Source organism: Sorex araneus, chromosome 8, assembly GCF_027595985.1.
Source record: "Sorex araneus isolate mSorAra2 chromosome 8, mSorAra2.pri, whole genome shotgun sequence".
NCBI classification, from domain to species: Eukaryota; Metazoa; Chordata; class Mammalia; order Eulipotyphla; family Soricidae; genus Sorex; species Sorex araneus.
Window position 1 is genome coordinate 52,569,170 of NC_073309.1, and position 114,740 is coordinate 52,683,909.

The 114,740-nt window shown below is 54.1% G+C and overlaps 9 protein-coding genes across 18 annotated transcripts; 5 read left to right on the plus strand and 4 right to left on the minus strand.

The window, feature by feature from the left end:
- Nucleotides 1-450: 450 nt before the first annotated feature.
- Nucleotides 451-8,215, plus strand: CD37 (CD37 molecule). 2 transcript variants are annotated; one of them, XM_004619739.2, is made up of 8 exons: nucleotides 451-560; nucleotides 660-732; nucleotides 3,950-4,074; nucleotides 4,167-4,241; nucleotides 5,900-6,004; nucleotides 6,373-6,603; nucleotides 6,925-7,008; nucleotides 8,080-8,215. In XM_004619739.2, the coding sequence occupies exons 1-8, from the start codon at nucleotides 492-494 to the stop codon at nucleotides 8,155-8,157; spliced, it is 840 nt and encodes a 279-aa protein (XP_004619796.1). In that variant the 5' UTR covers nucleotides 451-491; the 3' UTR covers nucleotides 8,158-8,215. The 2 variants fall into 2 exon arrangements, with proteins under 2 accessions (XP_004619796.1, XP_055001639.1); XM_055145664.1 differs by having other exon boundaries at nucleotides 8,085-8,194.
- An 11-nt stretch (nucleotides 8,216-8,226) lies between these two features.
- On the minus strand, nucleotides 8,227-25,932 carry TEAD2 (TEA domain transcription factor 2). Of its 4 annotated transcripts, none has more exons than XM_004619830.2 (12): nucleotides 25,874-25,932; nucleotides 24,003-24,240; nucleotides 23,615-23,679; nucleotides 23,204-23,266; nucleotides 21,463-21,570; nucleotides 21,297-21,355; nucleotides 18,096-18,160; nucleotides 16,927-17,075; nucleotides 12,800-12,973; nucleotides 10,064-10,234; nucleotides 9,276-9,428; nucleotides 8,227-9,127 (listed from the first exon to the last, which is right to left on the minus strand). In XM_004619830.2, the coding sequence occupies exons 2-12, from the start codon at nucleotides 24,232-24,234 to the stop codon at nucleotides 9,014-9,016; spliced, it is 1,353 nt and encodes a 450-aa protein (XP_004619887.1). In that variant the 5' UTR covers nucleotides 24,235-24,240; nucleotides 25,874-25,932; the 3' UTR covers nucleotides 8,227-9,013. The 4 variants fall into 4 exon arrangements, with proteins under 4 accessions (XP_004619887.1, XP_055001636.1, XP_055001638.1 ...); XM_055145661.1 differs by having other exon boundaries at nucleotides 25,835-25,877; XM_055145663.1 differs by lacking the exon at nucleotides 25,874-25,932 and adding an exon at nucleotides 25,831-25,834.
- Nucleotides 25,933-27,156: 1,224 nt separating this feature from the next.
- Nucleotides 27,157-32,385, plus strand: DKKL1 (dickkopf like acrosomal protein 1). The gene is made up of 5 exons (XM_004619740.2): nucleotides 27,157-27,176; nucleotides 27,843-28,008; nucleotides 28,720-28,860; nucleotides 28,994-29,086; nucleotides 32,080-32,385. The coding sequence occupies exons 1-5, from the start codon at nucleotides 27,157-27,159 to the stop codon at nucleotides 32,383-32,385; spliced, it is 726 nt and encodes a 241-aa protein (XP_004619797.2).
- A 10,038-nt stretch (nucleotides 32,386-42,423) lies between these two features.
- Nucleotides 42,424-65,326, plus strand: KASH5 (KASH domain containing 5). The gene is made up of 19 exons (XM_004619741.2): nucleotides 42,424-42,466; nucleotides 44,944-45,048; nucleotides 45,516-45,702; nucleotides 46,124-46,188; nucleotides 47,512-47,578; nucleotides 47,808-47,969; nucleotides 48,550-48,667; nucleotides 48,946-48,996; nucleotides 57,258-57,335; nucleotides 57,739-57,795; nucleotides 57,999-58,058; nucleotides 58,281-58,345; nucleotides 58,486-58,573; nucleotides 58,879-58,989; nucleotides 60,531-60,577; nucleotides 63,048-63,093; nucleotides 64,522-64,586; nucleotides 64,670-64,786; nucleotides 64,876-65,326. Exons 1-19 carry the CDS (start codon nucleotides 42,424-42,426, stop codon nucleotides 65,018-65,020), a joined length of 1,677 nt encoding a protein of 558 aa, XP_004619798.1. The 3' UTR covers nucleotides 65,021-65,326.
- Nucleotides 65,327-68,269: 2,943 nt separating this feature from the next.
- PTH2 (parathyroid hormone 2) lies at nucleotides 68,270-69,386 on the minus strand. The gene is made up of 3 exons (XM_004619742.2): nucleotides 69,105-69,386; nucleotides 68,874-69,001; nucleotides 68,270-68,464 (listed from the first exon to the last, which is right to left on the minus strand). The coding sequence occupies exons 1-3, from the start codon at nucleotides 69,201-69,203 to the stop codon at nucleotides 68,290-68,292; spliced, it is 402 nt and encodes a 133-aa protein (XP_004619799.2). The 5' UTR covers nucleotides 69,204-69,386; the 3' UTR covers nucleotides 68,270-68,289.
- Nucleotides 69,387-70,556: 1,170 nt separating this feature from the next.
- GFY (golgi associated olfactory signaling regulator) lies at nucleotides 70,557-74,252 on the plus strand. The gene is made up of 4 exons (XM_004619743.2): nucleotides 70,557-70,659; nucleotides 71,865-73,000; nucleotides 73,072-73,245; nucleotides 73,911-74,252. The coding sequence occupies exons 2-4, from the start codon at nucleotides 71,887-71,889 to the stop codon at nucleotides 74,108-74,110; spliced, it is 1,488 nt and encodes a 495-aa protein (XP_004619800.1). The 5' UTR covers nucleotides 70,557-70,659; nucleotides 71,865-71,886; the 3' UTR covers nucleotides 74,111-74,252.
- A 143-nt stretch (nucleotides 74,253-74,395) lies between these two features.
- On the minus strand, nucleotides 74,396-86,971 carry SLC17A7 (solute carrier family 17 member 7). Its single transcript, XM_004619832.2, has 12 exons — nucleotides 86,748-86,971; nucleotides 81,453-81,705; nucleotides 79,626-79,744; nucleotides 78,784-78,898; nucleotides 78,617-78,704; nucleotides 78,339-78,425; nucleotides 78,103-78,245; nucleotides 77,237-77,386; nucleotides 76,949-77,081; nucleotides 76,411-76,521; nucleotides 75,864-75,991; nucleotides 74,396-75,748 (listed from the first exon to the last, which is right to left on the minus strand). Exons 1-12 carry the CDS (start codon nucleotides 86,807-86,809, stop codon nucleotides 75,455-75,457), a joined length of 1,683 nt encoding a protein of 560 aa, XP_004619889.1. The 5' UTR covers nucleotides 86,810-86,971; the 3' UTR covers nucleotides 74,396-75,454.
- Nucleotides 86,972-89,814: 2,843 nt separating this feature from the next.
- Nucleotides 89,815-95,285, minus strand: PIH1D1 (PIH1 domain containing 1). Of its 5 annotated transcripts, none has more exons than XM_055146314.1 (9): nucleotides 94,912-95,285; nucleotides 94,552-94,618; nucleotides 94,060-94,239; nucleotides 92,712-92,773; nucleotides 92,541-92,622; nucleotides 91,902-92,031; nucleotides 91,163-91,238; nucleotides 90,027-90,239; nucleotides 89,815-89,904 (listed from the first exon to the last, which is right to left on the minus strand). In XM_055146314.1, the coding sequence occupies exons 1-9, from the start codon at nucleotides 94,999-95,001 to the stop codon at nucleotides 89,866-89,868; spliced, it is 939 nt and encodes a 312-aa protein (XP_055002289.1). In that variant the 5' UTR covers nucleotides 95,002-95,285; the 3' UTR covers nucleotides 89,815-89,865. The 5 variants fall into 5 exon arrangements, with proteins under 5 accessions (XP_055002289.1, XP_055002287.1, XP_055002291.1 ...); XM_055146312.1 differs by having other exon boundaries at nucleotides 89,815-89,907; nucleotides 94,912-95,271; XM_055146316.1 differs by having other exon boundaries at nucleotides 90,027-90,195; nucleotides 94,912-95,266.
- Nucleotides 95,286-95,470: 185 nt separating this feature from the next.
- On the plus strand, nucleotides 95,471-113,273 carry ALDH16A1 (aldehyde dehydrogenase 16 family member A1). 2 transcript variants are annotated; one of them, XM_004619833.2, is made up of 17 exons: nucleotides 95,471-96,019; nucleotides 102,438-102,540; nucleotides 103,121-103,247; nucleotides 105,765-105,943; nucleotides 106,022-106,099; nucleotides 106,477-106,658; nucleotides 106,750-106,902; nucleotides 107,136-107,321; nucleotides 107,518-107,613; nucleotides 107,739-107,875; nucleotides 107,964-108,069; nucleotides 108,151-108,281; nucleotides 108,741-108,908; nucleotides 109,183-109,384; nucleotides 112,019-112,204; nucleotides 112,368-112,490; nucleotides 113,023-113,273. In XM_004619833.2, the coding sequence occupies exons 1-17, from the start codon at nucleotides 95,930-95,932 to the stop codon at nucleotides 113,182-113,184; spliced, it is 2,409 nt and encodes an 802-aa protein (XP_004619890.2). In that variant the 5' UTR covers nucleotides 95,471-95,929; the 3' UTR covers nucleotides 113,185-113,273. The 2 variants fall into 2 exon arrangements, with proteins under 2 accessions (XP_004619890.2, XP_055002286.1); XM_055146311.1 differs by lacking the exon at nucleotides 102,438-102,540 and having other exon boundaries at nucleotides 95,904-96,019.
- Nucleotides 113,274-114,740: the final 1,467 nt, after the last annotated feature.

Below are 114,740 nucleotides of genomic sequence, written 5' to 3' on the forward strand. Positions count from 1 at the left end.
CCTGGAAAAAAAAAAAGACACACAGACCAGAGAGGGATGGAGAGATAAAGAGCTGAAGGAAGAAACAGTGACCCAGAGAAAGAAGACCCAAAGACCGCAGGTGGGGAAGAGAAGAGAGAAGCAGCAGATATGGCAGAGCTTAGCACCCGTGAGGTCAGGGCATCTGTGAAGTCAGATGCTGACCAAGGCCAGCCCGGGGTCCTGGTGCCCAGGTAAACCAGATGTCCTGGAGTCATGGAAGAGCGGGAGGAACCTTCCCACATGTTCCTGGTGCAGACATATTCCAGGGCCCCTCATGTATAGTGTGGTAGAGGGGGTGGGCGATAGAGAGAAGGAAGTCACCGTACATGGAACGGGGGTGGGGCTTCGGGCCAAGCACTTCCTCTTTCTCTGGGCTCTTCCGCACTCCCCCCCTCCCGCGGCCTGTCTTGCTCTTGGTTCTCCTCACCAGCTTGGTCCACGCCACGGCTCCCTTACCTAGCTAGGAGACCATGTCGGCCCAGGACAACTGTCTCAGCCTCGTCAAGTACCTCCTCTTCGTCTTCAACCTCTTCTTCTTCGTGAGTTGCCTTAGGGTGGCCCAGCCTCAGTGCAGCGCCCCCCGCCCCCCCCCCACCTCTTCACCCTGTGCCTACCACCATCTTCTCATCTCTCCCCAGGTCCTAGGGAGTTTGATTTTCTGCCTCGGAATCTGGATCCTCATCGATAAGAACAGTTTCGTGTCCTTTGTGGGTAAGGGGCCTGGGTCCATCGCGGGGGGTGGGGACTTCCCGGAGCAGGTATCGACCAGGCCTCCCCTTAAGTGCCTCCTGGTAGGTCTTCTCTCCCGTGGAGGGTCCTCCCATAGCCAAATCAGGTCTCCCATGCTCCTCTACTGTCTCCTTAACAGACCCTGCCCCCCCTCCCCACCCCTCTGCATCTTCCCGGGGCAGATGAACTGGAGATTCTAATAAAATAATAATCCTTTCTTGGGCTTTCCGATGTCGGTTCTAAAGCAGGCACTTGTCTGATCCTCCTATGCACCTTCCACTCCCTTGAGGATCAGAGAGAGGAAGTCGCTTAGGGGCTGTCACCCAGTCAGGAAATAGATAGGCTACAATACTAAGAATAATAGCAGGATGAGAATTATGGGGTAAGCTCAAGTCTTTTTTTTTTTGCTTTTTGGGTCACACCTGGCAATGCACAGGGGTTAATCCTGGCTCTGCACTCAGGAATTACCCCAGGCAGTTCTCAGAGGACCATATGGGATGCTGGGAATCGAACCCAGGTTGGCCGTGTGCAAGACAAACATGCTACCCGCTGTACTGTTGCTCCAGCCCCAGTTCAAGTCTTATTGGCTAGTATAGGATAAGGATTTTCTCGACACTGAGGACTAAACCTTGGGGGAGGGGCTCAGTTGTAGACCAAAGGCCTGTGGGGTCAACTACCAGCAACCCTTCCCCACCCCACACACACACAACCGAGTGGAACCCAGGCCTCCAGCACGTGTGTCCTGGAGGCAGCCCAGGAGATAGATATAATGATATCCTTGGCCTCGGGGAGGATTCGGAGACTGAGCCAGGGACTGGAGAAAAAGGTGCAGTGGGGAGGGCACTTGCTTTGCATGAGGCTGACCCAGGTTCGATTCCTGGCACCCCATATTATGCCCCAAGCACTGCCAGGAGTGATCCCTGAGTGCAGAGTCAGGAGTAAACCCTGAGCACTGCAGTGTGTGGAACCTCCCCCCACAAAAAGTCCCTACTTGGGGGCTGGAGTGATAGCACAGCGGGTAGGGCATTTGCCTTGCACATGGCCAACCTGGGTTCAATTCCCAGCATCCCATATGGTCCCCTGAGCACAGCCAGGAGTCATTCCTGAGTGCAGAGCCAGGAGTAACCCCTGTGCATCACTGGGTGTGACCCTAAAAGCAAAAAAAAAAAAAAAGTGCCTACTTTCTGATGAGAGAGGAGAGGTCTCCTCTCCCCGGTAGCCAAACTAAGTCACCCGTGACTGATTTAATGTTATAGAATAAGTGACTAGCAGACAGAAACTAGGAGGTGAGGGACTGGAGTGATAGTAAGGCAAGTAGAGAGCTTGCCTTGCATGTGGCCGACCTGGGTTTGATCCCCAGCATGCCATATGGATCCCTGAGCACTGCCAGGTAAGATTCCTGAGCGCAGAGTCAGGAGTAACCCCTAAGCACCACTGGGTGGGCCAAAAAGCTGAAAAAAGATAAAGTACTGTAGCACTGTTGTTCTGTTGTTCGATTTGCTCGAGCGGGCACCAATAACGTCTCCATTGTGAGACTTGTTGTTACTGTTTTTGGCATATTGAATATGCCACAGATAGCTTGCCAGGCTCTGCTGTGCGGGCAGGATACTCTTGGTAGCTTGCCGGGCTCTCCAAGAGGGACGGAGGAGTTGAACCCAGATTGGCTGCGTGCAAGGCAAATGCCCTACCCTCTGTGCTGTTGATCTGCCAAAAACAAACAAAAAAGATTTTTAAAAAATAGAAAAAAAGAAACTATAGGAGTGAGGGGTGTGGGTACAGCTCAGTGGGGGAGGACCTGCTTCTCATGGGAGAGGTCCTGATTCCAACGCTGGCCCCACAAACACACACAACATGCACACAAATACTAACAGGATCAAGGAACAGCTGCAGAAGGAGAAACTAGTAGAGTGGAGAGGCACAGGCCAGAGGCAGCCCAATCAGCTGAGCATGCACTTTGCATGGAGGAAGCCCAAATTGTGTTTCTGCTTTGTTTTCTGGCTCACACCTGGCGGTGTCCAGGGCTTACTCCTGGCCTGCACTCAGGGACCATTCCTGGAGGGGCTCGGAGACCCTATGGGGTGTCGGAGATCAAACCTAGGTCAGCATCGCACAAGGCAAAAGCCCTCCCTGCTGTACTCTCTCCCCAGTCTCTGGAGGCCCAAGTTTAATCCTTAATACCACCTAGCTCCCGGGCCTTTCTCTGCAGAGCCACTCCTGAGCACTGAGCCAGGAGTAGCCCTTGGGCACTGCCAGGTAGGGCACTGAAAAAAAGCAAAGCCAATCAAAATGTCATTGAAAGCTAGGAGTTTCTGTTAAAAAAAGAAAAATGGGGTCTGGAGTAATATCACAGCGGGTAGGGTGTTTGCCTTGCATGTGGCCGCCAACCTGGGTTCAATTCCCATCACCCCATATGGTCCCCTGAGCACTGTCAGGAGTAATTCCTGAGTGCATGAACCAGGAATAACCCCTGTGTATTGCTGGGTGTGACCCAAAAAGCAAAAAAAAAAAAAACCAACCCCACACACACATACATAAAAGGAGGGACAGCCAGAGAGATAGTACAGGAGAGTAACATACTCACCTTGCATAAGGCTGACCCAGGTTTAATCTCCTGCACCCTACATGGTCCCTCAGTGCAGAACCAGAGTAAGCCTGAGAACTGCTGTGTGTAACCACACCCAATCCCCCTAAAAAGACCCTTGGCCTTTTCCACTCTGAAGAAGTTCGTGTTCTCTCTTGAACATGTATTTCCTTTCTGAGTAAGTTTCATTTAATTAAACCATCTTGCGGGGTTGGAGCAATAGTACAGCGGGTAGGGCATTTGCCTTGCATGTGGCCAATCCGGGTTCAATTTCCAGCATCCCGTGTTGTCCCTTGAGCCCTGCCAGGAGTAATTTCTGAATGCAAAGCCAGGAGTAACCCCTGCACATTGCCGGGTGTGACCCAAAAAGGACAAAAAAAAGTATCTTGCTTCACCTTAAAACAAAAAATAAAAGCGAGGGACAGGCAATAAGAAGGGAGAAGGCCCAGAGACCCCTAGAGGGAAATGTAGTTGAGAAAGGATACAGATACTCGAGGGAAAGGGCAGGTAGCAAGGTGAGTGGATTGCTGGACCCCCGGGGACCTGGGCCCTCTGAGGAAGCTGGGGAGATGGCCTGAGCTCCCGGAGCCCCAGATAACCACCTCTCATCTCCCCCAGGTTTGTCCTTCCTGCCCCTGCAGATCTGGTCCAAGGTTCTTGCGGTTTCTGGACTCATCACCATGGGCGTCGCTCTCCTAGGCTGTGTGGGGGCCCTCAAGAATTTTCGCTGCCTCCTGGGCCTGGTGAGTGTCCTCTCACTGCTGCAGGACTCTCAAACAGGGCCCTGGCATCAGGGAACTCAGGCTGACCACCCTGCTCTGTCCCTCACCCCCAGTATTTTGGGATACTGCTGCTGCTCTTTGCCACACAGATCACCCTGGGAATCCTCATCTCCACTCAGCGGGTCCTGGTAAGCTGCCGCCCTCTTTTCCAGCCCACTCTACCCCCAGCTGGTGGCTAGGTTTTGGGTGGAGGACAGTGAAGGATATGGCAGCAAAGGAGCTGACATTGACAAAGCAATTAAGCCAAGTGTGTGTGTGGGGGGGGGGGGGGGCTGGAGCAATAGTACAGCGGGTAGGGCAATTGCCTTGCATGCGGCCGACCCGGGTTTGATTCCCAGCATCCCATATGGACCTCTGAGCACCGCCAGGGGTAATTCCTGAGTGCAGAGTCAGGAGTAACCCCTGTGCATTGCCAGGTGTGACCCCCCCAAAAAAAAAGATGCCAAGCGTGGTGAAAGTGATAGTGTAGTGGGTAAGGCATTTGCTTGCATACATCTGACCCAGGTTCAATCCATGGCACTGCTAGGAGTTGTCCCTAAGCATAGAGCGTAGAGTAAGCCCTTAGCATCGCTGGGTGGCCACAAGAGAAAGAAAGAAAGAAAGAAAGAAAGAAAGAAAGAAAGAAAGAAAGAAAGAAAGAAAGAAAGAAAGAAAGAAAGAAAGAAAGAAAGAAAGAAAGAAAGAAAGAAAGAGAGAGAGAGAGGGAGGGAGGGAGGGAGGGAGGGAGGGAGGGAGGGAGGAAGGAAGGAAGGAAGGAAGGAAGGAAGGAAGGAAGGAAGGAAGGAAGGAAGGAAGGAAGGAGGGGAGAAAGAGAGGGGGGAAAGAAAGAAAGAAAGAAAGAAAGAAAGAAAGAAAGAAAGAAAGAAAGAAAGAAAGAAAGAAAGAAAGAAAGAAAGAAAGAAAGAAAGAAAGAAAGAAAAAAAGAAAGAAAGAAAGAAAGAAAGAAAGAAAGAGGAGCTGGATCGATAATACAGCAGGTAGGGCATTTGCCTTGCATGCAGCCAACCCGGGTTCAATTCCCAGCATCCCATATGGTCCCCTGAACATCGCCAGGAGTAATTCCTGAGTGCAAAGCCAGGAGTAACTCCTGTGCATCGCTGGGTGTGAGGAAGGAAGGAAGGAAGGAAGGAAGGAAGGAAGGAAGGAAGGAAGGAAGGAAGGAAGGAAGGAAGGAAGGAAGGAAGGAAGGAAGGGAGGGAAGGAAAGGAAGGAAGAAAAACCCCAAGGAAAACAGCCCAATAGAGAGACGGGTACAGACACAGAGCAGGAAAGAAAAAGAGTTGAGAAAAAAAAAATGGAAGGGACCCTTCCACAAGAGTCAGAAATCCTCAGCGGGTAGGGCGTTTGCTTTGCACACGGCCTACCCGGTTTGATTCCCAGCATCCCATATGGTCCCCTGAGCACTGCCAGGGCTAATTCCTGAGTGCAGAGCCAGGAGTGACCCCTGTACATCGCCAGGTGTGACCCAAAAAGCAAAAAAAAAAAAAAAAAAAAGAGTCAGAAACTCCAAGAGAAACAAGTATAAAGGCGGAAATATGCAGAGACAAAGGCTCAAAGGAGTAATAATACAGCAGGGCGGGTGCTTTCCTTGCACACAGTCTCCCAGGTTCCATCCCTGACATCTCAGAGGGTTCCCTGAGCACCTTGAGTGATCCTTGAGTGCAGAGCCAGGAGCAAGCCCAGGGCACAAAGGGCTGGGACAGTCTGGGAGTGGCTGGCACGGGCTGGGATCTATGAGGTGGGAGGCAGGTGGGCAGAGGGTCCCACCTCACTTTGACCCTCTCAGCTGGAACGCAAAGTGAATGAAATCGCCATGAAGACCATTCAGAATTACCACTCGGACCCCAAAAACACGGAGGCTGAAGAGAGTTTGGACTATGTGCATTTTCAGGTGCATGAGGCCCCAGACACCAAGGCGCGGGTACCCCTCCGTCTAGCCCCCACCCCACCCACCTCAGCTCCCACTGCACCTGGTCCCGGTGAGATCCATTTCTTGGTCGTTTTCCGGGCTCTGCCCAGCTGGCCCATCTACCTGTCTCCTTCCCGAGGCAGTGTGATTCTCCCCAAGGTCCAAGTCATCCTGGATTCATCTCTCCCAGTCCCAACTTCTTTGTTTGATTCTAACCCAGCCCAGTTCCACCCTGTACCCACCAGCCCTGGGTTCCCCAACATAACCTCAGGGTCATGATCCCCCGTCGTTTTGCATATGCCTCCAGTTTCTCTCCCCACGCCCATTCCTGACTCTTATCCCTTTCCTAGCTGCACTGCTGTGGCTGGAACTCTCCTCAGGACTGGTTCCAGATCTCCAGCCTGAACCGCAACCAGTCGGTCGAGCCCCTCGTGCCTTGCTCCTGCTATAACGCCTCCAGGACCAACGACTCCGCAGCTGTCGACAGACTCTTGCCCCAGCCCAGCCGTCTGGAGCAGCTGGCCGGAACCCGATACAGCACAGACATTTGCACCATCTCCGCAGACCACATCTATCAAGAGGTGCGGAGCTTTGACGGAGGAACCCCTAGAAACTCAGGGCTCCCGCAATGGAGGCGGGGTCATGGCGAGTGGGCGTGGCCTGGGTGGGGTCATACAACGGAGGGCAGAGCCTTGCGATAGGCGGGGCCTGGGATTGGGTCGTACAGCAGGAGGCGGGGCTCAGCAGCCAGAATGAAAGGGCCGAACTTGTAGAGACTGACTTGTTAGCCAATCAGTCTAGGAAATCCCGGTATTTTAGGGCCGGAAGTGAGTGCCAAATTAGGGCTGGGTTCAGAATAACAGTTGCCCGGAGAACCCACCAGGCCTTTTGCTTCTCCCCAGGGCTGCGCGCGGAGCCTCCAGAAGTGGCTGCACAACCACCTCATCTCAATAGTGGGGATTTGCCTGGGCGTCGGTCTCCTAGAGGTGATGTCTCCCACCCTCGCGACTAGCCCCACCCCGAACTGCATTGTCTGCCCAGATCTAGGAAAGGCGCGTGCGCCATAGGGCTTGAATCAATCCAGGAGTTTTTGCTCACCTGGGAACAGAAAAGCCCCTGGCTCCGGAGCGCTCATTGGTTGCTCACAGGGAGCAGGCGTGGTCGCCTTCCCCCCAAAGTTCCCCATTGGCCCTCTTGGCCTGAGGCTCCTGCTATTGGCCGCATTGACCTGCCCTTTCCCTGCAGGCCAGTGGGGCGGGGCTGAGCCTGCTGCTACCACCGGAACCCGGGCCACAGGTGGTGGGGCACCCACAGTTCGCTTCCCGCGTCCAGCATGAACGCTGTTGGCAATTCTGGGGTTGGTGGTGTGCGGAGCAGCAGTCCGCGGTGACTGGGGCAGGGCAGATGCTCCGCATGGAAAGCTGCTAATGGTTCTGCGACCCTGGTCGCTTCGGAATCAAGATGAGGACCAACCTGTAGTCAGGAGGGCAGGCACTGAAATAAATGGAAGTTGAGGCTAAAAGGGAGGCAGCAGAGCCTTTGAAATAAAGGACCCGGCCTTGCTCTGGATCTTACACTTTCCCGGACTCCAGAGCTGGGCTAGCAATAGCTGGGACCCCCCTTCCCCACAGGCAATAGCTGGGACCCCTCTTCCCCACAATTTTTGGTGGCCCACCACGACCTCTGATTCTTTTGCCTTGAACTCTATCCACTTCATTGTTCACCTTTTTTTCTTTTTGGTTTTTGTTTGGAGGCCACATTCGGCTATGCTCAGCTCTGTGTTCCACCGTTCAGGGCTCACTCCTGGCGGGCTCTGGGGACCATATGAGGTGCCAAGGTTGGATCCTGGGTCAGCAGCACGCAAAGCAAATGCCCTTCCTGCTACTACGGCCCCTAAAGTACCCAAAACTCCTGTCCCAGTTTTCAGGGGGGCAGGCGTTTCCTGCCCACTCTGGCCCCGCCTCTTCCTGCCCTGGCTCTACCCACTGACTGTTCTTCCCTGGGGAACTACCAGAAAAGCCCCTCGCCCTCTGACCTAGGCTCTTTTCTCTGTATAGCTCAGCTTCATGACGCTCTCCATATTCCTGTGCAGAAACTTGGACCAAGTCTACGACCAGCTCTCTCCGTACCACTAGGGCCTTGAACACTTCCAGTGAGTGCCCTGGGCACCCCTCCGCTGCCTGTAAATATTTACCCCTGATTGCCCCAGCCACTTAGCCCCCTGCCTCCCCAGACCCTAATGCTGTCACCTCCCCCTCAACCTGGGGTTTCCCACCACCAGTTTCCTGTCTGTTCCTCCCACCATACTTTATTTCCAGCCTTCATCTGTAGCCCTACCACCTCCCACACCGTTTTTATTTTTCCCAAATAACCCCCCTGCAATTTTGGTAAAATAGTTTATCCTCTGTCAAAAAACAAACCAACAGGCTTTGGGATGGGGGGGCTGGGAGAGAAAGGGGCCAACACGGTGGAGCCGGTGACTTGCTTTGAAGAGGGGATGAGATGAAAAAGCCTCACCCCACTGCCCAGCTGAGAAAAAGTCACGACCCTATCACCCACTTATAAATATCTGTTATATTAAAAAAAATATCCCCCCCAAAGCCCACCTGGATCTACTCCTGTACAGAAAGGATTAACCTTCAATAGTCAAGGTCAAGGGGGAGGTGGGCAAGAGGGGGATGAAAAACAGCCCCTACCCCCCAAACATCCAGAACAGAGGATGGGTCACAGGGGGGCAGGGGTGGGCTGGGGGGAGGGCTCTGGGGGAGTCTGAGAAGCCAGTGCTTATCTCAGGGGTCTCGGTCCTTCCTGTCCCCTGATGAGCTGGAGTGGCTGTCGCCTTTCAGATACTCCTGTGAGGTCCCCTGAAGCCATTTCTCTCCTCTAATGGCAAGTGGCCCAGCCCCTCACCCCAAACAAGAAGTAGGTGAGAAGCAGGAAGTCCTTCTGAGTGGAGGATGTGTGGGGGAAGCCAGTCCTGGGGTTCTCCCTTCAGTCCCTGACCAGGCGGTAAATATGGTGCTGGGCCCCACGCTCACTGGTGGACACCTCAAAGACGTAGGCGGTGCATAGCAGCAGCTCCTGCGTGTCCCTGTTTGTCACCACCTGCCAGCGAGAGCAGAAGGGGCTTATGCATGGGACAGCTGGGACCACCCACCCTCCAAGCATCATGTGATGCCCCAGAACCTCCAGCACCTCCCCCCCAAACTGAAAGCCATGCCCCGGTAGGCATGGAGCCCACCGAGGCCCTCACCTGGAGGATGGTGAAGTTCTCCAGGACGCTGTTCATCATGTAGCGCTCTGGCAGCTGGCGCAGCTTGTGGAGGAAGTTCACTAGGTACTCACACATGGGGGAGCGCAGCAGACGGTACACGAACCTCCCATCCTCCAGCTGTGCACGCTCTGTCTGCAAGGGGCAGCAACGAGGACAATGGTGATTTGAGTCTCCAGGGTCTACCCCAGCAAACACCCCACCCCACCCCTCTCTTATCCCCCAAACAATGTCCCTGACCAGAGATCTGAAATCTCAAGTATCCAATTCAGGGTGACTCAAACCCAGGAACCCCTAGAGCCATTCGGTCATGCTCCAACCTCCTCTGCCCTTAAGGTCCTTAGACACCCTCAAACCCTCCAAATGCTGACCTCTGAACTCAAGACCTCAGCAGCACCTAAGTAAGGCCCTTGAGCTGCCCCCTCCATGACTTGTGGACCCCACATGCCCCCACTCATTCATACTGGAACTCTCAAGCGGAGCCCCCACTTAGGCACTAGCCTTGCACGCAGGTGACCCCATTCAATCCCTTGCACCACATAGGGTTCCCCAAGGCCTGGCCAAGAGTATCCCGGAGGAGCGCCAGATGCGGGCCCCGAAACACCCCCAGACCCTCTCCCCCCAGTGAGCTGGCTTTGGATTATGCATTAGCCCTAAGTTCATGCATTAAACCTAAAGAGGCCACCCCGATTTCCATGCAGACAAACATCTGGTCCCAAGCAGCAGGTGGCCGGGCGCTCACCTGCCCAGCTCCACCCCTCGGGCCTCACCTCCACCTTCTCCACCACCTGCTTGCCAAAGGAGCAGACCTTGGAGGAGCAGGTGAGCGTCATGCGCTCCAGGCTCTCGTACTGACTGCTCACGCCGTAGAAGCCGCCACCTCCACCACTGGCACCACTGGTCCCAACCTCCTCGCCACTTGGGCCCCAGTTCAGGTCCGCCTGCGGGCAGGGAGGCAAAGTCAAGTCCGAGGTGAAGGTCAGACTCCTTACACACAGCCGGGTCCAAGCTCAGGGAGGAGGGTGTCTGCCTTAGCCCAGCACCTGGGAGCACCCCATGGACCGGATTGTGAAGAAGAACCCTCCACGCCCAACACTGCCTGCATGCACTCTCTGAGTACCGGCAGATCTCTGCAGTCAACTTTCAGGACCCCAGAACCTCCTTGCCTATAGTCTCTTCCATCCAGAATCAGATTGGGTCAGGGTCACCTAAAGGGCCCTGATTCTCAGCGGAAGAGGTGTGCGCCTAAGGAAGCCAATTTCCTTTCCTTGGACTCCCCAACTATAAAGAGTTTGGCCTCTTTGGGGGTTGGGGAGACAGCCCAGAGGATGGTAGCACCTGTTCAGAATCCAGGAATGCTGGGTTCAGTCCCCAGCTCTGCAGAAACCAGAACACCTCCGGGAGCCCAAAACAGACCCACACAGGGACTGGGGCTGGAGCCGTCCCACATGGAGGGTGCTGGCCTTGCAGGTGTCAACCCAGGTTCCATCTCCAGCACCCCATATGGTCCCCCAAGCCCCACCAGGAGTGATTCCTGAGTGCAGAGCCAGGAGTAAGCCCTGAGCACTATTGAGTGTGGCCCAGAAACCAACAATCAAAAACACTTGCACATAGGGCTGGAGAACTAGAACACGGGTAAGGAGCTTGCCTTGCACAGAGCTCACCCAGGTTCTGTCCTGTCACTGCACAGTTCCCCAAGCAACTGCCAGGAGCAACCCCTGAGCACAGGGCCGGTAGTAGTCCCTAGGGTGGGGGTGGAGGAGGTGGGGGACACCTCAAAATCACAAAGTCCCTGGGTCAGATTAGCTAAAGTTGCCTCAGTTACTAAGGAAGTTGACTGGAGTGATAGCACAGCGGGTAGGGCATTTGCCTTGCACGCGGCCAACCCGGCTTTGATTCCTCCATCCCTCTCGGAGAGCCCGGCAAGCTACTGAGAGTATCCCGCCTGCACGGCAGAGCCTGGTAAGCTACCGTGGCATATTCAATATGCCAAAAACAGTAACAATAAGTCTCACAATGGAGACGTTACTGGTGCCCGCTCGAGCAAACTGATGACTGGACGACAGTGCCACAGTACTACTAAGGAAGCATTTACTCTCCCACGAGGAAACGGCAGCACTTAGCAACAGGCTGGAAGGTCCAGGGAACCTTGGTATCTCTCCAGGGGTCCTTTCAGGGATTCTAAGAGGTCAGACCTCTCCAATCTACCATTGCCTGAGACCTCCCGCGCCTTTTTCTGAGCCCAGGTCATCTTGGGGACAGACCTCCTTATTGGCTCACTGACGGGCACTTACACCCCCCATGTCTCAGTGCTGTCCTCAGAGCCCCAGCCCACCCGTCCGTGTCCACAGGCCTGGTCAGCCCAAGGTGTATGGGAGGACCCGCCACAGGGCCCCTTCCAACGCTGAGCCCCCTAAAGGTCTCTCCTGAGCTGGGAACCTGGGGAAGTTGTTCGGAATCCTCCTCCCTCTCTGACCCCCAAGACCTCAACAGCAGACCCCCAGAACTGACTTAGTGCCGCCTCAAAACACACCAGAACACCTCCTAATGAGGCCAGGCCCCACCAGCCCATCAAGCCCTCCACACATTTCCTTGGCAGACACCAGATACTCCCAGAGTTACCAGGGAGTGAACCTGACCTTCTGCGCAAACATTCATATTTATTGATCCCCTCTGGCATCCGTCATTGCCCAAACCTGAGAGGCCTTATAAGTTCCCAAGATAGTCCCTTTCATTTCCAATGATACCATAGTGCCTGGCATGGGGTCTGGACATAGTAAGTACTCAATAATGTTTGTGAAATGGAGGGTTTTACAAACTCACTCTCTAATCCATCACTTCCTCTAGGCCCGATAAGTACTCGCAGAGGTCCCCAAACTTATTGGGGCCTACCACTCCCTTTTCAGGAAAAGCAAACAAACAACATCCCTCCTCAGGAAAATGATCTCCCGAGACATACAGTAAGTGCCCCCCCCCAAGTGCTCTCTCTCTGCATTGGTCCAGCAGTCCCCACCCCAGGGGTATAATCACCCACTTGAGAAATGCAGAACTTAGCCAGGGCTGCTCCTGTGCCAAGGGAGAGACAACAAAGCTCGCTGAGGTCAGGGGAGACAGAGGGACAGAAATCCATCTCCCCCTGACCTCTGTCTCAGAAGCAGGTCCCAAAGGCCATACTGGTCACAACTGATCAAGGACAGAGTGGGATCCCGGGGTGAAACCAGTCCTTCCACCCCACCCTAGGGACAAAGCTGTCCGAAAGCCAGTCCCGAAGGTCATGCTGATTACAAGCAACTGATCAAGGGGCAGAAAGGGAATCCCAGGATGGACCCAGTCCCTCCACGCCACCCCAGAGACAACGCTCTTTGGTGCAAAAAGGGGACTCAGCGCTCCAAGGACTCAGGTCCAGGGTGACCAGAAGGTCCTGAGTCCAGCCCCTTTGGTGCCTAAAGCCTGAGCTTGGAGGTGGCCGAGTCAAGGGCACTTTTGTCTCTGGTGGCGGAACTCACCCAGAACTTGACCAGGAAAAAGGCGTGAGGGGGGCCACGATCATACAGCTCTCGCAGGCCCCCCTTTTTCTCCGGGAACTTGTCGTAGATCTGCCGAACGTCCACGCTCTCAAGAGGGGGCGCACCAGGGCTGGGACAGTGCTGGCTGATGTGGACGAAGAGGTGCCTCTGGTACTGCGGAGGGGGCCAGGGCCAAGTGAGAAGCGGGAGGTGGGCTGGGCCCAAGCACCCCGCTGCCCAAGCCACCCCACATCCTCACTGCCCTCTCTACACTCCTTATGGCCATGCCACCTGCTCCACCCAACTTGCTCTGCCCTAGGTTCCCACCTGCAATGGTCTGCCCCACCCCCCTCCATCCCCACATCCATGACACTCACCCAGTCTCTCCCTGGCCTCCCAGTCTCCATTCTCTTTCATATGGCTCCAAAATTGACCTGGCCCTCCCCAGCTTAGTCTCCCCAGAATTGCTGGTCACCCCCAGGACCAAGTTCACCCACCCTCCACCTGGCCCTCCACAGAAGAGGTATCCCTGAATGTTCGATCAATGCAGGGGTGAGATTCCATATGGCCATCACTGACAATCCCCCTTACCCATCCCCCTTTTTTTGTTTTTGGTTTGGGAGCCACATCCCGCGATGCTCAGATTTACTCCCAGCTTTGCACTCAGGAATAGCCCCTGTACTATCTATCTCTGGCCACATGTTTTTTCAGTGGTTGTTTTTATTTTTTGTTGTTTTTTTTTTGCCTTTTGGGTCATACCCGGTAATGCACAGGAGTTATTCCTGGCTCTGCACTCAAGAATTACCCCTGGCGGTGCTCAGGGAACCATATGGGATGCTGGGAATCAACCCGGGTTGGCTGCATACAAGGCAAATGCCCTACCTGCTGTGTTATCGCTCCAGCCCCTGGCCACCTATTTTTTTTCTTTGTAGGTAATACCCAGCGATGCTCAGGGATTACTCCTGGCTCTGCATTCAGAAATTACTCCTGGCCGGGTTCAGGGGACCATATGGAATGCCAGGGATCAAACCTGGGTCGACTGCATGCAAAGCAAACACCCTCCCCGTTGTACTCTAGACCCCCTTCTCACCACTCTTATCCTGAAAACCTTCCCCATCTGCTTTTTCAATATGAATCCTCCTGACATCTTTCCAGGTCCACATCCATCCAAATTTGCCTCTTCCTGAAAGCCTCCCTTGATTGAAATTAAATGGATTCTCCACATTTCCCACAGCTCACTGCACTCTCCCGAGAAATTCTGGGTCCCTCAGCTTTGCAATGCCAACTCTCCAGTGTCTACCCACCTTCCTACAGCCTCATCAGACCCTACCCCTCTTTTTAAGCTCAGGAGTGATTCCTAGCAGTGCTCAGGCAACTCAGGGATGTGCATTGTCCGGAGATTGAAACACTGTGGGCCTCACTGCAAGCACCTCAGCCTTTGTACTAAATTTCTCTGAAATAATTTTTTTCTTTTGGGTCATACCCAGCGATGCTCAGGGGTTACTCCTGGCTCTGCACTCAGGAATTACTCCTGGCAGTGCTCAGGGGAACATATGGATGCTGGAAATCAAACCCAGGTCGGCTGCGTGCAAGGCAAACGCCCTACCCGCTGTACTATTGCTCCAACCCTCTAAAATGATTTCTTTCCCCAAAAATTTCATGTGGATTCCATCTCTGAACCTGCATAAGGCAAACTCCTGTGCAATCTTTCATGGCCAACCCAATACTGTCACTTTCAGGAAGCCCTCATCTGACCCCCCATGCCAGGTAGAATGACTTTCTGGACCCCTCCGAAGAACTTGAGGTTCCCCTATCCCAACCCATCTTCATTATTCACAGATCTCAATCAAGAGGCCTACTGTGTACGGGCACTATTCTGGGCCTATTTCACCAGGTAAAGTCCCTGAACTCATGGATCCCCAAGCCTACAGAAGAGATGAATTTAAAAAATAAATCACCACCACCAGGGCTGGCAATAGCACAGTGGTGGGTGCTGGAGCGATAGCACAGCGGGTAGGGCATTTGCCTTGCACGCAGCCATCCCGGGTTCGATTCCCAGCATCCCATATGGTCCTCTGAATACCGCCAGGAGTAATTCCTGAGTGTATGAACCACAGGTAACCCCTGTGCAAGCCAGGTGTGACCCAAAAAGCAAAAAAAAAAAAAAGAAAGAAAGAAGTATCTCCATTTTCAGATTTCTATTATTTGTCAATGTCAGACACTCAAAATGTGTGAAGGCTAGATAGCACAGGAATGAAAAACTAGCCTTGTACATAGCTGACCCTGGTGTGTTACCCAGCATCACAGACGACCCTCTCTGCATCACCAGGAGTGACCCCTGAGCACGATCGTGTGTGTGCCTTTCCAAAAGAAAAGTTGACTGGAAGGCCGAAAAGATAGTACAGCAGGTAAAGTGCTTGCCTTGCATGTAGCTGCAAGGTTTGACCCTTGCCATCCCATATGGTCCACGAGCACTGGCAGGAGCGATCCCTGAGCACAGAGCCAGTAGTCACTCCTGAGCATCACCAGGTATGGCCAAAACCACAAAAAGCTTGATAGGCCCCGGGGATAGTTCGGTGGTGAGCACCCAACACAAGTTCCGACCCTGGCGCTACCTCTGTGCCAAGCATATTCCAGGCAGCACTGGGGATCCCCAGGGATACAACAAAGTGTGCAACTTGAATCCCGAAACCAGGCAAGAGTCTTGCAAAACATCATTGGCTCCTCAGTGAGTAATGCAACCCAGAAAATGTGCAAAAGGACTGGGGATGGGGTCAGAGAGGTAATGCAGCGGTTAGGTGCTTGTCTTGCACGCTGCTGACCTAGGTTTGAGCCCCAGCAGTGCAATATGGTCCCCCAAACACTGCCAGGAGTGAGCCCTGAGCACAACCAGGTATAGCCTACTAAAAAAAATATAAAAGGTGAGTAGGGTTGGATTGGGGATGTAGCTAAGCAGTGTATTACCTACTGTTAAGTCCTGAGTTTGAACCACAGTCACCACAATTTTTTTTTAATTGGGTGGCAGGTAGGGCTGGAGAGAATACAGAGCTGGTAGGGTGCTTGCTTTGCACGTGGCCGACCAGGATGGGTTCAATCCCTGGCATCCTATATGCTCCCCTGAGCACTGCCAGGAGTGATCCCTGAGCCCAGAGCCAAGAGTAAGCTCTGAGCACCACTAGGTGTGGCCCAAAAGTAAAAAAAAAAAAGAGGGCAAAAATTGGGTGGGAGGGAGAAAGGGGAAATAAAAGTTTGATGATTGCATAAATGATATCCTGGGCTGTTACTCTTTCTCAATTCATGACCCCATGACCTTCCAGTTTCTTTATGCTTTAAGTTCTCAAAATGTGACCCCTAAATGGTAGCATCAAAATCACCTGGAAGCTTGCAAAACTGGGAGGCTGGGGATGTGGCTCCCATGGCAAGGTTCTGGGTTTGATCCCAGCAGCCGCCAAGCACCAGTGGAGTATAATTGTCTTTGGGACAATCACTGCATCACTGTCATCCCGTTGCTCATCGATTTGCTCCAGCGGGCGCCAGTAACGTCTCCATTGTGAGACTTGTTGTTACTGTTTTGGGCATACCGAATACATCATGGGTAGCTCAGGCTCTGCCATGCGAGCAAGATACTCTAGAGTGCTTTCCAGTCTCTCCGAGAGGGGCAGGGGAATTGAACCCGGGTTGGCCACATGCAAGGCAAATGCCCTATCCTCTGTGCTATCCTTCCAGGCCTGTCTCTGGGACAATAAGAGCAACAAAAAGTACTACAAATTCTGCGTGTGTGTGTGTGTGTGTGTATGTGTGTGTGTGTGTGTGTGTGTGTGTGTGTGTGTGTGTGTGTGTTTCGTTTTGGGGCCACAGCAGGTGGTGCTCAGAGGTCACTCCTGGTGGGTTTGCGGGATCATATGGGATCCCAGGGATAGATCCTAAGTAAGCAACATGCAAGGCTACCGCCCTGCCCACTGTGCTATCGCTCCAGCCCCATGAACTGCAAATTCTCAGTCCCAAAAAGACAGCAAGAGCTAGTGGCCAGCAACCTGCCGTTTATCGAGTCTCCCTATTCCTCAACCCATTTTCCTGCCCCTGCCCCTCCACTTCCCACCCTCACCACCACCCAAAACCACACTCACAGAATCAACTGCATCGGGCGGCTCCACAAAGGCGGAGAATTCCACCAGCTGCAGCCGTGCAGTGCCCAGGGCCCGAGCCTGCCAGGCAGGCGGGGAGGGGGCAGGAGGGGGCAGGGCAGGGGGAGAGAGGGCTGGGGGGGGCTCGTACCCTAAGGGAAGAAGAAATACCGATAAAAATTGCTTACATTTATTGAAGACAGCAAGCACTGTTCTCTCTTGCCTGCCTCCACTTAGAAGCTGAAAAAGCTAAATACTCACTTTCCCAGCCTCCCTTGCAGCTAGAGGTGGCCATGTGACACAGTCCTGGCCAATGAGACGTTAGGGGAAATCTGCGGGGGGGCTTCTGGGAAGGAGTTTCTTCCTGAATGAAAAAGACAGAACTTTGGGAGGAGAAAGTTTTGGGCCCTGGTTAAGTCCTGGTTGGGCCATGATGCCTGGAATCACAGCAGCCGTCTGGGGACAATGACAGAGGCCACCAGACCTACAGAGATGTGAGTTCTGGTGGTGTTGAGCTACTGGACCAAGGAAGGCACAGCTCATCCGAGAAAAAAACCTTCTGTTTTGTTAGGTGGAAAGGTGGAATTGTTAAAGCTTTTGTTATTGAAGGCACTAATCAGGTGGATATTCTGTTCCTGGCATGCAAAAGCTTTCCTAGGTGAATCTGTGGAAGCTGAGAATTCTTTCACCAACGTGAGTTCTTAGGACCACATCAGCATGAACTTCTAGAGGTCATTGTTGCTGCCAGGTATGAAGAGCCTGCCTGGGAATAAAGCCATCCGCAGACAAAAGCAGAATCAAGCGACTCTACCATTTCCGGCCCTGGATCCAGCCATGCCTGAAGCCATTCCTTCTGAAATATCAGGGTCGGGTCGGGATTAAGTCTTTTTAAATGATTCCTTATCATGATTCCGAATTCCTGTGATGTGCCTTTGGAAAAGTCTTGACTCCTGAATCTTCCCAACATCCTCTGTGATAGCAAGTGGCTGAAAAGTGTCTGCTAAAGGGGCCCGACTCTAAATTGTGGCCACTCATCTTTCTCTCCTCTTACACACCCTGCCTCAGGGCTGGACCTCAGTAAGAGCGTGGCTCCTGCTTCATGGAAGGCCGAAGGAAAGGTGTCAGGCGCTGAGAAGAGGGGAGATAGGAAAGAATAGAGAACAGGCTCTTACCTGGGAGGTCAGCAGATGGGGGAGTCAGTGACAAGGAGAATGGAGTCTGTGAGAATGGCTTCACACTGAGGGAGAGAAAGAGCTACAGGTCAGCAAGATGCAAAGATGCTCATTGTACCAACTAACATTTTCTGAGGGGCCAGAACAAGAGGGCCCCCATGCTGGCCAGCAGCCACCTTGTGGGCCCAAGTCCTTGAAACCTTCACAGCCCAGAAGACTGGTACAACTCATTTCACATAGAAGGAACTGAGGCACACAGAGCAAGCAATCTGTCCAGCGTCACACATATGAAGCCCCATTAGATCTAGGGGTGAACCCCAGCTCGTCCAACTCTGATGTCTGTGGCCTGGAGGATATTTTGGTGCCTCACACAGAAATGCCAAAAAGAGAACAGCCAGGGCGTTGGGGATAGGAAGAGAATGAGCAGAGAAGATGTGGAGCAAAGTGAGGCTGCAGGGCATGGAGTGAGAGAAAAATGGTCAGTGATCAGGGGACAGGACATCAGGCCAGAACCAGGGGTGGGGATAGGACAATAAAATCTACAGAAATGCTGTGCCATGGAACTTTCTGGAAATTAAAACTATCAGGGCTGAAGCAACAGCACAGCAAGTAGGGCATTTGTTTGCCTTGCACGCGGCCGACCCCGGTTCAATTCCCAGCATCCCATATGTCCCCTGAGCACCGCCAGGAGTAATTCCTGAGTGCATAAGCCAGGAGTAATTCCTGTGCAATGCCAGGTGTGACCCAAAAAGCAGAAAAAAAATAGGAAGAAAAGAAAAGAAAATTATGTCTGCACAACCCAATACTGGAGCCACTGGCTACATGTGCTCCTCATACAGGGCATGTGATAACTAGGCAAGAAATGTGCTAGAGTGATAGCACAGCGGGTATGGCGTTTGCCTTGCACATGGCCGACCCGGGTTCGATTCCCAGCATCCCGTATGATCCCCCAAGCACCGCCAGGAGTAATTCCTGAATGCAGGAGCCAGGAGTAACCCCTGTGCATCGATGGGTGTGACCCAAAAAGAAAAAAGAAAAAGAAGTGCGGCTTGGGGACCTGAGAAATGAAGTTTTTGTTTCAGTTTACTTAACTAATTAAAATTTAAATAACCAGACAAGGTGAGGGGGGAATAAAAATCTTTTTTTTGTTATTTCGTTTTGTTGTTTTTGTTTTGGGGTACATCTAGCAGTGCTCAGGGGACCATAGGGAGTGCCAAGATCTAACCTGAGTTAGTTAGCATGCAAGTCAAGCCCCTACACACTGTACTCTCTCTCCAGCCACCCCCACCCCAATTTTTCTAAATAATCATACATAAGGGCTAGAAAGATAGCATCAAGTCAAGGCACTTCCCCTGCACGCAACTCACCTCGGTTTGAGCTCCTGAATGGCCAATGACCCCCTAAGCACTACCAGGAGTTACCTTTGAGTATCACCAGGTGTGGGCCAAAAACCAAACCACCCCCCCGCAATAATAAATGCATATTTAATGACTGTAGACTCCAACCTCAGCCTGAGGATACGGTAGTGAAGAGACAGTAAGGTGAGAGGTTCAGGGTAGTGCACCTAAGGTCGGGGGTCAATGGTTAGGAAGAAGTCAAACTCCTCCATCAGAAATTCTAAGGACCTTAAGATCCTGACTCCCAGGGGCTTAGACCAGTGCTCTCCATCTCCCCCCTGCTTTTTTATTTATTTGTGTGTGTGTGTGTGTGTGTGTGTGTCTGGGTCACATCCATGGGTTATTCCTGGCTCTACATTCAGGGGCTACTCCTGGCAGTGCTCAGAGGACCAAGCGGGATGCTGGGGATCGTACCTGGGTTGGCTGTGTACAAGGCAAGCGCCCTCTCCACTGTGCTATCGCTCCGACCCCTCTACCCACTGACTTGCATCTCTTGCTATGAGGCCATAACTCAAAACATGATACCTCCTTACAGAGGCCATTTGTGGGCCTCCAGAGTTTCTTACTTTTCTTATAAATGCTAGCTAGTAATTTTTTTTCCATGTTTACTACCTATCTCTCCTCCCCTCTCCACTTATGTGTGCTCCATGAAAGTCAGAATTCATATCCCCTACCCAAGCTGGTATTTAATAAGGAGATACTTGTCTAAATGCTTAATATTGGCTGCCTCTCACTGCCATTTTCCTACCTCAGGGCCTTGGCATATGCTTTCTCTTCCCAATATGGGTTGAAATCCAGGGACTCATGTCTACAAACCCCAGCTTTGGCAAATGCTATTTTCTGTCTGAAACACTGCCACCTCAGTAGATCCTACTCTGCCTTCAGTAGAATCATCTAACTTCCAGAACTTTTTCCTTCCCCTGAAATTCTGGAAGCCACACTGCCCTTCCAAGATCCAGCCTCAATCCCTTAGTGCCTCTCAGGGCTGAAAATTAGACTTTCCATGAGCCTCTGGGGCCCATGTTCATGTCAACCAAGAAACAACTCCAGCTGCTCTCAGAACCTTCTCAGAGATGACAGATCACTCCCATTTTCTTTCTTCTGTGTGGGAACAGAACCTCTGGGGCCACCTCCTCATGGCAAGTCCAATTCTTAGCTCTTTTTTTTTTGTTTTGCCTTTTGGGTCACACCCGGCAATGTGCAGGGGTTACTCCTGGCTCTGTACTCAGGAATTACTCCTGGCAGTGCTCAGGGAACAATACGGGATGCTGGGAATCGAACCCAGGTCGGCTGCATGCAAGGCAAACGCTGTAGCCGCTGTGCTATCATTCCAGCTCATCTGTTCCCAAACCACCTCGTTCTCCCAGCCAAGGAGGCCTCAGCAGCCCCAGGCAAAACTCTGCCTTCCAGCTCCCCCTGTCCCAGCTCTCCTAACCCGTCCTGCTCACACCCTGTCCTCCCCATGGGACCTCAGCCTGCTTGGGAGTCAAGTACAGAGCAATGGGCTGGAGCAACAGGACAGTGGGGAGGGCGTTTGCCTTGAACACAGCCAACTGGGGTTTGATCCCTGGAACCCCATAGGGTCCCCCAACCACCACCAGGAGTGATTTCTGAGTGTAGAGCCAGGTTCCAGGAGTAACACGAGCATCACCGGGTGTGACCCCAACTGAATAGCAGAATCACCTTTGTTCCCAAGGGAGCCAGGAGCTGGACTATGGAAGGGACAGGTGGAGATGGGGCGGAGGATGGGAGGGGGTCAGGGGTGGCTGGGAGTACGGACGGAATCAAAATGGACAACACTCACTCAGGAACGTTCCACGGAGGCCCAGAGCTGCCCGACCAAAACTGGAAGAGCTCAGAGGCCTGGAGAAAGGACAAAGAGAGGGAAAGAGAGTCAGTCAGGCAGGCCTGTGCAATCTCTGGCCTCACCTCCTCCAGTCCCGAGCCCCATGGGGCCAGACCCAGGTCACCTGTGGACCAGCAGGACCCAGTTTGGCCTGCAAGGAAGGTGCTGAGATGAGCTGGGCTGAGGACATGGTGGCCATTGTCTGGAAAGCTTTGTCCTTGGAAACCTGGTCCTGCGGGGAAGTGGGAGTTAATTATTAACGGAATCACAGTCAACACAGCAAGGAGTGGGGAAAATGACAGGGCGGGGCCTATGGGGGCAGATTCAGAGTCGGGGAGTCAAGGCAATGGCAGGGGGGTGGGGGGTGGCAGGGCCTTCCTGCTACAGCCCTCTGTCCCTCCTGACCTAGGGAAGGGATGGGTGCAGGGACGGGCAGGGGCACTTACCACATTCAGGGCCTGCCCGTGGGGGTGGGGGAAGGTGCCAAGGGAGGAAAGAAAACATGACTTAGGAAGTGAGGTCAGAGCTCTCAGGCCTTCCTGCCCCCCAAGCCCTACGTCTCTGCCACCCCAAGCTGAGCAGTGGGAAGATGGGAGCACGAAGGGCCACTATGGAATAAGCAGCTGACGTGGCCACGCCTAGCTGGGAAGGGGGTTCCCAAGGCCAGAGCCAAAGATAGTGACGTGGGTTCCTAGGTCAAGATGGAGCCGGAAGTGAAGATTTCCGGACTTCCGCCCCCCAGGGAGCAGGAAATGAGAATGTTAGATGCAGAGGGACAAGGTGATGACCATTTCCTCACCCAGTCAGGAAGAGAGGAGCACAAGAGGCCAGAGGCGATGACTTTTAGACCCACAGAGAGAGGAAGGGGAGGCTTCCGGCACAGAACAGAGCAGGAAGGGATGGTCCCGGGTCGAAAGGGCCATGCAGGGAGGCGTGGGGGTGTCCAGAAAATGGGGGGCTTGGGTCAGGCGAGGATGGGACATGCAGACGATGAAGAAAAGAAGGTTGATGTGAAAAATCTCTGATAAGAAATGAAGATTTCTGGACCCAGAAAGAGTCTGTGGGAGACCCAGAAATGGAAAGGTGGCCAGGAAACTGTCATCACTGAAAAGGGGAGGCAAGGCAGGCCCCAACGAATCCCAAGAAGGACAGACAGCACAGGGGGCAGCGGCCACTCCTTCTGCCTGGCTGGAGCCACTTTGCCCCCTCAGAGGCTCTTCCCTACCCTGGTGCCCCTCCCTTAGTTCTGTCTCCCCCCCTCCTCGGTCCCCTGCCTCCTCGGTGATCCCTTGCCCCTTTGCCCTCTGGTCACCAGTCACCACCTCAGCTGCGTCCTCTCTGTCCTCTCTGCCTCCCTGCCTCTGCCTCTCAGCTTCTCTCTGTGACCGTCTCCAGCTCTCTCCCCCTCTCTGGGTCTCTGTTTCCCTCCCTGAGTCTCTGTCCCCATCTCTCTGGGTCTCTGTATGGCTGGAGCAACAGTACAACAGGCTTGTCTAGCACACAGCCGTCTGGGGGTTTGACCCTCAACATCCTATATGGCCCCCTGAGAACCACCAAGAGTGATCCCTGAGCACAGAGCCAAGAGTAACCATTGAGCATGGCCAGGTGTGGCCTTAAAGCAACAACAAAAAGTTCCTGGGTCTCTGTCCCCCTCTCTGAGTCTCTGTCCCCCTCTCTGTGAGTCTCTATCCCCCTCTTTGGGTCTCTGTCCCCTCTCTGTGAGTCTCTGTCCCCCTCTCTGGGACTCTGTCCCTCTCTGTGGGTCTCTTGTCACCACCTCTCTTGGAGTCTCTGTCCCTCTCTGAGCTTCTGCCCACGCCCCCATCTCTATCCCCCTCCCAGTCAGGGGTCTGCCTTGGTCCTACCTTGAGTTTGGACTGAATTTCCCTCGATTTCCTTCGAGCCAAAACCTGGATGTGACTGGAGACCTGGAGGGAGAGGGCAGACTGCAGGCTTAGTCCAAGACGATACCCCAGAACACGCAGCTCGCGTGGCCCAGGCACAGAGCCAAGTCCCCGAAAGAGACTTTTCTCGCCAATGCCAGTGCTCCTCCCAGGCCCAGCAAGCACTGAGTCCCGCACTCCCTCCCCCATGCCCCTCCAATTCTGCTCTTTCAGCCTCTCTCTCTGGTCCCCGAGCAGCAAGTGTAGGCAGAGCACCCGGCCAGAAGTGCTCCAGGAAGACGATCCTGCGGGACCTCCCACCAGTCAGCGCCCCAAGAAGATAACCCTAAAGATAAGCTTGCCCTCGCCCTCCCCCCCAGTCAGTCCTGAGACCTGTTTGCGAGTTCGGGTCTTCCCGGTTCTCAGCTTGATGTAACGGGCAATCAATTCATTGCGACCTAGAATCAAAGCATGCAGAATGTCAGCTGGGGCAGACCCTTAAATGGAAAGGAGCTGGGAAGGAGAGAGTCGCGAGTCCCTAGGGGGTAACCACAGGCCTGGGAGCTGTCCCTAAGTTCGAATCGCAGCTTGACCACAGGCTAGTTCTGCAACCCGAGGCAACAGTTTTAACCTCTCTGTGCCTCAGTTTCCAAATCTGTGCAGCAGGGTTTTTGTAAGATGAGGGTCTCCAGCTCCACAGATTGGGGTGTGTGTGTGTGTGTGTGTGTGTGTGTGTGTGTCGGGGAAGGGGGGACGGGCAAAGCAAAAAGGAGGTGCTCACCATACATCTTGCCTTCGTCAGACAGGATGATTTTCCGCCGGCCACAAGGCGGGTAGATGGCCAGGGCCTCCTGGAAGCTCTGCTCAATGTCCGGGCTCCAGACGCCCTCCGCGTCTGAGCCGCCATCTCCTCCTGCGCCCTCACTGCCACCGGTGCCCTCCTCACTTCCTTCCTCACTTCCTGTCCAGCCGCTGCCATCATCCAGGGGGGCCCCTGCCCGGGGTTCCCCCATCTGGGCCTAGAGAACACAGAGTTTAGCAAATTGCCCCCCCCACTTAAAGAGACCCCCCCCAGGTGGAGGTTGTCAGGGCTGGGACCCATAACCAATCCAACGGGGAGATCCTGGGTCTGAATGGGAGGAGGGGCTAGAGGGTCCTGAATCTGAGGGAAAAGAGTCTAAAGACCTAGACCCCTGTGTCTGAGGGAGGAGGGGCCAGGATTTGGACCTCTGGGTCTAAGGAAGGAGGATCTCAGGGTCTGAGGAGGAGTTAGGGACATGGACCCCTGAGACTGAGGAAGGAAGGGCTGAGGGTTTGAGAGAGAGAAGGTGAAGGCCTGGTCCCCTGGGTCTGAGGAAAGGCTGGGGGCTGGGGGAGGTGGTCTGAGGGAGGAGGAGGGGCTGGGGGCCTGGACCCCTGAGAGCTAAAGGAGAATGGGTCTGGATTTGGGGGGTGGGAATCTTTGGGTGAGGGCCCTCTGAGTTCCTGGGGGGGCGTCCCAGTTTTGATAACCCCTCAAGACCCCAAAGCACCTCCCGCCCATGAGCGCCAATCTGGGAGTCAGGCCAAGCTGCCCCGAAGGGTGTGCGTGTCTGAGCTTTTCTCATCTCCCCCAACCGCCCCCCCCAAAAAAAAAAGAACAGGTGCTGGGAGGCGCCAGCAGCTGCCAGGGGAGGAGGGGCCCAGGCCTGTGAGGCTGCGGGGCGGGCGAGGCGGCGGGAGGGAGTCGGGAAGCCAGAGAGCGGCGGGGGGCCCCCAAGCCCCAGGGGGGGGGGGTCCTGAGAGGAGCGCACCGAGGCGCGGGCAGGGGTGCGGGGACCTGGGCCGGAGGCCCAGCCGGGCCCAGGAAGGACCCAAAGACCCACAGGCTGGGGGGCAGGGGCGTCCTGCCACCGGGAGAGCCAGAACAAAGGGCCCAGCGTCCCCTCCCCCCGCTTCCCACAACCCCCCGTCGGGGAGGGGCGCCCCGCCCGCCCGCCAGCCCGCCCCGGCTGCGCCCGTCCCGGCGACTTTCCGGAGGCCGCGGACAGGGAAACTTTTTCCAACACACACGGTTCCCGCCTCCCCGCGGCTCCACGTCCGCCACTTTTCCGGGGCCCCCAGCCCCCTCGGACCCTGGGGCCCCCGGATCAGACAAAGACCCCAAGGCCGAGCTCGGGGTCGCAGCTGCGGGACCCCCGTAGGCCTCAATCCCACCCCCGCTCTCCCCCATGTGTCCAGACAAAGGGACCCAGGAGTCGGCGAAGCCAGCTGCCCCCCCGAATTTCCCGCCCCGGGCCCCAAACTTCGAAAGGCTCGAGACCCAAGACCCAGAAAGCTCGATGCCCTTCCCGCGGTCATTCCAAGGGCCCCACTGCGTGCTCCCCGCGCAGCACCGGGCGCCCACGAATGACACGCACCGGCCAGCTGGCTCGAACCCACGCAGGGTCCGAACGCGCGACATCGCCGCCCCCCCGCCGGCCCGCGAGCCCCCGCCCGGGCTCGCACACACGCACCCCAAACGCAGACCCGGGCACACGCGCACCCTCATCCCGCCCGCGGCAGCCCCCCCGCCCGCGCGCCCCGCAGGCGCCTTGGCTCTCAACACGCAACTTCCCAGCGCAACTCACACACCCCGACGCGGGATCCCCGACTCGCGCCGGCGCCTCCTACCTCACGGCCAGGGGCTGGGGAGCCGCGGGCGGGCGGGGCGCTGCGAGGGAGAAAGTTGCGGGGAGCTTTGTTTGGGAAAAGTGGGAGGGACTGGAGGGGGGGCGGGCCCGGGCTCGGGACAGCGGGAAGGGGATCGGACGGTGACACTTCGGCGGGAGGATTTCTGCTCTAGGATCCCGAGATGGGGGCCCTGAGAGAGGAGAGGACTTGGGGCCCAGAACTTCAGGGTCTAAAGGAAGAGGGACTTGGGGGGATCCTGGGCCCAGGAGGAAGGGCTGGGGCCTGGATTTCTGGGGGCTGCGGGAGGAGGGGCTGGGAGTCTGGATCTCCGTGTCTGAGGAAGGAGGGGCGGGGAGCTGTGATTTCTGCTCTCAGTCTAGTTGCAGGACGTCTTAAACTTTTTCTGCGGGCACAGCGTACTCCCCACACCCCACATCCCCAAAAATACAACACAGATCTGTACAGCCAGAAAGCCTTGTGATTGGTGTCGACGTTTGTCTTTGCACGTTCAGAAACCTTTACTGCTGTTTTTTCCCCCAACCCCTCCCCCCCACTTCCAGTTACCTACTCCCTTGTGGAGTGGTGACCTGCAATTGAAGAAGCCAGGCTCCAGGACGCCAACGAGGCTGTGGAAGGGACACAAGCATGAACCCAGTTTTTCTGTTGTCCCAAGCGGGTTTTTCATTTTTGAGGCTTGAGATGTGCGGATTTTTAGGTTTTTGGTTTGGTTTTTTTTTTTTTTTTTTTGAATGAGGTTTGCTGGGAGCTCATCAGATAGTACAGCAGGGTGGGCATTTGCTTTGCACGCGCCCACACGGGTTTGATCCCCAACATCCCATATGGCCCCCCTGAGCCCCACCAAGAGTGATCCCTGAGCACAGACCCAAGAGTAAGCACAGTCGGATATAGCCCCTCCCCCCAAAATAAAAGTGGTGGCTGTCCCAGGACCTGGAGAGGAGCTAGGACCTCAAAGATGGAAGGCTGAGGTGCAAACTCCCAAGCCTAAAGCAGACTGTGGGTTTTTGAGATTCTCTTGGTTTGTTGGTAGGTGAAACCTAGAACTGAAGAGGTTTGAAGGAGAGCGCAAGGCGGTTTAATGTGACTGTAAATATCTCCGGGTTCTGAGTCCCTATACTGCCCTCTGTTGGGTGCTTTAATACTTCCAAATTTAATACTAGAAAAAACAAGCGGGAACTCGGCAAAATTCAGAAATAGAAATGCAACTGCGTTAGCGGGCGAACCCCGACAGAAAGAGCCGGGGAATTGAGCTGGATGGATCGGGCATGATCCGGGGCCCCCAGAGGTGATCCAGAGGCCAAGTCAAGGGGCCTGGCCACCCTAATCGGAAGGACACTCCCAGGCGAGGGCCGCCGTCAGAGAATGTAGACGACACAGGGGGTCCTAGAGCCGAAATCAACGGACAGGATCGAGGTCTCACCGTGTGGGTGTGGCCGTGGAACAAGCGCGCGGTCCGGCCCCAGGGGCGTGGTTTAGTGGAATAGAGGCGTGGCCCTGGCCTAGGGGGCGTGGCCTTCCAGTCGAGGGCCTTGGGTGAGGTGACGTCATTGCACGGGGGCGTGGCCGAACAATCCGGCGCCGGCAGGGCTCGCGGAGTTTTGCCAACGCTCGGGGTCACCCGCGGTGGCGCGAGACCAGAACTGTTTGGCTTTAACTGTCCGCGGAAGCCCCGAGTCCGAGGGTCCAGCGATCGGACGGTGCTCTAGCATACAGGCTGGGCCCAGAGGGAGGGGCGTGGCGTGGAGGTGAATAATAAAATCAGGGTGTGAGTATGGGCGAAGATGAGGAGAGATTCCAGGACTAGGAGGAATCCTGAAGCGTCCGACCCGGCCGGAATGGAGGGCTGAGCTTGGGGTGGGGGCTGGGCTCTGGCGGTGCCAGGACTGGAAAGGGGGGTCGTTGTCACGGTCTGGGAGAGCGGACACGACCCGTCCGTCACCCTCTGCCGCAGACTCCCCGCCCGCCCCGCCATGTGGCTGCCGCTGCTCGTCGCCCTGTTTGCCTCGCCGCTCCTAGCTTCCGCGACCCCTGTCCTGGACAGCGACACCCCGGAGAGTTCCGGAGGGTTTCTCAGCCTCCAGAACCTACTCCAAAGCTTCACTCGACTTTTCCTGAGAGTGAGCTATGGGCGCTGGGCGGGGGAAGAGGAGGGGCAGAAAAGATACAGAGAAGTGGGGGTCGGGGACAGGGTGAGACGGTGGAGACTGGTGGAGGAGGTTCTGGGTGATGAAGATATCAGGCAGGACTAGAAGAGGGAATTAGGGCCAAGAGATGGTACAGGATTAGGGCACTCTCCTTGCACGCAGCAGATACGATTTGAATCCTCAGCACTGCATCCCGGAGCACAGAGCATCGCGCGGTGTGACCCCAAAACCAAACGAGAGGAGGAGGAGGGGGAATAAATAAAATGATAGAATAGGGGCAAGGCCTTTACCGACTTTGTGACAGATCCAGATTGGGTCCCCAAGAACTGCATATGGTCCCAAGTAGCACTACAGGTCACCGTGGAACACAGCAGCGATAGTCCCTGAGCATCACTGGGTGTGGTCCAACCTTCCCTCACAAAAGGGGGGGCGGAGAAAAGACAAGGAGGTCCTGGAATAGGAAAAGGAGGGAAGGAGAGAGACCAATGGCAGGTGGACATGACACCAGAGAGTATCTGGAAAGAGACAGACAAAGGACCAGAGCAGAAGGCAACGGGACAGACCAGAGAAAGGATAGATGGGGTATGGGCCAAGGTCAGAGCAGAGGGAAGTGGGTATGTGGGGTATGGGGCCAGAGCGCAGAACCCCGAGTCTGGTGGTTCACCAACCCCTCCTTGGTGCCAGGATGACCTGTTTCGGGGTCTGGACAACTTCTTCTCTGCCCCCATGGACTTCCGGGGCCTCCCCAAGAATTACCATGAAGAAGAGAACCAGAAGCACAAGCTGGGAAACAACACTCTCTCCAGTCACCTCCAGATCGACAAGGTGGGCAGGGCCGGCAGACACACACCTCCGGTGCCCACGTCCAGGATCCAGAGTCTCCCACCAGCCCCGGGCCCAGGAGGATGGGGGAGGATGCAGTTTGGCTCACTCTGTGTCCCACCCATCCCCCCGGCAGGTGACAGACAACAAGACAGGAGATGTACTAATATCCGAGAAGGTGGTGGCATCCATGGAACCAGGCGACGGCAACACTGACAGTGACCAGAAGGTTGGAACATGCGCCCCAAGTGTCCAATCACAACTTTTTTGGGGGGTTCACACTCTGCAGTGCTCAGGGCTTATTCCTGGCTCTGTGCTCAGGGATCACTTAGGGCAAGGCTTAAGGACCATAAGGGGTACTGGGGATTGAACCTGGGTCTGATGCGTGCAAAGCAAGTGCCCTACACACTGTACTATAACTCCAGCCCCCAATCCCAACATTTTTGTTTCCTTGTTTTTTTCGGGGGGGCCACACTCGGTGATGCTCAGGGCTTACTCCTGGCTCTGGCTCTGCACTCAGAACTCACTCTGGAATGCTTAGGAAACTTCATGGGATACTGGGGATCGAACCCAGGTCTATCCTAAGCAAGGGAAGTGCCCTACTTACTGTACTATTTCTTGGGCTGAGCAACCACCAGGTGTGAGCTAAACATCGAAAGCAAAACAAACTTAGAGTTCAAATCTACAGAAGAGTTGGAGAAAATCGTACAATAAATAAAGTCAGTACTCCCTTTGTGGGGCCAGAGAAATAGCACAGGGATAAGGCACTTGGCTGGCCTATGGGTGACCCCCATTTAAATTCCTGGGACCACAAAGGATCCATCAAGCAATGCCAGGAGCCCCTCAAGCACAGAGCCAGAGTTAGTTAGCTCTGGGCACCACCAGGTGTGTCCCAAAAACACAAAAGTATGTCATTTGCTTCTCCACTTGAGTGAGGTTTCTCAACATCAGTCCCACTGGTATTTAGGGCCACAGAATCTTTCATTGTGTGTGAGGGGGGTGTCCTGTGTGCTCATCAGCGTCCCTGAATTCCACCCATTAGAGAGAAGTAACACCCCAGTCCCATGTGGCCAGCTGTGACAAGCAGAAATACCTTGACTTCTTTTTTGTTGGTTTGTTTTGGGGCTTTGGGGGTCACACTCGGCGATGCTCAGGGATTACTCCTGACAGTGCTTGGGGACCATATGGGATGCTGGGAATCGAACCCGGGTCGGCCGCGTGCAAAGCAAACACCTACCCGCTGTGCTATCGCTCCAGTCCCAAGATGTTTATTTTCTTGCTTTCGGTTTGGGGACCTCTCCTGGTGGTACTCATGGGTCATGTCTGACAGTACTCAGAAGATCAAACCGTTCTGGGGTCCGAACCCAGGCCTCCTGTATGCAAAGCACAGCTTCAGCCCCACCCAAGTCATTTAGCACTGATACATACTCTTACCTTGTCCCTCACTTCTGGAGAAACTATGCACAGAGTGGCACCAGGTGGCTTACTTTCTAAGGCTGCAAGGGATGACCTGTTCTGGCCTCTCTCCTAGCTTCTGGGGACTTGCTGCCAGTCCTTGGCATGCCCGGGGGCAGTGCTCAGGAGCCTCTGCAGTGCCTGGGATAAAACCAGCCATGGAGACAAACTCCTTAATCTCAGTTCTCTCCAGCAAGCCGACCTTGGTTGCACAGGAGCCTCGGAGTTTGTAGATCTAACAAGTACCCTCATACTGCTGTCTGTCAGCCTAATTCATACCAGGGACCTGATATCCGCACCAGACCCAAAACTGTGCCAAGATGTCAGCAACACTCAGGAGGGAGAGGACCCCTCCAGCAATTCTCAGCTAACCTGGCAGGTGGGAGGTTCTAAGTGAAGGCTGCACTGTTGTTGGGGCTCTGTGGTGCCAGCGCTACCCTGGCAATACTTGGGGGCATCATGGGGTTCTGGGATTAAACTGGGGCCGGCCAGACCAAAGCGATAAGACAGCACGGAGGGCACTGGCTTGGCACACAGCTGACCTGGGTTCAACCCCCAGTATTCTGTAGGGTCTCCTGAGCACCTGCAGGAGCGGTTCCTGAGTGCAGAGCCAGGAGCAATCCCTGAGCACAGCTGGTGTGGCTCCCCTGCAAAACAAGCAAAAACCATAAACTGGGGCTGGCCACATGCAAGGCATGTACCCTAATACCTGTCCTATCTAGTCCCCACATTCTTACAATTTCTTCTCTTTTTTTCTTTTTGGGTCACACCAGTGATGCTCAGGGGTGCATCCTGGCTCTTTACTCAGGAATTACTCCTGACGGTGCTGGGGGACCATATGGGATGCCGGGGATCAAACCTGGGTTGGCCACATGCAAGGCAAACGTTCTACCTGCTGTGCTATCGGTCCAGCCCCATAATTTCTTTTTTGTTTGTTTTGAGCAGAGCCACACCTACTGGTGCTCAGGGCTTATTCCTGGCAAGGATCACTTTGCCCAAAGATCACTCAGAACTCAAGGGAACATATGTGGTGTCGGACTGAACCTAGGTCTGCTACATGCAAGGCCAGCTCCTGACCCACTGTAGTATCTCTCCACATGCCTACCCCCTGCTTTTGACTTACAAACTGATGCTCAGTCAAGGATCAGACTGCAGTTGTGGCCACAATCTTTGAAAAATACCAATAGCTTTTCACCTGAAAGTGCTTTTCTGTACATTTCAAACATGGTAAATCTCAGTAGATTTCATCCTAACAGTGCTTTGTAATCCAGGTGGTATCATCAACTCTTTTAAGTCCTGTGAAACCTCCCAAAGCACGTTTTCTCAGTGGGTAGGGCATTTGCCTTGCATGCGGCTGATCCAGGTTTGATCCCTGGCATCCCATATGGGATCCCAAAGAAAGCACGTTTTCTTTTTTCTTTCTTTCTTTTTGTGTCACACCCGGCAATGCACAGGGGTTACTCCTGGCTCTGCATCAGGAATTACTCCTGGCAGTGCTCAGAGGACCATATGGGATGCTGGGAATCAAACCCGGGTCAGCCTTGGGCAAGGCAAACACCCTACTCACTGTGTTATCGCTCCAGCCCCCAAAGCACGTTTTCAATCCTGGGGAAGTCTTCAAACCCCAACGTTTTTTATTCCAAAGCCCCTGAAAAAAATAACCTGCACTCTCTCGTTCTCTCTAACCAGCAAAAGGTACTTTTAATTCCCAAAACCCCTATTGGCGGCAGTGTGGGTCACTGAACCTCCTTTGCTCCTCCTCTGCAGGTACCCAAGATAGAAGAGAAGGAGATGCTGGTGCCCGTGCAGAAGCCCACGGGCAGCTTCCACGCAAAGCCCCGCCCCCACATGGCCTTCTGGATCATGAAACTGCCACAGCGCCGGCCTCACCAGGATGCCCAGGAGGGTGGCCAGTGGCTCAGTGAGAAGCGACATCGGCTGCAGGCCATCCGGGATGGTCTCCTCGAGGGAACCCGTGAGGAAAGTCCAGAAGAGGGGTTCCAAAGTGTCCCCAGGTCACCTGCCCGCAAGACCCACTTCCTATACATCCTTAGGCCCTCCCAGCAGCTGTAGGGTTGGGGACAAGGGAATACCAGTGTGTCTAGTGTCCACACACACACACACAGAGGGAAAAAGAAAATAAAGATTTTTGTTACATTTAGCAGTGTAATCGTCTTTGGGATATGTCCCGGAATCGTGGGGCTACCAGGCCCAGGCTAGGAACCTCCAAATCCTCGCCTGGAATGTGACATTTGATGGCCATGTAAGTGTTGGCTAAGACTTCTAGGTTCTATTTTCCCATTCAGATACTGTCTGAGTGAGGGGCTGGAGTGATAGTATATTAGAGAGGTCATTTTCCTTGCACACAGTTGACCTGGATTTGATCCCCAGCATCCCAAATGATTCCCTGAGCATTACCAGGAGCAATTCCTGAGTGCAGAGCCAGGAGTAACCCTTGAGCATTGCTGGGTGTGATCCAAAAAGTCAACCCCGCAAAAAAAAACTATAAAAATACACCCAAAACATATTGTCTGAGTGACTGTCACCTCCAGCCACATTTATTGATCTTCCACTTTCCTGCCCTCCCAGACCCAGATCCTGTCAGCTCAGCTCCTGCATTGGTTTACTTACTGTCATTAAGGTAACAAATCACATCTGGTGACAAAAAGCGATTCAGATGTTTCTTCTCCAAGATCTACACATCAGAAACTCAGTGAGACCCAGTTGATCCTTTGTGCAGGACCTCAGATCCAAATCGGGGTACCGGCCAGCAGAGTTCCTCTTGGCGGTTTCTGGGGAGAAGTGGCCTGAAAGCTCATTCAGGCTGTGTGACAGTTGTGCCTTTTGGTTGGGAGAACTCTAGTCCCGCTTCCTCACTGGCTGTTATCAGTGGTGTGGGATTTCCACTCATAGCTCCTAGCAATCCCTCTCCGGTCTGACTTGTGAACCGTATAGTTTGGCTCTCTGACTCCCCCATCACTCCTCTGCCTCTTCCAATGGGGGATCATTGTCTCATGGGCTTGGATTGGGTCCACCTGAACAAGTTATTTCACAGGCCCAGGGATTGGAAGGTGCTCATTTGTAGGGGTAGGGCATTCTGCCCACCACCCCCAGCCCATCTCGATATCCACACATTTCCATTCATCACTCATCTATTCATTATCACTCTCTACTTCGTAGATGTTGACTTTGTGTCCACCTTGCTGTGTCCCTCGCACCCATCAACTTATCTTGAATGATGCATGTAGGCTGGCTACTTGATCCAAACCAGGAGGCTCCCAGGCCCTCTCTTTGGGGCCTCCCCTACTTTGTTCCTAACTTCAGAGCATGGGTTAGAGTGATAGTACAGTGGGGAGGGCACTTGCCTTTCATGCAGCTGACCCAGGCTCAATCCCTGACATCCCATATGGTCCCCCAACGACCACCAGACTTGATTCCTGGATGCAAATCTTGGAGTAACAACCCTTGAGCATTGTCAGGTGTGACCCTAAAATCAAACCAGCTACAGGACATGTCCTGTTGCCTGCCATAACCCTTAATGTGTGGTAAAGGAAACATACAGGGACCTTCTTTGGCACCAAATTGTGTGTTCAAATTATAGGATGGGCTGGAGGAAGGAGAAGGAATGCAGACATGGTTCCCTTGAAGTTTGTTTGGGTTCAGGGTTAGACCTTCCCACAGAACAGCATATTCAGGACCCCAACCTTGCTTAATTGCAAATTAAAGTGAACTCTCTTGAAAACACTTAGGTGATGTCAAAGCAGCATCATGGTCCTCTCATTGCAAACATCAGAATTTGACCTTTCCAGGGCCAGAGAGCAAGCCAGCACAGAAGATAAGGTGGCTTTCCTTGCGTGCACCGCGTATGCCCCCCCTAGTGCCACCAGGGGTCACTCCTGAGCAGAGAGCCAGGAATAGCTGAGCACCAGTGTGGCCCCAACCACACACATACACACACTTCCCAACTGGGAAAGGAAAAAGGCATGCACTGACTTGTAATGATTTAATGCGATAGCCAGATGGTTTCTCTAGCAGTCTGCAGGGGTTTTACCAACTTTGACCACACCCCCAGCCTCTGAGGCGGTTTTGCACTGTGGAGATAAGCTAAGCTGAAACTATATTTCCCAGAATTCCTCTCCCTGCACAGTCCAGCTACTACCTTGGTCACAGGAGAATCACACTTTAGGATGTGGAGGGGAGGTGAAACAGTCACCATGTTTGCAGGTGGTGCAGTATGGCAGAGCTGCAGTTCCAGTATGGGGGTCACGGACCTCCAGCTCGCCTTGCTGGCTCAGGAGGACCACAAAGGGCCTCCCACTCTTTCATTTCCCACCAGAATTCTGTGGACTCCTGAGCCTTATCATGTCCCCTACCTGAGTTTTCTTTCTTTTTTTGGTGGATCACATCCAGGCTCAGGGGCTGTTCCTGGCTCTGTGCTCGAGTGACCTCTGGCAGTGCCAGAAATAGAGCCAGGGTCGGCATATGCAAGCCCAGTGCCTTAAGCCCAGTACACTCTCTTCTGTCTACATTGTAATTTATTCAGTAGAAATTAGGATCCAGAGAACCATTTTTTTTAATTTAAAAAAAATTGCAGATGAGAAAACTTAGGGTGAATGCATGTTTCGCAGTTCATTAGCATATTTAAATCACCTGGGAAATTTTTGTTCTTTTGAATTCTATGGTTACAAGCATAGCCCACACTACCACGACCTTAGGGTATAAAAACAGTATCAGGGGCTGGAGCAATAGCACAGCGGGTAGGGCGTTTGCCTTGCACGCAGCCGACCTGGGTTCTATTCCCAGCATCCCATATGGTCTCCTGAGCACCGCCAGGGTAATTCCTGAGTGCAGAACCAGGAGTAACACCTGTGCATCGCCAGGTGTGGCCCTAAAAAGCAAAAAAAAAAAAAAAAAACTATCAATCTCTTTCAAACACATGACTCCAAAGTAAAACTGGCTTAGATGATTTATACTCAATACTCAGGTGCAACTGTTTTGTGCAGGAATGCTCTCTGAGCTCTGGTGAAAAGAAATTCTATCTTTTTTCAGTCCTTGAAAAAAAAATTTTTTTTTTTGCTTTTTGGGTCACACCTGGCAATGCACAGGGGTTACTCCAGGCTCATGCACTCAGGAATTACTCCTGGCGGTGCTCAAGGGACCATATGGGATGCTGGGAATCGAACCCAGGTAGGCCATTTGCAAGGCAAATGCCTTACCCGCTGTGCTATCACTCCAGCCCCTGTCCTTGAAAATTTTTAGCAATGTCTCCAGTAACAAATTGATCAGATGGGTAAAGGCTCTTTCTTCTCCCTGACATCACGTGAAAATATAAACCTCCATTTTACAAAATTTGGGATATGGAGATTTTAACTTTCAGAATGACTAATTATTAAATATTTAGGCAATTATTTGATTTTAGGTTCAATATGTAATAGACATACATTACCATTCAGCATCTTTCAAATCACTTCAAACAAATCTTTCAAACCAAAGAGCCAGCCACAGAGGATCACATGAGTGATTCTGTCTATGTGTCCAGGGAGGCAAAGATACAGAGAGCACCGGAGATCAGATGAGGGGTTACATAGGGATAGATAGTGGGCTAGGAGAGTTGGCATGAGCTGTGAAATTTCTTTGGGAGAATGAGGAAATTTTCTAAAATTAATATTGATTGGGTGTAGAGAGATAGTACAGTATAGTGCATACAGCTGACCCAGGTTCAATCCAGGGTATTCCATATGGTCCTCCAAGTACTACCAGGAATAATTCCAGTGTGCAGAGCCAAGATTAAGCCCTGAGCATGACTGGGTGTGGCCCCCAAACAAAATTAATTTGGGGGGCCAGAGAGATAGTACAAAGGTAAGACAGTTGCCTTGCATGTGGACAACTTCAGTTTGATTCCCAGTGCCACTTAAGCCCTTACCACCACTGGTGCAATCCCTGAGCACTGCCAGGTGTGGCCCAAACGCATACATAATAGTGGTGATGGTTGTTTAGCTCTGTGAATATTTTGCAAAACACTAAATGATAGGGAGCTAAAATGATAGTACAGCAGCTAGGGTGTTTGCCTTGCACATGACCAATCCAGGTTCTATCCCTGGCATCCCATATGGTTCCCTGAGTACTGCCAGGAGTAATTCCTAAGAGCAGAGCCAAGTGTAAACCTTCAGGTGTGGCCTGAAAGCAAACAAAACACTAAATGATATGCTATAAATAGATGAACTGTGACAAGTGTGAATTATGACACAACTGTTATAATTAATTCAGTTACATCACCCATTATGAGATCTTGTTTTCTCTGAACAAGCCCTAAATGGCTTAGCATTACTCTAAATGTTTGTCAATTAAATAAGAGCAGTTTCTTGTTGCTTTAATTGGTTTTTCTTTACCTATTTATCCCTTGAGCTCTTTATCATATGTTAGTCTTTTAGATTTTTAGATTTTTTCTGCTGTACATCGCTTGATCTTCTGTAAATCCCTTACCAACAGAAATCCAAATATTACTTTAGGGTCATACCCAGTACTTGGAGATTACTCTCAGTATTTCTTTAGTAACCTTGCAATACCAGTTTAATCTTTTTTTTTCTAATTTTTGCCTCACAAGAGGTGATGCTCAAGAGCTACTCTTGGCTCTTCACTCAGGAATTACTCTTCGTATTGCTCAGGGATCATATGGGATTCTCGGAATCAAATCTAGGTCAGCCATGTGAAAGGCAAATGCCCTACCTGCTGTACTACCACTCCAGACCCGATTGCCAGTTTAAACCTAGGCCTCCCTTATGCAAAACGTACTTGGCCCTTTGAACTATCTGGCCCTCAAATCATTTTGTTGTTATATTTTTAAAAGCTATTTATTTAGGTTTGGGGCCACACCCAACAATGTTCAGGGGTTATTCCTAGCTCTGCACTCAGCAATCACTCCTGGTGGTGCTCAGGGGATCATATGGGATGCTGCAAATCGAACCCAGGTTGGCCATGTACAAGGCAAATGCCCTCCCCACTTTACTATCACTCCAGCCCCACTTGCAATTTTTTAAAATGTGATTTTTGGGCCGAGGATCAAACTCAGTGGATGGAGCAAGTCATATCACCAGGCCCAGATGCTGCGACCAGGCCCTGATTCCATCTCTCCCTTTTTAATCACCTGCCAAACAGGTTCTTCCTCAGGCCACTGTCCAACTAGCCAAAATAATAACTATCAATTAGGGGGATTATCACCTTATGTCCTCAAGGCAACCTAAGAAGCAATTATCTCCCAATTTGTGGGGGGAGGGGAGCTTGAGGCTCAGAGTGAGCCATGAGGCCAGGAAAACGAGAAGGCAAAAAGGGAGACACCAGAAGGCTGGATTCCAGTTCTACAACCTTGACCACCATTCTGCTGCCGTTAGTTTCAATTTATTTGCTTTCAAATCTCCAGAGTCTAGTCATAGACATGCAAACCAGATGATGTCATTGAACGATGACATCATTGACACATGGGATTTTGACTCGGGATCAGAGCCCCAGAAGGGTCAGTGAGAGGCAGGCTTGGGAATATCATCCTTGGAGGGTGAGGTACCCTGGGCTCCTCAGGGAGGACAAAATCAGCTTCTTTGAACTATTTTGCTGAGTGATGGGGGGAAGGAAATCAGTACTCAGGGGTAATAGGCAGAATTCTATTTGGTTCTTTTTGTTTGGTTAGTTTTGGCAGAATACCGGAAATGACTAGGGGACTGAACCAGATGGGGTGCTGGGGGTTGAAGCCTGATAAGTTGCATGCAAGGCAAATGTCTTATCTCTCTGGCCCCTCTATCCGATCATTTTGATGGGGGGCTGTTGTTTGGTTAGGAGATCCCATCTGGGACCACACAGTGAGAAGAGAAATTTTCTGTTAGGCCCTCCCTATTTTATCAAAAATATGAATTTTGGGGGCTGGAGCGATAGCACAGCAGGTAGGGCATTTGCCTTGCATGCGGCCGACCTGGGTTCGATTCCCAGCATTCCATATGGTCCCCTGAGCACCGCCAGGAATAATTCCTGAGTGCGTGAGCCAGGAAAAAGCCCTGTGCATTGCCAGGTGTGACTCCCAAAATATATATATATGAATTTTGGGGCCAGAGAGATAGTACAGTGGGTAGGAGACTGGCCTTGTATGCAGCCAACCCAGGTTTTATCCCTGCTACCATATAGAGTTCCCAGGGCCCCACCAGAAGTGTTCCTTGAGCACAGAGCCAGAAGTCAGCTTTGAGAACCACTGGGTGTGACCAAAAATTAATTTTTAGGGACAGGGAGGGAGCATAGGGGCTAGAAACACATGGATCCTTCCCAGGATGGATTCCAGCACATCATTCCCACCCTCCAGCACTGCCAGGCATAGCCCTGAAGGTCCCCAGAGCACCACCGGGGGGCGGGGGGGTCCCTCTGCAACACAAGGGTGATTCTGCTGGTCCTCAGCGCTGCAGAGTCCTCTATTGCATGCACAGGTCTAGTTGGCCAAGTATAGCCCAGAGTGGTCCCAGGGTCCCCCCAAGTATCTTTAGTGCTCAGATGCTACAATCCTTTTTGTCAATTATACAGCCTGAGGAGCAACGCCTGAGTTCTTAGTTTCAGGATCAGAATTGGGGGGTTTGGTGGATTGTGTCCCTACCCTGTGCTGTCTGGGCACCCACCACAGTAATGCAGTAACTGGGATCCAATCAACACCCCCCACAACTATTAATAAGACTGGTATGACTTGGGGTGGGTGGTCTCAGGAGCCCAGTCTCCCAAGTTCAAGTCTGTCCCGAGATTTCATATAGAAGGAGGAGCAAAGTCAGGACAGGGGAGGAGAGGAACAGGACAAGGAGGGGGACATGGGGAGGTTGGGGGTTGGGGCTGGGAGTTTGGGGGCCGAGGGGGCAGGGGGAACAGGAACAGCAAACACCCCCCACCCCCACCAGCCCAGGCAGTTGCTTCCAAGTGCACCAGGTCTACACTGCCAGACCCTTACAAAGTCTGGGGCCCATCTACTCATCATTCGCTCAACACCGTTTGGGTGGGGAGTTGGTTTTCTTCACATGAGAGAGATGTGTACAATAGCCCTGTCCAATGTAAAATAATCTCTCCACCCCTTTTTTTTTTTTTTTTGGCTTGGGGGCCACATCTGGCATTGCTCAGGGCTTACTCCTGGCTCTGCACTCAGGGATCATTCCTAGTGTGGCTTGGGGCACCGTACGGGGTTCCAAGGATTGAGCCCAGGTTTACTGCGTGTGAGGCAAACACCCTTCCCGCTCTGATCCCAAACACGGATTTTTACGAGTGCTCACTGGACCAGGCACGTTGTTGCCCGCCCCCACCCCAAAAGTCCGTTTAAGACTAGAGATGACCTTCCAGGGATGTTGATGTCACCTGGACAGGCGTGCCAGGAGGACCAACAAAACCTAGTGGCAGGGGAGGAGCAGTGGCAGGGGTGGGGGGTAGGGGGAAGGTGCAGACTTGGCTGCGGCTGGAGCCTGGGGTTGTACCCCAACATCTCTTTCTGGAGTAAGAAAGGCGATGCCCGTGCTCCCTAACTCCATAAACTGGGCCTCGACACGGAAAGAACCCTGGGGACGCCCCAATCCCTTTGGCTACCAAAGGGCTATGAGGTGCGGGATTGGGCGGGGGTGAGGAAGGGGGGGATGTCTGACGCGTTCGGATTGTGATGCGGGCAGGCCGTCCGGCTCGGAATATGAGGCGCGGCGAAGCAGCTGACCCACGACGAGGATGGATTGGGGGCCCCTCAACCCAACGCCACGTCGCGCTAGCTGGTTTCATCTAGGCCCGGGGCCGCCGCGGAAACCGCGGCGCCGATCCCGGCCCCCAGCTCCAGTCGCTTCCACTCGCGCCTTCGCCGGCTTCACCAGCACGCATGCGCCCGCGCCCTCCCGCGGGCCTCGGGCCCGGGCCGCCGCACGCATGCGCCACCCGGCCGCCCCAGGTACCCGCCGGCCCCGCCCCGGGCCCCGCGCGCTCGCCTCGGGGGGCGGAGACAGAGGCGGAGACGCCGCGCGCACACGCGCCCTCGGGCCCGCCCCGCCATTTTGGGTTTTCTGGCGGGAAAGGCTTTCGCTCTCGCCTCCTTGGCGGCCGTGTTGCTGTTCGTCGTTGGTGGCCCGCGACTGTGTCCCGAGGCTGGGACGTCGCCCCTGGTGCGCCCCGGCCGTGGTGAGGTTCCCCACGGTGGCTCCGGCCGCCCCTCCCAAGATCCTGGCGAAGCTCGGTCGTCAAGGGGCGACTCCAGATATCGGGGTGTTAAGAGCCGTGTTCAAAATTTCCTCGACGTCCTGATTAAGTACAGAAAGGGATTGGTATAGATGGTCCCTGAAATCTTACCGAATCTTCTAGAAAATTTGACTCCACAGAGCCTGTCAGACTAATTTCTCTCTCTCCGGTCTTATACCCTCAGCCTTCTCAGGCCCCCAGAATCTCATCAGCCCACCGCGGCCTAGCACTTTCCCTTCCCCCAAGACCTATCTGGCCTTTGACGTTCTAATCCCACCCCACCCCTCTACCCCCGGAAATCCAGTCAGACTTCTCCAGATATCTAGTAGAGGTCCACTAGAAATGCACAGACCCCGAAGAAATCTAGCCAGAAACCCAGTCAGAGCATCCCAGAGATCCGAGACCCCCAAAGCTGTCATCTTCCTGCCAGTCTCCAGAAGCCCCCTCCCTCATCCCCCCCCCCCACATGACCACCCAGAGTGGAGGCACCCCCACACTTGGTTTACCTCCTGCCACCTCGTTTTGGAAAGGCTCCCTCAGCAACCCCTGGAATTGAACCTTTAGGAGAACAACCTTTAAGGGGAAGCACTCCCCAGTTGTATCCAGATCATGGTGCCGGTCATTGGGACCCCCACCCCTGAGGCTATCACTAGGGAAACCCTGGGTCAACTTTCCTGAGCTCCCCAATCCCCAAATCCATTGGCAAGAATGGGTTTCAGGCCCCTAATGACAGGAAGGGTTTGTCAGAGGAAGAGTGTCCCTGATCAAACACTCCCTTTTCTAGCCAGGAAGCAGGTGCTGTATGGTTGGGGGTGGGGTGGGGAAGGGAGGGTAGGAGGGTGCTTGTTGAAGGAAGGGGGGCTGAATAGGTATTGGGGTGTATGGGAGCCCAGTGGCTCCTGTAGGGACATCTGTCTTTCGAGTGTCTGGAAGGGGGAACTGTAAGTCTTAGGGCCACCTGGTGACTGGGGACAGAGGAAGGAATCCCCTATGCTCCAGGGACTTTGGAGAGTTGGGTGCCAGGGTCAGGTGAGGAGAGTGTGGCCCAGGATGTGGAGTCCCTAGAAAGAGCTAAACAATCTGGATTTGGGGGGTAAATGCCACCAAAGAGTCTAGAAGGGTGCAGAGGCCACTTTGCCTCTACACCTCAGGGGACAGGACTGCGACCTTAGGGCTCTGAGAAGCTGTGGGAGAACTGGAAATGGGAACAGTGGGATCCAAGGGTCTGAACTCAGATAAAGTCAAGGAGGTTAGAAGTGGGGTGGCATGGGGGCTCAGAGAGCACCCCACACACACCTGCTGGACCACTTCCCAGCATAGTGGACCTGTGATGAAGGAAGGACTGACTTTGGGGGAGCAGATTTAGACACTGCCCGCTGGTACAGGGGAGCCCAAGGAGTGTTAGGCAAGTCTTGGCTAACTCCCCAAAACACCCTGGGGAGACTGGGGGTGCAGGGCAGGGCTGGAGGAGGGCCCAGGCCAGCCAGGCCTGTAGGAAGGGTGGGGCCACAGAGTCCTTGGCAGGGCAAGTGAAGAAGGCAGGATACAGAGACCTCCACCCTATGAGCCCCCCTTTGATCCCTGTCAACCAGCCCACTCCTCCTGGGGCCCCCATTTCTCAGCCCACAACTCCAATCCGTAAAACAGGTCTGAGCGGGTGCTGCTGCCCCAGGCAGGGGTGGGCAAACAGGTTCTGAAGCACCCAATAGCCTCAGGTCCAGGTGGGGCAGGGCAGGTCCCCGCCTCAGGTGGCTGCACTGAGATGCCTGGTGCCCATCATCCTGCTCTTCCTTAGGAGCTCTTGGGGCCGCTGGTCCCTTTCTGTGTGCGGCCCAGGATGAAGGGGCTCTGCTAGCCTCGCCTGCAGCTGCTGAATGGCACATGTGGCCCATGGACCTATCTGAGGGCCGGGCTGGTGGCCCCACTGCCAAAGGTAGGTGGCTGGGCCCCCACGTGTCCCATGGAAAGGTGGGAAGGTTCAGGGGGTGAACAGGGTGCCAGGCTGAGTCAGGGACTGAGAGGTTCCTGGGAGGGGCTGACCTTCCCCCCTTGGTGCAGGAGGCAGCTGCTGTGGATTAAGTGCCTTCTGTATATGCCCCCTTTATGGGCACCTTGTCTCCTTTACTCTGGGCCCTGCTGGGGGATCCCTTCCCCCTCTCTATGATACCTAATGGCTATAAGACAGTACCCTCCCACAGTGCTACCCAGGAGATTTTCCCCCCACCAAAGCCTGAGCTCTCCGAAGTGGAGTCTGTTTTCTTCCCTCAGGTCCTGACCCTCATCCATGCTGTGAGCATGGCTGAAAAGGGGAAAGAAGCAGACAACTAAATGGAGACCATTGATTTGATCTCAAACAATCTCCTTTGGGCAGATAATCAATGTGTGGAAGAGGTTCTCTCTGCTGAGTTTTTGAAATCTGGGCTGTTCTTTCCTCCCAGACAGCGCCTCACCCCCACTTTCCTCTGTGTGTCAGAGCCATGTGCGGGCAAATGGCTGCTGTGCTGGGCAGTGCAGACCCAGAACCAGGTCTGACAAGGAGTGGATGAGTGGAGGCAGACAAATTGAGTATGGGCGCTGTCTCTGCAAAGAAGGTACTGGGCATATGCTCAGCGGGAGAGCCTGTGGTGACAGGGGAAGCAGGAGCTCTTGCCCATGGGCTCCCACCACGCGGGAACAACCCGCATCTTGTTTCCTAGGCCAGGGCTCTGACCAGAGGAGATCTTGCAGGTCCGATGCCAGCTAACAAGTGACCAGCATTTAAACCCCGAAGGCACCAGCAGAGGGCGTGCAGCTACTAAGGAACCACAACGCAGGCGAAAGCAGTCTGGGAAACAGAGAACTGGGGGCAGAGTGGAAGCAGTTCAGTTACAGGGAGAGAGAACAGAGAGATGAAGAAAGGGGACTAGTGAAAAGGATGAAGATGGGGAAGATTAAAGACAGTCAGAGGCTGCAGTGAGGGGCCTCAGGACGGATCGACAGATGCTGACAGTCCTCAGAGCCTGCAGTTAGGAATCAGACTGACCTGAGTTAACCTGTGCTTAGCACTCCCTGGTGCTAACACCCAGCTGGGCCTACCTTCAGGTGCTCCTCCAGAACATGGGGACCACAGGGACAGCCCTGGCATTTTGCCCCTAAGTTTCACTGATCTAATAAGAGAGGAGCCAGATTCAAGCCCAGGGGGTGATTTTTAGTTCACTATAGGAGCCCTGGAAGAGTTTGAATAGGGAGAAAGGGAACTCACAGTCAAACAGATGGACTTGAGCCAGTTTGGCTTCTTTCTTCCCAAGTATCCTTAGCTCTGAAGTGTAAGAAGAGCAACCACCTGGGCCACACAAAGCTTAGAAGAGATCAGGCACCACCCACCTGCCTGAAATGCTCCTTTCTAGCCTTGAGCCTCTTCCATGTGCCAGGCCCTCTGTTGGGGCCTTTCCAATTCCAGGCTGACTTCTCTGGAGGGAAGATAATACCTCCTCTATTTTCCAGAGGAAGAAACTGAGGCTCAGGCTAGTTGAATCCCTGGCAACCCAAGGTTACATTCTGGGTGGGCTAAACCCTATAGCTAAACCTATAACTAAACCCAATAGCTCTAGCCAAAAGTCGCAGGGCAGGAGTCTCAGCCCTCACTCCCAACCCTTTCACAGAATGCAAGCATTGTTAGTACAGCAGTATGCAGACTGAACCCCTGACATTTGCTGTGTGCAGGGATGCTCTTCACAGAATACCAGCCCCGTGAGAACTCCCTCTGCCTGTGCATTTTACTAGCGGGGAAACTGAGGCTCCAAAAGGCAAAGCAATCTACTTAGTCGTTCAGTTCAGCTGTGCACCTGACAACCTGTCCCATTCCTAACATCTCCTTGACTAACCAGCTTGCCTGGCTTGCCCTTCCTCCTCCAAACTGGAGCCCCTGACCAGGGCCCTGGTGACGTCAGGCCAACTCTTCTCCGATTCTGGAGAGCCAGCCCAGCCCCCAGGGCAGGCTAGAAAGCCCGGAGATGTGGCTGGTGGAATCGATCCAGGCTGCCAGAGCTTTATTGGATTGTTCCTGGCTCCTGCCCCCCACCCCCTTGACCCTCAACCCCTCCCAGAATCCTCTCTCTTTTGCTGTCCCTGGCTGTAGCCTCTCTGAACAGAACCTGGGAGACAGGGGAAGTGAGGAGAAAAGGGGGGACTCCAGAACACTCATTCAATAGTCAGACCCTTAACAGCAAAGGGCACTTCCTGGCCTGGAGGTGGATCTCACATCCCTTGCTTGTGTAAGATGGTTCTGAGACTCTCATGTCACTACCCACAGTTCCCTGCTGTTGCCCCCTTAGTTCCAATCCAGCCAGCTCTGAATGAAAGCCTCCCCTCTGCAGGGGCCTGAGAGCACGGACTTAGGGTCATTCCTCCCCAATCCTTTTCTCTTGCCAGTGTACCACTGGGAGCAGCAGGAGGAGAGCAGCCTGGGGGCACTACTCACCTTAGAGGAGCAGATATTGAACTCCACATTCCAAGCCTGTGACCCCCAGAGAACAGGTGGGAAGAGCAAGATGGGATCAGAGAGTCTGGGGAGGGGGAAGATGAGGAAGTAGGGGGCGGGATGGGAGGGCTAAGTGAGTGCCCATTCTTGGGGTTCCTGCAGAACTAATTGGGTGATTGTGGGAAGTTTCAGGAGATAATGGCATAGAGGTAAATCTAGAAAAAAGTGGGGGTGTGGTGAAAATGGCAGGGAGGCGCTTAATGGGAGGTTGGTGGTTTAGGGTCTGGGAGAGAGGAAAGTCAGCCATTGTGTCTGGAGGAACAACTAGTTCTTTATAGCCTGGCCTATAAGGTGGGGATAACTGGACCCCATTTTCAGGAGAAAATGTGGATTCAGAGACAGGGAAGGATTGTCCAAGGTTTCTTAGCTGGACAATAGCGCAGAACACTCAAATTTAGCCTGACTATCTACTTCCAAGTCATCATCTGTCCCCAGACTCCCTCACCGAATCTTCTGTCCCCAGGCACTGTGACTGTGACCCACCTACTAGCCTATCTGGAGACAGTGACAGGCCGGGGCCCCCAGGATGCACGCCTCCAAACACTGGCTTGTAGTCTGGACCCCAACGGGGAGGGCCCTGGGGCCACTGTGGACCTGGACACTTTCCTGGCCGTCATGCGGGACTGGATCACTGCCTGTCAGCTGGATGGGTGGGTCCCCCTCCCTCTACACCCCCCAGGAAGCCCTGAAGATCTCCCCTCATATCTTTGGACAGCTGCCAGCATCCTCTGGGAGATGGTGGCTGAGGAGAAAGAAGGGAAGGAATGGGATGGGGAGGGGGGTCTGGGGACAAAGTGCCTGAAACTCAGGTTAAAATAGAGACCGGAAGGAGAAGGGAAAACTGGGGGGAGCGGGGTGATAGAGGTCCCTCCCCTTCCCTTTACCAACTCATCCCTTGTCCCTCCTGCTTTGCCATCTGGCCTCATTCACTTGCCATCTGGCCTCACCTTCCTCCCCACAGTGCTCACTTTCTCTTGACCTACCCCTCCACCCCCACCCGCAGTCTCTCTGCAGTGGCTGGTCCTGGGGGGAGGTGGCTGCGGGGGACTCAGCCTCATCCCTTTGATGCAGGGGATTAGAGCTGGAAGAGGACACTGCCTTCGAGGGGGTCCTGACCTCCCAGCGGCTGCCATCTGGTGAGAGTGCTATCTATAAAGCCATGTGGGTAGGCCCGAATCAGCAGCAGGGAGACTCCCCACCCAGGTACAGGCCAGGAAGTGGGGGGACCCCAGAGACCTTTATTCTAGCCTGGAGTTGTGTTTGACTCCACCCCACTCCCCACCTTCCCTGAACTTTGTTTATCCTTGCTGATATATGGGTACCCCTCATCTAGTGCCTCCTTACTGCTCTTTGGTCCCTGAAGCTGCTCTCTTTTCCACATCCTGCACACATCTGTCCATCAGTGGCTTTAGTTCAGGCTGCATTGTGGGGGGTCTTCTGCTGAAACTTGCATACCTCAGGAAGCCCCAGGTTATCTGAGCTTGAGGTCTTTTATTCTCCGTGACCTCTTACAGCCCTGCATTATTTTTCTACAGAAATCTGTTGGTCTGATTTGTTTTCTACCTGCCATTTTCATTCAGTTGGCTCTCCTTTCTGTCCTGCGCCCTCACACATGGGAAGAGAACCATTGGAAAAGTATTTGTGTTTGACTAGGAATGGGCCTCACGTGCTAGAGCAGAGGCCTAATATCTACACTGAGATGCTGAGGGCTCTGAATTCAGTCCCTGCCACTGCATGGTCTCCCGGAACTCCTCTGGGGGTGGCCCTTATTTTGAAAAGAGGGAGAGTTGGAGAGCACATACATGGGTTAAGGTATTCGCCTTGTATAAACCAACCCTCATTTAATACCCAGCAGTAATGCCCAACCCCAAGCACTGCCAAAAGTGACCCCCTGGCCCAGAGCTGGGAGTAGCCCTCCAAGCACTGCGAAACATAAGGAAAAAGACATTTGCATTCTATTTCTCCAGCCTTAGAAAAGCAAAACCAACCCAAAAAGATAGTTTTCTAAACCTTCCTGTGGTCTTCCTCCATCTGGCTGAGGGCCCTGGGGAGGGGCTGTATGCAGGGCTTAGGGAGGAAAGACCCCTCACCCCAAGTTTGGGAAGCCAGAAAGCTGAAGGGCCTGAGCTAAGGCAGAGGCGAGCAGATTGACCTGAACACTGGTATGGTGGTGGGGTAAGAGGAGTAAGGGAACCAGGACAACCTGGATAGCTGGGATGGGGCTGTCTATACAGGAATTGGGAGGAGGAAGAACTTTGGGGAAAGTTGAGATACAGGCCAGTGTCAGGTATAGAATACAATGACTTTGGGAACTAGTCCGGAGATCCAACCTGAACAGAGGCTTTTCCAATGGGAGGCCTTACCACGGCCCCAGGAATAGCTGAGATGAGATGTCCCAATATGCACGGAGGCCCCTGGAGGACCAAACCCAGAGCACACCTCTGTCTGTCTCCCCCCAGGATGCCGGGAAGCTGAGGAACCAGCCAATCTGGAGAGCTTTGGAGGCGAAGACCCCAGGCCTGAATTGTACCTATCCTCAGACCCTCTTTCCTCCCCACAGCTGATACCCTCCAGGCTGCCTGGGGCTTGAGTTCCCTGGGAAGTGGGTTAGCAGGGTCTTGCTTAGGGAGAGAAGACAGTACCCCGCTCCATTTTCTTTTTCTCTGGAAGAGCAGCCTCTCCTCTCCTGCCCCCCACTGCTCCCAGCCTGGGAGGAGGGGGCTGCAGGCATGACTGGCTCCTTCCCTGGTCCCAGGCCAGCCACCGATGACTTGCTGAGCAGCCTGGAGGACCTGGAGCTCAGCAACCGGCGGCTGGCGGGGGAGAACGCAAAACTGCAGCGCAGTGTGGAGACTGCTGAGGAGGGCTCTGCTCGGCTGGCTGAGGAGATCTTGGCCCTGCGCAAGCAGCTTCGCAGGTGGGTCAGCCACATCCCAGTGTTTCCGTGGGCTCCAGGCATGCTTTGATCACCCTCAATTTTGCTCTGTGTCTTGGACTTACACCTGCCCCTTTCTTTTCTTTCTTTTTTTTTTTTTTGGCATTTTGGGTCACACCCGGGGATGCACAGGGGTCATTGCTCCAGCCCCTGTCCCTTTCTCTTTTTTTTCTGTTTTTTAATCTTTCTCTCTTTTGTGTCTTCCTGGTTCTTGTCTCTCAGCCTCTAAAGTTCAGGCCTGTCTCTTTATTCTTTCCTATCTGCTGTCCAGCAACCTCACCATTTCCTCTGCTCTTTCTCTATGTCAGTTTTAGTCCCCATTTTAGTCTCTCTCAGGCCTCTGGTCCCTCTTCTTTGTCTTTTAGGTAGAAACTGGATCTCTTTGTCAGTTCCCCACATTCTTGTCTCTTCCTGTCCTTTCTTAAGGGATCTGTCTTTCTGTCTGGGTCTCTCTGGGCTCTGTCCCTACCACCTGGGACTTATCTGATCTCTGTCTTCTGTGGATCTATCTCTGGCCTCAGCCTTTATCTCTCATGTGACCCATCTGTCCAACCCCACTTAGTACCCAGCAGGCTCTGCAATGTGCCAAGGCTGTGGATGAGGAGCTGGAGGACCTGAAAAGCCTGGCTAAGAGCCTGGAAGAACAGAATCACAGCCTTCTGGCCCAGACGCGGCAGACGGTAGGTTCTGGGCACAAAGGTATCTCTTCCATCTCCACACCTAGGCATTTGAACACTCTGCTGCCTGTGAAGGGGGAAGGACAGAGGCTGCCTGGCTGCCTCCCTCACTCCTGGTCCTGCTTGCCTTAGACTTTGGAGCCATCAGGGCTCCCACCACCCATTCCCTTGCCCTGTACCTTAATGTCCTGGACCTGAGTTGTGTTCACAGGGGTGGGAGTGGCAGTGTGGAGCTAAAGAAGCAGAAAAAAATTCCATTGTCTTTTCTCTGGGTCACATAGGAAAAGGAGCAGCAGCATTTGGTGACTGAGATGGAGACTCTGCAGGAGGAGGTGAGCTGAGGCCCAGTTTCCTCCCCATCCCATCCCCAGTCCACAACCTCTGCTTTCCCCAGCGACCTATGGCCAAGCACCCTTCGGTGGTCCCAGTAATGTGCAAATCATTGAATATAGGAAATACTGTAGTTGGGGGAAGCATGCAGAGTGCAGAGGAGTGCCCTCACCTTTTAAGGTAGACAAAATTAGACCATCCCTCACTAAGGGGTATGAAATTTAGAGGGAAGTGTCCACTGAAAGCCAGTGCTGTTTATGATTAGCTGTGATTGTTTTCCTTATTTTCTTTTTGGATAGTACTTGGCTGTGCTCAGAATTTTCTCTTGGCTTAGTCCTCGGAATTGTGCCTGACTGTGCCTGGGGGCTTGTGTGAGGCTGGAACTCAGGGCTCCCGCCCCCAGAACGTACACTCCAGCCCTTTGGGCCATCTCCTTGTCCCTATATATATTTTTTAATGGTGAAAATAGCATAAGTCTTGAAGTTTATTCTGACTTCAAATCCTGTCTCTGCCCCATTGTTGATAGTGACTTGCCCTCCTTGAGCCTTACTGCAAACTGGTTATATGTTCAGCAGCATTGTTGTGAGCATTCAGTGATTGTTGTAGCCCAGGCCTTGCCAGAAGATGCACAGACCAGATCAACTTCAGGTCTGATTTAAGCTCCCCCTGGGAGACTGAAGACATAATTTTATTTACCTCTGTATCCAACTAGTTCCTTTGGGGCTATCACTGACATTCATTCCTGTGGTGCTAAAACAACTCACCACCCCCACAAGGTGGCATCTGAGTGGCTAGGGAAGTTGGTGGTGTCCTGTTGCCTAGGGAGAAGCCTTCTTCACTCAAGTCTGTTCTCTGCTGGTCAGCAGATTAATATTCATCATCATCCCACCTGGTCCTGGGCCTTAGTCACCACTGTGCTGGCCCCCATGGGGCAGTTGCCATTGCTTTCTGGTCTCTGGACATTTGATCCTTACTACACCTGTTAGTGACCTCATCTGGATTTCTTTGGCCCATGAGAGCTGCTGTGGCTCTCACTCGGCACTTTTACACCCTTCTAGAGCATGGAGGAGTTTCGCTGCTCCTCTGTCTTCACACTGCCTCCTCGATTGTTGCATCCAACCTGCTGATTCTAAAAGGTAGCTGGGAAATGCCTTTCAGATTCCCAAACGTCCTCAGGGAACTGTGGCTTCACTGCTTCTTTCTCCCTTTGAAGCTTTCCTGGGGCTTGGGCGTGGCTCCGGGCCCATCTTCATCTGTTGCTCTCTGATGCTCCCCCAACCTCTGCCACCTCTGCTTGGTACAAGCAGTAATACAGATTCTGCCTGATCCCATAAATCTCCTTGTCCTCCTCTATACTATACTATGGTACTGTGGTTTTTGCTTTGTTGTTTTCAGTGTCAGGGATTGAACTCAGGTTGCATGCAAGGCATACATATTAGTAATGAGCCACGTCCTTTTTTTTTTAATTTTTAAAATTTTTTTTTTTAATTCTTTTATTAAGTCACCATGTGGAAAGTTACAAAGTGTTCAGGTTAAAGTCTCAGTTATACAATGCTCAAACACCCATCCCTTCACCAGTGCACATATTCCACCACCAAGAATCACGATATACCTCCCCCCTTCCCCCCACCTCCCCAGCTCCCCACCCCGCATGTGTAACTGGTAAATTTCACTTTACTTTCACTTTACTTTGATTACATTCAATATTTAAACAAAAAAAAAATTCACTATTATTGATTTGGAGTTTCTCCACCCTAAAGTCGATCTGCTGAAAAGAAAGCATTTGGTAATTTGTTTTCCATTGCTGAGAATGAAGAGATAGGAGGTCAGGAGGCCGCACTAGCAGCAGAATAGTTTTGGATTTCTGTATTTTAGTATTTTAGTAACTAAGTCCAGAGAAATGTCTGCCAGGAATCTCAACATTGTAAGCTTGTACCTCTCAGCTACTTTATATTCCACATATGAGTGCGATCTTTCTATGTCTGTCTCTTTCTTTCTTACTCATTTCACTCAGCATTATACTTTCCATGTTGATCCACTTATATGCAAATTTCATGACTTCATGTTTTCTGACAGCTACGTAGTATTCCATTGTGTAAATATACCAGAGTTTCTTTAACCAATCATCTGTTTTCGGGCACTCTGGTTTTTTCCATATTGTGGCAATTGTAAACAGAGCGGCAATGAACATGGAAATGCAGATGTCATCTCTACTATACCTTTTTGCCTCTCCGGGATATAGTCCCAGGAGTGGTATTGCTGGGTCAAATGGGAGCTCAATTTCTAACTTTTTGAGAATCGTCCATATTGTTTTCCAAAAGATGAGCCACATCCTTGGCTCTGGCTTTTGCATTTAAATCCAAAAAGTTTTCCACTTTCCTCTGATTCTTCCATGAAAATCCCCCCCCTTAGGACAATGGGATTGTTGGTTTTTTTTGGGTTTTTTTTTTGGGTCATACCCGGCGATGCACAGGGGTTACTCCTGGCTTTGCACTCAGGAATTACTCCTGGCGGTGCTTAGAGGACCATATGGGATGCTGGGAATAGAACCCGGGTCGGCTGAATGCAAGGCAAATGCCCTGCCCGCTGTGCTAACACTCCAGCCCAATTTTTTTTTCTTTTTGGGAGGACAATGGGATTCTGGCTACAGGATCAGTCAGGAGTGAGGCACGGAGTGCAGACAGTAGGTGATTGTTCTTGCCATATGTCTCTTTCTAAGAAAGATGGAGGAGCTTTCTCTAAGCTGATAGCTGAATATTCTCTCAGATCTCTTGGATCTCACTGGCCAAAGTGACATCAGCTGATGATATTCAGACTGTCTCCTGGCCTGGGTAACAAGGCCCCTATCTAGTACCAAAGAAGAGAACACAGTGAGACCAGAGCGATAGTACAGCAGATAGGGCGCTTGTCTTTCTTTTTTCTTTTTTTGCCTTTTGGGTCACACCCAGCGATGCACAGGGGTTACTCCTGGCTCTCTGCTCAGGAATTACTCCTGGCGGTGCTCAGGGAAGCATATGGGATGCTGGGAATCGAACCTGGGTCAGCCGTGTGCAAGGCAAACACCTTACTCGCTTGTCTTGAATGCAGCCAGCCTCAGTTAGGTCCCCAATACCCCACATGGTCCCGTAAGCCTGCCAGGAGTGATCCCTAAGTGCAGAGCCAGGAGTAAGCACTAATCACCTTTGGGTGTGCCCCCCCCAAAAAAAAATCTAACAAAAACAAAATTAAAGAATACTGAAGAAATTACTTCTATCTGAAGAGGTCTCATGTCCTTAACAAGATGTTTTGAAGGTCTCTGACTGGGTTGCTCACTGGTTTCTCCCTGTGGCCTTGTGATCACATATGGCTGCAGCAGTTTCCTCATGTTCTCATTCAGAGTAGAACAGGAGAGCCCCAGCATAATCTCCTTTCATGGTGCTCTTTTCATCAGAAGGGAAAGCTTTTCCAGGGTTCCCGCTCTCACTACCCCCACCTCCAGCAGACCTCTCACATCCCAGTCACCAGATCTGGAACCTGGGACACCCTCAACTGCAAGGCAGGTTGGGAGGATAGCTGGTCTTCCTCAGCCTGGTGAGTTACAGATGAACATGTGAGACCAGGGAGATAATGGGGAGGATGTGCTTTGTATGTGGTCACCCCAGTTTAATATTAACCTCTCCATAGTTTCCTGAGCACTGGAGGAAGAGATCCTATAAAACACCAGTGGAGGTAACCAAAAAGGCAAAATATAACAAACAAGTGAAGGGCCAGAGAGAATAGTACAGTGGGTGAGGGGCGGACCTGTGTTCAATCTCTGGTACCCCGTATAGTCCTCTGGGTCCTGCCAGGAATGATCCCCGTATACAGAACCAGGATAGTCCTGAGCACTGCTGGTATGCGCCCAAAACCAAAAGTCTGTATGTGAAAAAGGATGAGAACAGCTGCTGAGTTAACCACCCCCGTTGGAACTAGAGCTAGTACCCACCGGCCATGTGCAAAGGACCCTCAAAAGCAAAAAAAATGAACGGGAGGTGTTTCCTGCCTCCCAGTCCAGAAGGCCTGCTGCATGGGACATCCTAGACGCTCGCTCAATAAAAGCTATTCTTGGCTGCCTCCTCTCTACCTTTCCCTCCCTGCAGCTGCCTACAGGGCAACTATAGGCCAGCTTCTCAGGTTACAGTAGAATAGTGCAGGAGTAAGGGAGACTGAGATACTTGCTTTCCTGTGGAGAACCTACAGAGTGGGGTTTGGGTTACTGCAGAAGTGGGCAGGGGCAGCTGAGTAACCAGGTGCCCTCCTGAGTGGCCCAGGAGCCAGCCTGCAAATCCCCACCAGGTGGACAGATGTTGACACAGCATTCCTGGCTCGTCCTTCCTCTGCCCTTCACCCGGCAGCCCAGCCTGCTGAGGCTGACACTGATGGAGGACTTGGCCCCAATCCTGACTGGAAAAGGGAAGGAGGAGCTGGCTTTGGTGTCCCCAGAGATGCTGGAAGACAGCCTTTTCCCTGCACTGAAATACCTGCCCCAGGGATCACCTCACACTGCAGCTTGCCTAGGTCTTGGTGCCTGGGAAGTTCATTCAAGATCACTCAATTATCAGGTTCTGTCCCGGGCTTCTCTGGGCTACCCCTTCTTGGCCCTCTTGTTTTCCTTGGTAGTTCTCACCCTTGGGGCTGCAATTCAAGCACTGTATCCTCTGGACATCCCTCTAGGCTTCCTCAGTGCCTAGACCTGGGACTCACCCGAGCTTGCTGCTTGCCTTGTGTGTTCCTTCTGCTTTAGTCTTCACTGCGATCGGAGACTAAGTAGGTTTCCCATTCTCATCTAGGACTGGCGGAAGTGGGCTGGGGAGGGGCTGGGGTACAGGCCAAACTATGGAATTAGATTTGGATTTGAGTCCATTCACCATGTGTCTGTGGCTGATGCTGGCCAAGCTGCTTAATTTCTCTACTCTTTAATTTCCTCAGTAAAATCAGAGAGGGTGATAGTAAAAGCCATTAATATTTGGGACAGACAGACATTTTTCATGAATGAGAGTGTGTACATGTAGCAGCACCTGTGAAATCATTTTTAAAAACAGTGGGCCAGGGGAAAAGTACAGAGGTTTAGGTGCTTACCCTGCATGTGGTTGACCCTGTTTCGATCACTGAGCCCCACCAGGAATGATCCCTGAGCACAAAGTCAGGAGTAAGCCCTGAGCACTGCCAGGTGTGACTGCAAAACAAAACCCTGCCAAGCACTACTGGATAAGTTTGGCCATGACCCCGGGTCTACCCACCAGTTTAGGAAACATAAGGAAAATGGAAAAACATAGTTACCCCACACATAGGGGAGGGAGAAGTCAGTAAACTCAGCCCAAAGGGCTACCTCTGTGGGACAGCCTGGTTTCTTCCACCAAAGAAGGATCCCCAAAAATGCCAGGGTTAGAGATTGGAGAGATAATACAGTCAGGCGGATGTTTATCTGGCATGCTGCCAGACCTGGGTTTGGACCAGCATATGGTCCCCCAAACATCACCAAGAGTAATTCTTGAGCAAAGAGCCAGGAGCAACCCCTGAGCGTCTGGGTGTGGCCCCAGAAACAAACAAGCAAAAAATGCCAGGGCGGGGAAAGTGGGGGCAGAAATGAGATTTGTTTGGATCCTCATTCTAACAAACTAAATATTAAAAACACTGTAAAACAGCCAACACACGCAAAAAAAAAACAAATTGAGTAGAAATAATAATAAAAAATTATTTAAAATGCTGTTCCCGGGGGCTGGAGCGATAGCACAGCGGGTAGGGCGTTTGCCTTGCACACGGCCGACCCGGGTTCGATTCCCAGAATCCCATATGGTCCCCTGAGCACTGCCAGGAGTGATTTCTGAGTGCAGAGCCAGGAGTAGCCCCTGTGCATCACCAGGTGTGACCCAAATAGCAAAAAAATAAATAAATAAAAAATCCTATTCCCTTTTTTTGTTGCAATAATTGAGGCTCCTACACTGGATTGACACTTGCACACTTTACTGGGAGGTGCACACTTATATTTTGGTCACACAAACCTGGCCAGGCCACTGGAGGTCAAAGGTTCTGCTGCAGCACCTTAGGTTCCAGACCACAGTGCCACCAGGACCTTGCTGAGATATTGGTGCCACCAGTGATTGGATACATGACTTTATGCTTGTAAGTCAGGTACTTTTAGCTATTGAGCCTTCCCCTGACCCCCAAGGAATTCTTAATTTTTTTGAAAGCAAAGGCTGGAAACAGAGATAGCTTGCCTTGCATGTGGCTAATGCAGGCTCCATCCCCAGAACCATGTATTAGTGATCCCTGAGCACAAAGTCAGGAGAAAGTCCTGAGTACAGCCAGGTGTGGCCCTCCCCCTTCCCCTCCCCCCGCTTAAAAAAAAGTGATAGGTCTAGGAGTACAGCTCAGTGGGATAGTATGTACTTTGCACATATGAGGCCCTGGGTTTGATCCTAGCATCCCCTCTCCCCCCAAAATAATGTTCTGTGATTCTGCTAAGTAAAAAGGCCTTAGGAGGGAAATTCCACCTGGAGTAGTTATAAGTGAACTATTATGTATCCTAACCTGAAATTGTCTTGACTGTTGGGAGAGTGGCTGTGGACCACACATGACACTGCCCAAGGACCGCTCCTGGCTGTCCCTGATGGTGGTTGGGAACCATAAATGGTGCCAGGGTTCAAAGTGGGATATTCGCATGCAAAGCAAGCGCCTTTCCCCTTGTTTTAAATTATTCTTTAAAATAATCTGGATAGGAAGGGGCAGAGAGATAAAGCACAGTGGGTAAGATGTTTGCTTTGCACGTGGCCAACCGGGGTTCAATTTCCAGTATCCCATATGGTCCCTCCAGCACTGCCAGGAGTAATTCCTGAGTGCAGAGCCAGGAGTAACCCCTGAGCATTGCTAGATGTGACCCAAAAAGAAAAAAAAATGTAATGTGATGCAAAGGCTGAAAAATTTTAATACAAATTTTATTTATGTGCTTATTTAGATGTAATACTTAGGGCCAAAGAGACAATACAGGAGGTGAGGCACCTGCCTTGCACGTGGCTAACCCTAGTTCCAACCACCAGCACCATATACTGTGCCTTGAGCACTGCCAGGTGTGCCATCATAAACAAAATATCTAATATTTACCTAACTTTTGGTGTATGCCAGGTACTATTTGAAACACTCTGTGCTCATTAACATGTTTTTGTATAAATTATAGCTTTGTGACCAGGGATTATTTCTATCTGTAAATGGCATGCACAGGACATTACCTCCCCCCACTCCCACATTCCTTAAAGAAGCTCCAAATCAATGAGGCTTGGTCCCAACCAAGGCAGTACACAACCAGTCAGAATAAAGGGGATCTGTCCTGGGCACTGGAATCAGGAAATTGGAAAAAGGAAATGGTACACATGAGACCCAAGTTTAATCCTACGACCTCCTGAGTACTGCTGGAGTGGCTTAACCTCAAAGAAGGGAATAAGAAATAAGCACATGCGAGATGCTCAGTGAATTTTACCAGGTATGATTATTGGCTCTTTTGCTCCATATCAGACCTATGAAGAGGGGTCGGAGAGGTAATACAGTGGATAAGGTACTGCCTTAATGTATCTGACCAAGATTTGATTTTTGGCACCCCGTGAGATCCTCTGAACTCATCCAAGAGTGATCCCTGAGTGCAGAGCCGGGAGTAAACCTTTTGCACAGCCAGGTGTGGCCCCAAAACCAATAAACTCATGAAGAGATGCCTATCTTCATTTCCTTTGGGGAGAATTTGGGCCATATCCATGCTGCCCTAGAGATATTTTTAAATTTGGGGGTCATACCTGGCGATACTCAGGGGTTACTCCTCCTGGCTCTGCACTCAGGAATCACTTCTGGCTCAGGGGAGGAAATGGGATTTTCTCAGGAGACCAAATGGGATGCTGGGGATCAAACCCGGGTCAGCTGTGAGCAAGACAAGCTGTACTATCTCTGTACTATCTCTCCAGCCTTCAGGGGCTTTTGCTGACTCTGCTCAGGTGTGATCCCTAGTTGTGCTCGAGGTAGGGACTGTATGGTGCCAGGGATCAAACCAGAGGGCATCGAATGAGGGTTGGCAGCCTGCAAGGTAAGTGCCTTGCCTAGTATATCCTCTTCAGCCCCTGTCTTCACCCTTGTAGATGGGACTGATATGCAGAAAAATCAAAGGTGACCCCATAAGCTAGTTGTAGGAATCCAGCTCAGCAGCTGTCACAATGGTAATTGACAGATCTCTTTGCTAAAGTGACCTGAACTGTTCCTCTTCCAGAATGGGAAGCTACAGGCTGAACGGGACGGAGTGAAAAAGAGGAACGAGGAGCTGACGATGGAAAAGGATGCTTTGAAGGTGCTTCCCTTCCCAGGGTTTTGACACCCCCATCCTGACCTGCTGAGAATTGGTTTCTTTTGGAGGGAGATGGGGGAAATCCATACCTGGCTGTGCTCAGGACCCACTTCTGACTCTGCACTTTTGCCAGGGATCAAATGCGGGTTGGCCTTGTGCAAGGCAAGAGGCCTACCCACTGTACTATCCTTTCTGCCCCAGAGAGCTGCTATTCTGTCACATCAAGCTCTCAGCCCAGGTAGCTCACCTGAAATGCCTCCTCCCCTGATGTAGCTGCTGTCCAGTGGCACCAGCATCACGGAGGTTGAGGAGGGGGTGCTGGGAGAGCAGGGTGGGCTCAGGAGGGCACGGAGAGGTGGGCTCTGGGAGGGAGGCCAGGCAGATGGACAGGCTCCTTCCCTGGCAGCGGCAGCTCTATGAGTGTGAACGATTGATTTGCCAACGAGACACCGCCCTCTCTGAGGTAAGGAGGCTAGGAGGGAAGCGTGGGAAGTCCAGCCCTGCTCTCCTCCCTAGCTGAGGGCCTTGAGGGTTTCCCTGTAGGGACTGGAGACCTGGTGCACTCCCTCAGGCCTTGGCTCTTCCCCAACCTGATTCTGTTGAGCCCCACTCCAGCCTCGGTAGCTTGGTGGGGGCTGGGCCAGTCTGTCTTTTTTGGGCTTTCAGCGTACTCGCCATGCAGAGCGGCTGGCCACAACTTTGGCAGAGTACAAAACCACCACCCAGGTAATCACTTGCCCTCACCCATCCCTCAGTGATTTTCTGCTCCTCCCTCTGTCTCCCCTTCTCTTTGCCCATCTCTTTTGGGGATTTGTTTTCTGTTACTGCTGGGTATGACCCACCCCCTCACCCAAAAGAAAAGAATCCAAGTCGGTGGTAAAATCAAACCCAAGTGTGAGGAATGGGAAAGAACCACGAGCCCGGTGTCCCCCTCGCCCGCCTTTGCAGGAATTAAGGAATGAAATCTCACACCTGGAGGAGAAGCTGAGTCAGATCCATGAGGGTCCTGATGAGTGAGTGGAACATCAGGGGGTGGAGGCAAATGGGCGAGACCCAGGATCTCCCAAAACAGGCAGGGCAGCAAGCCCTTTGTGGGCAACTAACAGGCGGTGGGTAGGCATGAGGCTTCCTTTCCTCTTCTGACTCTGGCCAGGCTCCCCGAAGGGGCCCAAGCAAGAAGAGTGGACTGGACCAGACAACTGCCCCCATCCCTGGGCATGGAGATCGGGGCGATTCAGCAGGTGGGCCTGGTACCCTCAGACCACACTGGGGTCACCCAGACAGAAACTGTCAACAGCTTCCCAATTTGACCCGCACATCTTAACCCGTTCCCTGCCTCTGAACCCGGGACAGTTGGTGCAGTTGGGGAGTCTAACTCACACTCAGAACACTGTAGTGCTTAACTGCATTGCTCACCCACTCCTTGGGCCTGGCACCCGGTCCTGCTTTTACCTACTCCCTTGCAGCCTCCTGCTACCTCCTGTCACATCCCAGTCTATCTCCATCCCCATATCTGCACCCCCTTTCTGTCTTACTCCTCTTGCAGAGCCAAGATGCAGCTGCCTCCAGCCTCAGGAACCCTCTGTGTGGTGTGTGGCAGTGGGAGGACATCACCAACGAGACTGATGAAGAAGTCGAGTGTCTGCCTGCAGTCCAGGTTAGCCCGGCCATCCAGAAAGGGGAAGTCCCAGTATCTCTGTGCCTTCACGGTTCCATTGGAGAGGCATTTGACCATGGGCTTGCTGGGTGCTCAGCCAGATGGAGCACAAGCCATGCTCTTTAAGGACGGGCTTACCAGTGTGGGAGACCAACGTGAGCAAAACAGATTTCACAGTGCTGCTGTGGAAATGGGGTTATAAACAGGAAGTCAGGAATTCTTTTATTCAAAATGGTATGACAGTGGAAGCGAATATGTGAACCATTCTTCACAGCTTCAAAATAGATTAACCTTGGGGCTGAAGCAATAGTACAGTGGGTAGGGCATTTGCCTTGCATACTGCCAATCTGGATTCAATCCCCAGCATCCCATATGGTCTCCTGAGTATCATCAGGAGTAATTCCTGGGTGTAGAGACAGGAGTAAGCCCTGAGGATGCGACCCACAAAGAAAACAACAATAATAAAATCCAGGAGCTGGAGTACAATTTAGCGGGTAGGGTAATTGTCTTGCACATGGCTGACCCAGGTTTGATTCCTGGCACCACATATGGTCCCCTGAGCCTACCAGGAGTGATATTAGAGTACAGAACCAGGTGTCAGCCCTGAGCACTGCTGGGTGTGATCACTCCCCTCGAAAAAAGATTTAAGAGCCCCAGGAATTCCCTGTCTAGATGTAAGATTGTGGATACATGATCACAAGGAGAGGTGTTGGAGGGGGAGTGGCAGTTCGGTTCCTAGTGTGAAAAATCCCTCTGAGGCGACCTGGGGACTGAGTGACATGAGGGCAGGGAGGCCAGGGCAGCAGCAGTGACCCAGAGGGAAAGGATGAAGACTGAGTGCAGCCAGAACCTGGGTTTGGAGCAAAAGGGACAGGCAGAGAAGCGGGCGGGGGACTGCTAGCAGGTTGTAGCATGGTGCTGGAAGGGAGCAGAGAAGGGAAAAAGGGAGAAGGTGCTGGCAAGCTCATGTGGTCGTCTCCAGCAATGTCTTGGGGGCTGCAGCCCAGAGGCAGAGCGAGACTTACAGTTAAAGTCATATATATGGAAAAATGTTCTAAAAAAAAGTTGGGGTGGGGGGACTGATAGTGAGTATGGGTATGCTGTTTTCTCTGCACATGGCCAACTCAGCTTCAGTTCCTGGCAGCACATACAGTTTCTAGAGCCCTGCCAGGAGTGATCTCTGAGTGCGGACCTAGGTGTAAGCCCTGAGAAGTACTGGGTGTGCCCCACACACACACAAAAAAGAAAGGTGTCCTGTTGGGTTGTGTGAGCAGAAGGAAGAGGGAGGTGTGCAGAGGAAGTGGGACTTGGGTCTTCAAAGAGAGCAGATTGCAGGTGTGCCAGGATGTGAAGCCTTGGAGGAGAAAGGCTTCTGGAACGGCAACACTGAGTCCTTTGGGACACAGGTGGGTGTGAGATGCTTTGGGGTACCTGGACTTCTGGGTCCTAAAGGAGACAAAGGTGGCAGGTTCCAGGAGGAAGGCAGGTGGGAAGATGTGGATTATTGTTGTGAGACTTAGCCCTTTTCTTTCCCACACCAGGGCCAGTCCGCATCCCCTCAGAAAAGAAGGAAGGAGCGTTCAATGTGGTAAGAAGTTTCTCCCTACTCCAATCTCTGTCAGGAAGTGATGCCTGAGCTTCAAGATAAAGTGTGGCAACCCCAGGGAACTGCATCATTCATTCCCTTTCACTCCTTCACTCACTCTAAGGCCATCTGGGGCATGTGAACCCACTGAGGCAGGCCCAGCCCTGCTGTCCTCAACAAATGTCTAACACATGACATATCCTGAATCCCAGTGTTTTTTTTTTGCGTGGTTTTCATGTGTTTTTCTTTCTCATGTTTTTTTTTCTTGTGGTTCCTGTCATATACCCATAGTCATGGTACTCACATACTCAGTTCCAGTGCTCAGGCACTCAGCCATCATGCTCACTGGGGGTGCACACTTTCAGACGTCGTGTTTGTACCCACCAAGCTCAGCATGGGGCAGCACACACTGTTGAAACACCCTGAGTCCTGAAGCAGAGGCACCTGCTCTGTGCTTGTTGCATGTGGGTGGTGCCATCAGACCAGAGTCTTAAGAGGCTTAAGAGCCATTCCCCAGAGCCTTGGAATACTGCTGTGTAGGAGGCATGGGGCAGTGAGGGGCTCTGTTACTCATTCCTCTTAGTGAACACCCCTCTCCTGATGCATCCTGAGAGCCTGGGGTGAAAGAGACCCACTGAACCCCTGAGGGGTATCGGGACTCAGAGAGCATCAGGGCCTCTGGAATCTGGGGGTTCGCTTCCCAGTCAGGTTCCTTTGAGAGAATGTAGGTGTCAGTGTGTGGTAGCTGTGGCGCCCCACTAAGACTGTAGTGCACAGGGCTCTGAGGACAGAACACAGAGGTGTGGGCCCCCCTCTCCCAGGACTGCCTTGGCGCTCTGGCTTCCGGCAGTGCCTCCCTCTCCGTCCTTCCTGCTTTTAGGCTCCTAGCTTCAGCAACTAATGAGGCTGCCTGCCATGGCCTCTAATTGGACTTGTCTGGCAGAGCTGGGCACAGGCAGGATGGGGCCTCCCAAACTGTGACCTCCTTCTGCGTCACTCAGGAATGGGGGGGAGAAGGAGGCTAATCAGCAGGAGTGGTGGGGTGCTGGACATGTGATGGTGAAGGCAATTGTGAGCTGTAAATTGGGAAACCAGCAAAGTGAGGGACCCCTAAAGGTAGCCAGAAAGAAGGTAAGGACCCTGAGAGGGTCTGGGGATGAGCCCTCAGTTCCCATGTAGAAGCAGAGGGGTCAGACAGCTGGGGGTGGGGAGTAGGCGGCGGGGCTCAGGCCCTTCCCACAGACATGCTGTGTTGCGTGGGGATTACAGAAGCTGTTGATTCCAGAATTGGAACCTGGAGTTCCAAGCCTCAAAATATCTAGGAAAATGGAAATCGATTGAAAATGACAAAATTGGGGCTGGAGGGATAGTCTGGCAGGGAGGGCGCTGGCCTTGTATGTAGCCCACCTGGGTTTGAATCTGCCATCCCATGTGGTTCCCCGAGCACCACCAGGAGTAATTCCTGAGTGCAGAGCCAGGAGTAACCCCTGCACACTGCCAAGTGTGGCAGTAGTGTGGGAGTTGCTACTAGTACCCTGGAGATTCAGAGAAGTCTGAGTCTTAGGTGTGTTTGGAGTGTGAGAGCCAAGAGTCTTGACCGGGTAAGTTGCTGGGAATGTGGCTGCCAAGATGAGGTGAAGAGACTGCCCCACACCCTTTGAGGCCACTGACTCCTGAGATTTAGATGAAATTCTACTGAAAAAAAGCAGTATCTGGGGCTTAGGGTGATAGCTCAAAAGGCTGGTTTTCATGTGGGGGCCCCTAGCTGTGTATCAGCACTGTGTGACCTATTGAGAACCACCAGAACGACTCCTGAGCACTGAGCAGGAGTAGCTCCAATGCACCACTTGTGTGGCACCCCCAAAAAGCCAGAGACTTTTTTTTTTGCTTTTTGGGTCACACCCGGCAATGTTCAGAGGTTACTCCTGGCTCTGCACTCAGGAATTACCCCTGGCGGTGTTCAGGGGACCATATGGGATGCTGGGAATCAAACCTGGGTCGGCCACGTGCAAGGCAAACGCCCTACCCACTGTGCTATCGCGCCAGCCCCTAGTCAGAGACTTTTTGGATAAAGCCATTGTATAGCAGGTAGGAAGTTTTCCTTGCATATGGTGGACCCAGGTTCAATCCCCAGAACCAAATGTTGTCGCCTGAGCCCACCAGGAGTGATTCCTGAATGCAGAGCCAGGAGTAAGCTCTAAGCAGTGCTGGGTGTGGGTTCCCCCCTCCAAAAAAGTCAAAGACTGATCAATAGTGACTTTGTTGGGTTTTGTTTTTTGTTTTTTTGTGGAGGGGTCACATCCGGCGATGCACAGGAGTTACTCCTGGCTCTGCACTCAGGAATCACTCCTGGTGATGTTCAGGGGACCATATGGGATGCTGGGAATCGAACCCAGGTCAGCCGCATGCAAGGCAAGCACCCTACCCGCTGTGCTATCACTCCAGCCCGATAGTGACTTTGTTGTCACCCCAGGTTGCCCAGAAGAGAGGAAGAGGAGGAAGAGGAAACCAAAGTCATGGTAAGCAGTCCCCCAGTACACCCCCAGTCCCCTCCACTCCAGGCCCTCCAGAAGGCTGTGGTAATGGCAGCCCTCCCCTGCACCCCTCCATCCTGAACAGACAGAAAAATCGTTTGCTAAGAAATAACAAGGCTCTTGCTATAGCTAATGAGAACGAAGGTGCTGTGACAAGCGCCTGCAGGCCAGTGGGCGGCCAGAATGTTCCCTGAGGACCCCCAGTAGCACATTCCAGCCTGCAGCCGTCACACCACAGGCCTCACAGATGTGCCTACACCCCCAGATTGCAAAGATGTACGTGGCACTGAGTAGTGCACACGCACACTCACCCACACAGCAAGGGCCCAGGCCTCCCTCCGGCATGGCGCCCACACAGCTCCCTGGCCACAGGTGCCACGGACACGAGCACCAGGATTGGTACCCACTGTCCCACTTCTCAGGCCAGGGATGAGGCTGTGAGCCTGTAGTCCCTGGCTGAGGAATGCGAGCCCTAGTGTGTGCTCAGCTGTCCCAACTCCAAATTCTTCAGTACGGGGTCCCCCCAGGCACACCACCTTGTACTCCCTTCCACTAGGCTGGGACTTCTCAGTTCCTCAGCAGATGTGGCAGTCAGTCGGGGTGAAGGTTAAGGACCATGTCATAAAGGGCTCTCTCTGCAGATGATGGGGGCTGTTGTGGGGACTGGGGAGCCTAGCTAGGGACCCACAGGGCTAGAACAAGGCTTGTGTCAAGGTCCCAGGCTTGGTCCTTGGGCCAGAGACTTCCCCCAATCCACAGAACTGGGCCAGGAATCCTAGGGAATGACTCCTGGGCCCCACCTGCACTACTTGGGAGTTCCTGTGCCCCAACAAAAAGATATTGCCTGGTACTCATGCTCCTGTTATTCTTTATTATTGTCATCATTGCTACCGTCATCATCACCCATGGAGCAGGGACCGCTGGGAAAGCCTGAGACCCCTAAGTGAGACTGAGTCTGGAGAGACTTAAAGGCTGGCCAGCCCTGCAGGGCTACAGGCCTGTCATCTTCACACGCCCCAGACCCGAGAGGCGTCTGCAGGGGTGAGGCAAGCACAGGCAAGGGTTCCTGCTCTCCGGGAGCTTAGCTCCTTCCCGAATCAGGAAATTGCAAAGAGCAGCTCTGTGTGCTAGCAGGCCCCTCCTCCTTGTTTTGTGTTGTTATTAACTTGTATTCACTCCGTCCCCTCTTCAACCCCCTGCAATGGGGACTGTCATGGTTTTTGTCTCAAGTGAAGAAAGCGGGGGCAGCCCAAGAGCCTGGCATCAGGAACCTCAGCCTGGCATCTGTCTCAGGGATGCTCATACTCTGAGCCACCATGTTCCACCACTTCCATATGGTCACTCCTGTCCAGCGCTGAACCAGGGGCCTCCCACCAGAACCAGAGTCTCAGGAGCTTATCTTTGTCCTTCCAGGCGAGTCTCCCGGTTCCTCTGGGAGATCCCAACAGTGGATCCGTGCTGGCGAACCGACCTGGGAGGTAAGGGGCCTCAAAGGTGCTGGGGGGCGGGCTCTGGGGCAGAGAAGAGGCCCAGCTCAGTGACCGTGGCCTCCCCTGCACAGTCCTCCCCAGCCAGCACTGCAGCAAGCCCTGGTGCCTGTGGTGAAGGAGCCAGTCCCTGCCAGGAGGCCGGCCTGGAGCCAGCTCTGCCTCTGTCCTCTGCACCCACCGCAGATCAGGTGTGTCTCAGGCAACCCAGAAAGCAGGTGGTGGTTAGACGGGCCGCTGTCTGCTGCTGGAACCTTCTGAGCACGACCCCTTCCTCCAGGCTCCCTCGGCATTCCATGGTCCCGGCACCAGTGCTGGCGTTGCTGCTGCTGCTGCTGCTGCTCTCAGCCCTGCTGCTGGGCCACTCACCACCCCCCACCTGGCCCCATCTCCAGCTCTACTACCTCCAGCCCCCACCCGTGTGAGCCCAGTCCAGCCCTCGGTGCTGCCTCCCTCAGTTACTGCATTCCCTCTCCTGTTCCTGCCCTCACAGTGTCCAATTTCCCAGGGTGACCCTGGAGCCAGGACCCAGAGGCAGTGCTCTGGGCTCCATGCCCTCTGCCCCTCCATTGGGTTTTTGCCTGAAGTTGCTTGTTTTTTTGACTTTGGCTACTGCATTTCCTAATAGCAAAACATGCCCCACGATGGGTCAGTCATGAGGGCCTCTGTTTTCCTTAAAAGTCTGGAGGTGGGCAGCTGTGGGCCCAGAGCTCTGAGGCCCCATACCTCAAAATCTCTGCCCCTCCCTGCATGCTTCGGAGAGGGTGGGCACTGTGGTGTCCAAGGTTCCCAGCACATCGACAGAAGAGGATGCCAGCCTCCCTCCTAAAGAGAAGCAGTAAATTCTCCCAGACCCAGGCCCCAAATGTGGTTTGGCTCTGGCTGGGCAAGTATCTCTCCTGGCAGGGAGAGAGATGGCCACAGCAGCGCATTGTGACCAGCAGGAAAGGGGCCAGTGTACCAGTTACTCAACAAATGTGCAGATCAGTCCTCCACTATGGGCACTCGACCCTAAGACCTAAAGCTGTCGGTAAACAGTGCAAGGTCAAGGGTGCTCTTTTGCTTCCAAGATAAGCTCCGGGGGATTTATTTCTTGTTTTTGGTTGTTTCCATTTTAATTTTGGTGTATCTTAACAAATAAATGGAGAAATTCTAAGTCTCTGTATTGAATGAATTTTTGCATTTGTGGACACTGCACTCTGCCACTGAACAGTTCCCGAAGGGACTTTTGGGCAAGGGAGGAGGAGTCATGCCTATTCAAAGACAGTGCTAGTGGGACCAGAGAGCACAGGAGGGGAGTCACTTGCCTTGTACACAGCCAATGCCTGGCACCATGTGTAGTCCCCAGAGCCCTGCCAGGAGTGATCCCTGAGCCTACTCCAGTAAAAAACGAACAAAAACCCCCATCATAACAGTGCTTTTGTGGAAGTTCAGAAAATGCAACCAACTCAGCGGGGGAAGTTTGAGATTTCTTCCCATTCAGAAATCGAGGCCAGGGGAGATGGCTCAGAGGGATGGAGCTTCCTGAAAGGCATAATAACCTGTGCCCCATCCCGGCCCAGTATAATAGGAGTCACTGTCATCCTGTTGCTCATCGATTTGTTCGAGCGGGCACCAGTAACTTATTGTTACTGTTTTTGGCATATCCAATATGCACAGGTAGCTTGCCAGGCTCTGCTGCTCGGGTTCGATACTCTCGGTAGCTTGCCGGGCTCTCTGAGAGGGGTGGAGGAATCAAACTCGGGTCGGCCGCATGAAAGGCAAACGCTCAACTGCTGTGCTATCGCTCCAGCCCATAATAGGAGTGCAACTTTTTTTTTTCTTTTTGGGTCACACCTGGCATTGCACAGGGGTTACTCCTGGCTCATGCACTCAGGAATTACTTCTGGCAGTGCTTGGGGGATATGGGATGTTGGGAATCGAACCTGGGTCGGCTGCGTGCAAGGCAAATGCCCTACCCGCTGTGCTATCACTCCAGCCCCTCGGAGTGCAACTTTAGTGCTACTGCTTCATGTGGTGAAAGGCCTAGACTTGGGATAATGTACAGATTTAGGTCTCAGTTATTCTTTGTCTGCTGCAGCTCTACCAATCTAGAGAAGTTCATCCTGACATTTTTGTTGTAAAGTTTGACTAACTTCGTCAGTCTTTTTTTTTTTAATTGTTTTTACTGTTTGGAGGGTGGGGGTCTTTGGGCCACACCTGGCGATGCACAGGGATTGCTCTTGGCTCTACACTCAGAAATCACTCCTGGCAGGCTTGGGGAGCTGACCATAGGGATGCCAGAGATCGAACCGCGGCAAGGCAGATGCCCTATTGCTGTGCTCTCTCCGCCCCTACTCGGTCATTTCACCCCTTGTTACTTGGGATTTATGATGAACAGAAACAGGGCCACGTCCACAACCTAAAAGCCAGTTACGCCCCGATCTGCCTACAGAGTTGCAAATTTGGAGAGCTCTCTCCAAGCGCCAGCACCACTCTCATCCTGGCGCTGATTTCCTTAGCACCCGTTTCCCTGGACCAATCAGAGCTCTGTCCACAGAGTCCGGGTGTCTGGCTGGAGGTGGGCTGCCTGGGTTACCATTGGAATGGGAGAGAGAGGCAAGTTCTAACCTGACCCCTTGCTTCACCCATGGCCTTGTGTCCCCGCTCCTCTGCCCGACTCTCCTGGAACCTCCCACACCAAACCAGCATCCCAGAGCCCCTGAAGCAGTCCGAGGCTGCAGCACTATGCGCGACCTTTCCTAGCAAAAAGCGCTTTGCTGCTTGCTGGTTTGATGTAGTCTGTTTTAATCCTCTACAGATGAGGAAAAGGCTCAGAGGTTAAACCCTTCAGAGCTAAGCCTTTCCCAACACCACAGCTAAGTTTCTTTTTTGGGGTTGAGGGGCACACCCATTGTCCCCAGGGGTTACTCCTGGCTCTTTGCTCAGAAATTACTCCTGATGAGGCCTGGGGGACGCTATGGGATGCCAGGGATAGAACCCGACCTACTGTTGCACTGGCCCACCACAACTCTAAGTTTGAAATTTGTGGTTACCTGGTCTTTAATATTTCTCATATCAGAGAAGATTTAAGCTGCGCCCAGAGAATTCCGAAAGAGAGAAAAAGAAATGGAATTCACGGAAATGACAAATGTGAGAGACACAAGGTGCCAGGCCAGGGAGTGGGGGTTCAGAGGGGGTATTAAGAATAGAAGAGTTTTGGGCTGGAGCGATAGCACAGCGGGTAGGGCGTTTGTCTTGCACGCAACTGACCCGGGTTCGATTTCCAGCATCCCATATGGTCCCCCGAGCACCGCCAGAAGTAATTCCTGAGTGCAGAGCCAGTAGTAACCCCTAGTGTGACCCAAAAAGAAATAAAAGTTTTGGAGCAATAGGATGAGGCAGAGTTCTCATACCCCGCCCCAGATACTCAAGGAGCAGAGTCCCTGGGAAACCCCTCCCCCCCCCACTGCCCGGGTAGTGCAAGTGTTCAGCGAGAGGAGGGGCCCGGCTGGGCAGGCGTAGGGGAGATGACATGAGTGGTGGGAAAGGCAATATTTGACAGGAAGAGGAAAGGTCCCGGCTGGGGCTCATCGTAGAACTGCCCCGCGAGCGTGAGGCCCTAGGTCGAATCCCGGCACCCCTCCCCGCCCTCAGACACGGACACACACACGGGGTGGCTCAGGCAGGCTTTATTGGGGCGTGGGCTGCGCGCTCAGCGCGCATCCAGGACCAGCAGCTTGTGCATGTACGAGTTCAGCCAGTGGCGGCGCTCTAGAGCGGCCAGCAGCCGCGCGCGCTCCCGGAAAGCCGCGTCGTCCGCCAGCGCCAGGCTCCGTCGCGACAGCGGGGCGGCCGGTCCTGCGCCGGCCCGAACAGTGCTGCGGAGGCTGCAGGCAGAAGAACTGGGTTAACGCGGGCCCGGGCCCCGCGTCCACAGTCGCCCGCCGCCGCCCGCCTTCACCGCCCCGCCAGTGAGCGCAGGGCCCGGTCCGTCTGTGTCGGCTTCTGCCTCCCCACCCCCGCCCCGTGCATCGGGTGAGAGCCCGCAGAGTAAGGATGTCGGGCGCCCAGCACTCCCCTCGCTCCCCCCGGCACCCACCTAGAGTCCCTTAAACGTTGCTCCAGGAAGAAACACGTTTGGGCTTCCATGCCTTTACGTCTCTGGACGCCCTTGCCCGAATCTGCCCCTTTGGTTCTTGTAGATTCTCCACCCTCTGGGTCACTGACCTCCCTCTGGCTCTCTGTACCCCTTTCCTCATCTCTGTCGCCCTTTCTCTTTGGTTCTCTTGCACATACCTGAAGACCCCCGCGGGGGGCAGGGCGACTCCCGAGGCGGGGCGTGTGCCCCAGGGGTCCAGAAGCAGCAGCAGCAGCAGAAGCAGCCGCACCCGGGGGCTCCAGGGCACCTGGTGAGTCTCCATCACCTGCAAACAGACGCAGATCCACTGAACCCCACATTCTGGGCCTTGGAACCCGAACCTCACCAGCCACCCACCGCCCACATCCCGCAGCCAAGGCTCCTCGTACCGCACAGTGGGCTTGGCCAGCAGGGCTGGCAGCAACCCCCTTATATTGCCTCCACAGCCCCCGCAGCAGGCAGTGACGCAGACCAGGGGCTGGGGGCATGGGGTCAGCTCCCCTCCAGGCTCATTAGGAGCTGCCAGCAGTAATGAGGAACCACCGGGGGTGGGGGCCCTGCCACTGCCTTGCTGCCACCAACTAATTGAGACCAAGAGCTGGGACCTGAGGCGGAGAGGGAGGGAAAGAGACAGACTAACGGAGAAGTGGACACAGGGGGTGTGTCAGAGAATAAAAATAGCGCCAGGGAAGGACCATCAGAGAGAAGTCAGAGACACAGACAAGGAAGCCATAGAGGAGGAGGAGGGAGAAGCAGGGACACAGAGGAAGTGAAGGAAGGAAGAGAACAGGAGAAAGAGAGAGAGAGAGAGAGAGAGAGAGAGAGAGGAGTGGAGACAGGATGGGGGGTAAGGGTCTCCAACAGGAAGACAGGAGGACTGTGTGAACAGACAAGACACCAAGGGGAAATCAAGGCAGGGAGAGTTCAATGAGACATGAGCGTGGAGTAAGAAGACAAAGGGGGGGCTAGGGAGATAGTACAGTGGGTAGGATGTTTGTTGTGCATGAGCAGACCAGCGTTCAATCCCCAGCATCTTATGTGGTGCCCTGAGCACTTCCAGGAGTGATCCCTGAGCACAGAGTCAGGAGGAAACCCTGAGCAGTGCCCTCCCCCCAAAGAAAGCCATGAGGAAGAGAGATAAGCAAGATCCAGAAAGTCTTAGACCTTGAGAAACAGAAACAAGAGTCCTCAACTACCCAAGCTTTCCCCTAGGAGTTTTGGGGTGTTGCTAAGACTTAGTTCCCCTTGGGCTGGAGCAGTTGTAAGGCAGGTAGGATGCTTGCCTTGCACGCAGCCAACCTGGATTCAATCTCTGGCATCCCATACAGTCTCCTGAGCCCACCAGAAATGATTCCTGGGCACCACTGGGTGTGGCCAAAAAACAAAACACAAACAAAAGACTTAGTCCCCCCCCCCCCAACCCTGGCTCTTGAGGCTGCCCAGTGCTCAAGGAGAAGATGAGCAAAGGTTGGGAGGTCCCAAAGGCCACTGACTGTGGGGGAGCAGATCTTCCTGAGTCTGGAAAAAGAAAGGTTTACAAAGGATGGGCTAGAAGCCCCAGAATCCCTGGGAAGGAAGTGCCCGGAACCTGAATTTCTGAATCTAAGAGGAGGGGGATGGGGGCCTGGCTGCAGAAATGTGCAGAAATGAGGCTCCCAAGAATCTGAACCCTGGGCAGGGGACAGGGAGCCTGGGGTTCAAAGGGAAGATAGCTTCATTGAATCACAACCCCCAAGCTCCCAAGATAGCAACCTCTATCCCTGTACCTTTAAGAGCTCAAGCAGGTCACTAGGCACCAGCAACCCCTAGGGAGGGGTTCAGGTGCGTCACTTTTACCCTTGGGCCCCCAGCTCCTGCCACCCCTCCCAGAGTCTCTGCCAGCATTCACTGCATCTCCGCATCCAGCTCTGCTCAGCTATTGTTATTTTGGATCCTCTGAAGCAGGTAAGAGACCCCAGGGCCCCAAATACCTCTATTCCTTCTAGGTCCCCCTGCACCCAGCCTCCAGCTGACCTGGGGTTCCACTCCAGCCTCCATAAATAGCCCCAAGTCCTGCCCTGCAGCCCTGTCCACCAAAGACTGGGGGATCCAGACCCCAACACTCCATCTCTGAAGGACAGTCTCAGAGCTCCCATTCTCCATCTAATTTGGGACCCCTAGGGTCAAGTTTCCCCATCTTAAGGAGGGGAGATTCATCCCTCCCCAAGATTTTCTGCCTCCAAAATCTCAGCCTCTGAGTCTACAGGTATTTCCTTTCTAAAGAACTGAGAGTTGAACTGAGAGTCTATTTATTTATTTATTTATTTATTTTGCTCTTTGGGCCACACCTGGTGATGCTCAGGGGTTACTCCTGGCTCCACACTCAGGAATTACTCCTGGCAGCACTTGGGGGACCATATGGGATGCTGGGGATGGAACCCAGGTCAGCGCCCTATCCACTGTGCTATCCCTCCAGCCCAGAATCGGTAGTTTTTTGTTTGTTTGCTTTTTGCTTTTTGGGTCACACCCGGTGATACACAGGGGTTACTCCTGGTTCATGCACTCAGGAATTACTCCTGGCGGTGCTCAGGGAACCCTATGGGATGCTGGGAATCGAACCCGGGTCAACCGCATGCAAGGCAAACGCCCTACCCTCTGTGCTATAGCTCCAGCCCCAGAATCGGTAGTTTAAATCCAAAGCTTCTCCACCTCTGGAACCCCAGAGTCTGAACCCCCAGCAGTTTTCTTGCCTCAGGAGTCTCCCCTCTCCCTCAGATAGGCAGCCTCCCCTCCATCCATCTGTGCTTCCTCCCCAGTAAACAATGACTGGCATGGCATCCCAAGGGCCCTGGGGTAGCCCAGTCAGCCCAAGGACTCCAGAGGAGGTACCCCTCCCCCAGCCCCAAATTAAAGTCAAAGAAAGCCTGGGGTCTTGGAGAGGGGTTAGTTTTGAATCAGCTTTTCTTGGGACCCTCACGTCCCAGAAAAAGAAAAAACGGAAGTGATCTATGACTCCCAAGAAGCCCTTGCTGGTCTCCCCTAGCTACCATGGGCATCTTCAGGGAATAGCCTGGTGCCCCTGGCAGGGGAAAAGGCAGGGTCCCTGGGGTTGGGAGTAGGGGTGAGCAGGCACTTCCATATTTAACCCCTTGTTTCCTGCTTCTCCTCAGCTATTCCCAGTCTCCCAGCACCATGAAGGCCTTTAGCCCAATCCTCTTCCTTCACATCTTCCTCCTGGCTGCACTCGGTTCCAGGGCAGCCCCTTCAGCCCAACCCCCTACTGCCCCCTACTCTGAGACCACCCCTGATGGGTCTGCAAACCCCACCCCAGAGATCTCAGGAACTTCTCCTCCTGAGCCCTCCCAGGCTGCTCACCCAGTTTCCCCTGAGCCCTCCCTCCCTGACTCCACTGAGAATCCCAACCCTGGCTTCCCAGAAACCCCACACCCAGAATCTCCTGAGACCCCCAGACTCAACTCACTCAACAATTCAGTATCCGATTCCCTGGACATACCCCAAATGAACCATTCCAAAACAAACTACTCACAACCTTCTGAGACCACTAAACCTAACCTACCCCAAATTCCACACACAGAATCCCTGGGCACCCCCCAATCTAATAGTGCATCTGCTGATATCCCAAACCCTGGCGGAACTCAACATCCACAATCCCCAGAGGTTGCCAAGCTGAACTCCTCAGAAATCTCAGATGTAGAAGTTCCTGATACCCCAAGTCCTGGTCCCACCACAACCCTTTACCCTGAACTGCCAGAAGTGCAGAACCCAGACACCACTGAGACCCCAAGCTCTGAATACCCCCAAACCCTTCTTCCAGACCCTACAGAAGCATTGCACCCAGAATTCCACGTGACCCAGAAGCCCAGCCCCCCAGAAACTCCCCAAACAGAAGTCCCCACAACCCGCTTCCAGGATGCAACAGAGACCCCCGTGGTGTCCCACCATGAGATTGCCGCTAGCCTACACCCAGAAACACCTGCACCCCTCAAAGAGGAAGCTCTTGCCCTCAATGAGTCCTTGAAGCCCAAAGCCAATGTCCCTGGAGCTCCCCGACTCGACTCCCTCCACTTGCTCACGGACTCTCCAGCCACCCTAGATATGACTGCACCCCAGAACATAAGTCCCAAGGGACCCGATGCCCCTCCGACCCCAGCCCGGATTGTGAGCCCTCCTCTTCCTTCCGGGACCCCCAAACCACCGGCCCCTGACACCCCCAAATCCCCGCAGCGGCGCAACCGAGGCGAACGAGTCAACACCATCATCGTCGTGGAGCGAGTGGAAGAGACAGGTAAGGGGCGGGGCGGGGCGGAGGGCGGGCGGGGCTTTGGGGTGCTCATTCTCGGGGTCTCCTTCCTGCAGGGGTGACGCTGGTGGGGCGCCCCCGGGGCGCCGCGGGAGGGGCTCTCTGCCTGTTCCTCGCCGGGACCGGGCTGCTCATCGGCATTCTCCTGCTGCTCTGGTGTCTCTACCGCCGGGCGTCCCGCCACCGGCCCTTCGCACACCACCGCCTTCCCAACGACGGCGACGAGCCTGGTGAGAACCCCTGCCTGCCGTGCGGCACTCGCGGATGGCCACGACTGTGGCGCCCAGGCGGAAGTACGGTCCTCCCACCCAGGGGCCAGGAGAGCTCTGACCCTTGCTTGGTCAGCGCCTGTCCCGCAGAAACTGCGCGGGCCAACAACGGGATCCCAGAGTCGGGCCCCGCCCCGCCCCATGTCTATCCCAGGGCGTGACCAGGACCCAGTGCCCGCCCCTGCCTCGGGCCCCGCCCCGCCCCGCCCCGTACCCGTCCCAAGGCGTGACCAGGACCCAATGCCCCGCCCTGCCTTTGGCCCCGCCCCGTACCCATCCCAGGGCGTGACCAGGACCCAATGCCCCGCCCCTACCTCGGGCCCCGCCCCGCCCGGCCTCGGGCCCTGCAGAGTCTCAGCCTCCCACCGGACAATCTCTTTGTTCGCTCTCCTGCTTCCCTTCGTTATCTTTCTTGTTGGGGAGGCGGTTGGGCCACACCCAACCTTTTGGGGTTGGGGATCAAACCCGGGTGAGTTGCGTGCAAGGCAAGGATGGTCCCCACTGTACTCTCTCCGGCCTCTCCCCGCTTTCATTTGGAAACCCAGCTGTAGCGAGGACTCCAACCCTCTCTCCCTTCCGCTGCTCAGTGGCGCCTGAGAGGGGACATCACTCCTTTGCTCCCACAGTTATGCACTTGGATGCTCCGAAAGACCCCTACGACCTCTACTTTTACTCACCTGACGCCTGGGTGCCTTCGCACATCGCCACCAAGCAGCCGCCCTCCACGCCTCCACTGCCCCCCAAACTGCCCCCGCCACCTCGCGGGGGCCGCCCCCAGCGCCTGGAACCGCTGTCCCCCGCCACGCTTCCCAACAACTTCGTGTGAGCCCTTCTTAGTTCGCAGACCCCAGCCAGGCCCAGACGGAGGAAGGACCGGATAATCCTGTCCTCCGGGCATGCTTTGCTACGTAGCGGTGTCCTGGGATAGAGGGGTCAGCCCACACATGCTTTCGCTGTGACTGGAAAGGCCTGAGGCCCAATAAATCACATGATGTGACCCCCCTCCAGCGTGGTCTTGGGGGCAAGGGCCTGGAACAGAGAGCACTGGACTCTGGGGTCCGAGGGCTGGAGCCTGGGGTGTGAGGAGGCGCAAAGGGGGCCAGCTCATAGCTGAGTTTGTACACCATAGCATTTTATTGGGAGTGGGGCAGGGCAGGATTTACAATCACAGAGACAGACACACAGACACAGCCCTGCCCCGGGGAACCCTCCCCTCTCCCCCAGCCCCATTCCCTTTCCTGGGATTCTGTGACTTCTATAGATGGGCTCAAAATTCTAAGCCAAAAGAGGGGCATCTGAGAGGGAAAGGATCCCAGATTTTTAGTCATTTAGCCCCTGAGGGACACGCAAATGGCCACTGAGAAAAGGAGGGCAGTTGAAAACCACCCAGGAGAATAAAGTGCAAGGAAGTGGGGGAGAAGGGCATCTTGAAGCCACCAAGGGGAAGTTCAATGGCGGTGGCTTCAAATCAAGTTGATGGCCTGGAGCAGCCACTATTTAGACCTGAAAACTGTCAGAAAAAGTGCATGGGGGTGGAGAGGCATTTGATGAAAGCCACCATTTGGGGGGCTTCCCTAGACCGTGTGCCAAGCAAGGGAGAGCCAGGAGGAATTTGGTGTCACAGCAGAACCTGCTGGTGGGGGGGGAGGGGGAGGTAGGAGGGACTTGAAACCGCCGTTTCCCCTCAGAAACGCTGGTGAAAATCAATCCCAAGAAGGGCAGGTTGGGTAGTTGAAAGGGCTTGGAAACTTCTAGAAGACTTTGAATTTTTCTGGAAGGAGAGGAGGGGCTTAATCATCAGGAGCTGAGTATTCTCAGGGGTTGAAGGAAAGAGGGGGTGCTCAGGGGATGCTCAAGACCACAAGAGTAAGAGATTGAATTGTCCATTCAAAGAAAGCCCTGGAAGGCGAACTTGAAACCACTGAGGCAGAACTAGTGGAGAAGGGGCCTGGAAGGGAATGTGGGCATCCTTGAAACTGTCAGCCTACAGCTTCACTACCCCTGAGAGGCCACTGGGAAGGGGAGAGGGCTGGACCGCACGGGGGGTGGGGGGGTGAGCGCTTCTAGGACCTGAGGGGACAGCCAGGACTTGGGGATCCTTGACACTGTCGCCCAGGCCAGAGATGCGTGGAATGGAGGCCCTGGACTGCCGTTCAGTGAGAGGCACATGTCAGTAGTCCCGGACAGGAGGCGGGGGTCTTGGGGGCTGGAGAGTGCTGTGTGTGGCCCCATAGGAGGGCGGCGGAGCAGGGGGGGCTCCGGGGGGCTCCACCTCATCCTCCATCTCGCTCTCATCACTGCCAGCCAGCTGGTCGTGGCCAACAAAGCCACATTTCTCTTCGCTCATTTCCTCAGGTTCTGCCCACGGCTGCTTCTCCCCAGAAGCGAAGACCCCATAGAAGATGACACCCCCGTAGTGCACCAGGGAGGCGATGAGGAACACATACTGCCACTCCTCCCGAGTCTGTAGGGGGACAAAAGGAGGGCGGGCAGAGAAGAGGTGACCGACAGAGGCAGAAAGGAACCCCAGAGGGAAGGGAAGGGGCCAGGGAGGTGAGCCACAAATCAGGGGTGCACACCTTGTGCTTCGTCATGGCGCCCACGATGATGGGGCACACCATGCCCGACAAGGTGCCCACACCGTTGGAGATGCCCATGAGGATACTGGCATAGCGTGGGGCGATGTCCAAATGGTTCACATTAAACCCTAGGGAGGAGACCCAGAGGGGTCACAACAGGCTCTTCCTGCAGAGACTTCCGCTGGGGACACCCCAATCTCAACACCCCCTTCCCCTCCCGCCCAGGACTGCTCTTTTCCTCTTTGGAGGATACCACATCTGGCGATGCTCAGGAGTCACTCCTGGCTTTGCGCTCAGGAATTACTCCTGGCAGTACTCGGGGGACCTTATGAAATGCCGGAGTTCGAACCCATGTAGGCCGTGTGCAAGGCAAATGCCCTCCCCGTGGTGCTATCGCTCCAGCACCTTATTCTGCGAATCTTTTCAAGCTAGAGGCTCCCCCTTCCTGAGTCAGGAAGTTCCCTCTGCCCTTCCCCCGCGCTGCCCCCGCCCCCACCCCCGCGGCAGCTGACCAGTGTCTCCCGGGTTGCCCATCGGTGGGTCTCACCAGAGATGGCGAAGCCGCTGAAGCCCACGGCGAGAACCAGGAAGGAGATGGCCACGCCCTTGGAGTGCGAGTAGCCGACCACCAGCAGCAGCGTGGCTTCCATGCCGAAGCCTGGGGAGACCCCAGCCTCTGAGCGCCGGGCGCCGCCCCCCTCTCCAACCCGGTCCCCGCTTCAGCCCGCCCCACCCCGGGCCAGCCTCGCCCCTGAGACCGCCCCTACTCGGCCGCCGCGCCCTCTTCAAACCCTAGCTCCTTGGCACCCGGCCCTCGGCTGCGCGGACAGGCTCTAGCAACTCCCCCCCACACACACACCGCTCACCCTAATCGCGGCCTTCCACGGTCACGCCCTGAAGGTACAGCGTCCAAGCCCCACCTAGGCACCCTTTCTCTGACTCCGCCAAGTGTGCAACGCGCCTCCCAGACTTTGGATCTCCAGGCTCAGTCGAGTTCCTACCCAACCTCCTGCGCCCCGCCTTGGGTCGGCTCAGCCCCACGGGACCCCCCGTCGGACAGGCCCGTTTGGCCCCGCCCCACTCACCCCCGCAGTTCATCAGTTTGCGCACGTTGGTGGTGGACATGATATGGCGGCTCCTCAGGAAGTCTGCGATCTGACCTCCGATGGGCACGATGATGGTCATCACCAAGTGTGGCAGCGCTGAGACCAGGCCCACCTGCATGGGGCAGAAAGGGCAGGAGTTCAGAGGTGCGCAGAGCGCGTTTCAGACGGGAGAGGGGCGGGGGTGGTTTCAGCTCTCTCTCCTTTTCTCACACGGTTCCTCAGCTCCCCGCTCCCTGCATCCCTCTCCCTCCCTCTCCCCGCCCCGACCTTGCTGATCTCGAAGCCAAACACTTCTTCGAAGTAGGCGGGCTGGGAGATGAGGAGCAGGTAGAAAGTCCAGCTTCGGCAGAAGTTGGCCACGATGATGGCGTAAACGGGCATGGATGTGAAGAAGCGCCTCCAGGGGGTGTTAAACTTCTGCAAGGGCGACAAGAGAGGCCGCTAAGACAGAGACAGGAGTTGGACGCTCACCGTGTCCTCTTAGGAGTCCCACAAAGTCCCGTTGCCAGGGACCAGAGAGATGGTGCAGTGGGCAGAGCGCTTGTATTGCACATGGCAGACCCAAGCTCGATTGCCGCCTCATGATAGGGTCCCCCCAGTTCCACCAGGAGTGATCCCTGACTACATCTCGGTGCGCTCCCCTAAAAAAATAGACCCATTTCCAAGCCTCACTAAATTCAGGAACCCAGGAATGATAATGGCCCCATTATGTCCCTGTGGGGCACCCTGGGATCCTAGCCCGCAGAGACACTTCAGGATACAGCGAACCTAACTCTACAAACGGGCCCTCAGGTTCGCAGGTGTTCAGACACCAAGAAGACCCCAGGAACCCACAGGTGGGCCCAGAAGTCACTCATTCAATTCCATTCCCTGGTTCTCGCCCCACTCGCCGAGGTCTTGGCTAACCCCCACTGATTCCGCCTCCTGGTTTCCATCGAACCAATCAGTGCCTCCAGATCCGCCTACCTCGCCTCACCCCGCCCCGACCTCGCCCCACCCCGCCCCCTAGGTCTAAGGCCCGCCTTCGGGTTCCCAGCACCCTCCGCTCCGCTTTGTGAGTTGGAAGTCCCTGTCTGCTCCCTCCCAGCCTGGACAGCCGTCCCCGCCTCCGCCCCACAGGCTTGGACCCGGACCGTGACGGGGTTCATGAGTTTGGCGCTCTCGCCGATTGCATCCTCGATGTATTTGCGCTCCTCTTCCGAAATGCTAGGGTGCAGCGCCGGGGACTCATAGGACACCAGCAGCCAGAAGAGGTACCAGAAGATCCCGAAGCTGCCTGGGGTGGGGGACCAGAAGGAGGGAAGCGAGGTGACCCTCGGCCTCCCTCTGCCCCAGCACCACCCGGACCCAGGACGTCGAGACCGCTCACCGTAGACGTAGAATACAGAGCTCCATCCTGAGTACTGCACCAGGACCCCCGCGAGAGGCATCGCGACCACCGCCCCGGCGTAAGAACCTACGAGGGACCATGGGAACAGAGGACACGCCGTCTCCCTCTGCTCCAAGAGTGCTGACCCCCAGCCGCCGCCTTTCTAGCACCCCGAAGTAGAAGCAAAAATCTGTCCTCCTCCCTCAGAAGCATCAGGTTGGATCCGCAGCCCCTCCCTCAGACCAGACAAGTCCGGGACCCCAGCCCCTCCCTCTCACCGCAAAAAGCTGTTGTCGCCAGGCGACTCCGCTCTAAGGGCGGGGCCCATTTGCTCCAGATCCCGTGGCAAGCGGGGTACGTGACCCCCTACGGAGAAGAAGACCCAGGTCAAGAAGAAGAGGCGGGGTCGTGGAGGGGCGGGGCTGGACAGGGGCTGGGGCTTTACCTCTACCAACCCCTGCAGAATCCTCACGAAGATGACGCAGCCGTAGTGGACGCGGGCAGCCGAAGGGATCAGCATGTTTAAAGTGGATGTAGCCACAATAGCAAAGCCAAACACCCTGGTGGGTAGAGACCGTGTCCCAGAAAAGGGACCAGCTGTCAGCTGTCCCGCCACACCGAAGATGCTCTGGCTCTTTCCTCCCACAGTGGGCCAGGCCCTATGCATCAGAACCCCAGGAGCCACTTTCTGTGTGATTCCTACCTTCTGAGACCGACCACAGCCTTGCCGTTCTCTCTCTCTCTCTCTCTCTCTCTCTCTCTCTCTCTCTCTCTCTCTCTCTCTCTCGCTTATAGGTCACACCCGGAGATGATCAGGGGTCACTTCTGGCTCCGCACTCAGGAATTACTCCTGGCAGTGCTCTGTTTTTTGTTTTGTTTTGCTTTTTGAGTCACACCCGGCGATGCATAGGGGTTATTCCTGGCTTTGTACTCAGGAATTACTCCTAGCGGTGCTCAGGGAACCATATGGGATGCTAGGACTGGAACCCGGGTCGGCCGCGTGCAAGAAAAACGCCCTACCCGCTGTGCAATTGCTCCAGCCTCCTAGTAGTGCTCTGGGGACCATATGGGATGCTGGGGATCAAACCTGGGTCGTCCACATGCAAGGGAAATGCCCTCCCCCCTATACTATCATTCCGTTCCCCAATCTTGCCATTCTCAAAGACTGGATGGCCACCATACCCACGTTCCTCCTGTTTTCCTAGAGCCAGCTCCCTCCTGCCTCCCCATACAAGGCCACTTCCTTATAACTACAGTCTCTGCCCTCCTTGAAATCCCACCCCGTACCTGTTGGCTGCAAATTTTTGGCAGATAAATCCTCCGGGAATCTGAGTCACAATGTAGCCCCAGAAAAAGGAGCCATGTATGAGGCCAACAGTCTCTGGATCCCAGTTGAACTGAGCTTTCTGTGGACCAAAAGGCAAGTTAAACAACTACTCTGGCCCTACACGAATCAGCATCCACAAAGAGTTTCTAAACCAATCAGCAACAGGATAGCCTCCAGCCGCTTAAACACCCGCCAATCAGAATTCAAACCACCCCCTCCAAATCTGGGACACTATCCTAGCATCAGGAACTATTGTTTTATTTTATTTTATTTTATTTTTGGTTTCTTGGATCACACCCGGTGATACTGAAGGATTACTCCTGGCTCTGCATTCAGGAATTACTCCTGGGGTGCTCGGGGCACCATATGGGATGTCGGGGAGTGAATCTGGGTCTACCGCCTACATGGCAAATGCCCTACCTCACTGTACTATTGCTCTAGACCCAGGAACTATTGCTTTTCTAGAAGCTTCACTCTACCTGCTCCTCAGCCCCAGTGTTCCATGACCGAATGTCAGAGGCTCATACTGAGGCCCATGCTTCTTGCTCAACATTACATATTGTTTGCCCAGATGTCTGGATAAGAAGCTCTAGTCTGGGACTTTAAAAGTCTCTGATGGGACAGAGAGAAGGCTGAAGGATGAAATATTTGCTTTAATGGCAGGAGACCAGGTTTGATTCACCCCACCGCATGGTCCTAGAAGCACAGCAGGGAACAACCCCTGAGCAATGAGCCTGGAGTATCCCCAAACATGCCAAGGGTGTCTCAAAAAAGCAAACCACATGGGGCTGGAGTGATAGCACAGTGGGTAGGGCATTTGTCTTGCACGCAGCTGACCCGGGTTTGATTCCCAGCATCCCATATGGTCCCCTGAGCACCGCCAGGAGTGTTTCTTTAGTGCATTAGCCAGGAGTAACCCCTGTGCATCGCCAGATGTGACCCAAAAAGCAAAAAAAAAAAAAACAACAGATTTTTTCCCTGCAAGTTTGTGAACCACATAGGGCAGTGCTTAGGAAACCATACATGGGGCTAGGAATCAGCTGGGGTGGACTGCATTCAAGGCAAGCACCTTAACCCCTAACTCCCTCTCTGCTCCCCAAAGTCTTTTGTTTGTTTGAGGGCCACACTTGGCTGTGCTAGGACTTAACTCCTGGATTTACACTCAGGGGTTATTCTTGGTGAACTAGGGGACCATCTGAGGTGCTGGGGATCAAACCTGGGTCAGATACATGCAAGGCAAGTACCTTCTGCACTGTACGGGCTGTCTGGCCCCATTTTTTTGTTTTGTTTTGTTTTAAATAACTGAGGAGGTGGTGCCAGATGAAAGGAAGCAAGGGAGTGGGTATGTCATAGCTCAAATCAGGAATGTTTTTCTGCAGCTGGGGCATGGTCTATGCTGAAACGAAAAGGGAGAAGTCCTGAAATGGAGTGAGACTTTACATAACTGTCAGCTCAGAGGGGGGAAGGATTTATCTTGCAAAAACCCAGGATCACGATTCAGAGGGGGACCTGGACCCAGCTAAAGGAGATGTATTGGTCGGAGGCTCAAAATGGAGCCGGCGCAACCCCAAGGTACCTTAGGAAGACCACAAGCTACATTTGAAATCGGGTACCTGGACCCACCAGAGGCGGGGCTACATTACATTTGGGGCGGGCTTAGAAAGGGCGGGGCCTAGGGGCGAGGTCAGCGTCAGCGCTGAGGAGCAGGTTAGATGGGTAAGGTTGCTCGGACAGTGGGTTGGCAGGGGCGTAGCTCAAACTTCCTGGGCCACGCAACCGACTGCTACCTGCACCACGACGTGGCCCCCGCGGTGCGTGGTGCTGTTGTTGACCATGGAGACGATGGCCACGCCCAGATTGCAGCGGATGCCAAAGCTGATGCAGAAACCCAAACCGCTCATGATGGCGATGATGTAGCGGCGAGGGAGACCGAAGCAGGTACAGTCCACCACTGGCGGGTCCCGGGTCTGCGTGGTCACTGGGCGCCCGTCGGCGCTCAACTCCAGCGTCTCGGCACCTTCCTGCCGCTTCTCCAGAAGGCTACGGAACACAGGAGCCAAAGACACAGATGTTTAGCATCCGACCTTCACACCACCGCATCCACGCACAGCGCACTTCCCCAGCACACAGCCCAGGGCCAAAGACCCAGAATAAAGACATAGTTCAGCGGGCAGGGCGCTTTCTTTGCACGCTGCAGACCCTGGTTCTATCCTCGGCATCCCATATGGATCCCGGGTCACTGTCAGGAGTGATTCCTTAGTGCAGACTGGAGAAATCCCTGAACAGCGCTGGATGTAAGCTTCCAAAAAAGGAAAGAAAGAAAAAAGAAAGGAAGAAAAGACGGGGCTGGAGCGATAGCATGGCGGGTAGGGCATTTGCCTTGCACGCAGCCGACCCGGGTTCAATTCCCAGCATCCCATATGGTCCCCTGAGCACTGCCAGGCAAGAGCCAGGAGGAACCCCTGAGCATCACTGAGTGTGACCCAAAAAGAAAAATAAGAAGAAAGAAAAAAGGAGAGGAAGAAAGAAAGAAAGAAAGAAAGAAAGAAAGAAAGAAAGAAAGAAAGAAAGAAAGAAAGAAAGAAAGAAAGAAAGAAAGCCAGGAGTCTAAGCCTGAGTTCCTTCTCCCACCGCCCCCCCCACAGGATTCAAGAATATGAAACCCCCCTCCCTTGGATTGGCAATTCCAACCCCCACCCCCACCCCAGCATTCTCATTCCTTAGATTCAGGTTCCCTTCTCCCCCTAGCCCTGTTATCTCTCAATTCAGGATGTTTAGACCCCAGACTACCCTTGGCAATTTCAAAACCTGTCCCCCAGCCCCCATCTCAAGCTCAAGACTCTGCAGCTGCCCCCCACCCCACCCCCCGCCAGATATGAGTCTATTTGAGGAAGCAAAGGCGCTAAGGAGATGCCTCAGCAAAAGGTGTCAAAAGAACAGATGCTTCGCAGACACGTCTGCTATATATACCGACCCTGCCTCCCCCAGCCCCCATGCCCTTTTCTGCTTCCAGACTCAGGTGCTGGGCTGACACCCAGCGGACTCAACACGCAGGGAGCCCCTTCCTGCCAGCTGGGCCTGGGGAGATGTCCAGGGTCCTGAAATCCAGCCCCCCTGCAGACTGTCCCTGGGGAATCTTGGGAACAGGTTGTCAGACTACAGGATAGAAAGTGGGGGGTGGAGGGGGGCTGTCCTGGCAAGGGACAGATGGCCCTGGTAGGGGGACTGGCTTCAGCCCCAGGATAACTCTCGCCCCCGCCCATTCTGGACCCAAGTTTGGACCTGCGAAGACGGATCGCTTTCTGGGGTGGGGGTGGGGTGGGCACTGCAACTCAGAGAAAGGCTGTGAAGGGAGAGAGGAGAGCTGGGTGGGGAAGCAGTGATGGAAGAGAGACGGGAGCTGAGTGGAAGAGCGACAGAGACAGAGGGAGAGAAAAAGATAGAGACAGCAAGCCAGGGAGGGGAAGACCGAGGGGGACAGACCTGGCAAAGGAGAAAGACAGACAGACAGACAGACAGAGAGGGTATGGCAGCAACCCAGAGCCTGGAGATGAGGCGTGAGGAAAGCCAGGCTGGGGATGTGATTTGTGAGAAACGACCCTTCATGGAGGCGGGCAGGGAGGCAGCCAGAGGACCGGGCTGGATCCCAGGAAGGGGCTAGAACAGATGGAGATGAGGGAGACTCGGACGGGGGAGGAAAGAACAGCCAGACGGTGGGGGGGGCAGGGGGGAGAGAAGAGAGAACATAGTCATTCTCCCCATTCTAGAACTTAAGGAGGTAGGGAGGGGGAGAATCAGGGTGGGGAGAGCACGGGTGAGGGCGTGGACTGATCCCAGGGGCAAATGAAACCCTGAGGAAGCAGAGAGACCCAGCAAGCTGGTAAGCATACAAGGGGGCAGGGAATGGAAGTACCCAGCATGGATAGAACAGGGGGCACACTGCCTTTCCCATCAGAACATGGCAGGCCACGAGACCTTGACCCAGGTCAAGAGAAAATAGGATTTGAAACTCAAGATGGGATTTTGGGCACCCTGAAATTTGATATCCATTGGTAATGGGACAGAGATGTCTGATCTCTAAGCCCCCGCTTACCCAATGGGGACATGGCCTTAGTATTTCACATCTGTGAAATGGGCACGAGAGCAGAATGAGGAGTCACAGAGGGGACTTCGAGGGACTACAACGGGGAGGGGTAGAGAAGAAAGGTGTCTCTGATCAGTCTCCTTTTTCTTAGGCTAGGCAAACAAGTAAATTAACATCAGACAGGTGAATAGGAGAGAAATAAAACCATTTAATTGAGTGCATTCAGGGAATCTATACAGACTGGAGGCTTCTGAGGAAGGAAAGGCACAACAAAGGATCTAGTCTGAGTAAAAAAATAGGGTAGGGGGTGCTAGAGCGATAGCACAGCAGGTAGGGCACGCGGCCGAACCCGGGTTCGATTCCCAGCATCCCATATGGTCCCCTGAGCACTGCCAGGAGTAATTCTTGAGTGCAGAGCCAGGAGTAACCCCTGAGCATCGCCAGGTGTGACCCAAAAAAAGCAAAAAAAAAAAAAGGGCAGGGGGCTGGAATGATAGGACAGCAGGGAGAGTGTTTGCCTCGTATGCAAATGACCTGAGTTTGATCTCCGGCACCCCATACGGTCCCCCAAGCCCACCAGGAGCTATCCCTAAGCACAGAGCCAGGAGTAAGCCCTGAGCACTGCCAGGCAGGTCCCAAAAATAAGCAGAATAGGGGACACTGGGGACTCAAGACAAGAAACCAGGTGCTGTTGCAGTGAGATTTGCTCTGCACACAAACAGGTTACACAGATCAAAGGGCATTTCTGGTAAGACCCCCTCCCCCGAGTTCTGGATGCATTATTTCTATATATTATTCTGAAGGGTGTGGTAACAATTCCTGGTTAATCTCCCAGGCCTCAGTTGACCTCAAAACAATGCAGCTGCCCAAGTGGTCCATCATGAGGAAGGCCCTTCATTGTTATTTGAGGACAGGAGAACTTGGGGTGCAGAACTGAAAGTAGCTCTGAGGCTCTGTAGAGGTCAAAGATGGAAGGGAGAGGATGAAATGAAGGGTCCTCTCCTCCCTAAGGTCTGGGGGAACAAGGTAGAGAGGCTTAGAAAGCCGGGAATCAAAAGGTGGAAGGTCCCCCTCTGGCTCTGCCCAATGCTCTGGCCATGACCCTGTCCCTTGCCTTCCTTTGGATCTCTTGTCCCTTCCCATCATAGAAGTAAGGAAACTGAGGCTCAGAAGGCAGAAGTGGCAGGTCCAAGGTCATATCCACCAAACTCTCAGGAAGGAGGTGGTTTGGTCTTCCTCCCCTCAGCGCCCATCCCCCATATCTTTGTGCTAAGGGGCCCTGGGTTACTTTCTGTCCCCAATCTGGTGACTCTCCTCATCGGCGTCATTCATCTTGAGGAAATTCTATGGCCTCGGGATGGCGCAGGGGACAGCCCAGGATACCTGGCCACATCCCTCATTTTCTTCATTTTCTCAGCCAGAGCTTCAGTTTCCCCCAGCTTTGTCCATGATTAAATGGAGCCAAGGCATTGCATCCAAGATGGGCCAGACCCCAGCTTTGAAGTGAACCCCAGAACGGACTCGGAGACAGAGCTTGTTGACTGAAAGCCCTTGTGGCTCTCGGAGGGAGATGGTGGTTTCTCTAGGGGCGCAGGGAGAAGTCGGGGTACAGTAGAGTCATGAGGAATAGAAGCTGAGCTGCAGAGGCTGCAGGAAGGACCTATGGAACCGGCCCCCAGCCCCCGCCCGCAGCGCCCCCAGCCCCCACCATCCACGCGCCTCCCTCTCCTGACTTCGCACTGATATATTTTGAGAAACTCGTGAAAGGAGGCGAGAAAAAGGGTGGGGAGGGGCTGGCAGAGGGGGAAAAGAAGGAGTGAGGTTATCCCGGATACAGATCCCTGCTCTCCAGCCTCACCCACCCACCCCCCACCCATTTTCCTTCCTGGAGCCTGAAGATTCTGGGTTTCTTTCGAGGAGGGGACTGGCAGCAAGTGGGACCAGCACAGACCTAGCCCCTGGCTGGGGGACATGGGCTCAGACTCAAGGTGGGGTCCAGACAGCGGGGCAGGGGTCCGGGGTCCAAGGGAGTGTCTGCAGGGCCAGCGCTGAGACAGCCTTCTCTCCCCCGCACTGGGACCAGATATTTTTAGGCTTCTCCGCAGCTGAGTAATTTCTCTGACTTGGAGCCAAGGCTAGGGTTGGGGGGTGAGGCTGGAGGGAAGTGTCCAAAGTACCGGGGGACACCCGGGTCATTGGGGTCACCTCTTGACTGGGAGAAAGTCCCTCTAAGATCTAGTCTATGTCTTGCAGGAAATGGGACCAGCTCCTGGAGCCTTATTTTATGCCTGTAACTCCATCTCCCCTGGAGCCCCAGGACACCCCAATACCCGGCCTCTTCCTGCTGGATTAATTCTCCTCAAGGACAAGACCGAAAGAACCCCAATCCGCTTTAGCTGCAGATTAAATGGTTCGAGGATGGAAATGGACAGATACAGAGATAGACTTGAGGGTGGTGGATCAAAACCTGGAGACAGGGCAGAGACCCTAAAGGAGAAGGGCCCCAGAGAGAGGGGATGGGGGCCCAGAGAGAGGGATACAGGGGCCCAGAGAGAAGGGGACAGGATCCCAGAGAGAAGGATTTAGGGAGATCTGCAGAGGGAGTACAAAGGTCAGAGGAGCAGAAAAAAGGTGGGGGGCAGAGTCCCAACTAAAGAGTAAGACCCTTGGGGGTTAGGGGCAGAGAGGCAAAGAAAGGACTCGAGAGAGAAGCTAGGGAACCAGAAGTAGGGAGATGTCAGGGGCCCAAAGGAGAGAGGGACCACAGTCCCTGAGAAAAGGATAGAGCCTGGCATGGGGTGGGGCGGAGAAAAGCGAAGGATGGTAAACCCGAACAGACCAGAGAGAACAAACAGTGCCGTCGGAGACCAAAAGGGAAAAACTGAACAGACGGGGGCCACCTCCCATCCACAGGTACCGCCTGGCAGCTGTCCATAGCGCCCAGGCAGAAATAAGCATCTTCCTTGAACCCTTGCGCTCGGGACCCCACCACGCTCACCGGTGCAGCCTCCCGAGGGCGCGACCCGCAAGCTTCCGAAACTCCTCCTGGCGGAACTCCATGGTGGCTGCCCGAGCCGGCGGTCCCCCCGCCGATCCCCCCGCCCGCGGGCCCGGGCGGCCGTGTCCGGGTTCCCGGGGTCGGGTCCGCCCCGGCCCGGCCGGCCCCGCAGCTCCGCTCGGGGGGGAAGGAGGCTGCGAGTGCCGGCTGCCGGGGCGGGGGGCTGTCACTGGACTCAGCGCCGGGGGCGGGGCGCCAGAGTCTCCGCCCATAATCTGACCCCGCCCACCTGAAGCTCCGCCTCTCGCGCGAGTCCACGCCCCTGGGTCCCGAACGCTCTCCCCTCCCCATCTGCTCCACGTCCCGTGGCTCCTTCAAGCCCAGATTTTCTCTACTCCCTGCTTCTCTTCCCGGGGGCTTGTCCAAGCTTCAGTTACCCCTCTTTTCATCCTCTCCTCACCGTCCCGTAAAGTTCCAGCTGCCTCTGACTTTTCTTCTTGTCTCTCACCCTCCCAGTCCTCTCTGATAGCATCCGCGCCCTCTTGGAGGAATTTCGCGCCCCGAATTCCACCTTCCCAAACCCGCATCATCCCTTCTTCCAACTTTCCTATTTAGTGAGTTCTCTTCTGACTCAAGAAATTCATCCCCTCTGAATTTCACCCCCCCACACACACTGCGATCCCCCCAGAGGTCTCTTTCTCCCGCGTCCGGGCTTCCACCCACCTTGGTTTCCCTCTCCCCTATGGAATTCTATCCCCGTGCAGTTCCATTTTCCCTCGGGGCGCCTTCACTCCCGGCTTCCTCCTCCTCAGAGTCCATTCGCGACAAGTAAACCCTGTTCTCACAGGGCCATAAAACGCCCTCCTCCTCCTTCTGGGGTCCATCCCGCCCTTTGACTTCGATCCCACCATTGAGTTCTCTTCCCAGAGTCCTGTCCAACACTGGTGAATTCTACCGAAGCTCCAGAGTTGGACCCCGCCTCCTGAGCCCAGTCCCCGCCCCCTGAACCCAGTCCCCGCCCCTTCGGTTGTTCTTGCTCCAGAAGTTTTGTCCACTCCCCTGGGATCTGTTCCCCCCACCCCCTAAATTCTCTCCCATTTCTCCCTAAATTGCATCTCTTCCCGCCGGGATTCTTTTCTCCCCTCTCCTCCACGCCGAGTCCACCTCTAGATCCCAGCCCTGGGGCCTGCTTCCCTCACCGACTCCCTGCGTCGGGCTGCAAATGCATTTGGGATTAATTTTTCATGATGCCGCGCAAGACCGCCGGGGTGGGAGGGGCAGCGGGCACTGCGTGCGGTCGGGCGGGCGGGCGCCACCGGCGGGGGTGCCACAGCCTCTAGCTCCCGGCTTTGCCTCCCTCGCTGGGAAAAGCCCACACCCGGAGCTCAAGGAGGTGTTAGGGTCTTTTGGTCTGAGGGAGATGGGGCTGGGGCTCTGCACTACTGGGTCTGAGGGAGAAAGGCCTGGGGGTCTGCACTCCTGGGTCTGAGGGGAAGGGCCTTGGAGTCTGCATTCCTGGTCTGAGGGAGAAGCTGGGGGTCTGCACACTAAAAGAAGGGCTGGGAGGGCGGGGGTTCTACACTCTTGGGTTTGAGAGAGGAGGAGCTAGGGGTCTGAGCTCCCGGGTGTCAGGAGAGAGGCTGGGGTCTGGCCCCCGGTCTGAGGGAGGAGGCTGCCCAGCCGTCCTCACGCGCCACCCTGTGGCTGCAGCCTCCCCGCCTGGGTGTGGAGGCGGCGGCCGCGGCTGCGGGCCAGGTGTGAAGGTGGAGCAGATGGTGAAGAGGAGGGAGTGGGAAAGGAGGCCCCCGCTACTGCCAAATCCCGGGCCTCCGCCGGAACCGTCACCATGGAGACCGAGGAAGGTGGCAAGGACCCAGCCCTACACTTTTTCGGGACCATGGGAATGCTTCCAACGCGTTTCCTGTGCGAACTACGAGTCCCAGCGAGCACCGCAATTCACCATTGGTTTCAGAAGGGCCCCGCGCTAGGAGGGCTGCTGGGAATTGTAGTTCCCTAAAACTGGGCTGAAATCTCTTGCACCCTCTGGTGGCCGCGACGCGGAAGCTCGCTAGATGGCTACTTAGGACACCAAACAAAACTACCTCCAACCACTCCTCCACCCGTCGTGGGTGGGGGTGGAGGGAGGGCCCGGAGAGAACTCAAAGCACCGGGGCTTTGCTTGTGGAATCCCATGGAGCAAACCCAATCCCCGAGCAGGGAGTAATTCCAGATCACGCAAGGTGTGGCCCCAAAAAGTGAAGATCCCTGCCACCATTCTCTCCTCCCCGCTTTCTCCCAGTTCACTCAGTGAGGCCACAACCGCCTCTCCCTTCCTTCAACATTTACTACTGAGGCTGTTCCATGACGTATCCGCCTCCAAAGAGAGGGTGCAGCAATCATTGATTCCACAAACGCTTCTGGCCTTGTTATACAACAGGGCACGGAGTGATGAGTGACAGCAGGTATTGGGGACGGCGGAGGAGGAGCTGAAAATGGAAGAAGGGAGAATGCTGGGAACTGGAAACACTTTCCAGGAAAAGCTAATACGACAGACACGAGCCTGGAGGTGGGGGGCTGGGGCAGCATCTCAAGCAGAGGGAACAGATTTGAGAGCAGAGAAGGCTCAGAGATGGGGCAGCTGTCAGGGTCAGCCAGCAAGAGTGGCTTGTCAGGATGGGAGCAGAAGCTGGAGGTAAGTGAGAAGCTCAGTAAACATGCCTGGGAATGCAAGATTCGGATTTTCTAGACTGAACCTCAGAAGAGCACATAAAGCAGGAGGAAACAACAGAAAATGGGAGAAGGGGTGAAAGTTCCCATGAGGAGGACCCCACTCAGTATGGGCAGATGGAAGGGAGAGGAGGAGTCATACCTGATGGGAAGGAGGCCAAGCACTATGGGGACTTGAAGGCTTGACAGAGGGGCCTGGGGTTCATCCTGGGGGCACAGGGGAGCTAAGAAGGGGGGCAGGGTCATGTGGGAGACTAATAAGGAAAGACTAGAGGTTTGAAGTGCGGCAGTGACCCCAATGTCCCCCCCTTTCCCCAGCTACTCCTACCAGAACACAAAACAAAAGCAAAGGTCCTTTATTTTCAAACACCCCCAGACTCCACATGCCTGGTCAGGAAGGCGCTGCCAGAAGGGGCATGGCCACCATCAGCTGCTGCAGAGAGAGAAAAGGGGGACTCAGCGATTCAGCATCTAGTTCTGAGCCCCCACCTCCTTCAGCCCTGGGGGCCCTGCGCCTCCCCCCCACCAGTGTCCCTGCATCCCTGCACACACCTTTCTCATCCGATGAAAGGCTGCCTTGCTCTTGTCAGAATTGATGCGCAGGGGGATGTGAACATCGAGATGGTAGAGCTGCTGGGGGCCCCCCATCACCAAGCGGTTCTCCCCGATCTCCAGTGACAGTCCCAGGGCTCCGTCCTGGGGATGTGGTGACATCAATCCACTATCCGTTTTGCATATTGGGGTAGTAAGAACAGACCCAGAAGGCTGGAGCGATAGTACAGTGGGTAGGGCATTTGTCTTGCACACGGCCAACCCGGGTTCGATTCCCAGCATCCCATCTGGTCCCTGGAGCACCTCCAGGAGTAATTCCTGAGTGCAAAATCAGGAATAATCCCTGTGCATTGCCGGGTTTGACCCAAAAAGAATAAAAGAAAAAAAAAAAAGAAAAAAGAACAGACCCAGGGGCTGGAGCGATAGCACAGCGGGTAGGGCGTTTGCCTTGCACGCGGCTGACCCGGGTTCGAATCCCAGCATCCCATATGGTCCCCTGAGCACCGCCAGGGGTGATTCCTGAGTGCATGAGCCAGGAGTGACCCCTGTGCTTTGCCGGGTGTGACCCAAAAAAGCAAAAAAAAAAAGAACAGACCCAGAGCAGAGGTCTTGTGTGGGGCCAGCACTGGGTATAAGAGAGTGCACACAGGCTTTGCAAGCAGGAGGCCTGGGCTTGATCCCCTGAACACCCCCAGGAGCGACCCCCCCACCCACCCACTGAGCCAGGAGAGACCCCTGAGGACGAGCAGATGTGGCCCCAAAACAAAAATGCTCAAAAGAGGAGCCAGAGAAATGCACTAAGGTTAAGACTTGCCTTACACATGGTCAACCTCAGTTTGACACCCCCCCCCCACCAAACATCACATAGTCCCCTAAACACCACTGAGAGTGATCCTGAACACAGCTCCCAAGTGCTGTTTGGTATAACCTAAACTTCCCCCTGACCCCCCACCCCCGCACTCTGCCTCCCCCCAAAGAGACTCCTGCGTTGCGAAACTATTTCAAGGGTCTCAAGTCACAAGACAGCACCAAAAGTAGATGAGCAGGAATCAGGCTCACATGTCAACAAGTCCCCTCAAGACATGACCCTGACCCTCCCAGACCCTGATCTGCCTCTCCTGCCAAGTGGCACTCACCAGCTTGGGCAGGTCAATTTCAGCCAGGAGGAGGTCAGGGGCTTCCAGCCAGAGGTTCAGGTGAGGCTTCTCAGGGCTGTGGGAGCACTGGATTAGGAGCAGCCTGGTCTCCACCCATCACCCTATACACGGTTCCCTTTCTTCCTCTCCTAGCAACCCTGCCGCCTCCTCAGGGGATTCCTAGGAGCACTGAAAAGGGATCTGGGGGGTCGTAGAGGCACAGCAATCTGCCTGGCTTGAGTGAGGCTGTGAGTGGACCCCGAGCCACCTCATGCCACTGACTGGGGTACATGCCAGGCATTGCAACTGCGCTGAGCTCCACAGGTATCACAACCAAGTGTGGGCCCCCAAATACCACCACAGTATTCAATTTGAAAAGAGGGGACCAGGGGCTGGATCAATAGCACAGCGGGTAGGGCATTTGCCTTGCACGCGGCTGACCCGGGTTCGAATCCCAGCATCCCATATGGTCCCCTGAGCACGGCCAGGGGTAATTCCTGAGTGCAGAGTCAGGAGTAACCCCTGTGCATCACCAGGTGTGACCCAAAAAGAAAAAGAAAAAAAAAAAAAGAAAGAGGGGACCAATTACAATTCGATCCGGGCACCAAATCATCTCCCAAGCATTGCCTGAGTGATCCCTGAACCCAGAGCCAGAAGTCAGCTCTAAGCACTGCCACAGGCAGTCATAAAAACAAAACAATGAAATAAATAAAAGCGAGGGCATCCTGCCCGGGCGCACCCTTCTTCAGCTACAGGGAGGTCTGGTGCTACCAAGTTGCCCAGCTCCTGGATCCGAGGACGCTGCTGGGAACGGATGTTTTGCTGCGAGATGGAACCCAGGAAAGGCCGATTCTTCAACAAACGCCACTCTGTGAGAAGGGGGATGGGTGTACATCAGGGGGAGAGGGGGTGTCTCCTCTGTTCCCTTCAGGGTGTGCCCAGCAGCCCCACAGACCAAGGCAGTGCTCCCTGCAGAAGTCAGAGACGTGGCCACGCCCCCACACTTGTTACTAGGAAGCCGCCCACCTTGGCCCCGCCCCTCCTGAATATTGACCAATAAAATGTAGTCACACATATTTCTGGCTCCACCCCTCCCAGGCCGCCCAGACAGGAGTCTTTAACCCAGGCTTATAAAGGGGCCTTTTCTCCCTCCCACCCCAACACGTGGTGGTGGTGGTAATGGGGGGGAATGAGTAATCCCGCCAGGCCGCTGCGGGCTGGAGAGATAGTCCAGTAAGTAAGACAGTTTGCCTTACACACGGATGAACCGGGTTCAATCCCCTGCATCTCAGATGCATCCCGAGCACTGCCAGGAGTGATCCCTGGGCTCAGAGCCAGAAGTAACCCCTGAGTATACCGCTAGGTGTAGTGCACTCACCTGAACTCAGCTGCAAGCTGTACTTGTCCTCAAGGCCCTCCCTGGCTATGGTGATGACGAGCTCCCGCAGGAAATCGCTATTCTAGCGGTGAGAGAGGGAGAAGCCATGCGGGCCAGAGCTGCGGGGCAGGGAGAGGCTCCTCCCAAGCCTCCCCGAAGCCCCGCCCCCACCTGCATCCTCCGGTAGAAGTCGCTGTTGACAGCCACATCATAGGCGGTACAACCCTGGCCTTCTGCAGGGAGAGAATGGGCGTGAGCCACCCACTTCACCCCTCTGGGAATATCCCACCACCCAGACCCAGAGGTGGAAAAACTCAGTAATCCCCAGTGACTATCAGGAAGACAGTGCTCTGGGCAGAAGTCCTGGGGCAGGAGCAATAGCACAGCGGGTAGGGCGTTTGCCTTGTATGTGGCCAACCCAGGTCTGATCCCTGGCTCCCATGTGGTTCCCCAAGCCCCGCCAGGAGTAATTCCTGAGTGCAGAGCCAGGAGTGACCCCCAGAAGAAAAAAACAGTATAATTTTTTTTTCCTTTGCTTTTTTTGGACGCACCCAGCAATGCTTAGGGGGCAACTCTTGCCTCCTGCACTCAGGAATTACTTCTGAAAGTGTTTGAGGAACCATATGGAGTGCTAGGGATCAGAACTGAGTTGGCCATATGCAAGGCAAGCGCCCTACCTACTGTACTATGGCTTCAGCCCCATGTCCCTTTAGATTTCTGTAAAAAAGAGCCAGAGAGAGAGAGCACTCAAGGGGCATCTGTAACATCCCAGAGCACTGCAGGGAGCAGTGTCCCTCCCCCCCAAGCACAGAGACAAGAATAGCCCCAAGCCTGACAAAATGTGACCCCCAAAATGAACTATCAAAAAAAATATATAGGGGTTGGAGAGGTAGCACAGTGGGCAGAGCATTTGCCTTATATGTATCTGACATGGGTTTGATCCCTGGCATCCCACATAGACACCCAAGCACCGCAAGGAGTAATTCCTAAGTACAGAGCCAGAAGTAACCCCTTAGGACTGCTGTGTGTGACCAAAACACACACACACACACGAATACAAAGCTGTTGGAGAGATAGTATAGCTGGCAGGTTCAATTCCTGACATCCCATATGGTTCCCCAAGGCCAGCCAGCAGTAAATTTTTGGGACAGATTTCCCCCACCCCACCCCCACAGGGAATACAAAGACAGTGCTGAGATAAGGAAGAGACCCAGGGAAGAAGGCAGAGGATAAAACGGGCACGCTGTCCACATACAAGAGCCAAGAGACCATTTAACAAGAGCAGCTGCCTAGGAGAGGCGCAGGGTGAACTGCCCGCTTGGCTGTGTGGGGGGAACCAAGTCTGCCCCATGCAGCGGATCCTGGATGTGGTTCAAGCAGGAGAAAGACTGTGATAGGGGGTAGGGGAAGGTGTGCAGGATTTCTAGCTTGGGAAAGAGACCTCCGGGCTGGACGCTAGGGTTCTAGGGAAGAAGGGAGAGAGAGGAGCCAGCTTCCTGGGTCTTCTGTAGGAACTGACTTGCATCCAGCTCAGCGTGAGGCTCTCCCAGACTCATGGGGATGCGGAAGCCGGCTTGGTCCTCCTCCAACATCTGAAGCAGCTCATCCTCCGTCAGGTCAGCCGGGGGAGGGATGGAGGGAGAGTGACAGATATTGATGAAAACCTTCCCTTCGGAGGAGCTGGTCTTTACACAGAAACCTAGGCAAAATGGGTTGGTCTGGGCATCTCCACCTGCTGGGTCGAGATCTCCAACCATCCTTCCCCACACTAACCTGCTGACCCGTCCCACTCTGTGAGTCTGTCCCCTTCCCAGCCCCAAATTCTGACATTAAGTCTATCTTGGAGTCTTTGTCTCCGTCTCTGCTCACTCCTATTCTTTCCTAACTCTCCTGGGGTTTTGCAATCTATATCACATCCGACCCCAGACCCCATTATGGTGTTCCCCGCCCCAGTCTCTGTGCCCCTATGTAAGATTCTATCCCTCTATCTTTGGATTTCTGTCTTTCTCACCAGGCTGAGGTTGGATCTTTGTTGAGTCTTGTCTGCTCATCTGGGCTTGCTGGAGCTCCTTGGAGGCCTGTGTGAAGAGAAGTCTCCAGGTTTAACAGCTGTGCTTATCAGATCCCTCAATTTCTCCGCAAGTTGAGCAGTTTTTACATTTACGTGTGTCTCTTTGCTCCTCTGCAGAATCCTTAGCACCCCAATTTCTCATTTCCAGAATTTATGTAGCTAAGTAACTACATTTCCCAGGGGCCCCGTTGCCTCCCAGTGCATCATGGGAGCTGTAGTCCAGTCTCCCATGATGCAGACGCACGCAATCCCGCAAATACTCAAGACCCAAAAGGACCTGAGAAGCCACTCAATCCGCACCTGCAGCAGTAGTTCCTCGAAACGTGCCGTCTCAGTGTCCGCTGCCTCAGCTTCGCTCAGCTCCGGCACTAGCAGCTTCGAGTCCGCCATGGCCCTGACCAAGAAACCTCGGCGTCCCCAGCAACTCTATCCCGGGGGAACCCACGCTGGGATCCGATCACTAGGGCCTACTCCCAACACTCAATTCTTCTGTTCGCAAACCTAAAAACTTGGCCAGAGACAGATTCCACCCTGGACAGTTACCGTCCTCAATTCTATTGGGAGATAGTGGCTCTACAGTAATTCTATCGCGCTAACGTGCCGAAAGCCTACAGACCAGCCACATTTCCGGTCTGTATTCCAGAGTCGGGGAAGACACACTTCCGTCCTGCTTTAACCCTGATTCGTCAGTCTTGCGCCGCCTACTTTTGGATAACAACCAATCATAGATGAGATTCTAATTTCAGCCTGTTACAGCAACCAACCAAAACCAAAGACTGAGGTTTTAGATTCCCTAAATCCCACAGTTCCTTCATCGATTGCACACTACCAGATCTGGGCGATAGTAAAAGGATCAGGGAGCCTGGACTCGCAACCACCGACCACCGCGAAGGTTGCAGGACCTAGCAGCGTCCGAAACTGCTACTTTCCAAATGTTATTCAGTACCCGCCCTAAAATTCTATCAACCATAGCTGTCCCAGAGTTAGATTCGACTTTAGTGTATTTGGGGCTGAAAGTTATTCCTGTCTCCAACAGGTGCGGGGCGGCTGGAAATCGCCAGTGTACAGACTTTCCTAAATCTGGCTCCCCTGCGCCCCAACATCCACACTTTCTCCCTGTGACCCCGTTCTGAGGACTACGCATGCTCCGAACCACACTACCCAAAGAGAGCCAGTGGGCAGGGCCAGCGGGCCCCGAAGCGGTTTAACTCCCGTAGCCCCACCCTTTGGGCAGGAGGGGTGGTGCCGCCCTTTGGACCTCAAGGTTTCCCGGGGCAGAGCGCTTCGCAGTCCTTGGTGGGAAGCAGCCCGGCAGGCGATGGCTGCTACGCGTGTAGAGTCCCGCGCCAGGGAGATCTTCACCTCGGTGGAGTACGGACCGGCCCCGGAGAGTCACGCATGCGCACTGGTGAGGGTTTCCCCCGTTTCATCCCTCCGGCGGGTTCCCGCGCCGACTCCCGTGATCCACCGCGGCGGGCCCGCCCTCCGGGAGCCGCGATTCGCGCCACGAGGAGCACACCCCGTGGAGCGGTCGCTGCCGTTGTCCCTTTGCCCCTGGTGATCGTCCGCATTTCCTGAACTCTCTCGTGGCCTTTCCCCAGTTCTTCAGGACCCCCTCGCGGCACTCAGAATTCCCACGGGTTTTGGGGGTTCTACCAGAGATTCTCAGAACGGATCCCCTTCTCCCAACTCCCCATAATTTTTCAAGATATCCTGTGGCACCCATGATCCCCCGTCACCCCCCCAATTCCTTTGGGCCTCCCGTAGTCACCCGGAGACCTCAGGTCCCCGCCATACTGTTCTGAGATTTCGTGGGGAATTCTCGGAACCCTAAAATACATCCGAGTTCGCTGTAATTCCCTACAGCCTTCAGGATCTCCTGAGCTTCCTGTGATCAGAGACCGACATCTTTCAGAATGTCCTGGGGCTCCCATGGTTCTTCAGGGTGTCCCCTCCCCCAAATCCAGATAAGTTCTCTGCCTATAACTGGCAGAGAACTTCAGAACCACTCCAAGACTGCTAGGGGACAGTCCTGAGCGTTCCCCATAACTCATAGGCTTCCTGGGATTCAGTAAGGTTCTTGGAATTTACTTTTTTTAGCGGGGGTGGGGTGGGAGGGGTGGACCAAAACTTGGCGATGCTCAGGGGTTACTCCTGGCTCTGCACTCAGGAATTACTCCTAGTCGGGTAGAGGGAACCATACGGGGTGCCAGATATTGAATCCAGATCAACCCAAGACAAGTGCCTTCCTCTGGGGCCGGAGCGATAGCACAGCGGTAGGGTGTTTGCCTTGCACGCGGCCAACCCGGGTTCGATCCCCGGCATCCCATATGGTCCTCCAAGCACCGCCAGGAGTAATTCCTGAGTGCAAAGCCAGGAGTTACCCCTGAGCATCGCTGGGTGTGACCCAAAAAAAAGCAAAAACAAAACAAACAAACAAACAAAAAAAAGACAAGTGCCTTCCTCACTGTACTATTGTTCCAGCCCAAGGTTCTTGGGATTATCTGTACTTCCCCAGGCCCTTCCAGATTGCTGTGGGTTCTCCCACAGCGCCTTGTAGCAGGAGAAACCTGGGTCTACTGTGAGAGCTGAGGAGGCCACCACAGTGGCCCAAGAGAAAAACGTGTATCCAGAAGGGAAGGAGACAGGCAAGAGGAACCCGGTTTGAGGAACCGCTGAAGCGGCACAACTGCTGGAGTCAGCACGTGGGGAAGGCCTCTGAGATGGGTTCCCACTTTCACACGGGTTCCAGGGTCCTGCGAACAACGTGGGCAGGAGACAAGGACTCAGGTCTGGAGACAGGGACTTTGTAGCGTCTCTCACCCCCGCCCCATGCACACCATGCATTCAAAGAACCCTGGGAGCAAGATGATTATCTGAAATTATAGTGTGGACTCAGCTAAGGTTGAGGGACAAAGTACAGGAGATTCCCACACGTGGACGGTGCTGAAAGCCCGGATTTCTGCTGAGATGATGTGATCACAACTGACATGAGTCCAGCAGCCTCTGGCCTAGCAAAATCTCTTTCCCCAAAGAAGGCTGTGAGGGGCTGGAATGCAGCAGGTAGGGTAATTGCCTTCCATATGGCAAACCCTGGTTTGGTCCTCGGCATTCCATATAGTTGCCTGAGAGCACCGCTAGGAATAATTTCTGAGCGCAGAGCCAGGAGTAAGCCCTGAGCATCTGTGGGAGTGACCCACAAAGGCAAAAAAAAAAAAGAAGAAGAAGAAGAAGGCTGGGAGAGGGCACAACTGACATTTTAATGTGAGTTCGTGTAAACATCCGTGATTCCAGCTTGGAAATAAAATTCCCGAATTTGGCAACCTTTGGCTCTCACTCCATGACATAGATCATCTGGATCTTATCGCCAGGATGGTTTTTTGGACCAGACTTGAGTTCCTGCCTCCAACCAAAATGCTCTGCACTCAAGCGTGGCCTGCTGGGACCCTGGGGAACATTCTTGAAGGGTTTTGTTTTTCTTGGGGTGAAGAGGAGGAGAAATTTATTTTTTGCAAACTTCCACAGAGCACTTAATATCATGAACTCCTGTTTACATAGCATTCTGTTTCAACCATCAACCATCAGCATTTACTCCTAGACTGTACCCCTTGGTTGCACATCCCCCAACTTCTCTGACCATGATGGCAAGGCCAGATGGCACATTCATTTCTCAGAAGTACTTGATCCCTGCTTTGGGACGTCACTGCCTTCCGCTTCCCTCCTTCCCTTTTCCAGCTGTCTCCTGAGTGACCTTGCCCCCGAGGGCCTTAAATCTGGGGGCTGAAGCGATGGTACAGCGGGGACGGCATTTGCCTTACATGGGGCCAACCCGTTTGATCCCTAGCATCCTATATGGTCCCCTGAGCACTGCCAGGAGTAATTCCTGAGTGCAGAGCCAAGAGTAACCCCTAAGCATTGTTATGCAAGACCCACAAGAGCTAAATAAATAAAAACTGGGGACCTCCAGTTGACCATTTCACTTTTTCCACTTTATTTTTTATTTTTGCTCCCTTCCCCCTTCACTTATTTGTTTCATTATTGTTGCAATGGTGATTTGGCTGTGGTGCTTGCAGTGGGGTGGGGAGGGCATGAGTGAAGGTGCCTTGCTCCCTACCTTAGTGTGGTGCTCCCCAACTTGGTGTGGTGCTCCCCAAGCTCTGTACCCTTTTTTTAGTGGTGCACGGGCACACAAAGGGTTGGAGTCTGAGTCGAGACACACAGTTATTCTAGGAGTGCTCACTGGTAGTCCCGGAAGCCCTCGCACATCTTTTTTAGTTGGGGTGCTCTCTGGGTCGTGCACTCCTTTTGTGGTGCCACTCCATACCTGCTTGCAGAGCAATGAGGCATCAACTTGCAGTGCCAGGGGTTGTAGCCAGGAGCTGCCAGGCTCACGTGACAGAGCTCTTGACAGCTTGCTCAGTGTATGTGGGCCACTGGGGATTTGAACTCCAGACCATACGCTTATGAGGAAGGCGCTTGAGACGCCTGCACTGTTTCTCCAGCCAGAAACACTTCACTTTCATGCAAACTGAATCAGAGACACTGGCATGAAGCAGGCCAAGAGTAGAGAGGGTTTATAGATGGGGAGAAGGAGGAAGTGTGATTTGCATTTAGCCATGACTTAGGGAGACAGGGTTGAGGGAGAGGAAATTTGGGAGCAGAAATAGAGATGCAGATGTGGCCCAAAAGCAAAAACAAGCAAAAAAAGGAGAGATGTAGTGACACTGACAAAACTTTTCTTCTTCTCCCATCTTCTCTTTTTTTCCCCCCACTCAGTTTTTGGCCCACACCCAGCAGTGCTCAGCACTTACTCCTGGCTTTGCATTCAGGGATCACCCTTGGAAGACCATATGTGGTGCTGGGGATCAAACCCCAGGCTACTATGTGCAAGACAAGTGTTTTCGGGGCTGGAGCGATAGCACACCAGGGAGGGCGTTTGCCTTGCACACGGCCAACCCGGGTTCGATTCCCAGCATCCCATATGGTCTCGTGAGCACCGCCAGGAGTAATTCCTGAGTGCATGAGACAGGAATAACCGCTGAGCATTGCTGGGTGTGACCACAAAAGGCGGAAAAAAAAAAAAGACAAGTGTTTTCTCCATATTGTATTATTTCTTTGACTGTGCAGAATTTTTTTTTTTGGTAGGGTGGGCCACACCCAGCAATGCTCAGGGCTTACTCCTGGCTCTGCACTCAGAAATCATTCCTGGTGGTGCTTGGGGACCATATGGGATGCCAGTGATCAAACTCGGTCAGCCATGTGCAAGGCAGGGGCCCACCTCACTGTATCCTCATACTGGCCCCAATGGCAGATCTCCTTAAGTCGCCTTCTGTGAGCATTGGCTTGGATTGATTTGTGGAATCTCACCAGGGTCCACCCACTCCCCACCTTCCGTAGCTTTGGCCTCAGCTTAGTGGCCTCAACAAAGAAGTACCCACAGAGTACAGATTTTAACCCCAAGATCCTAACTCCAAGAACCCCACATTTAGCTGCCTCTGTGCAGTGCCCCTTCACCCCATCTCTGGCTCATCTATGCTTGGCCTGTGTGGGCCACCTTACCCGTGTGGTGTAACTTAGGTGAATGTGGAACCCTCCAGGCTTCAAAGTTCCACCATCCAGGGCCAAAGCAATAGTACAGCAAGTGGGGCATTTGCCTGACACATAGCTGACCCAGGTTCAAATCCTCAGTATCCCATATGGTACCCTGAGCGCTGTCAGAAGTGATTCCTGAGTGCAGAGCCAGGAGTAACCTCTGAGCACCCCCTGGTGTGACCCAAAAAGCCATAAACAACAAAAACAACAACAAAGTTCCGCCTCCCAGGAAGGACCTCATTCCCAGAGTGTGGACTTTGTCTCTGAGACTACAGCTGAAGTGTAGGAGGTTTCCCCCAGAACTACCAGCGCCACCCAGGGCGCGTCCCCGGGAGGAGATTCCTGGCCTCCCAGTTAGAAAGGCAGTTTCCCATCTACTCTTCCAAACCCAATGGTGAGAGCTCAGTGTTGGCCAAAAAATAGGTGAGTGGCTCTCCTGGAAGTAACAGAGTTGCCCAGAGGACCCGAGATATAGGCTCAAAAGAACCTAGTTAGATGTCCACATTGAAACCTCTCGAGAGAATGTTCGCTAGCAGCGAAAGGGCAGAAAAGGCTGGAATAACAGTACACAGGGGTCTGGAGCAATCACACAGCGGGTAGGGTGTTTGCCTTGCATGCGGCCGAACCCGGGTTTGATTCCCAGCATCCCATATGGTCCCCTGAGCACCGCCAGGGGAAATTCCTGAGTGCAGAGTCAGGAGTAACCCCTGTGCATCGCTGGGTGTGACCCAAAAAGAAAAAAAATAGTACACAGGTAAATCGTTTGCCTTGCACACAGCCAACCCGGGTCCCACCCTCCACAGACACCTCCAGGAATGATCCCTGAGTACAGAACCAGGAGTAAGTCCTGAGCACAGCTGGGCGTAGCCTCAGAACTTCACCCCAGGGCCAGAGCGATAGCACAGCGGGGAGGGCTTTGCCTTGCATTGGTCACCTGGGTTCAATCCCTGGCATCCCATATGGTCCCCTGAGCACCGCCAGGAGTAACTTCTGAGTGCAGAGCCAGGACTAACCCCTGAGTATTGCCGGGTGTGACCCAAAAAGAAAAGAAAAAAAGAAAAAAAAAAACAACTCCACCCCACTGAAAAAGAAAAAGGGTAGAAACACCCCAAATGTCACCCAACCAAATGTGATTGACTTAGATTTTGGAATTTGGTAGGACCATAAAAAAATGAACTTCTGGGCCTGGAGCAATAGCACAGCAGGTAGGGCGTTTGCCTTGTATGCAGCCGACCCGGGTTCGATTCCCGGCATCCCATATGGTCCCCTGAGCACCTCCAGGGGTAATTCCTGAGTGCGGAGCCAGGAATAACCCCTGTGCATCTCCAGGTGTGACCCAAAAAGCAAAAAAAAAAAAAAAAGTTTCTAGGGACTTTCTGGTACAGGAGTTAAGGCACATGCGTAAATTAACATATAGGTGACCTGGGTTCTATCCCTGACACCACATGGTCCCATCGTCACTACTGGGGACATGCTGGGGCTCCCATCACTTCCAGGCATCCTCAGGCCTTCTTCTTGAACTGTCAGCCTGTTTGGGTGAGAATTGCCTAATCAGGATGAGCCACTGAGTATCACTTGGAAGGCCCCAAAATCTCAAAATGAAGAAACAAAATTGTATTTTTAGGTCACACCGGCAATGCACAGGGGTCACTCCTGGCTCTGCACTCAGGAATCACCCCTGGTGGTGCTCAGGGGACCATATGGGATGTTGGGAATCGAACCCGGGTCGGCCGCGTGCAAGGCAAACGCCCTCCCCGCTGTGCTATCACTCCAGCCCCAAGAAACAAAATTTTTATTTTTTGGCTTTTTGGGTCACACCTGGCAATGCTCAGGGGTTATTCCTGGCTCTGCACTCAGGAATTACTCCTGGTGGTGCTCGGGGGACCCTATGGGGTGCAAAGGATCAAACCTGGCTGGTGCCATGCAAGTCAAGCGCCCTTCCTACCGTACTACCACTGCAGCCCTAGGAGCTTCTTTGTCACAAGATTGGAAAGGCAGTGTCTTGGTCATTCTGAAGCCATTTTGTGACCTAGTGCCCTTTAGTCTGGTCGCAGCGCTGGATACCCACCATTCATTGCTATCCAGTGATGCACCGCCAAGCATGGCTCAAAAACACAAAAAGAAGATACTAGAGCGATGGGTCCCCCGGGAGCCTTTCCAGAGGGGCCTGGGTAGGCATTGTGCCACGCCAACTGTTTCCCACACTCCTCACCTACCTGTGTCCCTTCCTCCAGGCCTGGCTGGACACCCAGAACCGCCAACTAGGTCACTATGTGAATGGAAAGTGGCTCAGGCCTGACCGCAGGAGTTCTGTGCCCTGCCAGGACCCGATCACAGGTGTGTGACACTCCCCATTTTCTGTCATTTTCTGATACTCCCCGCTTTTTTCTCCAAGAGGAGACAGAATTCTGATTGAGAATTGAGACTGGGGCTGGAGCGATACCACAGCAGATAGGGCGTTTGCCTTGCACGCGGCCGACCCGGGTTCGATTCCCAGCATCCCATATGGTCCCCTGAGCACAGTCAGGAGTAATTCCTGAGTGCATGAGCCAGGAGTAACCCCTGTGCATTGCCAGGTGTGACCCAAAAAGCAAAAAAAAAAAAGAATTGAGACTGAGAATTCATCTTGATAATGATCATTGATTATGCTGTCCTTTGAAGTCACTCTACTGAATGCATCACCTTGGGACGTGCTGCTCAGACCTAGAGTCCGGAGTGATAGCACAGTGGGTAAGGCATTTGCCTTGCACGTGGCCAACCTGGGTTTGATCCCTGGCGCCCCATATGGTTTCCTGAGCCCACCAGCAGAAAGCCCCAGGCACTGTCATGTGTCTCCCCCAAACAAAACGGTCTTTTAGGGAAACCGGAAGCTGCAGTCTCAGTCCTCCACCTGGATGCTCTCCCCTTCATCTTCCAGGAGAGACCTTGGCCAGCTGCCTCCAGGCCGAGGCCCAGGATGTGGCGGTGGCGGTGGAGGCGGCCAGGACCGAGCTGGAGAATTGGAGATGTCTGTCCGGGGCCCACCGCGCCCAGCACCTGACCAGGTGAGGCAGTTGAGGTCTGGACCCCAGCAGGGTGGTTGGGGGGGGGGTCTTCATTCCCCCAGCATCTGCTTGAGATGGTGGAGCAGAAGCTCTTCCCAACACCCCACAGAAGTAATTGGGAGCTGAGGCACGTATTTCCAGCTGTCTTCGAGTCTTAAGTGGCTCAAACATCTACAGTTGGTCCTTATACCTTGTAGACATGAGGCCCTGGTTTCAATCCCTGGCACCGCCCTCCTGCCCCCCCAAAAATAATATATATATATATATATATACATACATATATATTACTACCCTTGGGCAGAGAAATAGCTCAGTGGATTGAGCTCATTTGGGAAATCCAGGTGTGATTCCTGATAGTCTGGTCCCTTCAGCAATACCAGCTCCACCAGGCATAGCCCCCAAAACAAACCAGACCCCACATTTGACCTTCAGCATTGTAAACAGCCAGATTTTATTCTGCACAGACACTTAATATGGTGCAGACCTGGGGCTGGATTGATAGCACAGCAGGATAGGGTGTTTGCCTTGCACGCGGCCAACACGGTTCGATTCCCAGCATCCCATATGGTCCCCCAAGCACTTCCAGAAGTAATTTCTGAGTGCATGAGCCAGGAGTAACCCCTGTGCATCGCTGGTGTGACCCAAAAGAAAAAAAAAAAATATATATATATATATATGGTGCAGACCTAGGGCTGGAGTGATAATACAGCGGGTAGGACATTTGCCTTGCATCTATCTGGCTGACCTGAGTTCAATCCCTGGCTTCCTGCATGGTCCCCTGAGCCTACCAGGAGTGATCCCTTTGCAGAGAGGATTAAGTCCTGAAAACGACCAGGTGTGCCCAAAAGCAACCCCCTCCCAAAAAAAATGTAGTCCAAGACTGTAAATATAATTTATTTTATTTTTTGTCATTTTATTTATATATTAAATATATTTTTAATTGAATCACAGTGAGATACACAGTTACAAGGTTGTTAATGATTTGGTTTCAGTCATTTCATGTTCCAACACCTGTCCCTTCACCAGTGTACATTTTCCACCACCAATGTGCCCAGTTTCCCTCCTTCTTCCCCCCCCCATGGCAGGGGCAGTCACTCTTACTTCTCTCTCTCTCTCTCTCTCTCTCTCTCTCTTTCTCTCTCTCTCTTTCTCTCTCCTTTTGACTTTTGAGCATTATGGTTTTCAATACAGATACTGAAAGCTTATCATATATCCCTTTACTTATTTTCAACACTCAGTTCTCAGTTCTTATCCAAAGTGATCATTTCCGGGGCTGGAGCGATAGTACAGCAGGTAGGGCGTTTGCCTTGCACGTGGCCAACCCGGGTTCGATTCCCAGCATCCCATATGGTCCCCTGAGCACCGCCAGGAGAGATTCCTGAGTGCAGAGCCAGGAGTAATCCCTGTGCATCCCCAGATGTGACCCAAAAAGCGAAAAAAGAAAAAACCAAAGTGATCATTTCCAACTATCATTATCATAGGGGTCCCTTCTCTATCCTGACTGCCCTTCACCTCCCACTTACTTTTGGCAAATATATTTTTCTCTCCTCTGATGTTTATAGTTCTCTTTTCTCTGGAGGAAGACTTTGATGTGACGATACAGTATATAAGACACAGAACCTGCAAAGGTTGTCCTTGGCCACAGTAGACTAAGGGGAAGTTCAGTTGGAGGGAGTCGGAATGATGTGAAGATTTTGTTTGTTTTAGTTCCGAGACCACAGCCAGTGCTGCTTGTGTGCGGGGTCATTCCTGGCTCTGCTCAGGGGTGACCCCAGTTGTGCTTGAGGGACCCTGTTCAGGGCTGGGGATTCAAACCGGGCTGGCTCTGTACAAGGACAGCACTTTAATCCCTGGACTCTCCCTCCAGCCCCGATGGAGATTTTGAGTGCATGAAAGGTCAGCACAATCTCAAAGTTGTTCAAGGATCAGTGTATTTTCCATAAGTCATGAGAACTAATCATGCTAAAACTTCCATTTCCTTGATTATCTTTGTAGGGATACATTTCTAAGCAGGACATTGGAGCTGGTAGAGCCCAAAAAACACTTTTCCAGGACACAGAGATACCATTTCCCAAAATAAAATAGAGGGGCTGGAGCGATAGCACAAGGGCGTTTGCCTTGCACGCAGCCGACCCGGGTTCGATTCCCAGCATCCCATATGGTCCCCTGAGCACCGCCAGGGTGATTCCTGAGTGCAGAGCCAGGAGTAACCCCTGTGCATCGCCAGGTATGACCCCAAAAAAAAATTTTAAAAGCAAAAAAAAAAGAAATAAATAAAATAGAGATGAAAGCTAGTCTTCCCTGCAAATCTGGGAGTGTCAGTTAACCAAGATACTGTGTGTGTGTGTGTGTGTGTGTGTGTGTGTGTGTGTGTGTGTGTGTGTGTTCCTAAGACTACATTTCGCATAACTCTGGAGCCCCAGGGGCTTCGTGGGAGCTGTAGTTCAACGCATGTGTAACGAGAGTTCTCAGGCTTGGGGACCTGAGAAGTGACCATCAACCTTGCTTTCTCCACAGGCTGTCCAAGGTGATTCAGAAGCACCAGCGGCTGCTCTGGACCTTGGACTCCCTGGTCTCTGGGCGGGCGGTTCGTGAGGTTCGAGACAGAGATGTCCCGCTGGCTCAGCAGCTGCTTCAGTACCATGCAGTCCAGGCACACAGCCAGGAGGAGGCGCTGGCAGGCTGGGAGGCCGTGGGTGAGCAGCCAGGGCTTCCTGCAGCCCTGTCCTCCTTCCTGAGCCAGCCCCAAGAACCCCGTGTTCTTGTTCTTTCAGGGGTCATTGGCGTCATCTTGCCGCCCACGTTCTCCTTCATCGAGATGATGTGGCGGATCTGCCCTGCCCTCGCTGTGGGTAAATGATGGGCTCAGAGTGGAGAGATGTGGGCACCGCATGCAGGAAGCTGGAGTGTGGGCACCGCATGCAGGAGGCCCCGAGTTTGCTCTCGCCCACCACAAAGTGGTGCTAGTTCCTAAGCACCACTGAGGGTGTGCCTCCCCCCAAACAAGCCAACAAAAAGATGGGCTCAGTGTTGATTCCGGGGTCCGGGGGAGGACGGGCCCGGGCTAGAGGCGGAGGTGTGCAGGGCTCGGGATTCCTGAGTCTGAGGGAGGAGGCATCCAAGGGCTGGCAGGATTCCTTGTCTTGAAGGAGGCAGCAAGCAGGCCTGTTTCGAGGGTTGAATGGGCCACGGACTGAGACTCCAGAACCCTTCGCCACCTCCCTTCCAGGCTGCACTGTGGTGGTGCTCACACCCCCAGACTCACCGACACCCTTGCTCCTGGCCCAGCTGGCGGGGGAGCTGGGCACATTCCCAGGGATCCTCAACGTGCTCAGTGGCCCGGCCTCCTTGGGGCCCATCCTGGCCTCCCAGCCCGGAGTCCAGAAGGTGGCCTTCTGCGGGACTGTCGAGGTATCTTCAGGGCAGGAGAAGGACAGGGGAGCCTGGGGGTTGCCGGAAGGCTCTATCCCCAGCCCACTGAGCATGGTGGCGGGGCCCACAGGACGGACGTGCCCTTCGGCGGAGCTTGGCGGGCACAGGGGCGGAGCTGGGACTGACCCTGGGCACTGAGTCTCTGCTGCTGCTGACCGACGCAGCCGACGTGGACTCAGCCGTGGAAGGCGTCGTCGATGCAGCCTGGTCTGACCGCAGCCCAGTAAGGCCCGCACACCCCGGCGTGTCCTCAGACCCTGTCCCTGCTTATTTGGATATTCAGTTCTTCCTGTCCCCAAACTGTCTTTATATGTGATTTTGAATCAGCGACTTTCCGGGACTCCAGCTGTTGCCTGGGGCCTGGGGCCTTGGGCACCTCTGGGGCCTCAGCCACTTCTCCCTGGCCCCATCTGTGGGCACTGAGTTTGCCCGCCTAGATGCCACTCTCCCTTCCAGGGTGGCCTCAGGCTTCTCATCCAGGAGTCCGTATGGGATGACTGCATGAGGCGGCTCCAGGCACGCATGGCACAGCTGAGGGCCGGCCGAGGGCTGGACGGGGCCGTGGACATGGGTGCCCGAGGATCTGCCGCGTGGGATCTGGCGCACCACTACGTGTGTGAGGCCAAGAGCCAGGGGGCACAGGTAAGTAGATGACAGGGACTCTCAGGGAAGTGCTGGACCTCCATGTCTGAGGGAGAAGGAGCTGGGGGTTTGGACTCCTGGGTCTGAGCAAGGAGGCGCTGCGTGGAGATCCCTGGGTCCAAGATAGGAGACGCTGGGCCCAGATGCCAGTCCAAGGGAGGAGGCACTGGGCCTGAACTTTCTTTCTCTTCCCCAGGTGTTCCAGGCTGGTGATGTGCCCTCGGGTAGACCGTTCTTCCCTCCCACCTTGGTCTCTGACCTACCTCCAGCTTCCCCGTGTGCTCAGGCAGAGGTGAGGCCGGTTGCTCCCAAGGGTCCCAGAGATCTTCCGGCCCCCCACGGCCCCTCCAGAGGCCCCTGTGGCTGGGGTGTTGGAGGAAGGGGCTTCCCAGATCTTAGTACCCCGACCCCTTCCAGGTGCCATGGCCTGTGGTGTTGGCCTCCCCATTCCGAACCGCCAAGGAGGCGCTGGCCGTTTCCAATGGGACCCCCCGGGGAGGCAGCGCCAGTGTGTGGAGCGAGCGACTGGGCCAGGCCCTGGAGCTGGGCTACGGGTCAGTGGGCATGGCGGGAGCTCAGCACACAGTTTGGGGGGGTCCCCAAGCAGCAGCTCCTACTCTGATGGCCCCTCCTGCCCCCTAGCCTCCGGATGGGCAGCGTGTGGATCAACGCCCATGGCCTCCGGGACCCCGTAGTGCCCACAGGTGGCTGCAAGGAGAATGGGTCCTCCTGGCATGGAGGCTCAGAGGTGAGGCCCCACCTCTGCCCATCTCCATCCCCTACCCCCTGGGTTACTCACCTGGCACCCTCCTGACGCGGTAACCCATAGGGTCTGTATGAGTATCTGCGGCCCGCGGGCACCTCTGCCTCACTGCCCGTCGTTCCCGAGCATCTGGATTATGACGCTTTTGGCCTCTCAGTACCCTCTACCCTTCCAGTGGGGCCTGAGACGGGGCCCAGGTGAGCTGTGCCAGCCGCACCCCTAGGATGCCTGCGTGGGGCGGGGGGTGGGGGCAATGAGGGGGAAAGCTATGGCTTCTGCCTCTAGGTTGGAGGGGTTTGTGGGAGCCAGCAGGGGACCCCCAAGACCTGAGAATTGCATACTGGGGCTAATGACCTCACCCCCATGCCCTTCAAATATCCCCAATCTGGTGAGAGTTTCAACTTATGGTCTCCCAGAGATCCAGAAGGCCAGGAATTTAGGGTCCCTTAGAGACTCACGGGGGCTGGAGTTTGAGGCCCCAGAGGCTGATGGGAGCAGGAGCTTGGGGGCCCCAGAGGCTCCTGGGAGTAGGAGCTTGAGGGCCCCAGAAGCTCATGGGAGGAAGAGCTTGGGTCCCCAGAGGCTCAGTGGATTGAGGCCCGGGGTCCAAGCATACCCTGGTCCCAGGACCCATCCTCACGCCTTGATCTACTCAGCCCAGCACCCCCTTATGGGCTCTTCGTGGGAGGCCGTTTCCAGGCACCTGGGACCCGGAGCTCGCGGCCCATCTGGGATTCGCAGGGTCACCTCCATAGCTACGTGGCTGAAGGCGGAGCCAAGGATATCCGGGGGGCTGTGGAAGCCGCCCACCAGGCCGCCTCAGGGTAAGTAGGGGGTGGGGAGGATCACTGGGGTCCCTGGAAGGGGACCAGGGGTCCTGGAAGGCTAGTCAGGCATCACCAACGTCTGATGGAATATGGGGTCTATCCTCTGGGGCTGGGTCTTGGGTCTGAGGGAAGAGGCTGGGAGTCTGGGTCCTGGGTCTGAGGGAAGAGGCTGGGGGTCTGGATCCCTGGGTCTGTGGGAGGAGGGACTGGGCCAGCATTGAGACAGCTGGGAGAGCCGCCCCAAGATGCTGACACATCATCGCTCCCCCAGGTGGCTGGGCCGGTCCCCGGAGACACGCAGGGCACTACTCTGGGAGCTGGCAGCGGCCCTGAAGCGCCGGGAGGCGGCGCTGCTCTCCCACTTGGAGCGGCACGGAGTGGGGTCCACGGCCGCCAAGGCTGAGGTGGAGCTGAGCATCAAGCGACTTCGGGCCTGGGGGACCCACGCACAGACCCCAGGGCAGACCCTGCAGGTGAGAGGGGCCATTCACGGAACGGGGGTCGGCACTCTGAAACCAGCCAGGTTGGGAGTTCCAGCCCAGCCCACTGTCTCCCATCACCAGGATCACCCACCAGAGATCTCACTTCTCTGCCCTCAGTTTCCTCATCTGTAGAATAGGCCTCTCACCCATTACCCAGTCCCCAAAAATCAACTGCGTTCATCACAGCCTTGAGTTTTCTTTTCTTCTCTTTTATGGAGCTGGGGATTGGGCACAGGGCATCCCTCATGCAGGGGAGGCTAATGTTCTGCCAAGCTAGATTCCCTGCCCAACTTGTTTTCTTTTTTGGTTTTTGTTTGTTTGTTTGCTTTTTGGGTCACACCCAGCGATGCTCAGGGGTTACTCACAGCGGTGCTCGGGGACCTTATGGGATGCTGGGAATCGAACCCCAGTTGGCCGCATGCAAGGCAAACGCCCTACCCACTGTGCTATTTCTCCAGCCTCCTTTTTTTTTGTTTTTTGAGCCATGCCTACTGGTGCTCCAGCCCAATCCCTGGGCTCCTGCATAGGACAAACTAACAAACAAACCACAAACTTTTGAGCCCAAAACACACACACACACACACACACACACACACACACACACACATATACACACACAAACTCCTCTACACCCTTGGGCTGTTTTCTGTCTGAGTCCTCTCCACATAGAAATTCCTTTTAGGGCCAGAGTGATAGTACAGCAGGGAGGGCATTTGCCTTACATATGACTCTCCAAGGTTGGATCCCCAGCAGCCCCATGCACCAGGAGTAATTCCTAAGTGCAGAGTGCAGGGGCTGGAGCAATTGCATAGCAGGTAGGGCATTTGCCTTGCACTCGGCCAACCCAGGTTCAATTCCCAGCATCCCATATGGTCCCCTGAGCACTGCCAGGAGTAATTCCTGAGTGCAAAGCCAGGAGTAACCCCTGTGCATCTCCGGGTGTGACCCAAAAAGCAATAAATAAATAAATAAATAAATAAATAAGTGCAGAGTGCAGAGCCAGGAGTAACCTCTAAGCATCACGGGGTATGACCCAAAAAGAGAAAAAAAAGGAAGAAATTCCTTTTGTCCTAACAGCGTGTCTCTACAGTAGGCACTATTTTTTTTTCTTTGTTTCATCTTTTTTTTTCTTTTTGGGTCACACCCGGCGATGCACAGGGGTTACTCCTGGCTTTGCACTCAGGAATTACTCCTGGCGGTGCTCAGGGGACCATATGGGATGCTGGGACTCGAACCTGGGTTGGCCGCTTGCAAGGCAAACGCCCTACCCGCTATGCTATCGCTCCAGTCCCAGTAGACGCTATTTTTAACCACTTTTTTTTTTCCTTCGGTGTTCTGGGCCCTGGTGCCGCTCAGGGGACCGTATGTGGTGTGAGGGATCAAACCTGGGTGAGCCAGGAGCAGTCTGAGTGCCTAAAACTCCTGAACTGGGCTGGAGCAATAGCACAGCGGGTAGGGCATTTGCCTTGCACATGACCGACCCGGGTTCTATTCCCAGCATCCCATATGGTCCCCTGAGCACCGCGAGGGGTGATTCCTGAGTTCAGAGCCAGGAGTAACCCCTGTGCATCGCCGGGTGTGACCAAAAAGAAATAAAAAACAAAACATAAAACTCCTGAACTATCTCTCCAGATCCATATGTTCATTTTTGTTTTGGGGGTACACCTGGCAGTGCTCAGGACTTACTCCTGGCTCTGCACTCAGGGATCACTCCTGGTGGGGCTCAGTGGACCCCAGTGTGCCAAGTATTGAACAGGTCAGCAGCATGCAAGGCAAGTGTCCTACCCACTGTGCTATCTCTCTGGCCCCCGTACACTCATTTTTTAATTTTTTAATTTTTTTTTTATGAATCACAGTTACAGACTTACAAACTTCCGTGCTTACATTTCAGTCATACAATGATCAAGTACCCATCCCTTCACCAGTGCCCATTCTCCACCACCAATAATTCCGGTATCCCTCCACCACTCCCACCTCATGCCCCTCTACCCCATCCCACCTCTGTGGCAGGGCATTCCCCGTACACTCATTTTTAAAATAACATTACTGGGGCCAGAGAGAGCCCAAAGGACCAATCACATGCACAATTACCAGCATCACATGATCCCCAGCTACTACCCAGAGAAACCCCCCAGCACCACTGCAAAAAACAAAAAATAGGGGCTGGAGTGATAGCGCAGCAGGTAGGGCGTTTTGCCTTGCACGCGGCCGACCCGGGTTCGATTCCCAGCATCCCATATGGTCTCCTGAGCACCGCCAAGAGTAATTCCTGTACATCACCAGGTGTGACCCAAAAAGAAAAAAATAAATCAATAAAAAAGGGCCAGAGAGATAGGGACAGGAGTAAGCAGTGAACACCACTGGGCTTGACCACCCCAAAAATAAAACAATAACATCAATTGGGGAAACTGAAATTCAGAAAGGTAAAGAACTTGCTCAAGTTCGCACCACCCAGGAGTGGCTGGTATCAGGCCTCAGCTGGTTGCCAGACCTCAGTGGGTTGTATGAGCTGGGGGAGTGACGACTGGGCCGAATGGAGAAAGGGGTGGGTCACCGAGGAGGCTAACAGGAGCTGGGCAAGGCCCACAATTCCCCCCCAGCCCACGATCTCCCACCGTCCTGCAGGTGGCCGAGCTGCGAGGCCCTGTGCTCCAGCTTCGGGAGCCCCTGGGTGTCCTGGCTATCGTGTGCCCGGATGAGGGGGCGCTGCTTGCCTTCGTGTCCCTGCTGGCCCCTGCGCTCGCCTGCGGCAATGCAGTGGTGGTGGTGCCCAGTGGCACCTGCCCCATCCCCGCCTTGGAGATCTGCCAGGTACAATCTCTTGCTCCTCGCAGGAAAGGGGTCCCTGAGCCTCCCATCCCCGCCCCGCACCCAGGCCTTCAGAGAGCCCCACAGCCACTGCCCTCTCAGCTGTGCCCCCTTCCCCGAGGGGCCTGCTTCCTTTTTCTGGCCCTGCCTGACCCATTCTCACTAGGAAATGGCCAACTCGATGCCAGCGGGCCTGGTGAACGTGGTGACTGGAGACCGGGACCACCTGACCCGTTGCCTGGCCCTGCACCAGGACGTCCAAGCCCTGTGGTATTTCGGATCTGCCCAGGTACCCTCTGCTCTGTCCCTTTTTCCCTGTCTTCCACTTCATCCCACCTGCCTCTTCCTGTCCTGGGGAATGAGGCCCCGCCCTCTTACCCACCCCTGTGGCTTAGCAGGGAGACTTCCTGGCAACCAGGTTATGAGGTCCATCCCTTTAGCTTCCTCGTTGTCAAGGAAACATCTCCTTAGCGACAAGGGTCTATGATTCCTCCCCCTCCAAGGACCTCATCTCATTGGACAGCCTGTTGCTAAGAACCACACCCTAGCAACAGAGTAGGAGATCCAGTCTGAGGGCGTCTCAGAGCTCCTGGTCAGCAACCCCTTTGCCTCTGGGCTATTCAGGTGGTGAAGGAGCCCTTGTTCCCAGGGCTGACCTCAGTTTCCCCTGCATCTGGAATTTTCCTTGATAGGAGGAAAGGGTTCCGACCCAGGGACAAGCCTCCTGCAGCCCCTTCTCATGAGTGGCACCTGTTACCAAGGAGGCAGCTGCTTAGCAACCCACCATCGGTAGTCCTGACACCCCCCCTTCCCCATTCCAGGGCTCCCAGTTTGTGGAGTGGGCCTCGGCAGGAAACCTGAAGCCCGTGTGGGTGAGTCGGGGCCACTCAAGGGCCTGGGACGAGGAGGCCCATGGGGCAGGCCCCGAACTGGGGAGGCGGGCCTCACGCACCAAGGCCCTGTGGCTGCCCATGGGAGACTGACGGAGAAGATGCCCCCTGCCCGTGGCACACACCTGGAACCTTCCTCGCTGCCCCTGCCTGTGCCCTCCAATAAACTCTTATCATCTGTGGCTCTGCTTGTTTTGGGACGAGGAAGTGGGGCGCAGCGCGTCTGGTCTGTGAAGGCCATTTTTGTTCTGACAATCAGCAGCCCTGTGTCCTGGCCCTGGACCCAGCTGGTGTTTGGGAGCCTGATAAAGAGATTCAGACCCCAGGCAGGGCCGGGTTCCTGCTCTGTGGTTTTCTCTACCTGGGCATTGATATCATGACACATGTTCACTCCTTGGAAACAAAAGGCCTGGCAAAGGGTCCAGGAAATGGCCTAGCAGCTGGGAACATCTGTTTTGCATTTAAGAGCCCTGGGTTCAAGAGCTGGAGAGAGAAGACTTAGGGGAGGGTGCTTGCTTTGCACCTGCTCTACTTAGATCTCAGACCTCTGCTTCGATCCCTGACACCCTATGTGATCCCCCCAAGAACTGCCAGGAGTCATTCATGAGTACAGAGCCAGGAGTCACCCCCGAGCATTCACCAAGTGTGGCTCAAAAACAAACAAGAAAAAAGCCCATCCTCAGTACCACTAGCCTCCGCCCAAGCCCTGCTCCATCGGTTTTAGGGTCACTCCCAGCTCTCGGAGACCCACTGTTTTATGCAGTTCTTAAACTTGAGGCTCCTGCAGGTGATGAATCCACTTCAGCGCTTTGAGCCACCTCCCGCCCCTGCCGGCGCAGACATCCCTGAATTTTCTTTTTTTTTGGGGGGGCACATACTCGGGGTGCAAGGCTTACTCCTGGCTCTCCACTCAAGGATCATTCCTGGTGGGCTCAGGGGACCCTATGGGGTGCTAGGGATCTAGCCCAAGTCTGTCACATGCAACCTTCATCTTACCCACGCTCCTCTTGCTCTGGCCCCATATCTGTGGGTTTTTTTAGTGATCCGCTGCCATGAGCTATTTCAGCATCGTTGTTTTTGGAAGCTGCCATTCCGGCTGTCTTGGGATAAAGGAGAAATTTCAGGGAGGTTTGGAGTTACCTTACTTAGGAACTTTCCCAGCTTGGGGCCTGCCCACTCGGCCTCCTCATCCCATGGGAAGCAGCATCTCAGGGTGCCCTAGCACACAAGATGCCCTAGAACCACAGTAGCAGGAACCAAAGCAAGACTGTTCTGAGATCTCCTGCTCTCCTGGGCCTTGTGGATGCTGGTCAGCTTCATCCAGATCTTTCCAGCTATGTGACATTAAAAAGCTGCAGTCTTGGTTTCCTTGTCTGTGAAATGGGTTAGTGCCCCAGCTGCATTATACTGACTCAGTGTGTAGGTGGAGAGTACTTCCTGTGCTGAGGTTTGCTTTGATCTTTTGATTACACCCAGTGGCTCTTTGGGGTCACTCCCCAGCAGTGCTTGGGGGATCAGGTGCCAGGAATGGACCTTGGGTGCAAAGCCTCTGAGCCATCTCCCTGCCTGCCTAGGCCCGCCTTGAGCAATGTGTGCTCTCGTGGGCAAATGAGGGCATGCAGTCAGTATTTGACTGGACAGAGGGGATG

Bases quoted from the DNA above. Each gene is read 5' to 3' on its own strand.
- CD37 (XM_055145664.1), top strand. From the start codon at position 492: ATGTCGGCCCAGGACAACTGTCTCAGCCTCGTCAAGTACCTCCTCTTC. The intron at 733-3,949 runs GTAAGGGGCCTG...CATCTCCCCCAG, and splicing joins CAGTTTCGTGTCCTTTGTGG to GTTTGTCCTTCCTGCCCCTG. The intron at 4,075-4,166 runs GTGAGTGTCCTC...CCTCACCCCCAG, and splicing joins TTCGCTGCCTCCTGGGCCTG to TATTTTGGGATACTGCTGCT.
- TEAD2 (XM_004619830.2), bottom strand. From the start codon at position 24,234: ATGGGGGAACCCCGGGCAGGGGCCCCCCTGGATGATGGCAGCGGCTGG. The intron at 23,267-23,614 runs GTCTCAGGACTG...CTCTCCCTCCAG, and splicing joins AGACCCGAACTCGCAAACAG to GTCTCCAGTCACATCCAGGT. The intron at 10,235-12,799 runs GTGAGTTCCGCC...CCCTGCCCGCAG, and splicing joins TTTTCCTGGTCAAGTTCTGG to GCGGACCTGAACTGGGGCCC.
- DKKL1 (XM_004619740.2), top strand. From the start codon at position 27,157: ATGATCCGGGGCCCCCAGAG. The intron at 28,009-28,719 runs GTGAGCTATGGG...CCTTGGTGCCAG, and splicing joins TCACTCGACTTTTCCTGAGA to GATGACCTGTTTCGGGGTCT. The intron at 28,861-28,993 runs GTGGGCAGGGCC...TCCCCCCGGCAG, and splicing joins GTCACCTCCAGATCGACAAG to GTGACAGACAACAAGACAGG.
- KASH5 (XM_004619741.2), top strand. From the start codon at position 42,424: ATGGACCTATCTGAGGGCCGGGCTGGTGGCCCCACTGCCAAAG. The intron at 42,467-44,943 runs GTAGGTGGCTGG...TTCTCTTGCCAG, and splicing joins TGGTGGCCCCACTGCCAAAG to TGTACCACTGGGAGCAGCAG. The intron at 57,336-57,738 runs GTGCTTCCCTTC...CTTCCCTGGCAG, and splicing joins TGGAAAAGGATGCTTTGAAG to CGGCAGCTCTATGAGTGTGA.
- PTH2 (XM_004619742.2), bottom strand. From the start codon at position 69,203: ATGCCCCCAGCCCCTGGTCTGCGTCACTGCCTGCTGCGGGGGCTGTGG. The intron at 69,002-69,104 runs GTACGAGGAGCC...GTCTGTTTGCAG, and splicing joins CTGGCCAAGCCCACTGTGCG to GTGATGGAGACTCACCAGGT. The intron at 68,465-68,873 runs GTATGTGCAAGA...TTCTGCCTGCAG, and splicing joins CCCCCCGCGGGGGTCTTCAG to CCTCCGCAGCACTGTTCGGG.
- GFY (XM_004619743.2), top strand. From the start codon at position 71,887: ATGAAGGCCTTTAGCCCAATCCTCTTCCTTCACATCTTCCTCCTGGCT. The intron at 73,001-73,071 runs GTAAGGGGCGGG...TCCTTCCTGCAG, and splicing joins GGAGCGAGTGGAAGAGACAG to GGGTGACGCTGGTGGGGCGC. The intron at 73,246-73,910 runs GTGAGAACCCCT...TTGCTCCCACAG, and splicing joins CAACGACGGCGACGAGCCTG to TTATGCACTTGGATGCTCCG.
- SLC17A7 (XM_004619832.2), bottom strand. From the start codon at position 86,809: ATGGAGTTCCGCCAGGAGGAGTTTCGGAAGCTTGCGGGTCGCGCCCTC. The intron at 79,745-81,452 runs GTAGCAGTCGGT...TTTGGTCCACAG, and splicing joins GGGGCCACGTCGTGGTGCAG to AAAGCTCAGTTCAACTGGGA. The intron at 78,899-79,625 runs GTACGGGGTGGG...TCTACCCACCAG, and splicing joins CAAAAATTTGCAGCCAACAG to GGTGTTTGGCTTTGCTATTG.
- PIH1D1 (XM_055146312.1), bottom strand. From the start codon at position 95,001: ATGGCGGACTCGAAGCTGCTAGTGCCGGAGCTGAGCGAAGCTGAGGCA. The intron at 94,240-94,551 runs GTGAGAAAGACA...CATTTTGCCTAG, and splicing joins AAAGATCCAACCTCAGCCTG to GTTTCTGTGTAAAGACCAGC. The intron at 92,774-94,059 runs GTCAGTTCCTAC...CTCTCCCTGCAG, and splicing joins TCACGCTGAGCTGGATGCAA to AAGGCCAGGGTTGTACCGCC.
- ALDH16A1 (XM_004619833.2), top strand. From the start codon at position 95,930: ATGGCTGCTACGCGTGTAGAGTCCCGCGCCAGGGAGATCTTCACCTCG. The intron at 107,322-107,517 runs GTAAGTAGATGA...TCTCTTCCCCAG, and splicing joins CCAAGAGCCAGGGGGCACAG to GTGTTCCAGGCTGGTGATGT. The intron at 108,909-109,182 runs GTAAGTAGGGGG...TCGCTCCCCCAG, and splicing joins GCCCACCAGGCCGCCTCAGG to GTGGCTGGGCCGGTCCCCGG.